The following is a 117,476-nucleotide window of genomic DNA, read 5'->3' as shown; positions in this document are numbered from 1 at the left end:
TAAGCAAAGGAAATTTTGTTACCAATCCTCAATGAACATTTAACTCAAAGGCTTGTTGTGAGGATTATATGAATTATTCATGAAGAAGCACAGCACAGTGATTAAGAAGATAGGCATCAGAGTTAAGTAGACTTAAATTGTACTTCAGGTGATCTTCAAATATTTAAACTTACAAAGCTTCAGAAATGTTTTACTCTGTAAAATAGGGATAATAATAATACCTTAACAATAAGATTCTTTAGAATTTTTTGAACCACTTCATGGAAAATACAGAAACTTTGCAATTACATAGTTCTATTTACAATGAACCTTTGACAGCCCTTATGCTCTGATTTTCATGTATATTACATCTACATGCATTACAAACTCCACCAGAAAATGCTGTAAGTTTTGCTTTAAAAAGTATTATGTATTTTAAAGAAATTAAAAGGGAAAATAGTCTTTTATATTTATCCAGATAGTTCCCATTATTAATCTTCATCCTGAAAGTCCAAGTTTCCCTTGTTATCATTTCTCTTTAGCCTGAAGAATTTCCTTTAGTGTATCTTGTCGTGTGTGTCTGCTGGCAACACATTCTCTTAATGTCCTTCATCTAAAAATGTCTTCATTGCACCACCATCCTTGAAAGATGTTTCTGTGATATATATATATATGCAGTTTTACCGTTTTTTTTCTTTAAACACTCTAAAGATTTTGCTCTGCTGTTTTCTATCACTCAATATTTGCTGGGAAACCTGTGACCCTTAGAATTGTGCTTCCCTGTATATTAATGTGTCATTTTTCTGTAGCTGCTTTTAAGATTTTTTTGGTTTTCAGCAGTATAATTATGATGTGTCTAGGCATAGTTTTCTTTGAATTTATCCTGTTTTATGTTTTCTGAGCATCTTGAATCTGTAAATTTATGTTGTTGGTCAAATTTTGGTAAGTTTTTTTGGCTAGTTTCTTTTAAAAAAATTTTTTTTTATTTATTCATTTATGGCTGTGTTGGGTCTTCGTTTCTGTGCGAGGGCTTTCTCCAGTTGCGGCAAGAGGGGGCCACTCTTCATCGCGATGCGCGTGCCTCTCACTATCGCGGCCTCTCTTGTTACGGAGCACAGGCTCCAGACGCGCAGGCTCAGTAATTGTGGCTCACGGGCCCAGCTGCTCCGCGGCATGTGGGATCTTCCCAGACCAGGGCTCGAACCCGTGTCCCCTGCCTTGGCAGGCAGACTCTCAACCACTGCGCCACCAGGGAAGCCCCTGGCTAGTTTCTTTAAATAGTTTTCTCTGCCTAATTTTTTCTACTTCTTCTGGGCTCCAATTATTTGTATATTAGACCTTTTGATATTGTCCTACATGTCCCTTGGGCTCTGTTAATATTTTTTTCCTCATGCTTTTTCATATTGGATAATTTCTATTGATTTATTGATTTCTGACATTTTTCTCTGTTAAGTCCATTCTGCTGTTAGGCCCAGCCAGTGAATCTTTTTATTTCAGGGACTGTATTTTTCTTAAAATTTCCATTTGAATCTTTTATATTTGATTCCTCTGCTGAGTTTTACTATCTTTTCATTGATTACAAGTGTATTGTCTTTTATTTCATTGAACATAGTTCAATATTAGCTGCTTTAAAGTCATTGTCTAATAATCCTAACATTTTTGTCATCTGGAATTTAGCTTCTCTTTACTTTTTCCTTTGACACTAGGTCTCACTTTCTTGGTACTTTTAATGTCAAGTAATTCTGAATTGTGTGTTTGGCATTTATGAACATTGTTTTAGAGTCTCTGGATTCTGTTTTATTTCTCTGCAAAGTACCAAGGCTTTTGTTTAGCAAGAAATTAACTTGGTCTGAAACAAACTGAAGATTCTGTTTTGCTTGTAGTGGGTAACAACTCAAATCTTGCTTCAGTTCTTTTAACTGGAAGAGTAGTAGGTTTTTTATCTGAGCTGCTTGCATTCTGCCTTTATGTTATTCAAATCAAAATAGGGTTTTTAAAAAACTTTTTGTTTTTATTGAATGATTTTTAAAATTCTATAGTGCTTTACAATTTTCAAAAGTTTCACGCAGATGATTCCATATAATAATATCATAATAATCCCCTTTTTTCCCCTACCCCTATTGCCCCCCTCCCTTCCCTCTCCCCACTGATAACCAACCACGAATTTGTTCTCTATATGAGTCTGCTTCTTTTGTTGTTTTACTCACTAGTTTGTTGTATTTTTTAGATTCCACATATATGTGATATCATACAGTATTTATCTTTCTCCATCTGACTTATTTCACTTAGCATAATGCCCTGCAAGTCATCCATGTTGCTGCAAATGGCAAAATCTCATCCTTTTTTTATGGCTGAATAGCATTCCATTTTGTGTGTGTGTGTGTGTATACCACATCTTCTTTATCCGTTTATCTGTTGATGGACCCTTAGGTTGCTGCCATATCTTGGCAATTGTAAATAATGTTGCTATGAACATTGGGTGTATGTATCTTCAAATTAGTGTTTTTGTTTCTTTCAGCTATACACCCAGGAGTGAAATTGCATATGTCTGAGTTTTTATACAGAGTTTAGAGTTCCCCTCTCTGGTTCTCTGTTTTGGAATTCTTGCCTCATTCTCTAGCTGCCCTGGGCTTCTCAGGCCAGAAAGATAGTGGGCTTTCTATGATAGTTTTTGCCACTCTGAATTGCACCACAATTTTGATCTGTCCATAGGTCAAAGCCACCAGAAAATGGGAAACTCACTCTCTGTTGGTCACTAACTCCACATTTTGACTTTGCCTGCTTCTGTTCACTCTCTTGACCCCTCAGGGTTTCGTTTTTTCTTTTTTCTTTTTTGGATTTTTTTCTAGAGTTTATAGTTTTTATCTGTAGAAAGGATACTATACAATGAACTCTATGTAGAGAAAAACAACCCATTGTATGGGTATTTTTAATGCCATGTTAGAAATGAGAAAACTGAGCCTTGGTGAAGCATCTTAATCAAAATCACAGAGCAAGTAAGTGACAGAATCAGGATTCCAATTCAGATTTTTCTGGTTCCAAAATCTGTACACTTAACATTACTGTTCTTTATTAATCATCAAATAGACTCATATATAAATTATTACATCATCAGGCAGATGGTTTCAAGTGCTCTATTAACACAGTGCTAAAAATGAACTGGGTAGTAGAAAGTACATGGGTCTCCCGTTCAAGGATTCATCAGTTTCTACTAAATTTAGCTTGGAAAATCTATGTCAAGGTATCAGGTGACAGTGAGCCAGCATTTTGGAAGGCAGGTAGGGATGGAGAAGCAATAAGATTTTTTTAATGAATCACTGTAGATGTTTATTCTTGTCAAGTGTTCCTGACTACGTATTCTCTCTATCAGGGGAGTACAGTTCTCTTTAAAAATTATAGAAATAAAAACCATCAGTTACCATCCTGTCCCTGCCAAGCTGGAGAATGGAACAGAAAGGCCAAGTCTTTCTGCTTAAACACATATTCATTCATTGTAATAGGTACTATAGTTTATACTGAACACAACTAGGCTAGTTGTTCCTCTGGGGAATGTACTTGCAAGTTAATATTTCAATTTCACTGGCCCTATGCTTTAAGATTTTCTTAAAAACATCAGTTGTCAGTATAAATTAAATATGGTTTAAATCAACATAATTCTATTTATCCTAGCAAGGAAGTGTTTTTTTTAAAATGACTCATTGTCTGATTTTTTCACAGAAATAATCTTTGCATACTTTTATACCACATACACGAGGTGACTGGGATTCAGTCTCTATCAGAAAAATTCATTTTATGGTATCCTTCCTATGGCATTCCTTTGTCCTCTGTAACAGAAAATTACCAGCAGAAGCATTTCTCCTTCACCCAGTTCTGGTTCTCTTATCATAGTTCTATCCCTCTACCCTCCCTTCCTGCCCTGCTTGGGAATTTGAGAGGACAGGGAAAGATTACTAAAAGTTTGCCCTCTGTCCAACACCACTGCATCCAATAGTATATGTGTCTAATCTTTTCACACAATTAACAGGTCCTTCCCCATTTCCTCTTTCATACTGTTTTTGTGTGGACAATGGATTAATGCCAAAAGTGATTTTCCCCTTCAGACACTTCCAGACCACAGAGACTTTAATCCAACTCACAGTGGGACTGAAAGTTTCAGCTTCTGTTCTAGTGCCCTTTCTACAATGCTGGGCCAGGGGTGCAAGGGAAATAGAATGATAAACATTAACTTTTTCCCTACCTGTTTTATACTTTCTCTATTACCCTTCCCATACCAATCACTTGCTTACTTCTCAGCCCTGCTTCCTATATCTTCCCCTCCTACAGCCACTATTTCTGAAGTTGTATTAGAAACTGTTGATATACATTAGTCCATTCCATCCTAACAACCCTTACGGAGACAGTAGTAATACTACTTACATTTGACTATTTACTACGTATCAAGCATTATTTTAAGCATTTAGCACGTATTAACTCATCTAATCTGTGAGGCTATTATTATTCCTGTTTTAAAGATAAGGAAGCTGATGTTCCATGCCTTGAATTACACTGCAAATAACTGGCAGAGGCAGGATTTGAATCCATGCCTGACTAACTCTAAAGCAGCCTTTAATTATGAGTTAATGAACAACTATTTAATCATTATTATTATTTTTTAATCATTATTTTCAGCCCCTAATCCGGTGAACATTTTGCCATCTCATCTCTCATATCCTTATCCTTTACGCGTCCCTACGTTCTCTTCCTCCCTTCCTCATCCCCCACGTCCCTCTGCCCCCTCATCCTACTGTTTGCCCACCTTCCTTTATTACCCTGTCCTCCCACTTTCCCTGACCTCCACATTCCTGTCACAATCATCCCCGTCCTTAAGGTCCTTGTCTCTTTCTTCTCTTGAGACCCTCGTTCGTAATATTCCCTGTTTCCTCTCTATTTTTAAAACGTCCCCTCCTGCCGCAGACTCCTGGTCCCTCCTGCCTCACAGAATCCCCTCCCCTCCGGTGCCGCCCCCTCTCTTTCCCATCGACCAGCGGAGGCACGGCGGTCACAGCGGGCGCGGCGCGTGGGGGCGCGGGGGTCACAGCGTGCGTGGCGCGTGGGGGGCGGGCGTCTGAGGGCGCCGCGGGGTCCTCCGGCTCCCCGGCAGCCCCCGCGCGCGGTGCAAGCTGGGGGAACATGGCCGCTTCCGGTCTCCCTCCTGGGCCGGCGCGGGCCTGACCGCGGCCCCTGCCTGTCGCACTCCGCCCTGCGTTTCTCCAGCCCGGCAGCCGCGGAGGTCGCTGCAGGCTTTCTCTCCCGCTGCCTCCGCCGCGCCATGGAGAAGAGCTCGAGTTGCGAGAGTCTTGGCTCCCAGCCGGCAGTAGCACGGCCACCCAGCGTGGATTCCCTGTCCAGGTAACCGGGACGCCCAGGGCCTTGCCCAGCGTCCGCGGGGGATGACGAGGGGCCGGGGCCACGCTGGATGGTGCCCCAGCTCGCCGCCTCTGGTTCCAGAAGACTGCGCCGGAATTCCTTCCCTAGAACTGGGAACGTCTTCTTTCTCCCTCTCTGGGGGTTAGAGGCTGGGAAAGAGGAGGTTAAAACTCACTGCTTCTTTTTCGGCTCCTCTACCTTTTGTATTCCGGGGTCGTTTTATCCGCGGTTGGGGAAGCCCCGGTTCATTACATTCTCTAATCTTTCATTACTTCTTAATTCATTTTTTGGATAGCCCTCCCCCCATTTCCTCCCTGCCTTTCTCTCTTGATCACTCTTTCCAAAATCATCCTCCAGTGTTTTTTCCATCCGTCTTTAAGTCTTTGCTTTTCGGTTTCTTGCCGACTCTTTCCTCTCTTTCTCTTCGCTTCACTTATCTCTTTTACTATTTTCCTTACATTCTGATCTCCACCCCCGCCCCCGCCTCCCCCCCCAACTTTGCTTTAAAATGTAAGTAAAAATACCCGCCACTGTGCTTTTCTGGTCTGAATCTTTCAGTTGAAAGTCATTATTCCCGAGTAACTGATGAGTGGTAGTTTTCTTCCTTCTTGGGCTACCGGTTCTCCAGGTTATTTCTCTTGTACCAGATGGGATTTTGAGGAGGACTTTACTATGCAGCTTTGCAGAGAGCTGTTGTGAATGTTAACTACACGTGTTTCAGACGCAGTTTTTTCCTTTGGTTTTAAAATAGTGATTTAAAATTTTATTAAGAAATAATTGGAAGACCTGTATTTGTTATATGGCCACAATGAAATCAGGTTCTTTTCCATTGAAAAATAGTCTAGTTGTTATTAGAGAGTTATTAGATACTAAACCACTGTGAAAACACACTATTTTCATTTTTTCCTGTGAATAAATTGAAGTTGCTCTGTCTCTTTTAATTCATTTTGGATTCTGCTAGATATGGGTGATACTGCCATTTTTTTTCCTGTTGCTGTTTGGGACCTCATTGGGAAATCATTAGCTGATCCCACCGTTCTAAATTAGATTCTCTTAAATGCGTTCATAGCAACCTGCCCACGCTTTTTTCAGAGTCCTTAACAAGCACAGTGTAATTTTTGGTTTAATTGTCTTCTCTACTAGGCTATAAGCTACTTGCGGACAAGGATCGTATTCATCTTCATATCACCAGCATTAAACAGAGACCCTGCCTGTCAGAGGTGCTTAATAAATGTTTTTTTTTTGAATTTGTATATTGAGTTATCCAGGAGAGAAGAACTTTTCTTTGTGTTTGATTATGTACAGTGTACATTTGTTTCAAGTAATTTTTAGGTTTATGTTTATTACTTGGAAATTTAGAAAGCTGGGGATTTACACTCAGCTGTAAAATCATTCAGAAAACAGGTTGGAAAATTACAATTTTATGGGAGAATTATGAATGACAACTATGGCCCAGGATAGAATGTAAAGAACACAAATGAGGCAACTAGTAATCTCATCCAAGGGAGAGGATTTGGAACCACAGGAGGCAGCATAGTGTTGTTAGAAAGAAAGTACTGGAAATCAGGAGGCTCAGGCTCTTTTAAAGTCCTAGGCTCAGCTAATGATTTGGCCTGTATCATTTAACCTTTCCAGTCTGCAGTTTTTTCATCTTTTGAAATAAGGGGGTTGATCTAGAAAACCTGTAAGGTCCTGTGGAGCTCTAAAATTCTTTATCTTAATGATAATACTTGATGATAATAACCTTTGTTATGAATTTTTGCAGTTACACTAAATAAATGTCTGTTAGTATTACAAACTAATGTACATACCTGTGCCACTTAAGCACAATTATTTTCTAAAAAAAAAAAAGCCCAGCAACTTTAAAGTTTATATATATATATATATTTTTAACTTCTTAATGAAACATTATGTTACATATAAATTTGAGAAGATTAAGAACTCCTTGAATTTTGACTAGAGTATTAGCTTCATCCTCTCCAGACAAAAATATAAGTATGACTCTACTTTCACAGGAAAATGCCAGCTTTCATTCCTCTTCTCTAGAAGGTGGAAAAATAACATTTATTGATTGTCTACTGTATACAGTCCACCCTGCTAAATTCTTTCATATCTTTTATTTCATGAATCATTACACCTGTTTGTGGCATTCTCTTTAATCAACATTATAGAAAAGCTGCATTGTAGACAGTTGTTAGAAAGCGTAATTTTAAGCTTAATTTAGGGTAACAGTCACAGATGGTTCTAGTACACGGGGGACGGGGGTGGACAACTGTGGTTATAAAAGCAATGTTAAGTGGCTACCCAGATTAAGTTTATTACTTTTGTTAGCCTATAATAAAGCAAAATATTGGTGTTTGAACTGTATTATCTCAGCCTTTTGCAGAAATCTCACCCTTAAATTGTAGTTATGCTTTTGTTTTATACAATTAGGAAATTTTCATTTTCAAATTTTCAATTAAGAAATTGCCTTGTGAAATTGTTTTGATATCTCCTGTAGAATAATAGTTAATACTGTTCAGTGTGTTACAGATTGTCTTTTACACATTCGATTAACAAATTTCTGCTGAGTTTAGTTCAAAGGAAAATTGTTTATGCAAAAAATTATGTATATTTCCTATTTGTTTGAAAATGGAAACTATTAATGCATCTTCAATTTGGCAAAAGACTTCAGTTGGATTTATAACTGAAGTTGGTAATATACTCATCTTTAATTTTTTCAAGTACTTCTATTAGATGAATTCAGTTTAAATATTATGTTTAAATGTGTTAATTTGTAAAATGTTTACACTCTTCTGGGAAGTAGGAAGAATATAAATCTGAAAAATAGTACTGTAACCTATGTGGTTGCCCATTGTTTTTTGGAAAATGACACACTCCATTTAAGTTGGGTGACTGGCTCTTGTGGGATCTGTAGTTCATACTAAGCATATATTGAGTCTTGATATCTATATATCTACTGTCTGTATGTATCTATAAATCTGTAGTCAGCTCAGAATTGCTATTGCTCTAGCTTTGCCTTCTAGGTCATCTTAGGCCTGATATCTTTGATCACAGAAGAACAGTTTCATTCTTAATATGATGTTCACATAGCAGTTTCCTAATCAGCTGTATATGATTAGGAATTATGTCATCTTGCATCCTTACAAAAAGTAATTTTCTTTGGTGAGTCCTGCTTGGTATTGTCTACTTCAGTGAGCTGTTCAGCAGCTCTTGTATATCCTGCTATTGTCCATTCATCACACGTGTCCTGCCCCGCAGAGAGAGAGTTGCGAAAAAATTCACTTCAACACACTGTTTATCTGGCTGTATTCCATAATTTTCTTCTTGTTGGTTTTGCTCTGATTCTTGTGTAGGATATTGATAAAACAATACTGTAGGCTGGATATGGTAGCTAGGGTAGGCCTGAGCCTTAGAATTGTAGAAGTTATACGGCACAGTTTGACACTGTATTGGTACTATTCTGCCTTCTTAGTCTGGTTTTCCATTTTGTACACTGTTATAAAATGTACTGCTTAAGTGAGTTTCTTTGATTACTTTTTACAGTGCATAATCACATGCTAATATATCTAGTGCTGAATATGTGCCCAGTGAATGATTGAATAAAGAAATGTTGACTGAATGTTCACCACTTGTCTTATTTGCTGTTTCTATTCAAAGAGTTAAAAAGGGTTTTCTTATGTGGAATTTGGCCTGTAAAGTCACAACTTCAGGTTCAAGCTGGGAAGTTACCCTTGCATGAAGCCTCCTGACACCCTGAGCTATTTTATTGGCTGCATTATCTTTTCTGTGCCCACTCCTATATGTCTTCACAACATTGTTTCCTTAGCCTACCGAATTTTCCATCTGTCTTGATTACTTTGGTCTCTTTCTCTCTAATTTATTTTGTCAGTCATTTTATTTAATGTATATTTCTTTCATCCTATATATATATCCTCATTTTCTAATTACTCTGGGCACCACTTGTTTGTCTCAGATGATTTTGGGTTATCAGTTGATTTCTAGTCTGTATATTCATTAGTATTTATGAGCATTCTGTATTTACGTTTAGCTTAGATTAAAAAAAAATCAGAGGGGAGGTGCACATAATGTAATAAAAAAAGTAGCTCCAACTAATTAGATTTTTGAATTGCATGTCTTCCTTAAAATTATCATCATTCGAAAACAGTAGATCCTGGATTTCTGTTTCCATGAGTTTTGATGGTACTTATAGCCTGAAGAGGTAGGAGAGTTTTTAAGATTTCTAAAATACATTTTGTCATAAGGTCTCATTTCTAGTTTCAGCCCCAAGGTTACTTAGAGGTGATGTAAGTAGGAAATATCCTTTTAGGTTGTTTTTTCAGTAGTGGTGATGGATTTGTATCCAATCACACATTCTTATCAATACTCCTTTTGACTCTTGGCATGTCTTCTGAGGCAGCTGGCCTGATTGGTGGTAGAAACTATAGCTACAGAACAAAGTGAAGCTGATAGGTTGAATCTCCAACCTTGGCCTTATTATTAACACCTTGCATCAGATATTGAACATTTTGGTAGCCTAAAAATTACTTATTTTGGGTTTCATTATAACAGGACCCTAAAAGAACCTTAAAGTTCTGTTAGATAAGATCCAGTATTCTTGTGAACTAATCAGTAATTGTATATATTTTTCTGGAAGAACATTTAAATTACTTACCAATCAAAAGTGTACAAGTTAATGCTAAAGCTGAGACTGGGTCCTGTGTATGTTTTATTCTTTCTTCCTTATGCTATCATCAATAGTCTTCTATTAATATAAGTCAGTAGTTCCAGGACAGTACCATCAGCATCCCTTGGGAATTTGTTAAAATACAGATTTCCTGGGCCTACCTCAGATCTAACTGAATCAAAAACTTTGAGGGTGGAGACCACAGTTTGTATTTTAGCAAGACCTCCAGGTGACCCTGATGCATGCTGAAGTTTGAGAACCATTGTCTTGGGTCTTTTCCTGATTGTTGCCTAGTAACTCCATCAATATTAGTTGAAATGGACTAGGTTAAGGTCTGTGTTAGAACTACTATAAGCCTATTACTTGAGAGCACTTTTGTAAAAATATCGACTGAAGTAGTGAGAGGTAAAAGTCATCTCTTGTGGATTTATTATATCTCGCTTTTTGGAAATTTCCTGAGCTCTTTTCTTTCATAGCCACAAGAAAGAACACCAAATCAAGAATATATGTTTTAGGCTTTTCTTAAAAATAGATCCTTGGTGAGATGCATTAGTGGTAACATACATATTAAAAAAGTGTTATAAAGAATTTCAGGAGACCATCACCTGAACCAATAAAGGATTATGCCCAAGGGAAGGAAATAACCCAGATACAGATGTTCAGTAAGCAGTGAGTTTATTTTGGAAAGCTGCCAGTTAATGCTATTGTATTCAGATTCATCAGGGACAAATGTTGCATGTGATTCAGGACTTGACCATTCTCTAGATTAGTATAGAATATTTTCTCTTTTTAAAGGAAGTTAATTTTGAATAGGTAAAGCACTTGCCGTCTCTTGGCCTACTCTATAATTTAGTTAAATCAGTGGATAAGATTAAAACTATTGAGAGGTGATATGGATAGGGAGTGATTTTATAAGCCTGCATTCCACAGGAAGTCAGGTTAAAAACGGAACTATATAAAATGAAAAGATTGGTATAAGGTTCTTAAAATTAAAGGGACTAGAGAAGATGCCCTCTTAATGAAAATAATAACCTCAGTTCCCTTTCCTGTAGCTTTATTACACAGAACTGACTGCTTATCCCTCTTAATGTGTTTCTCTATATGTACCAATGTTGTCATCACTATAGACCACTAATGAGCAAGCTTCATAATTCTTCCCCTGGCCAAGTACATAGTACCCATGCAGTAATTGCTGATGCACTTTTCTTCTTTCAAAGACTCTTTACTGGGTGTGATTAACTCTTGGCCTCTTTAAGTACTTTTTAGTCTATATTAAATAAGGGCAAATGCTATGTTTTCAATATAATAAAAATTAACTTTTAAAATGTTTCAACCTATACACTTCAAAAAACCTAAATACACTTACTTGGAAAACTCTTCTTCTTTATTATTTTTTTAAAGTTAGGATTTAGGCTTAGAGTATAACAGAAAACCCAAACTAACAGTGGCTTAAAACAGATAATTTTGTGGTTTTTTCCCCCCACGGTAAAAGCCTGGAGATAGTTAATACAGATCTGATATAGTGGGTATAAAGTATCAAGGACACAGACTCTTTCTAACTTAGTGTATGTTACATTTCAGTGTTACCTCAAAAACTGAACTTGCTATTGCAATGCTTTACCCATTGGATCTTCATTAGTCGAAAGGAAGGAGGAAAGGAAGAAGAAAGGCATGTTCCTCTATGTAAAGGATACTTTTTTTGAAGTCACATACCGCCTTTAAGCTTACATCCGGTTGGCCAGATCATGGTCCCATTGCCATACCTAGCCACAACGGAGGCTAGGATACGTAGTCTCTTCTGGGAGGCTTTATTCTGAGCTGGAAATTGGAGGTCTATCTTTAAGGAATAGGAGAGAATGGGTATTGGAGATAGTCAGCAACTTCTCCCACGTATACACATAAATCATCTTAAAGCAAGGAAAATATTTTTCAGTTCAAGTGTACAACACTTAACTTATGCCAAAGGCATTCTTAGATTTGCGTGCAATGACCATAATAGAAAATGCTTGGAAAGAGAGAGATGATATATTGTAGCCAACCGAAAAAGAGCACTGTATCTTGGAATGCTCTAAACTTTTGAGTTTTTAAGCTTTTTACTTTTTTTTTGTTTGTATTATCTTGGGCCAGATTTTTATAATCTCAATCTAGGACTATAAAATAAAGGGGATAGACTTATTGATTGCCAGGTCATTAAGTGAAAGGCAAATAGAAATCAAATGAGGAATGATCAGCTATGTTATTTCATTTGAAGAGCTCAAAGAGTTGCCTGGTAAAGTAGTGGTGGTATGAGGATGATGGCCTGTACTGATTATTCCTCTGCAGTTTGGCATTCATTTCCAAGACATGTGTCCATGTGTTTTATCTCCCCCTAGAATATTGCATCAGGTCATGCTTAGGTATTTTCTCTCATTTCAGTTCAAAAGAGAAATAAAGCAGGCCATTTTGGGCCATGTTAATTTATGAATGCTTTTGCCAGTATCTTGTGTTTACTTTTACATCATCGACCTAAAGGTTTGATTGAAAATTCAGAGAAATCAGTGTTTTATACATTTTTGTGTCATCTAACTTAAATATTAATATTTTAAGCATGTAATGTCAAACAGAAGGAGTTTAATCATTTGGAGATAAGTAGAGGAGGGTAGAGGAGTCTCTTCTGGGTTGATACAGCATTATTCATTGTGCTCATAGGGTTTAATAGGCATGAGTTACAAATATATCCATCTCCTTTCTTAACAGAATTGCTATTACTGAAAACAGCAAGCGAATAGTTGTTCAACTAGGACTTTGTTAGGAGGTTGTGTATCAGCAAAAGGTGTAATAACTTTGGCTGATGATGGGCTAGTGATGATGAGCCTTAATTTTCTTGAGCCAGGAAATGCAGCAAAGGTCAAAAATAAAATTTTAATATGATATGAATGTCCTCTGTTACTAGTATTGGATAATACTCTTCCATTATAACCAAAGGCAGTACCTAAAAATATGAACATCTGAGATAAGCTTTGCTTTTCAAGTGGTAGAAAGTTGTTGTAGTAAACAATTAATAGTATTAATATCAACAGTCCCAATAATAATAATATAAATAATAGCACTTAACATTTATTGAGTGCTTACTATATGCTAGGCATAGTGGTAAATCCCTTATATTCATTTTCTCATATAATCCTCATAACTGTATAAAATAAACAGTATTATTGCTTCCATTTTACAGATGAGAACACTGAAGATTAGGGAGAGCAGTTTGACATTTGAACCCAAGTCATGTTTAACTTCAGCATCTTCTGTGCTGTAATGAACTCATCATACCTGACGATCTGGTGCCCCAGCTCCAGGGCAAAACTTGGTAGTTAAGGGCAGTCCCAGGGCAGGTCAGTTGGGTTGTCTTGATGAGGAAATGAGTTTCCTTGACCAGCTGTACTGCTGAGCAGGAGAAGGATAAGGTACACAATACATTAGTGAATTCAGAATGTCCATCTTTGGAGAGAATTTTCTCTAGCTTTGAATGTTTTTTTCTTCTGACAGAAAATAGGATTTTTTTTTTCTTTGCCTGATGATTAAGAGGATAGTATCATTTTCATTCAGAAGAATAGTTTTACATTTTGAACATCAGATAAATAATAAAGCAAGTAAACATGATGTCAAAGCCTCTTCCCAACCCTCCCTCCCCTGTAGGCTTTACAGAATACTTTAGAATACTTTACTGTAGGGTTCCTTAAATACCTGAGTTCCCCTAAGTTCCTTTGTGTTTATTTACAGTTAATGTGTTAAGAGCCATTGACATTTGAAGATCATCAGAAGTGAAGATAAAACATCTCAAAAATTATAATGTAAGTGAATGGGAAAATGGAAATAAAAAATGGACAGAAGGGAATATTGCCAGCAATATTTCTGCAATTCATATATTACCCCAAATGCAATTTATGCATATGACTAACCAGTAACTTCAAACTTTAGTCCCAGTTCCAAGTCCTAGTTCTTAAAATTCTATTCTCTTCTACCTAGGGAAAACAGTCACTAAGTTTTAGTCATCAGTAATTTTCCATTAGGATTCTTTTGGCTTCCATGTACTGTTTTTTGCTTTTTTCTCCTTAGTACTTTGCACTTTGACAAGGGCTGATGTTGTATTTAAAATTGTATGTGTGTAGAGACTGAGGTCTTCGCTTTCTAGCTGCTAATGTATGTTTTGCACAGTTTTAATTTTACTATCGTTCTGTATGTTTCTTAGGCAGAACTATGACCAGTAAGCTAGCTAGCCTCCTGCCTGCCTTCCCTTCTGTCTTTACCAGCTCCCTTCCTTCCTTTCTTACTCTCTGTAAGTATTTGTTTAACATAGATTATGTCCTGAACATTGAGCTAGATCCAGAATTCCTAAGACCTTGTTTCTGAAATAAGTTATGTCATCTTGCTATGTCATCTTTTTATACAGTTGGTGCATGAGAGATCATGTAGTTAATTTCTCAAGTGTGGCTGAGGCCCGCCTGCACATTTCAGTCCTTTGTGGTGCTTGGTGAGCACCTAGCTTCCTGGGTTCCAGGCCAGACATTCTGAATCGCTGGGAGTGGGCCCAGGAGTCTCTACTTAAAGTGAGAACCCCACCGACCCAATTACTGTTTGGATTCTAGCACAGCTCTGTAAGTTTGCAGTTGAGGGAACAGACCTAGAGAAGTTTAATAACTCTACCCAAAGGCACCATAAGTGTTAGAAGGCCAGGAATGGTTGGTGGTGTTTTCTCCAAAGTCACGGAGATATTTAGTGCCAGAAGTGATCTGCCGACTCCTAGACTTCAAGTCACGTTGTGGGTTTTATTAGGCCAGACAGCGTATATATATATAAAATCATAGGCAGTTCATCACTGTTCCTGAAAAAAGTAACTAAAAAAATAACTGAAGAACATCAACTGTTTGTTTCTTCATCTTTAGTCAGTTATATGACTGGTTCTAATTTTGAAATCACTGGGGTTGGGAGGGAACCCCTGGTAGTCCAGGAAGAGGAAAAAAAACTTTTATTCCCCCCATGGCACTATCCCTACTTGGTCTTTAAATTTTATGCTTCTGAAAAGGAAGGATCTGATTTTCTTTTTGAATGATGGTAGCTAGCATAGTGCTTTGCAAATAGTAGGTGCTCGATAAATAGTATGAACAGGTTACTGTTAAAACTTTGTTTTTTTCCTTTGTATTCTATAAGCTACTATTAGGAGTGGTTTTATTTGCTTTGTACAGAAGCTGATACTTTATATACCAAGCCAGAGACCTTAAATAATTGAAGTCATTTATATTTATGATACTCCATTGTTGTAGTTGATATTCACAATATCTCTGAGGGACTAAATTATTCTAAAGTATTTTCTGAACTATATGTATTTGAATTAATTTTAGTGTTGTATGTGTATTTTATATTGTATTGTGTGTGGTATATTGATAGTTACTGAATTGTAAATTTACATTAGTAAATGTCGTTATCCAGTTTTCTTTGAAATATTCTGTAACTCTCAAATTAACAACTGAGTTTAACTATAAAATGCTATTATTCAATTTTCCGGAAATTTTGGTACATGTTTTAACTGTAAGGTTTTTAAAAAGACATTTTAAAATCACATATTCATTTCTAATAAGCTGTATTTTTGTAATTTAAAATTTTCTTCCCATCAAATATATTTTTTTTGCTCTTTTTGTAACCACAGACTTAAAATTGTAAATATGGTGGTTCCAAAAAAGAGTCTTATCATGCAGTATAATTCCTTCATTGTATTTCTTGATACTTTCTTAGGCCTGTGTTTTTTAGTTCGGATTCTGCTTCTTAACTATGACTCTGGATGAGTCCCTTGATTTCTCTGAGCCTGATTCCCTTATCTGGAAAAAGGGTAAAATGATACTTGCTGTCCTATTTTTACATAATCGTTGTGAGAACCTAAATATGATGATTTATGTTGATGACAATAATTTAAAAGAATAGTTAATGCCTGTGTAGTGTGTACCATGTAGTAGGCACTGTTTTAAGTATTTTACATATATTCATTTAATTCTCATAACAGTCCTGTGAGGTATAAGAATTATCATTATCCTCACTTTATAGATGAGGAATCTGAGGCACAGAGAGGTTAAGTAACTTCCTTGAGGTCACAACAGGGTGGTAGAACCAGAATTTAGTACCAGGCAATCTAGCCCCAGAGTTGGTAATATGTATGGAAGATAAATGTGTGTGAGAGCTCTTTGACATTTGTAAAGGGCTGTGCTAACGTGAAGTATTATTATTCTAAAAGTACTTTAAAAGAGAGATGTTTTCCTCATCCTTTTTATACAGATAGAGGAAAAAAAGGCAAAAACAAGCAAGAAAAAACAACCAGCTTAATCTGGTAAATAGCGAATAGTATTCAAAATTAAGGAGGGATAAATCGCGGAATGATGCCAATACATTAGATTTTTAATGTAACCATTCCAGGCTAGGAAGAGGAAGAGACGTTGAATGCTCTTATTTTCCTACAAAATGTTTTAGTGAGTGCAGGACAAAACAAAATAAAACACCTATGTCAACTTCACTTATATGACTGAAGTTTGTGCAGAAAAGTTATATCTCATTATGCTGATGGGGTTGTGACCAATTAATAGTAATAATTTGTTTTTCTCTGTCTTGGGAAAACAAAATGTCTGTCTAGATAGCCTAAAGAATGGATATGTGACTTCATGGTTTTAATAATGAATTCAGATTTGCATAATAGAATGAGAAAATTACATGCAAGGTCATTTATTAAAGCATGAATTCCCCGTGTGTTTTCTATTGTTTGTCCAGGTAAAAGTGTTTGTTGAGCAAGCATTTACAGAATAGGTCAACTCTCCTCTTTTTAGTGTTTCTGCCCTTATACTTCAATTTGGATGGAAGTGTTCATTTCTAAAAGGAAATGCAATTTCAGCGTAGTGCGCTTTGAGCTCTATTCTTACCAACGTTCAGTTTAGTGCGACATTTTTCTCAGCTAAATTGCTCACTTTTCCTCTCTAGGCTACTTATGAATCCATGTGAGTTTTAATTTCAGCTCTCATGAGAGTTTGAATCAGGATTTTTGAAGGGGTTCTGAGAAACTCTTTTAAGAAGTTGCTGAGGGTGTTGGGATTGGAACTGGGACTGAAAGTCCCTCCTCCTCTCCAATTCTCACCCCATTCCCCGTGGACACACTCATTTTGGCTAGAATACTTTGGCTTTTACTTATTTATTTATATTTCTAGATAAGATCTTTGAAGAAATAATACTCTGCAGAAGAAAAACATGTATGTCAACCATTTTCTATACAACCTGGTTTTTCACACTTTCTGTTGCATTACCAAGTAATATGCCCTAAATTTTAGTTAGGGAAATGTAGTTGATAGACCTGAAAATAAAATAATACAAATTAAACTGTATCCAAGGTCATGTGTACCTCAGAACCTAAGGATTTTCCAGACTAAGTGCCAACATGCACTGCACCAGCTGTCTCAGAGCTCAGATCCCCTTTGTTTCTCTGAAGAATACAAAATGTAGGCTCTCATCTGTCAATCAGATGCCATGATGATAAGATCACTTATGTCATCTCTTTTATACTATAGATTGGTTAAGTTAAGAAATTCAGGTTTCTGGTGTAGCATTTAAAAAAATAATTACTATAAGCTGTAATTAATTTGTTTGAGGGAGTTGTTTTTCTATTTTGGAGATCCTGCAAATATTCTGACAATACGTCTTTTGTATCCTAAGTGCTTTATACACACTGCAGGCCTTTTATTTTTTTTTAATAAAATTTCCAACAGAATGACTAATAGAGCATGAACAGTGCTTATGCACTGTAGTCCATTGTGTAAGTATTGACAGCAAAATTTGCATTTCTAGAAAAGCTCGTTCACAGTCAGAATATAGAATACATTCTTTAATGTTCTTGGGCAAACATACTATGTATGTGCTCAGGACATTACTTACAGGAGAATACTTTTTTGAAAAGAACCTTTTCTTTCCATGGAATACTGAAGAAAAATTGAATTGGCAGTAGGAGTGAAGCAGTTTAAATAAGGCAAGTGATTTAAATCTTATTGTAATGATTATAGTCAGTAATGACTGGAAATAAAAGAAATTAAATCCTCGGGAGGCATTTGTTTACTAGGATATATGGAAAGATAGGTGACTTGTTTCCAGGTTGTTTTGAATTAAGAGTGTAAAATGTTGGTATGTTTATCTGCATCCCTAATTTTCAGACACACTTTTTCACTTTTGCTAGAAATGTTTTTATGGGATTTTGAAATGTTAAATCAGGAGAATTAAGAGGAGTATAACTATATTTTTGACATCTTTTAGTGCTTGAATTTTATTTTTCTGTTCATTATTGTGAAATACCACCAGTGTTGGTGCAATTGACAATAAAGTAATGTTAATTCCATTAACAGTCCAGCAAACCAGCAGAGTCAAAGAGGGTCAGTGCTTTGCTAACAGTTACATTGAAAAATACTGGTGATGGAATTGGTTTTGTGATTGAAGCTTTGGGCCAGTCTTCTGCTTGAATCTATCAGAAGTTACATAGGATGCATGTATGCATGTGTGTGAGGGTGTGTGTGTGTGTGTGTGTATGTGTATAATGTGTACATATTTATATATATTAAAAAATTTTCTTCTTGATATTTGTGCTTAGTATTCAGTGATTCATCCGTTAACTAAAACTTTTTTACGTTTAAAAGTTTATACGTTTAGTTATCTTAGTCAAATGAGGACATTTTACAGTGTACATCTGAGTGAAAGGTACTTTTAGGGCCAAGGGCTTTGCTTCATTTTAATTTAATTAGTGGGTTCCTTTTTAAAAGGAGACCCTTATTTCTGATTTCATACTGTTTTCCTTTCTGACAAGGGTACTCTCTTGTATTTCCACGATGCTATTCATTGAACGCTTTCTACCAGTTAAGTATTTAGTACGAATTGCTTTCTACAGGTCATGTTTTTTATCCTTACTATGGTCTTAATAAGATATCGTTACCTTATTTTATAAAGAAAGAAGTTAGATTAAGTAACTTGCCTGAATTATTATTTGCTAAGCAGGAAACCAAGTCCTTGTGACCCTGCAGCTCATATTTTCAGCTACTGAGCACTTCTGCATCTGTGCTCTATGCTTTGTGTTCTCTTCTGTGTTTCCATTGCATCCTTTATATCCTTTCAGTCCCACATTTTACTATTATGAGATACTTAGATATCCAGCATCTTCCTTAGACCATAAGTCCCTTGAAGAAAATGAATCTGTTTTCAACACTGTCCCCAGTACATGATACATTGGTGATGTCAGTAAATGTCTATGAGAAGGGAGGGTATGAAATAGGAGACTTAGGAAGTTCCTGCCCCGCAAATGGAGGGGAAGAGTGTGAAGAGCCAGAGGGAAGATGGCTAGGAGGCCTTTAGTGGAGGTAGAGATTCTTAGTCTCCATCCTTGAAGAAGCTGAGGGGTACTTTGAGGCATAGGAATATTTGGAATTGATAAGTGACCCCTGCTATCTGGAGACAGGTTCTTCTGCCTTTGCAGCATTACCAGGGATGCTTGTAAGTTCACTAGTATTGAGGCAAGAAATACTTTTGTGGTAGGTACCAAAATTCATTTGTTTAGACATAATTGTCATAATTAGCAAGTTTTTAGCCTGATTAATTCTCAGGAATAAGTATAACTTAAAAAAAAAAATCTAACTGAAACAAACAAAAAAATTGAAAAGTAGAGAGTACCTTATTTAATACTATATATTTTGAAAAGCGTATAAAGAGTAATTTCTATCTTCCTACCAATAATTAGTTTGTATAACTCTGTTCGCCTAAATGCTGCACTTTGAAATAGTAGAACTTCTGAGACCAAAAGGGTGGAACATTGCTCTTAGGAATAGTGTAGCAAGGGAAAAAGATATTCTGTTGCAATAACAGCAGACCAGTAAATGTGTGGGAATGACTAAGAGTCAGATGATGGGATTTCTGTTTTGATCTTGTGGTGGAAAGAAAACTGCATCACTCTGGCTGAGATAGTGGCAGGACTATTGAAAAATAGTATGACTAGTGCTGTCCTGTATTATGCCTCTCTTGAGTCACTATAAAGCTAAGTTCTGTTCTTTCCTAGGTATGTGTGTATGTTCATTTGGTTGTTTTGTGGAGCCAGAAGTTAACATTTAAATAATATTGACTTGATTCCTTTAAATTAGGAACAGAGAGAAGATATAGTTTAGGGTAGAATAAGAAGTAGGTTAAAGAGGGGAGTTCTACTGAGAATGGTTTCCCATTTACAATGGCCATGGCTCTGCAAATTTGGATAAGCACATGTGAGAATGTAAATTGTTTGCATGTTCATATAATCTTTAACTGGTCTTCCAAAGGATTATACAATGAATCAGAATTTAGAATATAACACAGTTTTATTCTGAGGTATTTTGAGCCTCCTGAGAAAAGCAGTCTACATATGAATAAGTATAAAGAATAATTAGTATTAGTAACAAGAGTATTCCACAGTGCTGGTTACATTTTTATCAGTTTTGTAGCTTTTGAGAACATATTCTCTCTATAACAACTTTATTAATTTCTAAAATGTGTTTTATTTATACTTTTTTTTTGACATAGCACAGTTTTCTAAGTACAGACATTACTGCTTTTGAGGGCAGAAATTGTTTGGCCTACCCTTGAGGTATTATGATTGTTTTTGTTCCGAAGTACACTTACCTCTCCATTATTCTGAACCTTATTAATAACTTGCAGGTTATCCAAGGCCAGGGAATGTTGTATTTATTTATGGCTTAGGTATTTGAACCTTGTCAGTGGTTTTTTTGTACCTCCATTGAAGGATTTATAGGAACAGAATGATTATAATTCAATACTATTTCTTAATAACAATTCTGATAAAAGGTTTGGGCAGAAAAGTGCCCACACTAATTGAAAATGAATAAAATTTCACGATGTTGCTGCTGTGTGACGGCCTTTTTATGGGGAAAATTTATGCAGTATACGTAAGAAATAATGTTGACGGAGAAGTCTTTGAATCACATTTTCATATGGGACAATAGTTTATTTCTATGTATGTACGCATGTGTGTGTATAAGAGGGGAGAGTTGGGGGCATTATGACTATCAAGAGCTGAAAGGGATATTAAAAATGGTAAAATCCAGTTTAGCAAATATTTCCAATAGTTAGAACCATAACTCTTCATTTGTAATCCTAGAATTTTATCTCTCTAGGATTTTTATGCTCTGAATCATAGAACCTTAGATTTGAACTTTGAGACCATCTTGTGTAGCAGCTCCACCCCTCAAGTCTTCCTTATGACTTGAATGTCATCATTCACAAAGCCCTCACTTCCTCAACACTTCCTGTTCCATTTTGGAGATCACTCTCATCAAAGAAAAGAGGCATTGGGTATAGGAAATGACCCTTTTGGTAGCCTGTCAATTAAATGGAATATGGATAGTGGAGAATGATTGCTTAGTTTGGAACCATAGTTGTATTTCTCATTTAAGCATACATTTGGAAAAATCCTTTTTGTCATTGAGGGCAGGTGACATTTTGTGATTAAAGCAGATACCATGGAATGGTTATAATTTAATTTGAATAGTAACACCACAATTCTTTTCATCTTGACTCTTTGAAATCACTCTGTGAAACTGTTATGAAACTAATGGTCATTAAAAAAAAAGTATTTGGACCATGAACCTGTGACTCTCTATGTCATCTTTTCATTTGCGTGCCCAAATTCTATCCAATTTGGCTTTTGTCAAAAATAAGATGATGTGATTTTTTTTTTTTTTTTTTTGGACATCTGGTGACTTTTCCACGAGTCTTTTACTGTTGGTCATGATAGATTTGATCATCTCAAATATTTCTTTATTTAATGTCTTTTCCTATAAGTCAGTTATTCCTTTAAATTATTTTAGTGTAAATAGGTCTGGCTTACTATTTTATTGCTGTCATTTTAAATGTAATGGATATGTCCTAAATGCTAATCTCCAAGGAGCTCTGATTTTTATTTGGGAAGTTTTCTTGGTACATAAGCATTTATTTTGTACATTTTACCTAACTAGAAAACGTAAGCTTGCTTGAAAACATGAGCAAAGAACTGTAAGAAATAGCTGTGACCCAATGATGAAGGTGATGAGGGGGGTATATATCCAAGGAGTCATCCAGAAGGAATGGTGTTAATGTGGAAAGTCTTCCTGAGAAGATGCCTTGTTTCTTAGATAGCCCCATGTGTATCTTAAACATTTTAACAGTAACTTCATTTTCCATATTTTAGTACATTATCAGTTGTTGGATGCTGGTCCCTCCCCGCCCCCCCTTAGTAGTGGTGTTTATATATAAAAGAATCTTAATGCTTAGATAGCATTTTCACATTATTTTAGACCTATCCAGTGAGATAAGAACAAGTATCAGTATTTTCATTCCTACTTTGCAGTATGAAATTGAGGCTCTGAGAGGCTAAATGACTTTCCATGATTTACAAGACCTAATTTTCCTTTCTCTTCTTGTAGCTTAAACTTACATGTCCTAGTTGGGGTGAGAGAATAGTTTATGTGTTAGCATCCTCCAAAGTGTCCCATGCTTCATATTGTGAAGGTGCTTTGCAGTATGGTTACTTATAATAATCCACTATTAAACGCTTAATGGTATACATCCCTTTTTGGTCATGAAATGACATAGTACACAGCATTTGTGTTGAAAGCAGAAAGGATCTTATGTTTCCAACAGTGATTTAATAATTGGAACTGGTTGCTAGAGGGGAAATATGAAATTTCCTTTTCCAGAAGTTATTTTTGCTTTCTTGTTATGTTTTAAATAAATTGTATTACATTTTCTCTGGCAGAGACTATCTGATTATGGATAATTTAGCTCCTTGCTTCTTTAAGGATAAAATTGTTAGAGTTTCATTTGTTTTAATTCTCCAGCCCTGTGTTTAACCTCATTCTGTTAAACTGGTGTTCTCTGATGACAGTAGGCGGCATCCCATTCCAGCCTCCATTAGATAAAAATAGTATTTTACATTGTTAAGGTGTTTCTGTCAGGTAGTGTGCTAAGCTCTTTGCATGCATTATTTTATTTAATCTTTATCAGTATGTGAACTGTTCCTGGCATGTGGTAAGTAAGTGCTCAGCAAGTATTAACTAAATGGAGGAAACAGAAAATAAATAAGTAAAACAAAAAGTATGTCAGATAGCAATGAGTGTTTTGGGAAAAATAAAGCAGGGAGGATGAATAGAGAATGAGTGGGTGGGTCTGGAGTTGTTTGCAATTTTAAATAGAATGGCCAGGGAAGGTCTCACTAAGTAGGCAACATCTGAGCAAAAAAGCTGAAGAAAGTAAAGGAAGAAACGGAATATTTAGGAGAAGAGAGTTACAGATAGAGGTAATGGAAGATATGAAGGACTTGAAGTGGGAGCTTGCCTGGTGTGTTTGAGGAACAGCAAGGGCTCCTGTGTTGTTATAGTGCAAAGGAGCAGGGGGGGAATAGTAGAAGATGAGGTCAGGGAGGTAAGGGTGGGGGCAGATGTGAAAGCCTTTTGGGCCGTATTAAGGATTTTGGCTTTTGTTTTGAATGCGATGGGAAGGTAGTGGAAGGTTTTTTGCAGAGGAGTGACTACGTCAGATGTTTCAGAAGGATCACTGTGGCTGCTGTATTAAGAACAGACTAGGATGCAGAAGCAGGGAGACTGTTTTTTAGGGAATTGGAATCATCCAGGAGGGAGATGATGGTAGTAGCCAAAGAAGAACGAGAAGTGATTGGATACTGGACATGTTTTGAGGGTGCAGCCAATAGGATTTCCTGATGGATTGAACATGTAGTGTAGCAGAAGAGTCAAAGTTGTCTCCAGAGTTTTTGGCTCAAGAAAGTATAGAAGGATAGAATTAACATTTACTAAGATGTTAGAGCTGGTTTCAGGAAGAAGAGCAGGAATTTGGTTTGGGGCATATTGTTCACCTGGAGGTGTTACATAAATAAGTTATTGGAATCTGGAATTCAAGAGAAAAGTGTGGGATAATGCTATACATTTGGGTTCATCAATTTAGAGATGTTAAAGTTGTGAGACTGGATGAGATTATTAAGGAGGGGAGGTGTACATAGAGAAGATAAGAGTTTCAAAGACTGGGAGTTTAGGGGTATTCCAGTGTTAGGAGGTTCAGAAGTGAGAAGGAATCACTACAGGAGACCTGAAAGGAAGAAGGGCTCGTGAGGTAGCCATAAGAGTACAGTGTTTTGGAAGCCAAGGATAGAAAGTATTTCAAGAAGGAAGGATCAGCTATGTCAAATGCTGCTTATAGATGAGGACTAAGTATTGACAATTGAGTTTAGCAAAGTGGAGGTTCTTGATGGCCTGACAAAAGCATTTTTGTTGGCCCGTTGGAAGTGGGTTCCGAGAGAATGAGAAGTGAGGAATTGGAAGCAGTGAGTAGACATCTGTTTCAAGGAGTTTTGCTGTAAGGAAGCTCAGAGAAGCGAAGTGGTATCTGGAGGGTAAGTTAAGAGAAATAATAACATGCTTCTATGCTGACTGGAATGATTGAGAAGAGAGGAAAATTTTTATGATACAGGAACCAGAGGGAAGAATTGCTGGAGAGATTTTCTTGTGAAGATGAGGGGAGATAGTTCAGTGGAGGAGCTTTAGATAGAAGTATGGAGCTTTCCCTACAGTAAGAGAAAGGAAGGCAGAGTACATATGCACTGATGCAAAGAGGTTGTAGTTGAGGGAGCCTGTGAAAGATCTCTTTTGATTACTTCTATATTTTTCAGTGAAATGGGAATCTAGATCACCTACTAAATTCAAGACGGAGAGGATGGTAGAGGATGAGGAAAGAAAAGACCATATGAAATAGTTGTCTGGAAGAATGGGAGAACATATGGATTAGGGAAATGTAGTGTGTTTGCTGGGCAGTATTAAGGGCTTGGTTGAGGTGAGTGATCATGTATTCAAAGTGAGTCCAGGCCGTATGGTTGTGTGTTTTTCTCTACACTAATCCAACTGTATGGGTACAGATCTGGAGTAGGCAGAGAGTTGGCTTAACTAGTATTTGGATGTTGCCAGGTAAGTACCATGAAGCAAGCAAGGACCAGAGATGATTGTAATTACAGGCTATAGAATTTAATAAGTTGGGGAAAGAGAAATAAGGTCATGAAATAGAGACAGTGAAAGACAGTAGGAACAGTGGAGGCCTTGGTGGAATTGAACAATTAAAAGATGTTGGCTAGGGTCCTAGAGAGATGAGCTGGTAGTAGAACGTTTGAAATTTAAATTATGGAGGTCAGTTAATTGGGAATGCCAGTGTTTTAGGGTGTGATCCTGATCTGAGGTAGAGTGGAGGACAAGATCATTGGTGGAGAGGAGGTAAGGCACTGAGAGGCCAGGGTGTTGGAATATTCATTTATATGGATATTGAAATCAATAAGAATTATGGCAATTGTGTTGATATTAGAAAGAGTCAGGGTGAGCCTGAAGCTAATTCTTCAAGGAGTGAGGGAGAGTGAGTTAGAGACTGGTCGTTGACCTCAGCAGGGAAGGGTAGAAGGTAGTGTAGCCTGATGACATAAGATTGAATGATTGGGGTTTTTAGACATGGAGAGGAAGAATAGTCTGAAAGTGGCAATGGAGAATAAGGCCTAATTTCCAGGCCCAGCTGTGGGAGAGAGATATTGGTGAGAAAATAAGAGGGCTTATTTTTCCATTTGAAAGGGCTGTAGGGAGAGCAGTGTTCTCAGGGGGAAAAACCAGGCTTTAGTTAGAGTAAAAGGTAAAGAGACCATTTAAGGGAGAGGATATTTTGCTGATGATTGACCTGGAAATTCAGAAGCACAGGAGTTGTGGGGGGAGTGAATGGAAGATGAGATGAGAGGAGGGCATTAGTCTGGTGGTTCTGACTTTTTGTGGGAACTGTTGTAAACAGAGATAAAGGGTATAGTGAAGTTAGTCCTTACAGTTTTTAAGATGGGATGATGGAATGTAGGGAGACTGAGTACTGAGGGGGAGGGAAGGGTGAGGTCCTGTAGAGATCACTCACAGTTCTGGGATCTACTCTTCACTTGCCAGTGACGTTGGGGAGGCTATGGAGAGATGGAGGCACACAGTCTTACTCTTCCAGAGCACTTGGATTTCTGATGTCCTTTCATAACTCCTACTGATGGGGGCTGGGGGCTGGGGGGAGTGGGTGGTCTTATTTGGAACACAAGGAGCTGAATGAGTGATCAATTATATGAGGTAGAGTTTATCATTTCCATTTTACACATAAAGAAACTGAGACTTAGTGAGGTAGAGCATCCGGCCCACAGCCACATGGCTGCTGAGTAGTGGAGTAAAAGGAGATGAAGCAGTCTTAAACAGTAAAGTAGATGAGTCAGGGAACAGTAACATTCTGAGATAATAGTAGATTGTCACTGGAGCTTTCATTTACTTTCAAGATCCTACAATATGACTTGGATTTATACTGAATTCTTTTTTTTTTTTCACCTCATTATATATGTATATTTTATTTTTTATTTTTGTTTTTATTATCACATCCTTTTCATACTGAATTCTAAATGGGAGATTTAATGAACAATCCAGTCTTCTCATATTGAATATGTTCCTTGTGTTTATTGTCCAGAAACGTAAAAAAAAATTATGGGAAAGAAACCCAAAGAAACTGCTTTCTGGTTGTTTTATTCTTAACCCACTTCTAAATCCAGTTCAGCTTTATCTTCTCCAGGGAGCATTCCTTGATTGGTCTCAGCTGAACTTCATCTTCATACAGTGAGCTTATGTGATAGAAATATTGGTGTGTGTGTTTGTGCGTGCGTGTGTGCATTTGTTTCATGTCCCTAGTTAGATAGTAAACACCCTGAGGGTATTTGTCCTTTTGGTTCTGTACTCCGTATCAGAAGCAGTGTGATTTAGTCAAAATGGGACCTGATGTATCTGGCTCTGCCACTTATTCGGTATCGTATTTCAAATCATTCACTTCACTTCTCTGGGCTGTATTTTATCTGTAAATGAGGGGCGTTTCACTAAAATCTTGGAGGTCCTTGCAAGTTACAATATTCTTTAATTAACTGGCTAATTAACAGAATAGTTGGCTAACTGGTGCCTATACTTGCATTTGAAAGGAACAATTAAAAACTATTATTTGGTATAACTGTGGTTGCTTACTGTGCAGCTTAGTGTCATTGTAAGGTGTGGGCAGTAGCCAGACAGGATCAGAGTGAGAAATAGGACTGGAGAGAGAGAGGGTGGGGCCAGATAGTACTAGTAGTATTTGTAAATGTGGGACTGAGAAGACTAAAGATGTTTGAAAATCGTTGGCACGGAGGTGATAACTGAAGCTGTGGGAATCCATGATATTTCAGAGAGAGACTGAGGACAGAGAACAGAGCCAAGGTCAGAACTTTCAAGAGAATCTATATTTAGGGGGCAACTGGAAGAAAAGAACCTGGAGGAAGCCAGTAAATTTTAATGACAGCGGAAATTTAGAGAGGAAAAGAATCCCAATAGGGAGGCAGTGCCAGGAGTGTCAGATATTGCAGAGAAGTTAAGGAGGGCAAGAACTAGAGAAACTTCCTGAAGTCACATGACATCCAGAGAGCAGTAGAGGGTAGAGTTATTAATGAACCTGACATAGATTCAGCAAATCAGTGTTGAGTTTCTACTGAATATCCAGTGTTGTATAAAGTCTATGCATGTGTACGCATGCACACACACACACACACACACACAGACACACACACGCTCACTCTCCTCTCCTGAGGATGACTGGATGGGGCAGGATGAAGAACGCAGGAGGAGGGACTTGCCTTGAACCTGAGAAGGGATGTGTTATCATCTAAGATAGGAAGAAAGAGTGGGTTTGGATACAGTTACATTTACTGAGAGAGAGACAATATGCCTTATTACCTCAATTTTTCATTCCTATTAGATTATTGTTTCTAAAACATACAGATCTTGTTGACATAGTAATTTATTTTACATATCTTATTAATAATTCCATTGGATTTTTCTCTTACTTTCCTTGACCTCTTTGTAGTATTATTATGTACTATGAACTACCAATTTAAAACACTCTTTTTGGCTTTCACTAAACTTTTTCTCTTGTTTCTTTCATCTCTCTGACCATTTTTTTCTGGACTTCTACCTCCAGTCTGTATTCTGTGAAAATGACTGTAGTTCTGTTCACTAAATCTCAAATCTCTTATTGCTTTATACATCCTGTCCCTGGGCTACATGATTCAGTTTCATGGATTTAGCTGTCACCTAACTGTAATCTCTCCAAAGAACTTCAAAACTGGAAAAGTTTTGTACTTCCACTTACTTAATGAACACTTGGGTACTTTGTAAGAGCTTCAAGTTCAACAACATCAAAATCTACTGCACATTTTCACATACCCCATTCAAATTTGCTCTTTCTTCTGTATTTCCTGTCTTTGTCATTGTGCGGCCTGTTCCAAATGTCTATTAATGATTTCGTTCAATAGCCTGTTAACTAATCTGACTTCCTCTAGAGGTTTTCCCCCAGTTGGTGCTCCATCATGCCAGCAGAATCTCTCTCTGCACATAGAACTGATTATGTAACACATGCTCAGAAATGTTTGATGGCTTCCCATTGCCTACAGAATAGAATCTGAACTCTTATTATGGTATCCTTCATAGAACCACAATTTCTATGGTTTCTTCATAGAACATAGCTCAGCCTTTCTTGCCTCCACCCCTGCCATGATCCACAAAGCCCAGTCACATAGGTTTCCCCAAGTAATCTATTTACTTCTGCTGTTCTCTGTATGGAATGTTTTTACTTTTCCCCTCTACCTTCAAATCCTATTAACAGGCCATTGTCCATAACAAAATGACACATTTTTCAGGTCTGCCTCAACCTTTCCCAGTCGCACTCAGTCCTTTGCTCTTCTACTCTATAGTATTTTTTAAACCACTCTTATAGCATTTATCACAGTCAGTTTCATAGATAGTTGAATAGGAGTCAGCCTCTCCCATGAAGATTTAATTTGGGAGCCCATCTAATGTTACCGTATCGCATGTATCTTCACGGTGCACTCATCCAACACAGTGTAAGCAGTAAATCAAAATTGCCTGAATGAATGGATGAACAAATGCATGACCAGGTAAAATATAAAATCCTTTGGCCTACTGCTGCATGGGGTGCGTACGTTTCCCTGTGGATGCCTTGACGCCACCTCAGTCTTAAAAATTCCAAGATGAAACTCATTAGCTCCCCAAACTACCTACTTTTCTTGCTCTCTAATTTGGCACACTGGTCTCTCAGTCAGCAGTACTTGGGTTCATATTTTGACCCTTTTCTCTCCTGCTCTCATCATGTCAAGTCAGTTGCCAAGTTCTATTGATTCTGTCTCCAGTGTGCCTTGCATCCAGTCCTATTTCGTTTTTCTGCTAGTTTAGGTCCTCAGTACCTCTGACTTGAGGAGGTCTCCTAATAGTTTTCGAACAGATTTTCCTGCTGTTGTCATCCATTCTTTGACCTATTGTTAAAATGATCTTCCGAAAGCACAGAAGCTTTCAGTGGCTTCTCACTGCTTTCAGAACTAAATATCTAGATATCAACTTATTTTTTAGAACTTGTACAGGCTAATCAAAACTTACCTTTTCTGGCATATCTCTGATTGAACCTTACAAGTATCCCACCCTTCAACCAAAGTGGTCTGCCTCTTATAATAGCTTTAATATGCCCTGAATTTCCTAATTCTTTCTTTTTCTTTTCTCTTTTTCATATTGTTCTTTTGCTTAGTGAAATTGTTGAGAAGGTGTTGAACCTCTTCTATAGTCTAACTTCAAATGCTGACTCTTTCTTAAAACCTTTGTCAAGCCCCAAAGTTAAAGCTGTATATGAGCATTCCAATTTCCAAACCCCTAAGTTCTTTATTTCATTCATTTTTCATATTCTATATTGTGTTGTGATTTTTCTGTACTTGTATTAAGTACATTGGAGTGAAAGCTCACTAGGGGCAGCAACCCTATGTTATTTATCTCTGTATCTTTAGTAGTTCCTAGAACAGTAGTGTCTTGCATATAGTAGATGCTCAAGAGTATTGATGAAATTAAACTGAGATATGGGATAACCAAAAGAATATGCTAGTGAAGAGAGCTGAATTTATAGTATCAGAACTGAGAAAAGACCTTTTTTAAAAAAATAATCAGGTCATTAGCAACTATAGGAAGGAGCCATTTTAGGGGCTTGATAGAGGCAGAAGCCAGATGGGAAGGAATTAGGGAACGAGTGGGTACTAAGAAAATGGAACCATTGAGGATAGACCATTTGCTGTAATGTAGAAGGTAGCTAAACTCTTAAGAAATGGAATATGGCCTTCAGATTTGGAAAGAGACTTGTGAAGGAAAACCACATGCGGTGTTTGAAAGAAAAATGAGTGTGCTGTCAGAAACGCAAGTGCCAAGATTACTCCAAGTCATGCGTTTTTGTTTTTCACCTTGGCAGAGGAGAGGCAGTCCAGTGAGTCAGGCCACTGAAGCTAATAACAAGTTCCAGTGTCCTGAGGCCACAAGGTTAGATTAAGTGTACGAATCACAGAATAAGAAGCCTTGTAACATAACCATGTTGGGCATTGGCAAGGGTGATGTTCCTGAGTCACTGAGTTTATATTCTTGTGTTCCAGTTCATTCTGATTAAATTATTTATTTAGAAGAGTTATTGAGCCAACCGTATGTATATTTTTAAGGAGGTATCTCCCCCTAATTATTACAGGTATGTTTTGAAATGTATGACGTTTGAAATAGAATCATTAAGCTCAGAAACCCTAATGGTGGAAGCTGTTGATAATGTATGGTAGGGCCAGGGAGGCAGACAGTGAAGGTCTTTCCATTGTACTTGAAATGACATTATGGGGGAGACTTCTGTAGTTAGTTAAAAAAAAAAAAAAAAAAAAAAAGAAAAAAAGGGAAAAAGAATCATTACTTAGCTAAATTAGAATATTTTTCAAGTGTATTTTAAAAGATAGATATAGCTTCTGATAAAATCATTTAATATAAAACCAATGAAAATATTTAAAGAAATTGTGGTTTATATTTCTTGATAGGGTATCGTTTCTATTTATCTATAATCAGGGGCGTTGAATTTACACAGTGATAGCCCAGAGTTCCTGAAATAAGTATAGCTATTGGATTTAGTTTCCTTTTGACTCTGTTGTATGAAATACAATATTGGAATATTTCTATTTAGTTTATGAGTCTTAACTTCATATTCAAGACTGTGATTACCTAATTAGAAAAAACATACATATATATACACTTACATACACGTATACCTTTTGGACAATCAGTTTAATTTTTCAGTATTTATCTAGATATTGTGTGAATATTTCAAAAGGCAGAATACTCATTTCTAAAGCTCTGGACTATGTTAGAACTAAAAGGAATAATCTAGGCCACGGTTCTTAACCTTAAAGTCCCTGACATTGTAAACAATACAGGGACTAGCTTTCATGAGATTTTTCCAAGAGGTATCTGACCATCAAAAAGCTAACCATTAAAATAGTCTAATCGGTACCTTTCACAGATAATGAAACTGTAATGGGGAGTGGGGATTAACTCACTTGGCCATGGATACTGCTGTTAAGTATCCTTGTTTCTTAATTCCCAACTTTTTCTTTAATCATTCCAGTGGAAATAACAGTCAAAAAACAATTCCCACCAGTTGTTTAAGGATTATTTGTCGTTCACTTAAGACATAGCCTCCTTAACAAAATATTTGCTCCAATGTCCTAAGAAATTTTTCAATGGAAATGGAGTACTATATATGGTATATAAAGTAACATATGCACAGGAACTCCAGAAGGAAAATGAACCTTTCTGTTTATCTTCCCCTGCCTTGTTCTATACCCCCCCCAGCCCCCCTTTGCCACATTTCTTTTTCATCTTGTCTTATGTTCTAGTCATGGCCTCTGATGAATTTGATTAGAATAATTCAATCTTTTGATCATTCTCATTTTTTCACTCATTAATTAGTTTGAGCAGTATTTCTTGAGTGCCTGTTCTATACCAGGTACCATGCTAGGTCTTAGGAATAGAATGGCGAGCAAAATTGACAGTTCTTCCTTCTTAAAGTTTGTAGTCTTAGAGGAACTAGTCAGGGAGTTTTGCAGAACTAGGCTCCCTGCAGAGGTGCCAGCTTATTTAAGGATCTCAAAGAAGGCCACTGTGGTTGGACAGAAGAGCAAGGAGAGAGAGAGATGTACAAGAGGAGGCTGGAGAAGGAGGCAGGGGCAGATCATGTAGCTACTTGAGGTTAAGGTAAGTAAGAGCAGTGGGGAGCCATGGAAGGATTTCAAGGAGGGGGATGGCATGGCGCATTTTAACTGTTTGGCTATTGTGAATAATGCTGCTGTGAACATCCGTGTGCATTTGTGTAGTTTTTTAAGTAGGCATGTTTTCATTTGTCCTGGATATATGTTTAGGAGTGGAATTGCTATGTCATTTGGTAACTCCATTTCACCTTTTAAGGAACTGCCAGACTGATTTCCAAAGTGGCTATACCATCTAACATTCCCATCAGCAATGTATGAGGGTTCCAGTTTCTCCACAATTTTGCTAACGCTTGTTATTGTCTTTTTGATTTTAGCCACCCTAGAGGGTGTGGAGTGGTTTCTCATTGTGAACCCCTTGCCTTTTCCTAGCAAGGTTTTTAAGCCTGGCATTTAGGATTCTCAGTGTTCTGGTACCAGGCCTTTTATCTATTTTGTTTGAGTCAGTGACTTATTATTCACAAAATACGCCCTATACTTTCCAAAACTCTTTTTACAAATTTCTGTGTGTGTGTGTGTGTGTGTGTGTGTGTGTGTTGGGGGAGGTGGGAGGGGGTGCTTGTGATTTGCAAAGCCTTGATCTGTGCCTTGCAGTCCTTCCTTAAAGGCCCAGCTGAATTTCTTTCTCCTGCATTTGACCACATCGAGCCATGTGGAATAGTTGATATTTGACCATTTTACCTACAAAACAGCAATTTCAGATGGTTCAACTTAATGTATTTCTTCTTTTCTCTAATCCTCAAATTATTACCATTTCCTTTGAGTTTTTTCTCCTTGTTTGTACCTCTCATGGTATTATTGATATGCTTATGTGGTATAATGCCTCTTATCGGGCTGAAATCTCAAGGGCAGAGGCTGTTCTGTAATCTAGTATTTTGTACATAGTCAGGGTTTGGTAATTGTTAAAAATTTTTTAAAGGTATATGTGCATTATACAGTGAATCAATATGGACAAAGATGAATCAGTATAAACATAGTACATCAGTGTAAACATAACTGAATACAAATGCAAAGGTGTTGGAATGACTAGACTTATTGAAAGGAATCACTAAGAATAACTTAGGACTGGTTTATTGTGGAAAATGCACCTTCAAGATAAGTTTGAGGTGGTTAAAAACCAGAGTTGGTCAGAAGAGAAGACAGTTTGGAGACTAAATTAAAAGCTATTCAGAGCGGAAACAGAGAAGAGTCTGATTCTCATGACCAGTGGCAAGGAACAGGTTTGTCTGGCTGGAGTGAAATGTAAACTTGAGCTAGAAGTAGCTAGCTATGTTGGAGAGCCTTGGCACTCTGAAAGCTATTACGATATTTAATTTGATTTGGAGGCAGTTGGGTACCAGTAGACGCACTTTCATCATAATGAATACAAGTGCTACAGGATTGTTGGAGTGATGCTTGAAGGACATTATTCTTGTAGATTTGAATATTATATATTACAAAGTGATGCGACTAACATCCCTGAGGGAATCCAGTTATGAGCTGATTCCAGCTTTTTTCAGCAAAAGTGTATTGAGCTAGAGTGAGACATGAAAATGGGAAATAAAAACCGTATTCAGTGAGAAAGAAAGGAAGGGAAGAAGAAAAGAAAATATAAACTGTTTCTTGATGGAAATGACTTCATACAGTTGGAGTGTCTATCAAGTTGGGGTGAACAGTTTTGGGCAAGGTAGTTCTGTGGAAAACATAATAGGCAACGTAAACATTAATTTTTACTCATATTTTTCCCGGAGAAAGGTTATTTCTGATGACATAATTAGGTCTCTTTTGGTAGGACTGCCATGTCCTTTTTAGTACTTTTCAGAACTTTTGAGCTTTTTTTTGTATAAAAAAAAATTTATTTTATATTATCAATTTCAAATTGGAAATCTTTCACTTCTATCAGTATATCCAAGAGAAACTCCTTTGATGACTTTTATTCTCTATGACTGTATTAGTCAGCTCAGGCTTGCATACAAAGCAATACTATAGACTTGTGGCTTAAACAACAGAAATTTATTTCTCACAGTTTTAGAGGCTGGGAAGTCTGGGATCAAGGTGCTGGCCGATTCAGTTCGCAGTGAGGACTCTCTTTGACTGGCTTGCAGGTGGCTGTCTTCTTACATGGTCTTTCCTGCTGTGTGCTTGCAGAGTCAGGTAGGGATGGGGGCAATGATAGGCTTTCTCTCTTCCTCTTCTTATAAGGCCACTAATCCTATTGATGTTAACTTATACCCCACCCTTATGACTTCATTTAACTTTAAGTATCTCCTAAAAGCACTGTCACCAATTATAATCACTTTGGGGCTCAGAGTGAGCTTCAGTGTAAGAATTTGGGGGGGGCACCATTCAGTTCATGGCAACGACAGACTTCATTTTTAAATTGCGTCCACAGTGCCAACACACATGCCCTTATAGTGGGAAAAATAATCATTTTTCTAATACTTCTAACATAATGTTGTCCAAAAGACATAATTCCTTATTTTGTGAATACCAGGTCTTTAATTGTAGTTCTTGCTGTCCCCTCCGCTCCCCCAGTAAATCTGTGGGTGCAGTCACTAGGGGACATTTGTATTCTGACTTGTAATATGTCACAGCTGAAAGTAGTATTAATGAGAGGTGAAACAGCAACTTTGCTATTATAATTTTTAAATTTCTGCAGCTAATCTTACTTGGGGTGGGGTAATTTCTGTGTAATAACACTCATTTGTCATAAATAATTACAGCTAATATCGATACTTACACGTGGTGCTACATTTTTTTAGACGCTTTACATATTTTATTGCGAGCAAGATAGGGAAACGATCTGTGGTAAAGGATCTTGGAATAGTAAACAATAACAAAGTGTCTGAGAAGAGGAGCTCGTAGATGAGTAAATACAATACAGTGTTACAGGTATTATGATAGAAATATGTACAGTGTACAGTGAAGGAAGAAGTAGTCATGTTTACAAGATGGATGGTCAAAGAGGGCTTGGAAGTGTATGAAGGACATTAGAGGCAAAGACAGCAGGGTTAAGCAAGGTTAGCAAAGGTGCAGATGCATGAAATAGCTAAAGAACTTAGAGAAGCTGCAAGCCATTCCCAATGGGTTCAGATGAATAAGAGCTCCAGCTAGATGTGTAGAACAAAGGCCAGATCATGGAAGACTTCAAGTGTTGTGCTAAGGAGTTTGGGCTCGATTCTGTTGGCAGTGAGTAATCACTGAAGATTTAAGCAGGGAATGCAAGTTAAAACCACAATGAGATATCACCTCACACCTGTTAGAATGGCTCTTATCAAAAAGACAAAACATCACAAGTGTTGGTGAGGATGTGGAGAAAAGGGAGCCCTGGTAGACTGTTGGTCAGCATATAAAGTGGTACAGTCGCTATGGGAAACAGGATGGAGGTTCCTCAAAAAATTAAAAATGGAACTACTGTATGATCCAGCAATTCGACTTCTGGATATTTATCTGAGAAAAACAAAAACACTAACTGAAAAAGATATGTGCACCCTCATGTTCATTGCAGCATTATTTACAATAACCAAAATATGGAAGCAACCTAAGGGTCCACTGACGGATGAATTGATAAAGAAAATGTGCTACACACACACACACACACAAAACGGGATATTATTTAGCTAAAAAGAGGGAAAGCTTGTCATTTGCAACAACATGGGTGGATCTTGAGGGTGTTATGCTAAGTGAAATAAGTCAGAGATAGACAGATACTGTATGACCTCACTTATATGTGGAATCTGAAAAACAAAAACCGAACTCACATAGAACAGATTGGTGGTTGCCAGAGGCAGGGGATTAGGGTAGGAGGGAATGGGTGAAATGTGAAGGTGGTCAGAGTACTTCTGGTTATGAAATAAAGTCATGGGGATGTGATGTACAGCATGGTGACTATAGTTAATAATACTGTATTGTATAGTTGAGAGTTGCTAAGAGAGTTGATCTTAAAAGTTATCATCAGAAGAAAAATTGTAAATATTTATGGTGATGGATGTTAACAAGACTTAACTGTGATTATTTCACAATATATACAAACACGGAATCATTATGCTGTACACCTGAAACTAATATAATGTTATATGTCTATTATATCTCAATTTAAAAACAAGTTTTAAGCAGAGGAATGATAGGATCAGATCTGTCTTTGAAAGGTCACTTTGGTATTAGTTTGAGATGATATATTGGATGAGTAGTTGAGGGAAGAGGTGTCGAGCTAAGACAGTAAAAATTAGGATAGAAAAAAGGATGCATTCAAGAGATGATAGGGAGGTAGACTCTACAGGACTTTGGATTGATTGGATGTGATTGGCTTGGGGAAAAGATAGTGATGGTTTAGAAAAATCACTTGGTAAGTGGGAGTGTTGCTGAGCACTGCCCAGGGCCTAGCTAATATTTTCTAACCATAAGTTTTAAATGGCCCCAATGTGAAGATTTATTCCATTAGCGCAGGAGAAGGTAGATAGTTATTCAATATATTGATCTGAATTTAGGGATTAGTTAGGGAAGTGGTGGTCAGTGGATAAGGATATAAGGATACTGAGTGTTTGGCAAGAGAGAGTATAAAATGATACTGTGTATTCCAGGTTGGATGGGGAAGGAAGTGAAGGGGGATAGAGAGAGCAGTAAAGCATGAAGGATAATAATGACAAATGGAGGAGTTGAGGGATGAGTTGTCACCACCAGGTTGAAGATTAGATGAAGGGAAAGTTAAGAAAGTGAGATATTTGGAAAGAATAGCATCTGTGGTCAGATATTGGTTTCCTTAAGTTTAAGATTGCAAAGGCTGGGTAGTTTCCAGAAATGATAAAGTACAGTGTGTGACTACAGAAGCACATTGCTAAGGTGGGGATATAGATGAGGGATGTAGGAAGTGAGGAATTTTGAGCTAGGTGGTTGCTAGTTTGCCCTTATGGGCATTAAAATTCCCATGATGAAGGCACTTTTGGAGTAGAAAGAAGCTTTAGAGAAGAAAGTGAGCCAGATTAGAAAGTTCTTACTGAGTGAGGAGGAGTAATTAAAAGGTGAGTGGATGATAGTTACAGAGAGGTTTTATACCCAAATCCCACGAACCTCAGAGGAAGAAGGCTTTTATATATGAAGATGGAAAAGTAATACTAGTGTAGAAGCATGAGAAAGGAGCTGGGGAAATGCTGGCTTCACCTTTGGGCTTTTTAGATGTGGAACAAGAAAGTTTTCTCTAGAAAAGGCTGCAGCGAAGTGGATTCCTGGAAGGAGATCTCAGTTGAAGCAAAGAGGTGGAGGGGAGAATCTGGTTGAAGATGTAAGAGAATTTATTCAGTATGGAGTAAAAAGTCTAGTATAAAGGTTAGGAAAAGTTAGGAGCTGAAGGAAGACTTGGGCAGGGAAAATGGATGGAGAAAACACATAGTCGGACTAGAAGGTCTGGCATTTTTGAAGAAGTTCAGGATGACAAGGATAGCAGGAATGTTTGGATTGAAATTTATGTGGTGAAGTTTATGGGCCTAGGAAAACCAAAGTGGCACTGGTTACTTAATGAGATTAGCAGACTGCAATCTTTGCTCTGAGTTCAAATGCCTTGCCAAATACAAGATTCTTATTCTCTAGCAGTTTATAATTTAAAAAGGAGGAGGCTGTGTAACCAAAGAGCTCTAGTCTAATGTGGAAAGTGTTAAGTGCCATTATAGAGTATAGGCAGAAGTGTAGTCGACTGAGAGTTTTGTTCCAGCTGGAAGACCTGGGGAAGATTACTTGGAAAAGCTAGCCTTTTAACCGGGTCTTAAAGTGTAAGTAAGGTGTTAATAAATAGATTGGGATAAATGGGCATTGTTTTTGGAATGGCATGAGCAAAGGTATGAATTCAGGGAAATATAGAGCTTGTTTGTGGAACAGTTCATAAAAGGTCAACATAGAGAGCTTGACCTCAAGATGAGCAGTGGGGAAATGGAAGAGAACAGTGGAAATTAGGTTGTATTATTGTAGTAGCCATGGTGATCAGAAGCATGCATAGAGCCCATATGACAGGAGAAGAATAACTGCTGAATAAGAACTGCATTCTGTGGCCACCTTCAGTCTGAGTAGCCACTTCATGTTTATACCAGAACTTTCAGGGGTTCTGGTGGTGGTGGTGGTGCTGTGTGTATTTGTGTTTGCTGTAATCACAAGTATTCCCACCCTTGTCCCCTCCAGCCCCTCATTGCCTGCCTGGAGTTTAAAACCTTTTAGTGCTTATTCAAATACAACAGTGTAGATCACAATATCTACCCATGTTTATGTGTGTCTAAAAAGAGATTAATAATTAAAGGCTGTTTTCCACACTTTTGCTTGGAAGACTGATTCTTTGAGACTGCAAAGTATTAGTTGCAAGACCTGATTTTGCTTGTTATTTTATTTCTCTTAGATTTGTTTATTTCATACTTTGGCTCTCAAGAACTATTTGATGTCTTAATGGTACATGCTATAATATTCCTATCGATACTATTATTTTTAGGTATACACTACCCATAATTCCAAATTGTGTTTTATTGCCTTTACATGTTTTTTCTGTTTTCCCAGAAGGTCATATACATAAAAAATAGTACCATGCATTTCAGCTTATTCAAAATAGACTTTGTGAGGTGTTGATTGCTGTAACACTTAAAATTGTGTTTGGCTGTACAGAATAGAAAACTCCATTACAGTGATTTTAAAAATTGAACTTCATTTATTTTACATAACCAAAATTCCCAAAGTAGGGAGTTGTTGGTGTAGATTCAGCTGCTCACCAGGAAAGGACTTTATGCTCTTTTGTGTCCTTCACAAGCCAGCATTTGCTCATGTTTACAGGATGGCCACAGTATATCCAAGCTTTACGATCTTGGTCCAGGCAAGAGAAAGTGGGAAAGGTTAAGGACCGCCTTGCTATTTCTGCTCCCCTTTATTAAGAAAATAAGAGGCTTCCATAACAATTAACAAACCGCCCCTTAAATCTCATTGGCCAAAATTGTGTCACATTGTTTCCTAGACACAAGGGAGCCAAAAACAAGCATGTCATCTTGGGCTGGCCACAAACTGTCCTCACTAAAGTCAGGAAAGAAAGGGGTGTGTATATATATGGAGCAGGCAGCAAACAATATCTGTTAGAGCACTGTGCCTGAAGTTTGTCTATTTTACTTGTTATTTTAATGCACATGGAATTTAATTACTCAGAAATTGGTACAGGAAAAAAGGAAGAAATCATTCTCAGCCTATCAATTTCTCTTTCCTTGCATTATAAAACTAGATAATAGAATTCTTATGACTGCTCCTTTGTATAATATAGATTCTTGGATACAAAAAAAATTACACAATTATACTTTGAAATAGTTAATAAAATAAAGAGATGTTTGTATTTGAAAAAACAATTTTGAAGTGTTCCCAGTGGAATGCCATTTTCATTCATTTAAGTGAAGTGACAGTTTATTTTGGGGGAGATGATTTTCACATTGTATAAATATATAAAAACATATTGTAGATAGCATGATCTTATATATGGAACACTAAAAACTCTACCAAAAGAACTGTTAAAACTAATAAGCAAATTCAGGTTAAGTTACAGGATACAAAATCAACATGCAGAAATCAGTTGTTTCTATATGCTAGCAATGAACTTTCCAAAAAAGACATTAAGAAAACAAATTCATTGCAATAACATCAACAAGAATAAAATACTAAGGAGTAAAATTAACCAAGGTGGTAAAAGACCTGTATGAAGAAAACTATAAAACAATGATGGAAGAAATTGAAGAAGACACAAATCAATAGAAAGTTATCCTATGTTAATGGATTGGAAGAATTAATCTTGTTAAAATGTCACTGCTGCCCAAAGTGATCTACAGATTCAATGCATTCTACATAAAAATTCTAATGGCATTTTTCACAGATAGAAAAACAATCCTGAAGTCAGTATGGAACCACACAAAACCTGAAATAGCTAAAGCAATCTTGAGCACGAAGAACAAAGCTGGAGGCATCATGCTTCCTAACTTCAAACTGTATTACAAAGCTATAGTTATCAAAACAATATGGTACCAGCATAAGAAAATAGACACATAGACAATAGAACAGCATAGAGAGCCCAGAAATAGAACCACACATGTATACAGTCAACTTGCCTTTGAAAGGGCACCAGGAATTCACAGTGGGGAAATGATAGACTCTTCAATAAATGGTGATGGTAAAAATAGATATCCACATGCAAAAGGATAAAATTGGACTCTTGTATTACATCACACACAAAAATCAACACAAAATGGATTAAACATTTAAAAGTAAGACCTGAATCTGTAAAACTCCTAGAGGAAAACATAGGGAAAAAGCTCTTTGGTGTTGGTCTTGAGAATGGTTTCTGGGATTTGACACCAATAGTGCAGACAACAAAAGCAAAAATAAACTATTGGGACTACATCAAAAACAAAAAGTTTCCCTGTAACAAAAGAAAAAATAAAACGAAAAAGTGACCTACCGAGTGAGAGAAAATGTTTTCAAATCCTATCTGAAGAGGGAAAAAGTGGACATACTGATCAAAAGGGACAAATTTTCAGTTATAAATTAAGTTCTGGGTACCTAATATATAGCACGGTGACTGTAGTTAGTAATACGGTATTGTATACTTGAAACTGCCAAGACAGTAGATCTCAAATTCTCTCACCAGGAAAAGAAAGGTAACTCTGTGAGGTGATGGATGTTTCAGTTAGCTTAATTGTGGTGATCATTTCACAATGTATACATATGTCAAAACATGTTGTACACCTAAAATATACACAATTTTTAGTAATCAAACCTCAATAAAGCTGAAAAAACCAATAAAAAAATGAACTGACAGTTTTTTGAGGGGAGATGATTTTCACATTGTAAAAATAGTTTAGTAATCATTATACACAGGTTTATGATGGACAAATTTTAAAACAAAAATATGGTTCTTAAATATTATCACAACCTCAAGGTGGATTATTCCATCAGAATCTAATGAAAAAGTTTTGACTTTTCATGTGAGGGAGACTTTTAATATGTTGGGAATGAAACTTTAGAAAAATATATTTTTTTATCAGAACTTTAAGTTTCAATTCAAAGTGTCTGAGATTTTTCTACCATTGATTTTTCTTCCTTAAATAATTAAAAAATTTTTTTACTGATAAAAGGAAATGATGTAAATCATTTCAGTTTGTGGCATAGGTATATTGTCACTATAATTTTTGGCCGCAGGGCATGTGGGATCTCAGTTCCCTGACCAGGGATTGAACCCATGGCCCCTGCGGTGGAAACGTGGAGTCTTAACCACTGGACCGCCAGGGAAGTCCTGTATTTTTGAATTTAAGAAACATAATACATGTTAACTATATACACAGGCACTGAAGTCGATTTTAAGGAAAGTAAAGACACGGTCCTCCCTCTTGGGGTATTTAAATTTTAGTTGGTGAGACTAAATTTACATACCTGAGATCAGTAAACAGTAAAAGGCAGTATGTGATCAGGTATCAAAAGTTCTATAAGAATTAAAGAGAATAAAAGTAACTCTAGAGTGTGATTCCTTATTGTAAAGGAAGAAGTGGATATTTCAGACAGCCTTGTTAAAAATATAGAATTTGGTTTGGTGGAAAGGTACAAGGTACAAAGACAGGCTCAACTTTCCATCTTCTGCTCTTCTGCTCATCCAGCACTGTCGAACTATTTGTAGTTTCTCAAGTGTTCTGTGCTCTTTGATAATTCTGTACTTCTGTAGTGTTTTTTGTTTGTTTTTGGAATTCCCTTACTTGTTTGTCAGCCTGACAATTTCCTATCTTTCAAGACTCAGTTCAGATATCACCTCCTCTGTGATGTCTTCCCTGAACTTTCCTGGGTAGAGTCAGGTGCTTTCTTTTCTTTTCTCCAAGTTCGTAATCATAGTCCTTCTTTCTCTTTCTCTTTCTCTCTCTCTCTGCCCTCACCCCACCCCACCCCGTGTGTGTGTGTATGTAGTTAGAGTTATCACATTGCAGCATTATCTACTTGTCTGCCTCTTTCACAAGCTTGTGAGCTTTATGAACATGAGGGTTTTGCCATATTTATCTCCAAATCATAGTGCCTGGTGTAATGGTTTTGCACATTGGCCTGATCATTGGATGCATAAATGGATGGTTGGATAAAAAGAAAGAATTAACCTGGAATGTATTTATGAGTACTGGGGAAGCCTGTCCAGAGGGAATGTGGATGGTAATAATACTTAGCCCTATTCTTACCATTAGAGCTTGCAATTTATCAGTATTTGGAGATAAGATTGAATAGGCAAAGTAGGACTGGTTGGCAGTGGAAGTTTTAAGAAATAATAGAGTTATAGTTAATAAAATTTCTGAAATTGGTTTTTAACACGCCCATTTTTCAAACACACTGTGCTTTTGTATCTTGTAGTGCTTCCACTTCTCATTCAGAGAATTCAGTGCATACAAAATCAGCTTCTGTTGTATCATCGGATTCCATATCAACTTCTGCAGAGAACTTTTCTCCTGATTTGAGGGTACGTATACTCTTTCTGAGTTCTAGTGAAGTATTTTCTGTTAGCTGTTTGTGTCCACACTATCAATATAACCTTTAACTAATTAAGAAGGAGACACTGATGGAAGTCTCAAAGACCTGTCTTTATGTAATATCACAGAACAGGCCATTCTTATTTATTTGTAAAAGAAAAATGTGTAATTCATCTCTGGGTTTGATATCTTTAAGATAATTAATGAATTTTGTTGTGATATAAAAGATTTTCATGAATACTCCCATAATGCTTTACTCCCAATAATAGCTAATATTTTTTGAGTACTTACCATGTGCCAAGTATTGTTCTAAGTGCTCTAATGAAATATCTCTTGTAATACTTTTAGCAATTCTGTGAGGTAGAAATTATTATTACTACCATTCTACAGATGACAGTAACTCAGAGAGAGATTAAATAACATGTCTAGGGTCTCATAGCTAATAAATTTAATTGTCAGTATTACAGCTCATGTAGTCCAGTTCTGGAGCTAAGTCACTTAAATACTGTGCTATAGTTGCTACATACCTCATTATAGTATGTAGGTATTCCTCTATTTATTAAAGGTCTTGTTGCTATGAAATTAACCATATCAGTGATAATCCTGTAGCACTTTGTACATTTTTGGATTCATCTGCTTTTCTACTGCTGCTTGTCTATGAATGATGGGGAAAATGAATTTCATATGTGGTGATAACCTTTAAACCTTACCTCAAAATCTTTTTATTCTGATCAAGTGACTGCCTTCTCAGTGGTTATACTTTCACAATTTTAACTAAAACGTTGTTTTCATTAATGAAGTCATTTGCTGTTGAGAATATATTGAGAATATATCTTTTTCATGTATTTCATTTTCAAAACCAGAATCCAACAAATGTAAGAAGACAGGTTAGAAGCGTGTGTAAAGGCTTCTGCATACTTGCCATTATCTCCTGTGAAATGTCATAAAATACTAAATTGGGTATAGCAGGACTTTAAACATTGCTACAAATGATAAACATTTATCTTTATAATCTGAATATATGTTGTGCTGGTTAAAAAGGCCTCATAATATCATTAGCTGTTAACTTGAAGCATAGCATACATTTAGGGCAGGGTTTATCATTAATAATAGTGGATATAAGTCCACTGTTGCCTTTCATTAATATATTACTATTTAAAAATACATATTTGATATATGTATCTAACCTTGGTTTAGTCATTACATTAATAAAAATACATTAAAGGCCTCTAGGCCTCTTGATAATTTTGAAATTTTTTGGCCTACTTCTGGTCAGATTTTATTAGTTAAAAACATCATTGTTTTTAACTTCTTGTGACTGATACAGAACTCATTAGGAATGGGAGAAATGTCGCTTTTATTTCTAACCTGTGCTTATATTATTAATATTATATTTTACCTGCTGTTTCTTGCCTAAAATATGTTAAACTATGTGTGTATTCTTGTGAGGGTTAGCTTAGTTAAACTACTTAACTAGGCATGGATGTGAATTGAAGTACATTGTAGGATGCTGAAAGGAGGCCTCCACTGTCAGCTTCTCTGTGTGCAGACCCCCTTTATTTCCTCACAATGTCATGTATACCATAATAAGAGTGACTGGCTTGCATTGGGACAAAATAAGGGTCATAATGTTAATCTGCAGACTAAATATTATAACTTATTTCTTACTTTTATTAGGTAAAATTTTAATTTTAGAACAGGTTTAGATTTACAGAAAAAATGCAGAGATACTACAGAGTTCCCAGATACTTGACATCCAGTTTCCCCTATTATTAATATCTTACATTAGTATGGTACGTTTGTCAAAATTAATGAACCAATGTTGATACATTATTATTAACTAAAATCAATGCTTTATTCACATATCCTTAGTTTTTACCTAATGTCCTTCTTTTTGTTCCATGGTCCATCCAGGATACCACATTGCATTTAGTAGTCATGTCTCCTTAGGCACGGCACCTCTTGGCTGTGACAGGTTTTCAGACTTTCTTTGTTTTTCATGACCGTGTTAGTTTCGAAGAGCACTGGTCAGATACTTTGTAGAATGTCTGATGCTTTACCCATTATTAGACTGGGATTATGTCTTTTGGGGAAGAAGACCACAGAGGTGAGGAGCCATTTTCATCACATCATATCAAAGGTACATACTATCAACATTATTTGTCACTGTTGATGTTAACGTTAATCCCTTGGTTGAGGTAGTGTTAGGTTCTTTCACTATAAGATACTCTTTTTTCCCCTTCTTATCCTTATACTGTACTCTTTGAAAGGAAGTAACTATGCACAGTCCCTGCTTAAGGAGCCCAGACTCTACATTGTTAGAGTGGAACACCTTTTATTTCTTTTGCATGAGAGATTTGTCTCTTCTCCCTCATTTATTGATTTATGCAATCATTTATTTATATCAGTATAGACTTATGGATATTTATTTTATATATTACAGTCCAGTACTACTTTGTTGCTCAAATTGTTCCAGCTCCAGATTGGGATTTCTTTCAGTCAGATCTTTTGTCCCTTTGACATACTCCCATCATTATGGTGTTTTGCTGTTGTTGTTGATTTTCTTGTTTGTTGTTTGTTTATTAGCTCTTCCTTACTTTCTGTCACTGCAAGATACTCCAAGCTCATCTTGATACTTCCTGCCCCAGTCCTAGAATCATCATCCATTTCTCAGGGAGCCAGATTTCTTTTATTGGAGAATGGTATTAGAAACCAAGATCTGTGCACTACGTGCTCCCTCCCTTCCTTCCTTCCTCTCTCCTTCCCTCCCTTCCCAAAAAAAGGTAACAAAGTACTTTTATTCTCCTTCTGAAGCAAAAGATCATTTGCATACATCCTATTTGGAGATAATGAGTCTGGTGATCATATATGTAAGTTTGTCTGGAGTAGTCTTATTTTATGCTGTTGTCTCTTCAGGTTTTACATTAGACACAAAAATGTCCTGAATTACTGACTCTCTTAGCACTAGGATACTAAGGGAATCTGTTAAATTTATACATCAGGTCCATGACTTCAGGAATTGTCCCCATTAGTGCCTTGTCAATTCAGCATCTTTCACAACTTCTTGGGGCCCTCAGATAATTTTTAATAGACAAATGAAGAGACAATTGTTAAATGTTAAATTAAGGAGAAGATGGTTTTGGGCAACCAAAGGTTAACCATACTTTCCACGGTAGAGTGCCTGAAAGGACAGAGAAAAAAGGAAACTAATATGTTTAGGCTGACTGTTTTCCTGTTTCCTCATTTTAAAAGATATCCTTGATTATTAGATACAATCTTTACCTGAATCACAGTCTTTTTTTCAGTTGTGGAAGGGAAATGAATGAGTAACATTTAATATCATTTAAAAAACGCAGCCTGATTTCAAATGTATGTGTAGGGTGGAGGAAGAACATACTTCTAAGAATTGAAAAAAATGTAGTGTGCTACCTGGATAAATATTTATACATGCTTATCTCATTTAACTTTCACAACAATTCTGTGAGACAGATATCACTACCCCGTTTGACAGGGAGCAACCTGATATTCAGAAGAGCTGAATTAAATCATGTGCTTAAAGGCACACAGCTAGGTGTTGCCCTTTTATTGATGTTTGGTCTCAGATTGGTCATATTCCTGTACAGCACATTATCCAGAGAGACTATTCTCCCAGGATTTTGTTGCTAAGTTTTCTCAAATGTGAAGTGCGATTTTCTTAATTAAAAGGAATAACTTTAACACATTTTTGAGGTAGAAATAGCAGTTTTCAATATTCCTTAATAAGTGAGAATTGCTTTTCTAATTAATCATAAAAGATGGTTTTTCTAATAATATCTGATCTCTCCCCCTTTTCAATTTTGTTAGTTGATGATATTTTGCTTTTATTATGTATACCTTTAGTGGCTATAAAATGGTAGTGTTCTAGTAAATTATAGGTGCAACTAACTGCAGACAGCTATGTTGTTCTTTGACCATGGTTTGGCTCTATTTATGAGATGAGGGGCTTGGTATGGTAGTTTGAACATCATTTCACAGATGATTTGAAGTTGGTTAACCTCTAGGCTTTGAGTTCTCCACATAGCCTCACTGTTTATCTCTGCCCTGAGCCTCAACATTTTAGAAGCTCTGTTAGTAACAACTTTTAAATAGAAGTGTAAAGAACACAATGCATTGAAAAGCTAATCCTGCTTCATTAAATATATTAAATCGAATTGTATAGGTTTTCTGCTGTAGGCACCATGAAGTGACACTTTCCTGAAAGGATAGTGTTGTAGTGGAGTAACAGCTGTGAAAGTTTCTGTTATGAATTTCTTAGTCAAGCAAGATTCTTTGCTCCTACATCAGTAAAGCAGAATGGAAAATCACTGGGGGTAGTGGACTATTCTAGATATCTTGAACTTGTATTTACTCAGGTGGAATTCTATTTGTGGTACTTTTTCACCCTGTGAGCCTTGTTTGTTGTGGAAAAAGTCATATACAGATTTAATCCAGTAGATGTATTTCTAAAAAGTTGAGCACAAACTTAGGCTTGATAAATTGAATCCTCAGTGACATTAGTGTTTTCTCTTTGCTTCATTTATTCTTCACTTGGTAGTGCAGCCTATTTAATTTCATTTAAAAAACTTAAAATCCTTTCGTATAGAATTTTTAATAAATTATTTTAAAATAAATTTGCAATTTTTAAAATCAGACTTTCTTTAATAAGAACATATTTTTAAAGTTTGACAGTGGAATTAAGAACCTAGGGAACTTGTGTTTGGTTGACTTATTTGCTCACTGAAGACTAAAATCCCATGAAATACAGGATTTTAAAATTCAAATGCACAACTCTATAAATAGTATAAATTTTAATTAGTATAGTATTTATACTATTTAATAGTATAAATAGTAATTAGTATAGCATTGGGCTTTAAGCGAAGTATGTTCCTTAAATGGTGGTGATTAAAAGATAAGTTAAAAGTCAGGCTACGCAGTATCCCCTTTCCTTTGTTGATGCCTGTGATATGGCGCTTATACTGATGTTTGTCTACAATTCAAAATCAAATATTAAAATGAAATTGTATTCTGTGTTTTTTATCTCTATTTTAGAAGGCCTAGTTTGTCTCAGAATATATATATATATATATATGTATTTATATAGTTTATATATACATAAATATATATGAGATAAAAGTTACAATATTTTGGGTTTTGTTCTTAACCATCTGCCCTTGAAATATTTAATGGGCTTAAATCAAGCAAGTGTGATTATCCTTTCAAAATTTGTGTTATATTGTTCATATTTCTTTATGAACCAGAGGTCAGAGATAATAGGATTATTTCTTATCTAGAGTGTGTACATGAATGTAATATTGACATATTCTGTAAGTATGCAAATCTAGTTGGAATGAGTTAAGGCTCATAGAGCAGATGTTAGGTAAACAGAGAACAGTGTCTATTATACATAATTATTTCAATAGCCAGAGCAAAAACTGATTGAAGTTAGCACTTATTATGATTAATACCACCACCCCGCATACCAACATCAACTCTTGAGAGCCTAGGAATTGAAAAGAACATCTTAGTGAAATAAAGGATACCCACCAAAACTCCACAATAAGCCTCATACTTAATGGGAAGATGTTAGAAGCATTTCCTTTAAACTTAGAAACATGATGATGATTTCTATCACCACTTTTATTCAACATTATGCTAGAAGTCCTAGCCAGTAAAATAGGAAAAGAATAAATAATATAAGAAATGAAAGGAAGAAACAAAACTTTTATTATTTATAAATGATTGTATATACAGAAGACTTAAGAAAAATCTATATGTACACTACCAGCACTGGTGCTGGATACAAGATAATTTAAAAAAAATCATGCTTCTGTACCTTAGCAAAAATGTTTAGACAGTGTGATTTAAAAGATATTCCAGTCACAAGAGCAACAAAATTACAAAGTCTAATAAAAGATATGTAACAACCTCATGGAGAAAGTTATAAAACTTTATTAAAGAGCCTAAAACTATCTCAAATATGTAAGTAGACACAAAAGCCTGGGAATGTCAAATATTTTCAGTATGTCTGTTAGCTCTATATCATTGCAAACCAGATTCAAGTTTATCCTGAAGAACTTGGCAAGCTGATCCTAAAATTTATATGAAAAGGTAAAAAGGTCAAGATTACTTACGAAGAAAAATGAAGAGGGGGGATTCATTTAGTCAAATATAAAGCTAAAGTAATTAGAACAGAAATAGATGAATGAGACATGGCAAAGTTCAAGAACAGACTGATATTTATATGAACTCTGTATTCATCTCGGAGAAGGGGGAAGAATGAACTATTTGGTTCGCCATATTGGGGGAAAAAAAGTTGGGTTCCTAATTCACACATACACAAAAATTGAATTCGTTAAACTAAGCACTTAAACTTGAAAATCAAAATTTTAAAATTTTAAAAGAAAATACAGTATCTTTATGACTTCTGTCAGGAGGGAATTTTAAAATAATACCCAAAAATATTAACCATAAAAGAAAAGATTAAAAGAAAAGATATAAAAAAACAAATTTTAAAAGTTTCATTTATAAAAAATAAAAACAAAGTTTTATTGTGCTAGAAGGGTAAAGACCTTTTCCTGTTTATTTGATTACTGTTCATCTGACCTCTCTCAAATTAAGCTCTACAAAGGCAGGAGCCTTGGTTATTTCCCTAGTGCATAGAATAGTGCCTGAATCAATGTGACTTAAAAGCTATTTCACACTTGTGGCCAGTTGCAAACTAAGGCTCCTTGGGACACTGGGAATATTTGTCCTCTCATTTGCTGTATTTAATTGGTGGAAAAGTTTGAGGAGCACTCCTCATTGATTGAAACTTGAAACCACCTGTCAGCTACATCTGGGAAACTAAAGAAGGAAATTCTGTGTTTTATTCATAGTTCCCGATAAAATCTGTGCATTTATTCACTAACTCACTGCACTCTCTTGAAATTTCCTGAGTGTTCCGGGGAGAAAGTATCCAGTAAGACATGGCCTCTGCCAGCATGAAGCTTAGACTCATGTAGTGGAAAAGGAGGTAAGCAAATCCATGATATTATATGATAGGTACTATGACAAAGGTATACCTTGGGAGCAGAAAGGGCAGAACATTCTAAAGCAGTTTACATTATAAGTAAATAAAGTACTACTGCATTTAAACATACTTAAAGAAAAAACTTGGAGGGCATTTACAAAAACAAGAATTTAAAGAAAAATAAACTTTCTGGAAAGAAAAAGAAAATATACTATAAGATATATACAGATAAGATATATCTGTTGTCCTGTCTTGTATCCTTAGAGCTCCATATTTGGAATGTGGGAAGGTACCCAGGAAAAATGTTTTGACTAAATCAGTTGCAGAGAATGAGAAATACGAAGTTACTTTCTCTTTTAACAGAATGTCATATATTTTGAAAAATACTCATTTCCCCTTTACTTTCCATTGTTAACAGTCCCCTAGTTCTTACGTCTGATAGGCTTGTCTTTGTCGGATGCAGCTAATGCATTACCATAAGGCTAATCTTCCTCTGACATCACTTTCATATGTGATACCCTGTTTAAAAATTCTTCAAGGGGATCCCCGTTTCTTACAGTAGTGAGTGCAGACTTCTAAGCCTTGCGTTCAGGGTTCTTTGTGATTGATCCCATCACAACTATCACACTGTATCTCCAACTGTCCCCAAGTGTAATCCCACCCCGATAGATAGGGATTCTTCTTTTAGTCCCTTACACAATATGTGCTCATTCTCACTTCCATTCATGATCACTCACTCATGCATCTGGAATGTACTTCTGCTCTTCAGTGAAACAAATCATGGTCAGCCCATTTATCATAGACTCAGTCCCATCTCTGACCCTTCTAGCTCATTATGATCTTTTTTTTTCTGATGGGAGATATTTAGATAAAAATCAGAGAGAGAACAATGTTGAAAAAACTTTGAAGTTATATGAGGAAAATTTGGAAGAGAGACAGTCACTAATTCACTGCCTTCATCACACTTGAAAATATTCACAGTTGTCTCATTTCCATGCTTAATAGAGAAATGACTTCAGACCACACCCTCATGATTTCCATTTTACTGAAACTTTTCTCTCCAAAATTACCTGACTCATATTTGTAAAATTTTGTATCTTTTATAATAACCTTGAGAGTTTTTTTTTATTATAAAAGTAATACAGTGTACTAATTTGTGGGAAATAGAAATAAGATTAAGGAAAAAATAAAAATCACCAGTGCCTCTACTACTCTCACCATTACTCTTAGCATTTGGTACACAAAACATCTTCCTTAAAAGTTTTACGTAGAACTTTTACAGTTATAAGATTGGGTATCAGTAAAAGCTCTTCAACTCTACTCACCACAAGTTCATGATGTCAGCAGTTGGCTAAGCTATAGTAAGTAGGGTCTTAGATGCTATACTGTTGTATAGCATGTTTATTGGGTTTGTAATTATTTTGATGCGATTTGCAGATTATATTGCAGATATTATTAACCCCTTTAAGGGTTAAAAGAATAAAAGCTCTGTGTTAAGAGTTTTAGTAAAAAGAGCCAAATAATTATAATAGAAACATATATAGAGATTATTAAAAAATTAGAATGTATGGAAAAACTGATAAACATAAAAGTATATTTAACGTAGTCATGATGCAACAGGAATAATAGTGACTATATTCAGTTGATAGTAAGGAGATAAGGAAAAGTGTTTGTGCCTGAAGTATATTTAATTAGGTGGAACACTTATTAAAATGATCCTGATTCTGGAGTAGAGAATGTTTCACACTTCAAAGCTAAGCATAGTAAAAGTGCTGCTGATATAACTTCTTTTACAAGACAGAGAGGGTTCCACATAATTATCTTTATATATGCAGAAAAGGCATTTAATAAAGAGTATTTGACCAAATTTAACCTGTTTCAGGTTTTTAGAACTTTTAATTAGAAGGGAATAGGTAAATACTTATTAAGCACTGTGCCTAATATTAAAACATTAGAAGTAGTTCCATTAAAGAACAAGACGAGGTACCTACTATCATGCCTGTGTTACTTAGCATTCTTTATAAGTACTGTCTGATGCAATTAGATTAGAGAAATATAGTCTGCCCCTTGAATCCACAGGTTCCTTATCAGCAGATTCAACTAACTGCGGATTGAAAATATTTAGGGAAAAAACTTCCAGAACTTCCAAAAAACAGAACTTGAATTTGCCACTCACCAGCAACTATTTACATAGCACTTACATTTTATTAGTCTTTTTCAGTAATCTAGAATTGATTTAAAGTATGTGGGAGAATGTGCGTAAGTTATATGCAAATACTACACCATTTTATAAAAGGGCCTTGAGAATCCTCAGATTTTGGTATCCAGCGGGGGTCCTGGAACCAATCCCTTGTGGATACCAAGGGACGACTGTACATGGGAGGCATATTACTGAAAAGGAGCATTCTTTTTACGTGGAAGTTAAGAAAATCAAATGAAAATTTTTAGAAACAAAAGACTAATCAGGTGACTGGTTACAAAAAGAAGCTTGGAAGCCATCTGTCCTAACAAACAAGTAAAAAGCCAAAAAGTTGAAATTCAACTCTTCTTAGATCCATCAGAGAATTGAGATCACAGGACAAATGGCTGTCTCCCAAATTGGAGAGACAGGCAGAGCAGAAACCCGTCAGCAGAAACTCTCTGGAACTAGTAAGGGGCAGGACAACTTAAACTGTAATTGACGAACTGCTGGCGGGTCAGCGTGGACAAGTCTGAGAGTTAAATGCTCAAGGGGGTCCCAGTCTTAGGGGGGCCTTCATAGTTTTGTGAGTTTTACCTATAGGAGCCCTACCAGGTTCTCACAGTGAAGACTGAGAAAAATCTCTTTTGCTTCTGGCAGAGGGAGGGGAAAAGCAGCTATTTTGAAAATGTCGAGAACATTCTGTTCTTCTTAACAAGGCCTGCCCTCAAAAGAAACTATTTTACTAGCCCAGCCTACGGGCTTTGTGAGAGCCTAACTGACCTGGGGGAAAGGAAATACCCAATTCCAGCCTCCTCTAACCTTCCCCATGGGAGAAGAGAAATACAGACTTCAGCACCCTCTAGCCAACCTGTCCTATCTGGGGGTGGGAGGGGCCGGGGGGACAAAGAAGCATTTGTAAACATCACACTGCCGGGGCACAAGCTCATTGAAAGACAGAGGACTATGGGATTCAGTCATAGGACTATAGAACATTTCCCCTCCCACCTCCTCACCTCACTACGACATCATTAGGGGCCTGTTTATCTCAGCTCTTTTTACCTGGTGCATCATGTCCAACTTTCAGCAAAACATTACAAGGCATACTAAAAGCCAAAATTGATATGTAAGGATCAACAGTTTTCTATGATAAAAATACTTACAAATATCAGGAAGGGAAAGGTCCTATTTATAATAACAATTAAAAATATAAAATATCCAGGAATAAACTTAAGATACAGGAAGAAACTATATGAAGAAACTTTAAAACTCTGCTGAGTAATATAAAAGAATACTTAAATAAATGGAAAGTCATACCTTGTTTTTTTTTTTTAATTTTTTAATTTATTATTTATTTATTATTTTTATTTTTGGCTGTGTTGGGTCTTTGTTTCTGTGCGAGGGCTTTCTCCAGTTGCGGCGAGTGGGGGCCACTTCATCGCGGTGCGCGGGCCTCTCACTATTGCGGCCTCTCTTGTTGCGGAGCAGAGGCTCCAGACGCTCAGGCTCAGTAGTTGTGGTTCACGGGCCCAGTTGCTCCGCGGCATGTGGGATCTTCCCAGACCAGGGCTCGAACCCGTGTCCCCTGCATTGGCAGGCAGATTCTCAACCACTGCGCCACCAGGGAAGCCCCCATACCTTGTTTTTTGATAGAAAGGCTCAATATTGTTCAGATTTTAATTCTTGCTTATTCTGTAAATAATATGGTTAAGACTTGACAAGCTGATTCTCACATTTGTAATGACAAAAGTCTGGAAACAATAGAAATGTTTTTTGGTTAGGGGGATGGTTAAATAAATTATGTGTTTACAATTGAATACTATGTAGTATTTGGAAAGAAGAAATGGATCTTCATTTGTGGATATGAAAATATGTTCAAGATAGGTTAAAAAATTCAGGAGAGAAGAGTGTGTTTAAGTTTCCATTTGCTGGGAATTGTTGGGGGAGGGCTAGAAGAAGCCGCGGATACATAAACAGGTGGTATTAATGAGAGGCAGGTGGAATGAAAACAAGGAGATATGTTTGGAGGCTGTTTGTACAATTCCAAGTAAAAATTGATAAAGGGCATGCACTAGGGTAATGACAATGCACAGTAAAGGACAGGTTTGAAAAAATATTTATGTGGACGTAATGTGTTTAAGCTGCCTGAGTATTGAAGATTGGGGGAGAGAGGAGTCAAAGATGATGACCCAGGTTTCAAACCTGGTGACAATTTATGGCTTCACTTCTTTTCTATCAGACTGCCCCTCCTTTGTGTACTTGCTGTTCCTCTCTCCTCAGCTAAACAAGGTGACCCTAATATGTCCTTCATCCCTTGCTCACCCCCAAACTCCCTACTCCTGTCTTCCTTATGCTCTTTTCTTTCTCATAACTTCAGCTATCGTCACTTTATGGATGACTCCCATATCTTTACCTCTGATTGTGATCTCTTTCTCAGCCTCTGATCCATCATATCACTTGCTTGCTGTACAGTTACAGTAGGATGCTATTATGTCATGGTCATAGTCTTAGTTCAGTCATATATCTGTTCAAGTTCAGCTGCTGTTGTGAGGTATATGTCACCTTGGAAAAGTTGCTTAACTTCTATAAGGGTCAATTACCCCATTTAGAAATGGGAATAAAAACACTACTTCTCTTTCAGGGTATTATGAGTAGTAAATGAATAATGATCTTCTAAAAGCAGTGCATTAACCAGGTCAGGTCATGATGATATCTTCTGTGTATGAGGTAAAATGAAAGTAATGAGATAATATTTTATCTATCTACTTCTGTTTTGTTTTTGGCAGAAATTGATATAAGCCATCCTTTACTGGGAAGAAGTGTTCTTTATCACAGGATTATATCATTCTAACTTCTTGGTTTTAAAAGTCTCCTTTCTTGGGGGCTTCCCTGGTGGCGCAGTGGTTGGGAGTCTGCCTGCCGATGCAGGGGACACGGGTTTGAGCCCTCGTCTGGGAGGATCCCGCGTGCCGCGGAGCGGCTGGGCCCGTGAGCCACAATTGCTGAGCCTGCGCATCTGGAGCTTGTGCTCCGCAACGGGGGAGGCCGCGGCCGTGGGGGGCCCGCGCGCCGCGGTGAGGAGTGGTCCCCACTTGCCGCAGGTGGGGAGGGCCCTCGCGCAGAGGCGAGGACCCAACACAGCCATAAATAAAAAATAAGTAAAAGTCTCCTTTCTTTTATGAAATGATATTGGTCATAGATGGTAGTTTGTGTTGTTTTTTTTTAATTTTTAAAATTTATTTATTTTTGGCTGCGTTGGGTCTTCGTTGCTGCGTGCGGGCTTTCTCTAGTTGCGGTGTGCAGGCTTCTCATTATGGTGGCTTCTCTTGTTGCGGAGCACGGGCTCTAGGTGCACGGGCTTCAGTAGTTGTGGCACGTGGGCTCAGTAGTTGTGGCTCGCGGGCTCTAGAGCACAGGCTCAGTAGTTGTGGCGCGCAGGCTTAGTTGCTCTGCGGCCTGTGGGAACTTCCCGGACCAGGGCTCGAACCCGTGTCCCCTGCATTGGCAGGCAGATTCTTAACCACTGTGCCACCAGGGAAGTCCCAATGGTAGTTGTTTTTGTGGTTATTTTAATGTTCTAAGTTATTTTTTTAAAAAAAGTTGCAGCCCTATGTTATTCCCCTCCTCAACCTCCACAGTTTCTCCTATTTACATATTAGTGTGGTGCATTTGTTATAATTGATGAACCAATACCGACACATAATAATACTAATTAAAATCCATAGTTTACATTAGGGTTCAGTCTTTGTGTGGTACATTCTATGGGTTTTGACAAATGTATAATGACATGTTTCCACCATTACTGTATCATACAAAGTAGTTTCACTACCCTAAAAGCACTCTTTACTCCACCTATTTGTCCCTCCCCCTTCTCCCTGAACCCCTGACTACCACTGATCTTTTTACTGTCTCCATAGTTTTGCTTTTCCAGAACGTCATATAGTTGGAATCATCTAATACATAGCCGGATTGGCTTCTTTTACTTAGCAGTATGCCTTTGAGATTCCTCCATATCTTTTTGTGGCTTGATAGCTCATTTCTTCTTATCACTAAATAATACTCCTTTGTATTGATGTACCACAGTTTGTTTATCCATTCACTCACTGAAGGACTTTTCTGTTGCTTCCAAGTTTTGGCAGTTATGAACACCTTGCATTTTAAGATTTAAACTTGAAAATTTTTCTTGATATTAGGTGTGTTCATTCCTAGGGCTGCTGTAACAGAATACACAAACTGGGTGGCTTAAAACAACAAAAATTTATTCTCTCACAGTTCTGGAGTATGTAATAAGAAATATATATATATATATTGGTCTTCATCCTTAAATCTTGGTCAGAGCTCCTAAAACTTTTGTCATTTTCTAAGTGATAAGTGAACACTTTTGAGGTTCTGGGAGAGTAATATGCCCAGACAGGGCATGGAAATTCCACACAGCCTCATACCCCATTCCTTGCCCTACGTAGGTCTTCCATCTGGTTGTTTCTGAGTTCTGTCCTTCATAATAAACTGGCGAATGTAAGTAAGGTGTTTCCCTGAGTTTTGTGAACCATTTTAGCAAATTATTGAACCCAAGGAGGGGTTGTGGGAACCCCTGATTTATGAACGATTGGTCAGAAGTACAATTGGCAACCTGGGACTTGAGATTGGTGCTTGAAGTAGGGGGCAGTCTTGTGGGACTAAGCCCTTACAATGTGAAGTCTGCACTAACTACGGGTGATAGTGTAGTAACTGAGTTATAGGACACCCCGTTGGTATCCGCTGAGAATTGGAGAATTACTTGGTGTGGAAAAAACCACACGTCTGGTGTCAGAAGTGTTGAGAGTAGAGGATAGAAAAACAGTGATTTTTCTTTCTTTCTCATAATCTAAAATCAAGATGTTGAGAGGGTTGGTTACTTCTGAGGGTTCAGAGGAAGAATCTGTTCGATACCTCTTTTCTAGCTGCTGGGGAGGACCAACGATCCTTGGTGTTCCTTGGCTTGTAGATCCATCACTCCAATCTCTGCCTCCATCTTCACATGGCATTATCCCGGTATCTCTGTGTCTTCTAGGGATGTCTTCTTATATAGACGACAGTCATATTGGATTAGGGGTCCACCCTATCCAGTATATCCTCATTTAACTAATTACATCTGCAGTGACCCTGTTTCCAAATAAGGTCATGTTCCAAGGTGCTGTCAGTTAGTACCTCAACCTATGTTTATTGAGGGGCACAGTTCAACCCATGGCATGAAGTGATGCTTTCCAGACTGTTCCTCTGTAGATACTCGCCCTTTTTTTGTTGTTGTTCAATCATTGATGGTGATGTAATATTATCCATATCTTACTAATTGTGGTTTCAGCTGAAAACCAGTGTCCTTGGCAGTGTTATAGAAAGAACGGGCTTCCTTGTGCTTGAATTTGGATGTGCTTTCAAATATGTAACCAGTAAGATCCATCCCAGACACCAGTCTGTCCTCTTCAGATTTTGGTTTGTATGATTCATTTGCATACTTTGTGGTTTGTCAGTGAAGTATAAAAATAGAATAAAGTGAAATTGATGTAAAATAATTTTCTTTAATAGAATTATCCAATGAAGAGTAAGTTCATTATTTTTTTCTTCACAGTTCTAGTACATAAAGAAGCTGTGAGAGATAGTGTATAACTTCTACAGACTCATTTTTCCCTTTCAGGTGATTATAATTTAGTGTTTTGCAGATTTCAGAAAAATTCTTTCCTGTCTTTCTGTCATCTGACATTCCATGTGAAAACTGACCCATAAACTTGCCAACTTCCAGATCATCATTATAGACAAGGTTTCTGAATTTCCTTTATAGTAATTTCCTGATCAGAGAGAAGGAGAGAAAGGGAGGTAGGTTAGAGTCGCATGGAAAGTTACTGAGCACTTCGAAAATAGTTTGATAAAGAGGGCATGGAAGAAAATGGGGGGAAAAAAACATGGTTGGGAGAGAGCAAAACTGAATTATGTTTTAGGAATAAAAAATTATACATTTCAACCTGTGTGTTTTTTTCCACCAGTAAGATTTTAATGTGATCAATACACTTGTCTTGATAGTTAAGAAAAGGATTAAATATTGTATTAAGTGCTAGTAAAGAGCAGATTTTATATAATCTTATCTATTGATATAGCCAGAGCTCTTGAGGCAGGCCAGCATCTAATACATCTGATAGGAAACAGAATGGATAGCCACTTAGTAACATGACTTTGGTCCAGTATGAGGAAGTGTTTTATGTATTCCAGGGGGTTTCTTCTGGGGGGAATTTCTCTCTTCCTCTCATATCTGAGGGTTATATAACTTTTTCTCTGCTGAAGACAGTTCCATGTGAATGCTGACAAACCTAATGAATCAGTCTGGCTTTGCTGTCTTAGTTTCTCTACTCTCATTTTAGGAAGGTAGGACCCTGGTGTTTTTGAGTTGACCTCTTGTTTTGACCTTAACTCCTTTCTTTGTTTAATCTGCATTTCTTTTTTCATCACTGACATATCTGAAATGCAGTTCTCTTCAAGTAAAAAGCATCCTGTATTACTCAATAATTGCTTGTATTTTTTTTGTAAACCTAGGGTCAAATTTGATCACTTCTTCCAACAAGCTATTTCATATGCATCTTTATTTCTCCTACCACAGACTAATCCAGGATTCTGATATTTCTGTCCTAGATTATTATCCTTTCATCTTTATCATATACAGTTTTGTGCACCTTTATGACCATGCCATTTACCTCTATCAGAGACCTGCAGTGGTTTTCCTTAACATGACTGGTCAAGTTTAAAATCCTTACTCTCCCCACTCCCCCCATATTTAATTTAATTTAATTTAATTTAATTTATTTTTTTAAACATCTTTATTGGAGTATAATTGCTTTACAATGGTGTGTTAGTTTCTGCTTTATAACAAAGTGAATCAGGTATACATATACATATGTTCCCATATCTCTTCCCTCTTGCGTCTCCCTCCCTCCCACCCTCCCTATCCCACCCCTCTAGGTGGTCACAAAGCACCGAGCTGATCTCCCTGTGCTATGTGGCTGCTTCCCACTAGCTATCTATTTTACGTTTGGTAGTGTATATATGTCCATGCCACTCTCTCACTTTGTCACAGCTTACCCTTCCCCCTCCCCATATCCTCAAGTCCATTCTCTCGTAGGTCTGTGTCTTTATTCCCGTCTTGCCCCTAGGTTCTTCATGACCTTTTTTTCCCTTAGATTCCATATATATGTGTTAACATACAGTATTTCTTTTTTTCTTTCTGACTTACTTCACTCTGTATGACAGACTCTAGGTTCATCCACCTCACTACAAATAACTCAATTTCGTTTCTTTTTATGGCTGAGTAATATTCCATTGTATATATGTGCCACATCTTCTTTATCCATTCATCTGTTGATGGACACTTAGGTTGCTTCCATGTCCTGGCTATTGTAAATAGAGCTGCAACCCCCATATTTTATTATAAAAATTTCCAGACACACTATTGAGTTGTATCAGTTCTCTATGTATTCAATATTAACCCCTTATCAGATATATGATTTGCAAATATTTTCTCCCATTTGGTAGGTTGTCTTTTTTTGTTGTTGATGGTTTCCTTTATTGTGCAGAAGCTTTTTAGTTCGATATAGTCCCACTTGTTTATTTTTGCTTTTTTTGCCTTTGCTTTTGGTGTCAAATCCAAAATATCATTGCCAAGACTGATGTCAAGGAGCTTATCCTTTATATTTTCTTCTAGGATTTTATGCTTTTAGGTCTTACATTCAAGTCTTTAATTCCTTTTGAGTTGATTCTTGTGTATGGTGTAAGATAGGAGTCTATTTTCACTCTTTTGCATTTGGCTGTCCAGTTTTCCCAGCACTATTTGTTAAAGAGACTGTCCTTTCCCCATTGTATATTCTTGGCAGTTTTGTTGTAAATTAATTGACTGTAGATGAGTGGTTTTATTTCTGTGCTCTCTATTCTGTTCCATTGATCTATGTGTATTTTTTTATGCCAATACCACACTGTTTGACTACTATAGCTTTGTAATATAGTTTGAAATCAGGAAGTATGCCTCCAGCTGTGTTCTTTCTCAAGATTTCTTTGGCTATTCAAGATCTTTTGTGGTTTCATACAAATTTTAGGATTTTTTTTTGTATTTCTGTTGAAAAATGCCAGTGGAAATTTGATAGGGATTGCTTTGAACTTTTTATGTTTTTAGTGTTAAAATTTACCTCTTTTTATATTGTGTATTCATGAAGAAATTATACTGGCTCTAGTTATTTTTAATAGTCTTTTCCTTTAAACTATATAATGTTTAAAGTTAAGTGGTTAACACACCATCCTATTACAGAATTAGAATTTTCTGAACCTCACTGTATATTTACCTTTATCAGTGAATTGTATATTTTCATGTTACTATTAGTGTTTTTTCATTTCAGCTTGAAGAATTCCTTTCAGCATTTTTTGTAAAGTAGATCTAGTGGTGATTTTATATGGCTGATCTAGCTTTTTATTCATCTGGGAATGTCTTCATTTCTGAAGGATACCTTTGTTGGATAGAGTATTCTTAGCTGGCAATTTTTTCCTTTCAGCACTTTGAATATATCATTCATTCCACTCTCTCCTGGCCTGAAAGGTTTCTGCTCAGAAATCTGCTGATAGCCTAGTGGGGGTTCCTTTGTAGTTTACAATCTTTATCTTACTGCTCTTAGGATTTTCTCTTTGTCTTTGATTTTTGACAGTTTGAGTATAATGTGTCTTGGAGAAAATAGTTTTGAATTGAAACAGTGGGGGATCTATTAGCTTTATGAACTTGGATGTCCAACCTTCTCCCCAGGTTTGGGAAGTTTTCAGCCATTATTTTTTTTAATAAGCTTTATTCCCCCTTTCTTTTCTCTTCTCCTTCTGGAACTCCAATGATTCTGCTATTGATTCTTTTGATAGTGTTCCATAGATCATGTAGGCCCTCTTTATTCTTTTTCATTCTTTCTTCTTTGTTCTCCTCTGACTGGGTTATTTCAAAGTTCCTATCCTCTAACTCATGGATTCTATTTTCTGACTCTTCTGTTCTGCTGTTGATGCTTTCTCTTGCATTCTTCATTTCATTCATTGAATTCTTCAGCTCCAGAATTCATGTTTGGTTCTTTTAATGATTTCTATCTCTGTTTATTTCTCATTTTGATCATGTATTGTTTTCCAGATTTTGTTAAATTGTCTCTTTATTTTCTTGTAGATCATTGAGTTTCCTCAAGATGGCTATTTTGAATTCTTTATTGGATAAATCACAGATCTCTGTGTCTTTGCCTTCAGTTACTGGGGGGATAATTATGATCTTTTGGTAATGTCACAGTTCCTTTATTCTTCATGTTCCTTGTAGTTTTACATTGCTGTTTTGGCATTTGAAGTAAGTTGCTTCCTCCAATCTTTACTAGCTGAGAGATACTTTTTGTTGATCCTACTTGTGGTCTGGGGCTTTCTGTGACCTTGTATGGGTACATCAGCTCCACACTTCTTGCTCCCTCTGGTGGCAGAATTGTTAAGCTTGTATGTCTTCTCTAAATCTTACTGTGACCCAGGCTGGCTGTTGGTTAACCTCTCTTTCATTTTCCAGAGGGTGGTGCTACAGCTCAAGATTGTGGTTTCTCCCTTGCCCATAGACCCTGGCTTGTTTTCTGTGTATACTCCCTGTCTACCTGAGCTTACTCTCACTGTTGTTGCCCTTGGAAATGTGAACAAGGAGCTGGCTGCAGAGTGGGGAGGGTCTGGATGTGGCATTTGGGGCATTGGGAGTTCTGGTGGGTCAGATTAGGGGATCTTTGGATGAAGTTTTTCCAGTGACTCATGGTGGCCTTCCTCCTGGAGTCTAGAATGCAGAGAACCACATCCATTTAATGCCCTCTGGTATTCTTACCTACCTCTTTCCTGAACTCCTCCCTTCCCCCAGTCACGGAGCTCTTGCTTTAATAATGCTCTGAGGCTGTGGGAGAGAGGTGGGTTTCTTTAGCAGTGTCCCCACAACTGGGAAGGCTGTGTGCTCACTCACTGTTTTCCCTTTTCCCCAGAGGAATTCCAAACCTTTTTCTCCAGGCTGTGCCACCTTGGGGGGAGGGGTGATACTGGCAAAGCTCCTCTTACTCTAATGGGTCCAAACTTGTTATTTTTTTGTTGTTGTTCCAGCTGGAGTGCTGGAACTTCTTTAGAAACCTGAACTTCCATAAAGGCTTTCTCATCTGTGGGTATTTGCTCAAGTCATTGTTTTCCAGGTACTGCAGTTAAGAGGGGTTGGAGTCAGTTCACAGGCTCCTGCTGGCTCCACAGCCTGTATCAGGTTCTGTCTGCTTTTTACATGATGCAGTGGTGGGGGAGACTCCTTCTAGGTCCCTCGGCATATGGTGCTGGATTCCATAGCTCCCATGGGGACACTTTTGTTCATGGAGAGATACAAAATTTTAGATGTTAAAGGACAATGAAAGTGAGGGATGCCTTATGCTACCATGAAGCTAGCATCACTTCTCTTGCTGCTTTCTTTAGAATAGTAAGATGCTTGCTATTCTGTAGCTAAGTCTAGAAGTTAGTAGATCAAGAGTTAGAGAGATATATGGTTCCCTTTATGACATGCTGTCTCAAATATTAATCCCTGTGTATTTTAGAGCAGAGGAATAAAGCACCATGTGAACAAGCCATCGTGAGAAGAGACAGTGCAAATTTATGTTGATACTTCTGTTAAGTGAATAATAAGTATTTCTTATATTTTAATAGCATCTTGCAAATCCCTTTATGATGCAGCTATCTCATTTCATATTCACAAACCTGTAAGGTGGATATTAATTTTACTGTAATAATATAAATGATGAAACTAAGACTCAGAGAGGTTAGTATGGTGGCTACTGCCACCAAATGGGTTTTCTTTTGTTTGTTTGTTTTTTTGGCTGGAAGGCAGTTAGGATATAAAAAACTTGTCTTCACTGGGTACCACAAATTTCTTACATATAAGTTTTAATTTTCATTCCCCTTTTTCACCTTAATTACTGCCTTCGGTAATTTTTTTCTTTTTTCAAAAGCAGGACATGTGGGTTACATTTTTGTTGACTTGGCATATCTGAGAATGACTTCCATATTAGAGAGGTCACAGCATTTTCTTTCAAGAATCTGATAACATTTTCTTATTGTCTTCTAGAATATGGCTTTACAGAGAAATTTGAAGGTAGCCTGATTTTGCTTTTGTATATAAATTCTCTCTTTCTAAACATTTTTGTCTATATTTTCATAGTTTGTCTTTTAATTACAGTTCAAAAATTTTTGCTGAGATACACCCATATATGTCTGTTCACTGATTTTTATGTGGAACATTATAAATTATTTTGATCAGCAAACTTAGAAAATCTTTACTCATTTCAAAGACATGTTCTTCAATTACATATTGGATTGTTGCTTCTATGCTGTTTTAATTTTTTCCTTTAGGGAATAGAATTCTTTTATTGGTTATCATCTTCTCTCATGATTTTTATGTCTGTTCTTTTCTACAAATTGTTAGAGGATTTTTCACGTTTGCCCTGTACATAAATGCTGTCTTCTGAATAATGCATTCAGTTCTTTATTAACTCCAGCACAGATTTTATTTCTGCTGTTACATTTAAATTTTTTTGTAGTAATTCCTTATTTTACCCACTTCTCTTAGTTGCAGTCTCTCCTTTCTATTCCTGTTTCCCAGGGGATAGGCTGGTTTCCTTTTGGTATGCCACATAGTTTTTACATTGTTTCTACTAATGCTTATAGGAATATTTTCAGAGAACTGCTCTTTTTTTGAGCTTCAGGCTGATACTACCTTTTTCTTGTCAAACAATCTTGTTTTTAGGCCCTATTTTTTTTTCTCTTCTGTTTCATTAAGGATAGATTGGTTCAGAATCAGTGTTTGCCAGTAAACAAAGGGTCTGGATTGCCCTTGGCCCTGCTTTGTGTACTTGTTTGAGTTCCTTTTTGTATCTTGAGCTCTAAAGTGAGTTGTTCATGTGTAACCTCCAGTGTGTGCCTATTATTAAAAGTCTGTCATCTGGTGCAGATTTTCCAAACAAAGCTATCTATCTTGCTTCTCTTCATTGTCTTGCTCTCTGACCTTCTAGTCCAAGAGTGTAAGAGAGCCTATGATTCTCAACATGCACTACTTGCATGCGTTTCCCTGTGTCTTTTCTCACTTTGCAAAGCTTTACTTATGAAGATTGTACCTCGTCATACACCTGTGCCTCTGCCAGAACTGCCTTTCTCTCCACACCTGTCTACAACACACATTTTCTGGGGTTTGCAGCTTCCTTCTGAGTATAGAAATATAGAAAGAGAGGAAATCATGGGGAACAACACTATAGCAACTATAAGAAGGTATACCTGTGCAATAGAGAACTAGTGCCCAGCTTTGGAAGTGACATAATCTTTGTATTTCCAAATCAAGTGGTAGACAGTGGGCAAAGGATAAAGCAGATTCCCTTTATGTGATCTTTCACATGTGTAGCCTTGTTTGGTTTTTTCAGTATACTGTGTGTTAGTTATTATTCATATCTTTTGATCTAATTGTTTTCATAATTAGTAGAAATTCTTACCAGATTCTGGCAGTCTTGTTAGTCTAAATTTTTACTATTATTATTAATTTTACTATTATTATTTCTATAAATATAAAATACTTATTAAGTATATATTTTGTGTCAACACTGATATAAATGCTTTAAGTGTATTAACTCATTTAAGTTATAACAGCCCTTTTGTGGCATACTGTAATTATCACCATTTTATAGGTGGAAAAAATGAGGCATAAAGAAGTTGAACACTTGTCTAAGAGTACTTAGCTAACATGTAGCACAGTCAGGATTTGAAGCCAGGAAGTCTATATATTTGCATAGTGCAAGTTTTTATCCTGTTTGTCTGCATCTTCATGGGCCCGCCCTTTCTCCTTCATTCCCTACTTCTCTCTCTTCCTTTTTTCTTAAGTTTCTTTTATGACTACATAAAACACTATATCAGGAACTGGCAATGAGATACCATTCAAAAATATGACCTTTTTTGAGTTTTAGAATGTGGAATATTAAAAAAGTATGTATGTGTGTATATATTTCAGTTCTTTAGGTATTGCACTAAGGTGACTTTCTGAAATAAATTTTAAAATTTTCAAAAGTATGAATTTGTTTAGATTGCAAATTTATTGAACAGAAGTAATTTGTTCTTTGTAGTTCTTCCTTTATTGGCCTTAGGTGAGCATTGGGCTGTGGAAGTAATGTCTAACCCTTTTGTGTAATCCTCCCTAAGCACCTAACTTAAACTAGGGAATGACTTGACTATCAGTAAGAATTAGATTCATTGGATTAGTGCTGCCAATATGGGCACCACTAGATAGATGGCTATTGAACACTGGAAATGCGGCTGGTCTGGTTGAGATGTGCTAGAAGTATAAAACATACTCTGGATTTTGAAGGCTTAGTATGAATAAAAGAATATAAAATATCTCATTAATACTTAAAAATATTACGTGTTGAAATGACAATAGTTTTGACTTACTAGATTAAATAAAATATATTTTTAAAATCAATTTTTGCTGTTTTTTCTTTTTCTAATGTGACTACAAGACAATTAAAAATTACATATGTGCCTCGTGTTATATTTTTATTGGGAATTCAAAATTGTATAAGGTATGGTACCTCTTCTCTAGGGGTCTAGTATGGAAGAAAACGGACAGGCAATTAGAGAGGTGTAGTAAATGCCAGATAGGAGCTCACGCATGGCAGACATCTAGCTCAGTTTTGACGGCCTGCAGAAGGTGACCTTTAAGGCAGTGGTAATACCTTGTTTTTTCTCCCTTTTACCTTCTTTTGAGGACTCTAAGTCTACTTTTTGGATGGAAGGAAATAAGTCAAAAGCTATTTAAAAAAAAATTAAGAATCTTTTTTCTAGTAGTATTGGTTCTTAGTCTAATGAAACAAATTGAGTTGGAAGTAGAAGGCCTGAGTCTGCTCACAGAGACCACTGCTCGGCCCTCCCCCAGACAGGCTAGGACAACCAAATGGATGGTAGTGCCTCTTGCTAAGTATGGAACACAGATCAATTTTAAATCTGTTGAGTTCAGAGTGTCTGTGGGAAATCTAGATGGAGAGGAACATTTAAGCAGTCGGATGTATGGAACTAGAGTCCAAGAAAAATCTTGGCTGACAATGTAGATTGAAGTTAGGTAATGTCATAGATAAGGTATGAAATCAACAGGAAGTGAGTAAAGTGAGAAATGGACAGACCTTGAAGAAATAGGGAGGGTAGAGAAAAGGGCATATAAAGGTCATTGAAAAAGAATGGCCAGAGAAGGAAGAGTTTAGCCAGGAGAGTGTACTTTCAAGAAGCAGGCAAGTGCACATAGTATCACATGTAGCTAGGAGATAGAAATAAAGACTGAGAAATACCTATTGTCTTTAACAATGAGGAGGTTATTGGGGAGAAAACAGGTTCCCTGGAAGGGGTTGGGTTAGGTGGTAAAGCCAGATTGCAGAAGGTTGAGGAATTAATGGGAGGTAAAGAACTGGCGACAGTGAAGGTTATTTGTTTGGCAGTGAAAGAGGTGAAAGGGGAGGCATTTGGCAGTTAGCGGGATGTATTTAGCATATGACAATTGAGATATTTAGCATACGACAATTGCGATATTTAGCATATTACAATTGTGATATTTAGCATATGACAATTGCGGTATTTAGCATATGACAATTGCGCGCGCGTGTGCCTGCGTGCATGTGTGTATGTGTGTGGTCTCTGGGTTGTAAATCCATTAGAACCATGATTCTGTACCTTTACATTCTTGGAATCCAGTGTAACATCCTTCATAAGGTAACTACTTAATAAATGTTGATCTTGATTTTAATTTATTAAATATCTCTTTTTCAGTAAGATTCTTTATCAACATCATTTCCAAATTCTCTAAACATTAAATCTACATAAGAGTTGGATTTCATCCAAGTCTAAATGCACTAAGGCATTTGAGCATGGCTTAAGGGAAAGAAAATGGGCTTCCTAGTCCACCAAAACTATAATTCACATCTAGGCTCTGACACTTTTTAGCTATAGGATCTTGAACAAGTTAATTCTGGCCTCTTTTTCCTCATCTAAGAAATGAGGATGATAATACCTACTCTTATAGGGCTGTTGTCGGAGTCAGTGAGAAAACGTAGTGTTTTGTGTGGTACCTTATACAAAGTAGGCACTCAGTACATGTTTTGTAGAAAAACAGCAACTTCACATGTTACACATGCCAGCATTATAGTCTTTATAATTTGATTTAAAGCAGTATATGTGATATAGTATTATAACTTTAAATAAGACCAAGCATACACAGTTGAAATTTGAGTAAAAAATTAGCCTTTGAATAAAAAAATGTTTCTTTTCTTGCTCTCTCCTCCCCTTTCCAATCCAGGTCCTGAGGGAGTCTAACAAATTAGCAGAAATGGAAGAACCACCCTTACTTCCAGGAGAAAATATTAAAGACATGGGTCTGTAATGGTATTTTTTGTCGAATTTCCTCCTCCTTTGTGACTGTACAGACTATTCAGTACTCTCAGTGTACAGAGAACAGGCTCACTGCCTGGACACCTCCTGTTTGGTGGACTCATGACTGCCAGCCTTCCCAGCATCCAGTGTGCTCTGTAAGCTTAAGTCTAGACCTGTTGGTTGTGTTTGGATTTGGACTACTGGGAAACATGCAAGTTGAATGATATTCTGCTGCTTTTCTGGTTTGCTTTACTTTCACTGAAAGTAGGTGACTTATTTTAAAAACTGTTGCTGAATTTCGTGAAAGTAAATTTCATTATTTTGAATTACTGCAGTAAGATAGTGGGTTGCATAGATAAAAAATTGAATTGTCACTTTGTACAAGTAATTTTTCTTAAAGCACATTCTCTCTTTTCGCTTCTTTATTTTTTCCTACTCTGAATAAATTTGTCAGTTTTGGATAAATGTATTTCATCGCCATTGCAAAGCAAGCCGTTTACATATAGGTGCTTTTCTTTGTCCAGCCTAAATAACTAAGCATTAACTTATTGTATGGACTGGAAAGTGGAAACACACTTTTAAGGTGTTTTTTTGTCCTCATGCTTTTACTTTGTTTCATTTGCGTGGTGATCTACAAAATACCCATAGCTTTTTTTATTTTTAAGATATTTATTTATTTATTGAAGTATAGTTGACTTACAGTATTAGTTTCAGGTGTACAACATAGTAATTTGATATTTGTATAGATTACACATCATGCAAAGTTGTTATAAAATATTGACTATATTCCCTGTGCTGCACATTACATCCTTGTAAATTATTTATTTTACAATTGGTAGTTTATACTTCTTAATCCCCTTTACCTATTTTGCCCCTTTCCCCACCCCTCTACCCTCTAATAACCACTAGTTTGTTCTCTGTATCTGTGAGTCTGTTTCTGTTTTGTTACATTTGTTCCTTTGTTTTTTTAATTCCATGTATACATAAATAGTATGGTGTTGTCTTTCTCTGTCTGACTTATTTCATTAAATATAATACCCTCCAGGTCTATTCATGTTCTTGGACATGGCAAGATTTTATTCTTTTCTAGGTGTCCATTAACAGAGGAATGGATAAAGAAGATGAGGTATATATAGAACTACCATATGACCCAGCAGTTCCACTCCTGGGTATATATCCAAAAAAAAAAAAAACCCCAAAACACTGATTCAGAAAGATACATGCACCCCAGTGTTCATAGCAGCATTATTTACAGTTTCCAAGATATGGAAGCAACCTAAGTGTTTGTCAATAGATGAATGGATAAAGAAGATGTGGGGGGTGTGTGTGTGTGTATAAAATGGAATATTACTCAGCCATAAAAAGGTGAAATTTTGCCATTTGCAGCAACATGGATGGACTTGGAGGTCATTATGCTAGGTGAAATAAGTCAAAGAAAGACAAATACTGTATGATATCTCTTATATGTAGAATCTAAAAAGTACAACAGACTAGTGAACATAACAAAAAAGAAGCAGACTCACAGATACAGAGAACAAACTAGTGGTCGCAGGTGGGGAGAGGGAAGGGGGGAGGGGCAATATAGGGGTAGGAGATTAAGAAGTACAAACTATTAGGCATAAAATAAGCTACAAGGATATATTGTACAACACAGGGAATATAGCCAGTATTTTAGAACAACTATAATGGAATAAAACCTTTAAAAATTGTGAATCGCCGTGTGTACACCTATAGCTTACATAATATTGTACAGAAACTGTACTTCAATTAAAAAAAAAAGAAAAGAAAAAATTGTATGCTTGTGTTCGTAAAAGAACTCTGTAAAGAAATAACGTAAGATGATTGAAAAAAAGTTGTGGTATGTTTATATATTTATATATATATACAGTGGAATATTATTCAGTCATTAAAAGAAAATACTCATAGCTTTTGAGAAATAAAGTAATATATAGGAGAATACACTAGATGGTTTTTCAGTCAAAGTAAACACCACCTTTCATTTGATTATCAATCATAATTTTAAAAAGCACTTAATAAATGCCTGATTTCCCCTGGCCACATGTCATTTCCTTGTGTAAAAATAAGCAAGCCAAAGAGGACCTATCCCCTAAATGTGTTGTTATTGCCTGTGGTACATTTAGTTCCTCACACTTAGCATTTCTCTCTTCTTACTTTTAACTCTTGATTGAATACCTCCACATTCCTTTTTTCCTCCCTACTCACCTCAGGTATCCTAAGCTTGTTCTGCTGAGTTACCTACTAAGTTAGGTGTTATGTATTATTACCACTGGGTATCATATAATAACAGTAGTTATCACTATTAAGTGCTTACTGTCTCATTTAATCATCCTCACAGTGATCTTCTGAGGAAGATATTAATCCCATTTTGTAGATGGAGAAACTAAGGCATAGGGAGACTACCTAGCTAGTAAAGTTATAGCTAGCATTGAGACAATTTTTTTTCCCTTTTCTGAGCCTAAAGCATATGCTATTTCCACTGTGATAAATGACCTTATAAAAGATTTTCAAGTTACCACTCAATCTCTTTTGTTGTCGTCTCCTCCTTTAGTTAGCAACACTCCAGTTAAGACTTCATCCTTGGCTCATTTCCCTTTTCTCTCCTATTTGCTCTTTTTAGTTGATCATATCTAAATTAGTAGCTTTACCTACCATGTATTTACTGATGACTCCAAAATTTGTTACTTCTAGTGTGAACCTCTGTCTTAATACGTATAAAACAAATGCCTGTGTCTTAGACACATGCCCTTGGATATTCTGTAGATATCCCTTATGCTCAGCATCTCCAAGACTGTCATCACCTTTATGTCCAAATTTACTCCTTTTCTTTTATTCTTTCTGTTGGTTAATATTAACACTGGTTGTCCGTTCACTCAAGGCAGAAATCTGGGAGTCATCCTCAGCTGCTCTTTTTTTCTGAACTCTGACATTCAGTCAGTTACCAGATCCAGAGGAGTAATCTCTAAAAATTTCTTGAATGATATCTTTTTCTCTCATTTTCATGAGCCCTTGGTATAATATTTATGTACATTGAATTTCAGGTGCCTATGAGAAACTTGTAGGAGTTTGGGAGAGAGAGCAGGGGTGGAAGTGCATATTTTGGAATCATCAGAATATGGATATTAGTTGAAAATGAAAGGAGGGAAATAACCCAGAGAATGTATGGAGTAAAAAGAGGGCCAAGAACATAGCTTTGGTAAATGGTAGAAGAGGAACCGGGGAGGGAAACTGAGAAGGAATGAAGAGAATGTGATATAATATAAATTAGAGAGATCCAGACTATATACTTACCTTGTCCAAATAGTTACTTTACTTTCTTACTTCTGTAATTTAGTTTAGGTTCTTCTCTGCATTGAGTGCTGTATCAACATCTCTACCCATTAAAAGGATACCAGCCACTGGGGCACAGCTCACATGGCTGTGTTCCTTGAACCTTCTCCGATCCCATAGCTTAATGGACTTTCCTTCTTTGTATTACTTAGAGTATGTTTTTGTGCCTCTCTTTCTGCACAGATTGCATGCTCTCATATATTACATTTATTTGTATATATTTTACATCCTTATAGATATGTATTCTCAAAGTCATTTTGGTCTGCCTCATGGAAACTATTATTGATTCTTTGTGAGCTCAGGGAAAATTTGAGAGGATTGGTTAATCTAAGCTCTTTTGGTAACCACTAGGCAGTATCAATATTGCGAAATTTAGAGGAATACCTAATATATTAAGTAAAATATTCTGATTCAAAGTCATCTGTATAGACTTGATTATTCTTCAAAAAATTAAATGTAATACAAAGGATAAGGCTGGTAACCTTGAGTGTATTACTTCATATAGAAAAGACATTCTTAGTTGGTCTAAAGTAAATCTGCAGTTTAGACGTTTTTTTAAAAGTTAGAGTAGTGTTAGGAACATCAACAGAATGCTTTAACAGTAGCAGCAACAGTCTCAGGGTATTGTGGCCTGCGCACATCAGCAGTAGAGGTGGCCCCAGACGGCAATCTTTCACCCTTTAACACAGGAGACAGGCTGTGCTACTTGAGTGGCTTAGCTTTGCGTGATGTGATGGAAGGAAATTTGCATTTGCAGTCATAGGAATTGCATTCAAGTCCTAATCTTAGCAGTTACTGGTTCTGAAACATTAGACAATTTGTTTTACTTCTCTGAGCCCTGGTACTCTCATCTAAAAATTGTAGGTAATTAGAGGTTTTATATTTAAAGGTTGTTTTGAAGGTTAAGGGAGGTACTCAGGTAAAAAGTACTTCATAAATTCTGAAGTGCTAGGCTGTCAGTGCTGGTTGTTACTATTGTCATTCGCTCTGGTTAAGATTCCTAATCACAGTCTCTCTTCTACTTGGTACAGACTCTACTGGGCATAAATTCTCTCTTCAGAGTGACTTAGCTGCCACCAGCCTGAGGAAAAAGGATAAAAGGGACAGAGCAAAGCCAAGCCTAATGATGATAATAGTAACATAGCTATAAGCCCTTGTATTGGATTGGCCAAAAAGTTCGTTCGGCTGTAAGTAATTTTCATCAAGAACTTTATTGAATACCGTATTCATTAACCAAACGAACTTTTTGGCCAACCCAATATCTAGTAGAGTACTTTTAATTTTGGAAGCACTTTCATGTATATTATTTCATGATTTTAGAATAAAGGGGAAGTTGTAACAAAAACTTTGGGCTGGGACTAAGAGGGACATATCCTGTAGTAGAATATAGAATAATAAGACTGATTTTCTTGTGTGAGTGAAGAAAATTGGCTCTGGAAAAAATCAAGAAATGTTTTTAGTAACATTGAATAAAGCTTTCCCAGTTGAGATAAAAATTCATAAGGGCAAGAAAATGTCTGCAAGGCAAGTTTATGTATCTTTCTATAATGATTGGTTTATTTAATTTTAATAGCTTCCCTCTAAATGAAACATTGGAAATGCATTGGAAACAATGATTCAAATAATTCATCTCATATTTGAACATTCCCAAGGGAGCTATTTTGAAGGTTAGAAATGTTTGTTAGAAGATCAGTCTCATTTCAGATTCCATACAAAGCGGTCAGTCCTTCAAAGTGAGGAATAGAAAGCAAAGTCAGGAAGTTGCAATACCTTATTAAACATATTTCATGTTCCTAAGTTTTCCCAGAGGCCCCTTGAAAGGTTCTTAGAAATTTTTTGCTCCTAATTGTGCCTTAGTTTCTTGAAACAATGAAGATGTTCCTTTATCTGCTGCTTTGCTACAATAATGACATAGCAGGGATTTATGAATATTTTAAGATACAAAAAACCTTTGTATTGGGCATATGAACTTTACCATATTAAATAGTATTTTGAGCTGGTGGTAGCTGAGTTACCCTGCTTAATTAACACGTTTTAAAAAGCGATAATACTGTATAGATTCATCATTTATCATTTAATTAAACAATGCTTGTGATTATTTCACTACAAAGTTTGACATCTGTTGCTCGGTCAGGAATATAATACCCTCTTACTGTACTGTTATTTTTTCTAAGAATCTATTTCATATATGTTTCATTTTCTGTACAGTATTTTCCGTATAAATATAATCAGGTCAGGAGTTTCTGTTATTATGTTTTAGGTATTGTATAGTTAGAGGAATGGTGACACACTAGACTGTGGCCAGAAGAAGACCAGCAGATTGGGGAGATGATCTAGGAACTATGATTAGATGATTGGTGACTGTGACTTGAGACATTTACTGTTGTTCCCACCTTTACCACTACTCTTCCACTCACTACTCCAACTGCCACACCTAGTCTGTCCCTCAGGGAGAGTGGCCATCTTTGTTTCCTTGTGTCTGTCTCAGGGTAAAGGATGTCCCTCTGCTTCTTCAGTCCTTCCCATTTATTCTACATTCCTTCCCCAGATTAGTGTGTGGTTAGAAGCTTGGATTTGGCATTTGAGGTCTCTTTGAATCACTGATTCTGTGATTTTTTTGATCATAATTTAGACTAGCAGTCAGAATTCTTTTAAATTTTGTTTGTGAAAAGATGATAGTGCAGTTTTTAATAGTGCACAATGTATAGTAAATTGTGGGCTCTTTTCCTTTTCAGCCAAAGATGTAACTTATATATGTCCATTCACTGGTGCTGTACGAGGAACTCTGACTGTTACGAATTACAGGTTATATTTCAAAAGCATGGAACGGGTAAGGCTTGTTGGATTAGATTTTTATATGTACATCTGTGTGTTGTTTGTTCATCTTTGGTCATTGTTAATTAAAGCATTTCTAGTTAATATTTTTCTCAGCTATAATTGTACAGTATCAGTTGCTCAGTTTTAATTTTTTTTTCCTTCCTTTAGGATCCCCCATTTGTTTTAGATGCTTCTCTTGGTGTTATAAGCAGAGTAGAAAAAATTGGTGGTGCTTCTAGTCGAGGTGAAAATTCTTACGGACTTGAAACTGTGTGCAAGGTAAATGTTGTAATATGTATGCAATTTTTTTTTGTTTGAAAAGCTTTCTATTAAATAGATATTTTAGAAATTTCCAAAATATCAAATGGATTTCATGCCAGAAGAGTCATTCTAGTAGAAGAAAACAACATTTAGGAGTAATAAAAAGGTGATTGGTTGTGAATTAGACTTGAAGTTTTTGGACTCAACACAAAGTACTCTCACATTCATTATTTCATTTTTGAGCCTCATAAAAATCTTGAACTAGGCATGATGGACATTATTACCTTTAATTTACAAATTAGAAACATAAGGCTCTGAGCAGTTAAGGCTCATAGTACTTTGTAGTGGAGGAACTGATTATGATACAATCACCTCTCTTTCCTATTTCTAGTTCTCATAATTTTTCTGCTTCTAAAACAATGGTGAGGAAAACTTCATGTTATAGACCTTCTGTATTTTCTTATCTAACTGGTATTCCTTAAGTGCATTGATACTTGAATGAGAGTTAGATTGTTATAATCTTAACATTCAGTCATAAATATTTAATACCATTGCCACTTCTAAGGTCACTGTTCTCCTTACTATATAGCCTAATTAACAGCTGTGTACATCTCACTGCTAGATCTTTTTCCTTTCTTTTGCTGTTCTGCGAGTGCCAAAAAAGTAAAAGCAACAGCACATGTGTAACTTTCAAGATCCTTTCTCATGCCAATCTTAGAAGCTTTATGAATCTAGTATTAAAGCTAATGACTTAGTAATTATTTGTGTGCTTTTCCATTATAGTTGGAAGGGCTCTAAGAGTATAATAGCTGTCAGCTGTGTGACAGGCACGTCTCCTGATTGCTCTTCTGTGGTCTAAGAGTAAATAGAGCATAGAATATAAGAGGACATGAAAGAGGGTGACTTTGAAATTTTGATCATTTTAAATACAACTTTTTCCATAGAACAAGACCATTATCAATAAACCCAAACATTTGTAGGGTCCCTGCTATGGTACTTTTGGAGAGCTCTGTTTAACAGAGTGATTATGAATATCTCTATTAGTTGTAAAGGTATTTACTGATGAAAAACAAAATATCAGCTTAGGTTCTCACACATTTGTTTTAAAAGGTGGTAGAGCTGGCATTCTAATTTTGGATCAGATTTATAATAAAATGTTCTACTTGTTCATGTTCTGTAGGTGCATTGTTGTGGAGGGTCTATGTGCTCAGTTTTACAGAATACAGTGGAGTAAAGCTATTTTGAATTCTGTCTAGATGAAACCACTTAAATAAAATGAATAGTCTTGAAATTATTCTTAATCCCGTTTTTTTTCTTAGTGCTGTTAAGATCTCAGTAAGTTGGAACATGAATATCTACATTCAGCCTGAGCATAGAAAACTGCTTGAGAACAAATAAGGGAAGGGAATTTTGCTCTTTAGATCTGACTTTAGAGCCTGGATGATATCAGTCAAACTATTCAAAGTTTTTGCTAGTAGATAGTTGAAGACCTTGGGACGTGGACTGGAGGAAGACCTTTAGGCAGGGTTGGGTTCTATCAGTCTAGTAGCAGGAGCCTTATGAATTGAAGGTCCAATGGAAGTGAGTCCTGGCAAGGGATTATAAATAGGCAAATGATCACCAAGCATAATGGGAATGAAGACATTTATGAAATATAACAACAGCTAATCAGGTTTTTAATAGGGAAATTCATAACAGACATTGGGCTTTCACAGGGAAAGGACATAATTTTTTTTTAAGATTTATTTATTTATTTAATTTATTTTTGGCTGCGTTGGGTCTTAGTTGCGGCATGTGGGATATTCGTTGAGGCGCGCGGCATCTTTTGTTCCGGTGCGTGGGCTTCTCTATAGTTGTGGTGTGCAGGTTTTCTCTTCTCTAGTTGTGGCACGTAGGCTCTGTAGTTGTGGCGTGCGGGTTCCAGAGCGCGTGGGCTCTGTAGTTTGCGGCAAGCGGGCTCTCTAGTTGAGGCACGTGAGCTCAGTAGTTGTGGTGAGGGGGCTTAGTTGCCCCGTGGCATGTGGAATCTTAGTTCCCCGACCAGGGATCAACCCGCGTCCCCTGCATTGGAAGGTGGATTCTTTACCACTGGACCACTAGGGAAGTCCCAGGACATAATGTTGACAGTGTGTATCAGCCATGTAATATCATGACTTCAGACATAGTATCTCTAATCTCCAGTGCCTACATCAGATGCTGGCTCCTTCAGTGGCCTATCTTGAGTTCATAAGCAGAGGGAAATTTTCTGTCCTCTGAATTCCGCCTTGTATCAGAGTGTCTTGTGTTTATTTTTGTTTCTCTCAATAAGGCATTGTAATTTCCCTGCCTCCAGGAGCTGTTGTCTATTTTTGTATCCCACATTCATTCACTTTTTATTTAAGGAACAAATAAGTTGCCTTATTTGTTCCTTAAATAAAAAGTGAACAAACAATGATAGGTGACTTGGATCCTAACTCTTTTCTAGGATATTCGGAATTTACGGTTTGCTCATAAACCTGAGGGGCGAACAAGAAGATCTATATTTGAGAATCTAATGAAATATGCATTTCCTGTCTCTAATAACCTGGTAAGAGGTTTCTCATCTTTGAAAAAGCTATATTATAATTATTGGTGTAGTGTCAAGAAACTTGTCTAGGCTATTTAGAATCTCTCTGTTTACAATCCCACTTTGCCAGATGTCTAGTTTAGGTTTAATCTATAGGACCAGCTTTTTACGGTATAAAATGAGGAAGCTGGACTAGCCGATTTCTGAGGTCCATCCCTGCAGACTGACATTCTGTCATTATATGATCTTTCTATCCAGGGTATTTTCATGATGAAAAGCTGTATGTGGTTTTCATTAGGATGTGAAATCTTTTAAATTGAGAGCTGAGAGTTAAGTCTAGCAATTTCAGGAGGGGAAGGGTGGATAAATACTTAGAACTGAGTTCCTACTGTGTGCTATTAACAGTACTAGGTTTCCTCATTTATTTTATATAATCTAACTTCTACAGTAGCCCTATGGTGCTAAATATTATTTATCCGTATTTTAAAGTTGAAACCAGGAGCAGGTAAACAATTGACTCAGTGGCATAGTTAGTAAGAAGTAAAATTTAGAATCAATCCTGGTCTTCTGACTCGAGTTTGAGTGTTTATCATCATAGTTATTCCTGCTATTCTGTCTACATTAATGATAAATTAAATTTTCTCTTTTGGTACAGATTGCATGTCCCAAAATAAAAAGTTTATTCAGTATGTTTTAGAAAATGTAGCATAATCTTTAAAGCTGCTTAACTGCTGATATCTGTGATGTCAAACTAGTTAATTATATCAGAAGATGTCTGTTTTATGTAATATCTTTCATTATTTAGAAGTAAACCTAAAACAGCTACCAAAGATATCTGAAGGAAACATGGTGATATGTTAGCATTTGATAAATCTTGGTGGCAGACCTTTGTGCTTTTCTGTGCTTGAAAATATAAAAAAAAGTAAGTTTTCAAAATTATAAAACAAAAGCTAAAACAACAATATAAAGAAGAATACCAATACAAAATATCCTTACAGATAAGTAAATGAAAACTTGGGGTATGATAAGGTTATATTTCTGATTCATTACCTTCTTAAATGTCTTTTTAGCTATTAACTCTTTACTTTTTGTAGCCTCTTTTTGCTTTTGAGTACAAAGAAGTATTCCCTGAAAACGGGTGGAAGCTATATGACTCTCTTTTAGAGTATAGAAGGCAGGTAAGTACTTTTTTTTTTTGAATTTCAATATTCTGTATTCTTTTCATTACAACAAAACGTTCATGGATAGAAGTGAACAGCTTTATATAGTTTTGTGGTTTTTGTTGTTGTTTCTTTAATAAAGGCTAATCTTGATTTTTTTGATTGCCTTTCAGTTTCTTTAAACAGCTTTTCAGACTATGCCAATGATCTTTCATGAATCTTCACTTATCTAAGAGTTTACAAGTAAATCAGTTTATTTAAAAAATGTTTAATAATTTTAAAAATAAAAATAAAATTGTAAATATATTTACATTTTAATGTTTTTGTATGTCATTCGCATTATTCACTCAGATTTTTCTTTTTGGGTATCCTATAATTTAATTCTGAAAACATTTCCTAATAATTCTACTGCTTATAATTTAGCTCCACATAAAATTTTGAAAGTTCTACATTTTCAGAGAACACACTTCTACATAAAACGTTAACAAATCAAATCTGATAGTATACAAAAGAAATAATACATCATGACTAAGGTGAGTTTGCTTAATATTAGAAAACCTAATAATGTGATTCACCACAGTAGGAGATTAAAGCAGAATTCAATCTTGAAATCTGTGTTACAGTGTATCAGTCCCCCTATTCTTCCTCAATATACCACTTCCCAGAGTTCCTATACTGCAGTACTTAAACTCTACCAAAAATAGTCTTTATTTTTAACTTTCCACATGTTCACTGTGCATTCTTGAGAATTTTTCAGACACATTGATTGTTTCTTGGTAATTATTAGATTTGATATTCAAATTATTCTAGAATTCAAATATGACAAACATTAGGCTGTGATTTTTGTATTTAGATTTTAAACATTGCATTTTAGTTACTATAAAGCTTCTAATTTTTTAGGTTTGTTTCAGAAAACCAGGAAGAATAAAAAACCATCACCAGAGAACTAAAGATATCCAGATGGTTTGAAACTGATTTTGTTGCTCAATTGCATGTGGCAAGTAAAATTTAAAATTAGTTATAAAACCATCAGTTATAAAACCATTCAGTTATAAAACCGTCAGCTGGCAAAATATGAAGCAGAATACAAAATAAATGGATCAGCTTTTAAAAACCAAGAGTCTACAAGTAACATTGCAAAATTTTTGCTACACGAAAAATCCAGTGTCAGAATTAGGTGGCAAAGCAATCAGAAAATCTAACAAATGTCTGTAGAATTGTAAAAATGAAGAATATTCTTTGGGAATCTGGGCAAAAATTGCTGTCTGTTGTAGTAGCATTCAACATAGAACTTTGGAAAGGAGATGAGATAACTGTGTCCAGCGAAAAGAAAGAAATTAATATGAAAAAGAATAAGTTGAAAAGTGAGTGTGAAAAAACAAACAACCCGATCAAAAAATGGGCAGAAGTGAACATTTCTCCAAAGACGTGCAGATGGCCAACAATCACGTGAAAAGAGGCTCAACATTGCCAATTATTAGAGAAATGCAATTCAAAACTGTAATGAAGTGTCACCTCACCCTGGTCAGAATGGCCATCATCAAAAAGTTTACAAATAAATGCTGCAGAGGGTGTGGAGAAAAGAGAACCTTCCTACACTTTTGGTGGGAATGTAAATTGGTATAGTCACTATGGAAAATAGTCTGGAGGTTCCTTAAAAAACTAAAAATAGAGTTACCATGTGATCTGGAAAAGATGAAAACTCTAATTCAAAGAGATACATGCACCCTAATGTTTCATAGCATCACTATTTACAGTAGCAAAGGCATGGAAGCAACCTAAGTGTTCATCAACTGATGAATGGATCAAGAAGATGTGGTGTGTACACACACACACACACACACACACACACACACACACACACACACACTGGAATATTACTCAGCCATAAAAAGGAATGAAATATTGCCATTTGCAGCAATGTGAATGGACCTAGAGATCATCATACTGAGTGAAGTAAGCCAGGCAGAGAAAGACAAATATATAATATCACTTATATGTGGAACTAAAAAAGTAATACAAATGAACTTGTTTACAAAACAGAAACAGACTCACTGACATAGAAAACAAACTCATGTTTACCAAAGGGGAAAGAGGTGGGGGGAGAGATAAGTTAGGAGTATGGGATTAACAGATACACACCACTGTATGTAAAATAAACAACAGTGATTTACTGTATAGTACAGGAACCTATATTCAATATCTTGTAATAGCCTATAATGGAAAAAAATCAGAGAAAATATGTGTAACTGAATCACTTTGCTGTACATTTGAAACTAATACAATATTGTAAATTAGCTATACTCCAGTTGAAAAAAAGAGTAAATGAACAGCTATACGCATTCAGAAAGAGAATTATGAGATTAGGAAATGTGGTAATCAGAATACAGCAATGAACTCTACACTGAATGATACAGATGCTTTATGGTCTTTAACTTACTAGATTAATTTGTTGGCTTTTTACTGCAGAGTTAGACAGTTTGTCTCTGAGTCAATTAAGTTAAAGTCTAGTGGAGAGGACACTGTATTTGGTGTAGTTAGAAGACTTTTTTTTTTTTTAATTTAAGTTTATTACTGAAGAAAATGAAGATAATCTCTTCTGTTTCTTTCTTTCCTTGTTTTCATTGAGGTATAATTGACATAACGACATTATATTAGTTTCAGGTGTATACCATAATGATTTGATATTTATATATATTGCGAAATGATCACCACAGTAAGTCTAGTTAACATCTAGACAGTGTCACCAAAAACAGTTAGGATTTTTTTTCTTGTGATGAGATCTTTCAAGATTTATTCTCTTTGCAACTTTCAAATATACAATACAGTATTAACTATAGTTACCATGCTGTACAGTATATCCCTGTGACTTACATTTAGTTTATAATTGGAAGCTTGTACCTTTTGGCTCCCTTCACCATTTTGCCCAATCCTGACCCCCTGCTTCCAAGCTTCCAACAACCAACCATCAGTTTGTTCCCTTTATCTATGAGCTTGTTTTCTTGTTTTGTTTTGTTTTTTTTAAAGATTCCACATATAAGTGAGATCGTCATACAATATTTGCTTTTTTCTGTCTTATTTCACTTAACATTGTGCACTCAGGTTCCATCCGTGTTGTCACAAGTGGCAAGATTTCATTCTTCCTATGGTTGAATAAAATTCCATTATATATAGAGATCTCTCTCCCTCTTTATATATATATATATATATATATATATATATATATATCACATTTTCTTTATTCATTCATCAGTGAGCACTTACATTGTGTCCATATCTTGGCTATTGTAAATAATGCTACAATGAATGGAAGCATATATCTTTTTGAGTTAGTGTTTTCATTTTCTTTGAATAAATACTCAGAAGTGGAATTGCTGGATCATATAGTAGTTCTATTTTTAATTTTTTGAGGAACCTCCTTACTGTTTCCCACCAACACTGCACAAGGGCTCCCTTTTCTGCACATCCTCGCCAACACTTGTGATTTCTTGGTTTTTTGGTGATTAGCCATTTTACTTTATTATTTATTTAAAAAATTATTTATTTTTTAATACATCTTTATTGGAGTATAATTGCTTTACAATGCTGTGTAATTAGCCATTTTAACAGGTGTGAGGTGATATCTCATTGTAGTTTTGATTTGCATTTCCCTGATGATGAGTGATGTTGACATCTTTTCATGTGTTTGCTAGCCATTTGTATGTCTTTGGGAAAATGTTTATTCAGATCCTTTGCTCATTTTTAATCGGAATTTTTGTTGTTGTTTTTAAGTTCTTTATATATTTTTGGATATTAACGCCATATCAGGTATATGGTTTGCAAATATTTTCTCCAGTTTCATAGGGTGCCTTTTCATTTTGTTGATGGTTCTTCCTTTGCTGTTCAGGGTAGTCTCTTAATATAAATGTTGAGACTAAAGATAAAGCATCAGAATATTCCTTTTTTCTTCTTTTAAATTAAAAAAAAAAATTGGATGCAGTAATACTCACACTCTGTATAAAATGCAAAAGGTATAAAAGGGTATACTGAAAGGAAGGTTTCCCTTCTGGCCAACATTGTTCCCCAGCCATCCCAGTTCCTCTCCCTTTAGGAAATAATGTTACTCATTACCCGTATATCCTTTCAGAGATTTTATGCTACACAGCTTGTATAATGTGTATACAGTGTTTTTTTAAAGCAGATAATAGCATTCTGTGCACACTGTACCCTTCTTTTTCATCTAACGTATTTTGGAGATTATACCATCTCAAAACACACGGCCTCTCTATTCTTTTTTTCTTTAAAATTGAGATATGATTTACATACCATAAAATTTTCTACTTTAAAGTGTATACCACTGTTTTTTAACATATTCATAAGGTTGTGCACCTATCACCGCAATCTAATTCCAGATCATTTAGAAGACTCAGTTTTGAATCCTAGCTCTAGCACTTGCTTAGCTCTCATACTTAGATATGTGCTGTTGAATGAGTCACTCATGTCACAGTGCCTTTATTTTTTACTTGGTAATAGGAACTGCCTTATAGGATTGTTTGAAGGATTAGTGATATACAGAAAGGCACATTATAAACCATAGAAATCGATCCAAATGATTATTATTATATTTATTACATTGTAAAGCTCTGAAAACGGAAGTCATGATTGGTTGGCTTTTTGTGTGCTGCCGCTGAAACACAAAAGGAAAGCCACATTAAATTTGTAGACCTATACGTTATAGTGCGTAAAGAAATTAGATTATATATTTTTTAAATGGGCAAAACCGTTAGTAACCATTTGTTTGTTATATAAGAGAGTATTTCTTTAATTTTCTCTTGACACATGTAGTGATTATATAGAGGACCCTGAAATTTGTGGATAAGGTCGAGAGAAATCATCAAGTTGCTAAAATAAAAATCAGTATATAGAAAATGAGCATGGTCTTCTGCAGAAATAATCATATGGTAGATATCTTGCTTAACAAATTTGGAGAGCACTCAAGTGCAGTAAAGGAGAACAGAATTTATCCTCAGAACTGGAATGTAAGTAACTAGGGAAAGCTATAATCCAGTTAATTTGGTTGTAAATTGACTCTGACAAATGGATACATTAACTGAAGGGCAGTGATTTGCATGGAGAGTAGAAAGATGTATGCCAGAGATCAACAGTTGTCATTATATCTTTAGCACTGTCTACAAAGGATGTATATGCTGACTAGCCAACTCCAGTTTTCTGCTCGGAAGGCAATTCCTTTAGTGGAGATAGGTGTGTCAGCTTCTCTAAGAATGAGGAGGACAGTAGCCATTAAGGTAATTTAAGTCAATGATTCTACTCCCACCCATCCATTTCTCTGAAGAATATGACACAATCCCAGTGGTAACAGTTCTCCCTGGTAGTGATTTTTCAAGGATATGGGAAGGCAGTGACAGAGAGATGGGAGTTACCTACCTGGGTTAAAGATGGTACACTAGGATCTCAGGAGACCTGACCCTCTCAGCTTTGACACCATATTTTCTAAGAAAACTTCAGAAACTAATTTTGCTTCTTGTAGAAGCTTCCTTGTGGTTCATTGATTTTATTCATTCATATATTCATTCATTCATTCATCAAATTCATGTAGCACCTATTATGTACCAGTGGCTAAAACAGAAAGACTCAATCCTGACTCCCAAAGAACATATGTTTAATGGAGGTTTCAAAGAAGTAAACTAACAATCAAAATACACACTGATGAATATTGTGAATAATAGAGCAAGTACTCCAGTGATAGAATATGAAGCCATCTGGAAACTGAAGGTTTTTGGTATAGGCTAGACTAGAGTTTAGAGTGGCCAGAGATCAGTCTGGGGAAAGCAGGAGTGTGAAGGTCTTTGCCAAGTCCCATAAAGGGTTCTATACTTTATGTGAAAAGGAATAGGTAGCCATTGATAGCTTTTAGGCAGAAGAATGATGTGATAGCTTTTGCATCTTAAAAGAATTTTGAGGCAGTGTGGAGAATGGATTGTGGAGGGACAGAAGAGAAGTGACAATGGCCTGAATTAGGGAAGTGACAGTGAAGATTGAGAGAAGTGCAAACTTTTTTCAGGCACTTTTGGAAGAAAAAAAATCATAAAAATTAATCATTCATTGGAAGTAGAGGGTGAGGGAGAGTTAGAGGTGGTATCCAAGTTTCTTGGTTGAGTACCACCTCTATAAACTTACGAATTCATTTTTTTTCATTGTACATTTTTTATTATAGCATGAACATTTATTTTAAACATCTCTTACTTAAACCTTTTTTTTATTTCTGGAAATAAGTAAGGATCTTACCTGAACAGTTAATCTAGAAAGTTGAGGAAAGCAGGAGGGAAGGAGAGATGTAGATCATAGGAAGCAAGTTGGGACCAGGCTAATTGAATGGGGTAAATAGTATGTAAGGCACTAATGAAGAGAGACCTTGGCTAGGGATAGGTGGAAACTCTATTGATAATATTTATCACATGATTACTGGAAGGGAATTTTCCTTTCCTAATTTTAATATCCTCCTGGGTGTTCGGCAACAGCTTTAGAAATACCCCTTTAAAGGAGAGTACCTCCTGCCCTTTGATTTCAGATATTTATAACAATTTTGTGAACCAGGATAGTAAAATTTTCCTTGAGGCACAATGTACTTTTTTTATTAAAAGGATAGATTTAGAATGTACATGGAATTCTTGACAACTTCCTTTGGTCAAGTTACAGTTTGTGCCACAATTTCTTCATCTATAAAATGACAGTAATGAAACCTGAATACAGTAATATGTGTGGGTGGGGGGGGCGGGAGGGGGAGGGAGGGAGGGATAGAGAGAAAGGCTGCTGGCATAGTGCCTGCACATAGTAGGTGCTCAATAAATGTATTTTTTTTTCTGTAATTTGGTTTCTTTCAGTTTTGTCTTTTTCTGTTTATTATGAGTTATCAGAGGTAATAAAATTAAAAATATATGTATTTTCTTAATTCCAGCCATTTAATGTAATGGCTTTATTTTCTATGGAATGGAGGATGGAAATTTTAAAGTGTCTTATTAAGTAATCCTATATGTGAAGTGGTATACTAGTTATAAATATGGCAAATATTTAAGGACCAAATGAGTTTAATAATTGGTGTGTTTTTCAAAAATTGTTTTGTTTCCCTTGCCTCTTCTTTTTTTTTTTTTTTTTTGGTTTTGCCGTCCATTACTTCCTTGTTTTTTTTAATATGTTTTACATCAGCAACATTTTATTAATACTGTAAAATTCACTTTAGGAATATAAGTGATAAACATGTACATAGCATTCTGGTGGACACTTGGTGTCTGCCCTCAGAAATTTCTTTGTATAGATGAATGGCAACAGAATCACTCACCAGTCAAACTGTATGAGACTGTGTTCTTTTTAAAGACAAGAACATTTTCAGTCTTACTGTTTCCTTGCTTTTCATTTGATGTGCTTAGGACAGACCCAACACTCATTCAGTATTTAATGATTTAATAAATCTATTAACATAAAATTGAATGCCAAAATGAACACAGATCCCTGTGTTAGAATATCTCATCCTAAAAGCCTGGTCACCACAGGCAGACAATAACTATTCCAACAACTTAAGTGATAGATAGTGGAGAAAAGAGAAGTTGAATAGGAGGCTTCTGTTCTGATGTTTTAAAATATTTTTGTTAGGCAGTAATTTGTCTTATGTTTTATTTCACATGCAGGGAATTCCAAATGAAAGCTGGAGAATAACAAAGATAAATGAACGGTATGAGCTTTGTGATACATACCCTGCCCTCTTGGTTGTGCCGGCAAATATTCCTGATGAAGAATTAAAGAGAGTGGCATCCTTCAGGTCACGGGGCCGTATCCCAGTAAGTGTGAAGCTGTGCTGAAACTTTCCCATTGCTTTGTACTTCACATAATGATGAGGATGACAAATGGGAGAATGGTTGCAGGATTAAAAATAGCTACAGCAGCAGGTCTTCTCTGGGGATATTAGGGAATGAGTTATTTAGTAAAATTAAAACCAGAGGAAAGACGTAGACTAAAGACGTTTCTGGAGGATTTGAGATGGATATTAGAGAGCTGCATGGTTCTTAACTCAAAAACAAAGTTGGCTCTGTATTCACTATTTCTTTATCTTATTATACATCTTTGGTCATGGTGATAAATGCCTTTTTTCCTTTAAATCCTAGAAAGAAGAAAACTTTACAAATTTATGATAAATTACTGTGTTCTAGAAAGATAGCTCAAATAATTTTAGGTACAAAAATTCAGATTCTGAAGACTTTATAGTTGGACAGTTTTGCTGATATAGTACTCAGACTTTAAAAGTGGGGTTTACTTAGCCCCCTTTTAATGTATTTTTTTTCTAGAGACAACACTTCCAATAATCAGTGACTTTCATAAATCAATATCTGATTAACGAATTAGACCAAGTTTTCCACATGCCAGAATTGGCTTGAAAGAAAGGTGATGATTTTTCATAGCAGCCTCGTATATCCTTTTATGGCTAGGCTTTGAATCCAGTTAGAAAGCAGAGTTTTATAGAGTAATGATTTTCAGAAGAATTATAAACAGAGAAGCATGTAAAGGGTGTGTTGCCATTTTTTCCCCCCATTAAGGTTTTATCATGGATTCATCCTGAAAGTCAAGCCACAATCACTCGGTGTAGCCAGCCCATGGTAGGGGTAAGTGGGAAGCGAAGCAAAGAAGATGAAAAATACCTTCAAGCCATTATGGACTCCAATGCCCAATCTCATAAAATGTTTATATTTGACGCCCGGCCAAGTGTTAATGCTGTTGCCAATAAGGTGAGATCGTCTTCCAGTAATTAAGATTATAGTTACAGTTTCATGAGTTTGGTGGGAGCCACAGAGCACTAGAAAAACTTCGGGCTTTTCAATGATAAAAATGTAGATTCTAATCCTGGCTCTTCTACTTGATAGTATAACTTTTTAAAAAAAATTTTTATTTTATATTGGAGTATAGTTGATTAACAATGTTGTATTAGTTTCAGGTATACAGCAGAGTGACTCATTTATACATATAAATGTATCTATTCTTTTTCAAATTTTTTTCCCATTTAGGTTATTACAGAATATTGATCAGAGTTCCCTGTGCTATACAGTAGGTCCTTATTGGTTATCTGTTTTAAATATAGCAGTGTGTACATGTCAATCCCAGTATAATGTGGAGTCAGTTATTTAATCTTTTTAGTAACTTTAATTTGCTTATTTGTGAAATGAGAATCATAATAACTAACAGGGTTGTTTTAGGGGCAAAACTCACCTGGTAAAAAATAGTGCATACAAAATCCTGCTTACTTACGTAAGAAATAGGTATTCATCAATTACTAGTTTCTCTTTCCCTTCTCCAAACTGGACAATAAACTGAGCTTGTGACTGACAAAAGAAGTCTGCACAGCACTGTTGTAGAAATCATGCAGTGTTCTCAGTGACCAGTGCTGCCCTCTTCTGGCAGCTCTCCACCTGTACAAGCTATTCAGACTGAAAACTTGCAGTTAGCTGGCGCAGTGGTCCTGATTTCTGCTGTGGAATAAATATTAGCATTGTGGAAATAGAAATTCTAGTCCAGTTGACAAAATCTACCATAGGAGAAGGAAAGAGAAAAGATATAATTTAGCTTTAAAAAATTACCTCACATATAAGCAGAAAAAAACCCCAAAAGCCCCCCCAAAACTAAAACACCCCAAATCCTATAACTAAATAAGAGAGAAACACCATTAAATCTTGGTTATACTTCCAGACCTATGTGCAGATGCGTGCACACATATATTTGAGACAGAATGGGATAATTGCAACTTCCTTTTTTTAATTGGTGCTGTTTCTTTCTATGACAATAAATATCTGTAACATGATAATTATTAACACCAATTGTTTTTGGATATTTAGGTTATTTCTGGTTTTTTTTTTTTTTTTTGCTATTATAAACAGTGCTGGGGTGACCATCCTTAAATTAAATTATGGAACATGTACCTAATTATTTCTGTCCTATTTAGTGTTTTGAGGACATTGTGAATTTCAGACATTCTCTGTTAAACTGTAAGTATTTCCCCTTAAAGGAGAAATGAGACAATGTGTATATGAAGCTGGTACCCCAGAGACTGGCATGTATTTTTCCAGTAATTGCTTGTTCCCTTCCGTAAACCTTATACCATGAATTAGCAGGAATGAGACTTAAGATGTTGTCTAGGATGAGAGAAGGAGAGAGGCATATAAGGCAGAAAAGGGGGTAGAGCAAAATGTACATTCCACGTCTTTTTTTTTTTTTAACATCTTTATTGGAGTATAATTGCTTTATATGTGTTTAGGATTCTTGAGATAAACCCCACTTGATCGTGGTGTATGATCCTTTTAATGTGCTGTTGGATTCTGTTTGCTAGTAGTTTGTTGAGGATTTTTGCATCTGTGTTCATCAGTGATATTGGCCTGTAGTTTTCTTTCTTTGTGACCTCTTTCTCTCGTTTTGGTATCAGGGTGATGGTGGCCTTGTAGAATGAGTTTGGGAGTGTTCCTCCCTCTGCTATATTTTGAAAGAGTTTGAGAAGGATAGGTGTTAGCTCTTCTTTAAATGTTTGATAGAATTCGCCTGTGAAGCCATCTGGTCCTGGGCTGTTGTTTGTTGGAAGATTTTTAATCACAGTCTCAATTTCATTGCTTGTGATTGGTCTGTTTATATTTTCTATTTCTTTCTGGTTCAGTCTCGGAAGGTTGTGCTTTTCTAAGAATGTGTCCGTTTCTTCCAGGTTGTCCATTTTATTGGCATATAGTTGCTTGTAGTAATCTCTCATGATCTTTTGTATTTCGGCAGTGTTACTTGTTACTTCTCCATTTTCATTTCTAATGCTGTTGACTTGAGTCTTCTCCCTTCTTTTCTTGATGAGTCTAGCTAATGGTTTATCAATTTTGTTTATCTTCTCAAAGAAACAGCTTTTAGTTTTAGTGATCTTTGCTATCATTTCCTTGATTTCTTTTTCATTTATTTCTGATCTGATCTTTATGATTTCTTTTCTTCTGCTCTCTTTGGGGGTTTTTTGTTCTTCTTTCTCTAATTGCTTTAGGTGTAAGGTTAGGTTGTTTATTGAGATTCTTCTTGTTTCTTGAGGTAGGATTGTATTGTGATAAACTTCCCTCTTGGAACTGCTTTTGCTGCATCCCAAAGGTTTTGGGTCATCATGTTTTCATTGTCATTCGTTTCTAGGTATTTTTTGATTTCCTCTTTGATTTCTTCAGTGATCTCTTGGTTATTTAGTAGTGTATTGTTTAGCCTCCATGTGTTTGTATTTTTTACAGATTTTTTCCTGTGATTGATATCTAGTCTCATAGCCTTGTGGTCGGAAAAGATACCTGATACAATTTCAATTTTCTTAAATTTACCAAGGCTTGACTTGTGACCCAAGATATGATCTATCCTGGAGAATGTTCCATGAGCACTTGAGAAGAAAGTGTATTCTGTTGTTTTTGGATGGAATGTCCTATAAATATCAATTAAGTCCCTCTTGTTTAATGTATCATTTAAATCTTGTGTTTCCTTATTCATTTTGGGTGATCTGTCCACTGGTGAAAGTGGGGTGTTAAAGTCCCCTACTGTGATTGTAGGGGATCGATTACTGTCGATTTCCCCTTTTATGGCTGTTAGCATTTGCCTTACATATTGAGGTGTTCCTATGTTGGATGCATAAATATTTACAATTGTTATATCTTCTTCTTGGACTGATCCCTTGATCATTGTGTAGTGTCCTTCTTTGTCTCTTGTAATAGTCTTGATTTTAATGTCTATTTTGTCTGGTATGAGAATTGCTACTCCAGCTTTCTTTTGATTTCCATTTGCATGGAATATCTTTTTCCATCCCCTCACTTTCAGTCTGTATGTGTCCCTAGGTCTGCAGTGGGTCTCTTGTAGACAGCATATATATGGGTCTTGTTTTTGTATCCATTCAGCCAGTCTGTGTCTTTTGGTTGGAGCATTTAATCCATTTACTTTTAAGGTAATTATCAATATGTATGTTCCTATTACCATTTTCTTAATTGTTTTGGGTTGTTTATTGTAGGTCTTTTCCTTCTCTTGTGTTTCCTGCGTAGAGAAGTTCCTTTAGCATTTGTTGCAAAGCTGGTTTGGTGGTGCTGAATTCTCTTAGCTTTTGCTTGTCTGTAAAGGTTTTAATTTCTCCATCGAATCTGAATGAGATCCTTGCTGGGTAGAGAATCTTGGTTGTAGGCTTTTCCCTTTCATCACTTTAAATATGTCCTGCCATTCCCTTTTGGCTTGCAGAGTTTCTGCAAAAGATCAGCCGTTAACCTTGTGGGGATTCCCTTGTACATTATTTGTTGTTTTTCCCTTGCTGCTTTTAATACTTTTTCTTTGTATTTAGTTTTTGATTGATTAACATGTGTCTTGGTGTCATCTTATTTTTTAAGTCATTCCCATGCGTATTTCACTACGGAAATCTCTCTTTTTTTAAAAGACTCTGATATAATTTATCTATTGGGACATTTTTCTGATATGTAATAGACAACAAAAATCTAGGAAGGCGTAGACAAAGCAAAGAAATAAAAATCACTTATAATCACCAATCTTTGATATATTTTCTCCCACTGTTCTGTGCATTTATGTATTGTTATTTTTCATTGTTTTTCCTCTTTATATGAATTATTTCTTTTCATGAAATAGTCCTGAAATAACTTTAATAGTGCTCATCATACAGCTCTATCATTGTGCACTTAATCATTCTTCTCATATTAGGTGTTTAAGTATTTAGTGTTTTAAATATAGCTAAAATAAGTATCTTTTGTTGGCATCTTTATTTCCATAAACTAGTTTCGTAGATATACCATTACTATATCATAGTTTAAAGTATGCATATTTTTAAAAGTTTTGTTACATATTGCCAGCATTCTTCGGGAAGGTTAGTTTACCAGCTTGATATATTTTTTCCTGCCGTTTTATTGAGACATAATTGGCATAGAAAAGTGCGTAAGTTTAAGGTGTACAACATAATGATTTGATATATGCATATATTGTGAAATGATCACCCCCTAAGTTTAGTTAACATCCATTGCCTCACGCAGTTACATTTTTTTCCTTGTGAATTTTCAAAGTCTACTCTCTTAGCAACTTTCAAATATACAATATAGTATTGTTGACTATAGTCATCATGTTGTGCATTACATCACCACTACTTACTTATCTTTTAACTGGAAGTTTGCCCTTTTTTACTACCTTCACCCAATCTCCCCACCATCTCCCTTTTAAAATTTGCAAAAGTATACATCCTTGTTGCAACAAGTATATTTTTACCTTCGTAGTAAGAACATTTTTTTATAGCTTTGTCAGTGTGAATATGACAACTGCTTTTGCACCATGAGCCGTATCAAGAATTAAAACTGTACTAGCCACTAAGTCTTCCATGTGTGCCCTACCGCAATTAAATTTACCTTCTACCCCTGCTAAGAGTAACCACTATCCTAACTTTTACAGTAGTCTTCTTACATTACTTTATACTTTTATTACTGAAGTGTATACATCTCTAGACTCTTAGCCTTGCCTTTTCAAGTATTGTATTTGATATGTCTTTTAAGTCTCTCTTCATCTATAGTCTTCCCCTTGCCCTTCCTTTCTCCTTCCCTTCCTCCTTCACTCCAATATATTTTATTGTAGAGTTTTCCACAGTCCAGATTTTGCCAATTGTATTATGGTATGGTTCAACTTTCTTCTGTTTTCTGAATTTCCTTCACATGAATTCAGAGGTTTATTCAGATTCAGGTTCAACTCCTTTGGCAAAGCTATAGGGGATATATCAGGAGGCACATAATTTGTGGCTGATTCTTCTTTTTGGGATATCAGCAGCTGTTCATGCTCAGTACCGAGATGTATTAATTCACTGGGGTTGCAGAATGGTGATATTCTAATTGCATGATTTCCTTTTCAGCTTAGTTGAACTCTTTCTGTAAAGAAACACTTTCTCTTATCTAAATTTTGGTTAACCAGCAGTTCAGTTCATATAAGAAAGCCAGACTCTCGTCGGTCGCAGTGAAAAGGCGGAGGCGGCGGCCGCTCCGGCTCGGCTCCGGTTCCCAGTGCCTCCCCCGCCGCACCCCCTCCCCGCCTCCTGCACCCGCCAAACTTGATGTGACCCCAGCCCGACGCTGCGGCTGCCCCTCTCACCGCCCCGCGCGCTCCCCACTGCCACCCAGCCCCTCACCCCCGGGGCGCACCGCTCACCTCGCCCCTTCCCACCTCCTCGCCGGGGCCGGGCGCCGCGCTAGCCCTCCGCGTTCCCTTCCCCTAGCCACCCCCACCCCACCCCCCGCACCATGAGCAACCTGAAGCCGGACGGCGAGCACGGCACCAGCACGGGCACCGGCACAGGCTCGGGCTCCAGCGGCACCCTGGAGGAGGAGGTCCGGACACTGTTCGTCAGTGGGCTCCCTGTGGATATTAAACCCAGAGAACTCTACCTGCTCTTTAGGCCGTTCAAGGGGTATGAAGGGTCCCTGATCAAGCTCACATCGAGACAGCCTGTTGGTTTTGTGATCTTTGACAGCCGGGCAGGAGCAGAAGCGGCCAAGAATGCATTGAACGGTATTCGCTTTGATCCTGAGAACCCTCAGACCCTGAGGCTAGAGTTTGCCAAAGCCAACACCAAGATGGCCAAGAACAAGCTAATGGCTACACCAAATCCCACCAACGCTCACCCCGCCCTCGGAGCACACTTCATCGCACGAGACCCCTATGACCTGATGGGGGCCGCTCTGATCCCCGCATCCCCAGAGGCCTGGGCCCCCTACCCTCTGTACACCACAGAGCTGACCCCAGCCATCTCACATGCTGCGTTTACCTACCCAGCTGCCACTGCTGCTGCCGCTGCCGCCCTACATGCTCAGGTGTGCTGGTACCCTTCCTCTGATACCACCCAGCAAGGATGGAAATATCGTCAGTTCTGTTAGTTCTTCAGTCTGGTCACCACAGCTCGAAGCCCCCCCCGCCCGCCTCACTGGGGAGGGAGCCACCCTGAGCTTCCACTGCCCCCAGGTGGCCCGTGCAGAGCTGCTGCTTCCCTCCAAAGACTGTGAATTTTAAGCCTGACTCAGTGGACTCTGTTTCCTTTCTCTCCTTTTCCTCAGCCCTGTCCTGCCCCAAAGCGCCCCTCACCAAGGCCTCACGGCAGGATTCAGGGGCCTTCTCGCTGGGACACCCAGACCCAGCTCGGAGGTCTCACTGGGACTGAGCAAGGCCTGACCTCCAGTCCAAATTTGCTTCCGTAGCCCCACCTCAAAGAAATGAGGCGTTTAATTTTGCATGTTTTCCTGGCATGAATTAAGACACTTAAACTTGTATATATGTGAGTGTACAGTTTGTTCTCACATTGTGTCACCATAGCAACAAGTCCTGGCCACTAATGGTTCATCATTCCCGGTCCCTCTCCCCACACCCCCCTCCCCTGCACCCACCCTGCTTCAGTGAGGACCAAGCCCTGCAGCCAGCCCCGCCCAGCGGCTGGCGGCCTCCACCACCCCACACACTTCCAGGCTGAACAGGAAGGACCACCCAGCCAAGATAGAGCGTTTTCTTGGTCATTTCAAATTGGGGTCCTCTGCTTCCTCCCCCTCAGATGGGCCAACAGCCATTAAGAAAACCTTTTCTCTGCCCAGTTTCGCTTACCTCTCCACGGCGCACCCCACCCCTGCCATGGCTCCTCATGCTTTCCAAACTTCAAAACCAACCAAAAAGTGAAAGTATTTTTGTACCCTGTGTAACAAAATATTTATGCAACATAAAGGATTTTTCGTGTGTGTGTGCAATTAATTATTGAAGAGACCTTGTCCGCCCTGTCAGATAAGTTTAACATTTTAGTTTGAGGCATGAAGAAGAAAAGGTTTCCGTTCTCCAGCAGTGAGCCTTAGCGTCAGCCGTTAGTTTAAGAAAAATGAAGGAAAAATTGTGCAATTTTTTGTTTCGTGTGCACATCAGTGCATTGCCTTTGGCCGCAGCGGTGGCTGTCTTGCCGTTTTCAGACTTGGGAGACAAGGAGGCTGTTGTAATTGCTGATCCTGTGAGAATGTGAAACTGGATAATATATGAAATGCAAAATAAAAAATCATCCAAAAAAAAAAAAAAAGAAAGCCAGGATAAATGCTTGATTCTTTTTCCTTATTTATAAGTTTTCCCAATAATGAATTTACTCCCTACCATCCCATGAGGATGACTAATTTTTTTAAATGTCATTATGAATGCATGTATTTATATGTAGTCAACAATTTCTAATTCATTGCAGATGGTATTTTTTTTTTTTTTTGAAAAAAAAAATTCCCACCTTTGGTCTGAGGGACACTTTTCAAGTTATCTCCTGAGTTCTTTTGACATAACCATAATAATCTTTGCTATCTGGTATGACAAGGTATACCAGACTCATCAGGAAATCTTGTATGTTTCCTGCCGCAGGCTTAGAATAGCCATTTCTCTAAGAAGTTCTGGTTTCTGTTAGTAGGAAATGGTATTTCAAACCATAATCTGGGTGCTAAGGATAATTATTTGCTACTGGGTTGGTCTAATTTCTAAGTCTTTTCAGTGGATAGAGCTTGGAAATGTCTGTTTACATGTTTTCAAAGATAAAGTATTATACCTCATGAGTTCATACTGGTGCTTTCAATTTAAATTCAGTGCTCGAGTTTTTACATAACTTCTTCTAAATTACATGTGTATCTCCTTTCTTCCACACCAGAAATCCCGATTCTCAAAAACAGAGGGGATAATAACGTTAGTATGCTACATAATTACTCATTTGCTTTATCCTACCATGGTCTTAGAATAACAGTATTAATAGTATCATCACCAGTACATTTACTGAAAAGTTAAATTTTTTTCCATTTGCTCCCATTTTAAAATGAATTGTATTTACGTCATCAGAGCATGTGTAGTCTTTACATAGTCTCCCTTTTGTACACATACTTTTTGCCTTTTACCTTTGACTTCTACAAGTAGCTAAATATTTTGTGCTGGCAACCAATTCTTATATGGATGTCTTTCTGGTCTTTTTCTTTTGTCTGGAGTTGTTCTCTTGTAAATATTTCAGCAAGGCTCATAAGAACTATATTCTGAGTATTTGTATGCTGATAGCAGCTTTATGTCCTTTATATTTGAGTTAGTTTTGCTGGGCATAAAATTCTTGGCTTACATTTGATTTTATTGAATGTCTTAAATATGTTGCTTTCTTTTGGCATAAAGTTTCAAAGTCTGATGATAAACTAAATTTCCTTTCCTTCTAAGTCACTCTTTTTACTTGGATTTGTGAAAGATTTTGTTTTTTTCTTTTTCTTTGAAGTCTAGTTATTTTGCCAGAATATGTCTTCATGTTTTGTGTTCTGGGTCTATATTATCAAGTATGCATGTATGCTATTTTGATTGGTAATTTCCAATTTAAAAATTTTATGAATGTTTTCTTTAATCATAGTTCTTAGTATTTGTTTCATTTCCATGTATGGCTTGCTTCTTCTGGACTCCTGTTACTCCTGTGCTGGCTCTTCTTTGCCTATCTTCATCATTTGCCACTTTCTCTTGAATCCTTTTTATGCTTTCTATTTCTGTTTTGGTTTTATATTTTGCTTTTCACTGTCTATTTCTTTTAATTTAATATCCATTGTATTTGTTTGCTCTTGAGTTTCTTCTAATTTAGTCTTTATTTCTGATTTTTTTTTCTTTTATTTCTAATTTGTTCCCAAGTCTCATTTCATTTCTGAGTTTCTCTAATAATTCGGCTGTTAGACTGGACAGAACCCTTCCTGGTTTCAGCGGTACTTCTTAGATTGATCTGTTGTTCTTTCCTGTAGTTCTGGAGGAAGAAAGCTAAAACAAGGAAGCAGAACAAACACTACAAATTATAAGACTCTCTTGTGAATCTCTTGTTCTCCAGTCCATCTTATATCCATTTGTTCCTTCACACATTCGCTGATAGCATCTAGATCTTGTGACTATTGGTGGTTTTGGGGTTTGAAAGAATGCTTTGTCCTCCAGTTCTGTCTTGAATGATTTTTTTGTGTTTTTGGTTTTACTATCTAGTTGCTCTATTTTTAAAAATATCAGTTATGTTGAAATATAATTCACATGCCATAAAATGCACTCTTTTAAAGTATGTATTTCAGTGTTTTTATTATATTCATAAAGTTGTATAACTATCTGATTCCAGAGCATTTTCATTCTGTGTGTTTTTGTGACAGGTTCTGTGTAGTTGCTACTACTGCTATGTTTCTAGGATTTGTTGCAACAAATTTGAACGTCCCTTTACCCCTTGCCTGTCCTATCCCCGCTCTCCAGAAGTAATCATTGTTAACAGGTACCTAATGAAACGCTGTTAATTTTGTACCTGTATCATTCTTAACTCCAGACTATTTCCCAGACTATCAGTGTCAGAAAGGAAACTTGAACTTCCTTTGGTAATTTGTTGTTGGTTAAGAGGTGAGTTTTGTTGTTTTCAAAGGTGTAATCTCTTAATTTTGTATAACTACAGTGGCTGTTCCTGTATCTTCCTAATTTTTTTTCCATTAGTGCTCTAAGAAGCATGATTTTATACATAAGACAGGATGTATATTTTATACATAAGGTAGGAGAATATTTTATTCTTAAAATAGAGAAATATTCAATCCAGAAAAATTTATTTTTCCAGCCATAGCTTATTGTGAACACCAAATATTTCTCATTCTGTTCTGTACTTGTAGATTTACATCTTTGAAAATAGTGATACTATTATACTATAGTACTCTGTGCTTTTATACTTGTTCTGTCTTTTTGTTTAATAGTAGTTGTGTGGTTATAATAGAAGCCAGTCACTGTGATTGCAAAGCACTTTGCAAATATTAAGATTAAAATGAGGTGAAGAGGAAGGGAGGTGAAGAAGCATGGGCCGGGGGTAAACTAGACAGATGTCCCTGCACACGGAGCTTGCTAGTCTGGTGACTTCAGTCTTCTTTATGAAATTATGTTTGAGTAGGACTTGAAATATGGATAGGGAAATTTTACCTTCATATTTGTTATCACATATAATTTTAATAACAGCAAAAAAAGGAAGTCAGGGTGAGAGTATATTCTTGTTTCATGAAGAACATGTGATAGAGCGTGGTTGTGTTAAGTTGCCTTGAGCCAGCCACATTTTCCCATGGAGTTTTCCTATCCATCACTAATGCATGTCATCTTTGATTCTATTGGATATTTTGTGGCATTCTTGGGGATGTCAACATACAACGGATGTGCATTCATTTATGATTTCCTGTGATGTTTGCTTTATTTTTTCCAGGCAAAAGGTGGAGGTTATGAAAGTGAAGATGCCTATCAAAATGCAGAACTAGTTTTTCTAGATATCCACAATATCCATGTTATGAGAGAATCTTTACGAAAACTTAAGGAGATTGTGTATCCCAACATTGAGGAGACCCACTGGTTGTCTAACTTGGAATCTACTCACTGGCTAGAACATATTAAGGTGGATATGTTATTATTTCTTTAAACTATCATAGAATATCAAACAAGGACTTTCTCTGCCCTTTTGTCTATATCGGCTCTTTTCTTACAATTGAAATCAAGATGAAAGTACCTTTTTAAACAGTGAAAAATTGATAACTGCTTTGATAATTAGAACTACTTTTAAGTTTTGGTGCCTGAATGAATTAGTTTTCTATATTATGCATTTGGGTCAGTTGTACTTCTTTTTTCCCCTCTCTTTCCCATCCTGTCTGAATTCTGCCCATCCTTCAGATCCCAGCTCATATTTCATTTCTTCCATAAAGTCTTCCCAGATTGCATTCGTTTTCATTTTTTCTGAACTTTTCACTTTACTTTTTCTTTCCAGCTAATCAGGTGTTACCATGCACTTGGTTTAATTACTTTTATGTGTCACCCAACATACATTGCTAATTCATGGAGAGTAGGACAGGCTAAATCATATTTCTTCTTTGTCCTCTCAGGAGCCAGGGCAGCACTATATGATATGAATAAAGCACTCAGTAAATAATTGTTGCATGGCTTGTGAAAACCATTCTGGTCAGGCACATGAGGTGAAGTAGTTAAATGAAGGATACCATTTGAATGCTAAATGATTTGGAGACGACCATGTGAACCCTAGCTTGCCTAATATGTTAATATATATAATGTTTGAAGCACCAAATGTTATTTCAGTTAATATAGTTACAAATATTTTCAGATAGTGTCTGAATCTCAGTAAGATACCTTACCAAAATATAGATTTCTATAATATATATGACCACATATATTCATATTATGAAATAAATGGAAATGAGATTTTTCATGTTAAGAAGGCGCAGATTGTACTCACATTAATCCTCTAAAACTAAGACAGAATTGAAAGCTAAATTGACCTAATGACAATTATAGACTATTTTGATTACTGTTTCTCTTCTAGAAACATAGAAGCTTGAACGTAGCAAAGTGTATACACACTCTTCTGTTAAAGAGCATGGTCATGGGACCATCTATTACATTGTATGATGTATAAGTAGCAAACCATAGGACTTGATTTAGAACTAACATAAATTGCAGCATTCTGTAAATTCCAGGTCAATTTTTAGCAGGTACAGCATTCTCTCCAAAAATCTGGCTATAACCGAAATAAGTTTCCTTAGAAGTTTAAGAGGTACAGTTGTGTCTGGACCACTTTCTCCTCCCCCCAGTCCTCACACCTGCAAGGCTTACACACTTACTTTCTTTAAATCTCTGCTCAAATATCACTTTCTCAAAGATGGCTTTCCCAGCCACTCATTTAAAATAGCAGTTCTTCCAGCACTCCCTAGACCTAGATGGTGCTTTTTCACTTACTGCCCTCTGACACACTGTATATTTCTTTCTTTATTTGCACCTGGCTGGTCTCACCTAAGTAGAATGTAAACTTCGTTAAGCCAGCACTTTGTTCTGTTTGCTGCTCTATTTCCAGCACCTCGAGCTGTGCCTGCCACATGGTAGGGGACTCCGTAAATGTTTATCTTTTGAATGAATGAATGAATCAATCAATCAATGAAGGTGACCACTTTGGATAACTCTTTCTTGTCAGTCTTAACTCTCCATCTGTTTTAATCCTTTGGGTCAGTGATGTGTAAGTTTGGATATACATTTGAATTATAGGTAGAAGTTATTTAAAATAGTGTGTTAGGATTAGTGGAGAATGGGGACCAGGTGTTTGTTTTTGTTTTTTTAATGCTCACAAATGACTCTGATGCATAGTCAAGATTGAGATTGCTTCAGAGTACCCCACTTCCAGAATATGCCTACGGTTATAATCAAAAGGAGGTCATCATGAGATTCTTTAAGCCTAGTATATCTTTTTTTTCATTCTTATCTATGTTTGTGTAATCATGCTGTTCTTTAAGTATGATTTGGCCATTGCAGAGAAAAATGTGGCTATATTGTTCATTTTAAAGGATATCATACTTTGTGTTTCTTTTTTGGTTATATCTAATTCTGTCTAGTTTTAACTCAAGATCAGCTTCAGAAAAGGTAAATTATTTTGCAGAGTCTCTGCATATTTAAAAAAAAACCCTGAAATTATTTTAGATACCAGTTAAATTGACATGGTAATATATTGGTCTGATCAGAATTTTCCATTCATACTGATACAAAAAAAGCAGCTTACTCTGAAGTTTTATACTGTGCTTGCTGTGTGCTATATGATGTATATAAAAACAGTAGAATAAATGCTATAGAAGCTGTAGAATATTTTAAAATATCCAACTTTATTGCTTTCATATTCTAATTTGGTTAAGCATCATTGTTTTAAATAACAGGTGCGACTAAAGTTGGTGTATTATTTTTATTTAAATGGATCATGTTGAAATATTTGAAGATTCTCAGAAATAGATCTCTTAAGAACTTAATCCTTCTTTCCTCTTACTCATATTTTTGATTTGTTTAGAACTCAAAGGCACCTTTTGTTTGGATATTTCATTGTGCGGATTAATAGGAGTCTGCATTTATGAGATTTTTTTTAGTTTTAAAAGCAAAATTTATGTATCTTCTACCATTCACAAAAATTCTTTTTAGGGAAGGGACTGATGTTTTTTTCTCCAGATGGTATTGAGACAGTCATCTCTAAACAAAACTCTATTAGTAAATTTTGAGGAAGGAAGCATTTAATTTTTTAAAAAATTAATTTAAAAAATCTGTTTGCAGCTTATTCTCGCAGGGGCTCTTAGGATTGCTGACAAAGTAGAGTCAGGAAAGACGTCTGTGGTAGTCCACTGCAGTGATGGCTGGGATCGCACAGCTCAGCTGACCTCCCTGGCCATGCTCATGTTGGATGGATACTACCGAACCATCCGAGGATTTGAAGTCCTTGTGGAAAAAGAGTGGCTAAGCTTTGGACATCGATTTCAGCTTGTGAGTAAAGAACCGTGACTCAGTGTATCACATATGCATCTCACGTAAGGCGTGTGAAAATCATGCCTTTACTCACTAGGTATTCGTCTAAATCTGATCCTTTGTTCTAATGGGTAAACTTCCCACGAGAACTTTGGGCTTGTTTTGGAAGCAGTAGGTTATCCTGCTGTGGCTCTGCAGTCTGGAGCCAGGGTTAGCTGTTTGTCAGGCGTCTGGCCCAGTTTCTTCCATACTCTCTGTCGGGAATAGGAGATACCCTTCTGTGACTTCCACCTTCAAATGACAGAGCAGCATGGACTGTTATGGAGCTACAGGGCGCTTCTAGCTTTTCCTGTAAACTTAAAAAAACGCGAGACTGGCCTATTATTCTTAATTTAAAGTAGCCCTACAAAGTAGCACTACTCACACAGGATCAGGGTCTAAAACAATTTAGACTGGGACTAAAAGAAATAACGGAGAAAAAATAGTTTAATTTAGAGTTGGGAATAAAATAGCTTTTCCATTACCCTTCTTAATGACCATATGTATGGAAAGTGTTGCAGTTTTATGGAAATGACAAATTTTTGTGCCCTCTATATGACTTAAAATTTATTTTGATGTTGTCATTTGTATCAAATCTAAAAGTTGGAAGGGCCTCAGAGTCCAGGCATTAACTGTTGAATGTCTTCTCTCGTGTCCCCGTGAAATGGTTGTTTGGTTTCTTCATTAACACCTCCAGAAATAAGCAGCAAGTCCCTTCCTGAGGCTGTCCAGTCTCACTGAAGAAAGTCTACCTACTAGAAACTTTTTCTTCATAGTGAATTAAAATTTGCTTCTCATTTTCTTACATTCCCCTTTGGAGATAAGAAGAACAAATATGACTACTAATCCAAATAAGATAGCTCTGCAAATATTTGAAAGTAGCTGTTTTCCTGTGTCAGTCATAATCTTCAGTTCTGGCAAAACATCCGTTTTCTTCAGTCTTTTCTCATCCTAATCCCCTCACCCTCCCCTTTGTCCTCTGGACTTTGCTCATGGCTTTCTACAAGTGTGGTACCCCAAACTGTAGTAGTTCCTAAAATAGAGGAATGGGGTTATTATGTCCCTTTTAAAGGATACTGTGCTTTTGTATTTGCTTTTTGTTACAACATACTTTAGATTCATGTAGCTTTTAATTAAATAAACATTCAAGTGGTTTTTAGCTGTGTTTCTGCTAAACACTGAATTTGGAATCAGCAAACTTGGGAACAGTTACCTTGTAGGCCTTGGTTCTCATGTACGCCCATCCACGGTATATGTTGGTTGTAATCATAGAATTTAGAGATTGAGGAGCAGGAATATTTTCCCAGGAAAGAGGAGCAGGGTGAGCAAATGTCTGGATGGGACTGAGTGTGGCTGGAGTAGAGTCAAGGGAGGGGCAGGTTTAGAAAATCATGGAGATGAGAGTTAAGATTGTTCAGAGGCCTTGAAGCCCCTGAGAGTGTGATTTTTGGCAGCATTTTCCTGGATTAGCTGAAAGACTTTCTGAAATACGTTTGCTCAGATGCTGTCTCTAATGTTAACCGTTAGTATCCAGTAGCTACCAGCAGTGTTTATAAAAAAACTTGCAAGAAATGGACATTTAAAGGTAGTCTGCTCTTTTGAACTTGAACTGTTAAATAAAATTGGTCATCTGGAGTATCTATTCAAATAGCTCATGTTTTTCAATTCTCTATAAAATGTACTTACCATGAAAAGACCATTAAAAAAAAAAGAATGAAGTTTTAGTCAGCCAGAGCTGTACATGTTCATGTAAATGTAACCAAAATCATAAATATTTCAGACTGTTTGAAGTTGCAGTGGATTCCTAAATTGTTGACTCTGGTTACCTACTCCATTTTTTCCCCCTTAGTTGTTATCTGAAAGCAGAATTTGACAGTTAAAGGACATCTGATCAAGAGGGTATGCTCACATGGTTAATACAGGGTAATGATTCTCAAACTTTTTGATTTCTGGACCTCTTTCCTTTTTTAACAATTATTGATGACCCGAAAGATCTTTGTTTATATCTATCAGTATTCACCATATTAGAAATTAAATTTTAAAAATTTAAATATTATTTGAAGAAATAAATCTGTTTTCTTAGTCCATTTGGACGGCTATATTTCTCACAGTTTTGACGGCTGGAAGTCCAAGTTCAGAGTGCCAGCATGGCCTTCTGGTGAAGGCCCTTTTCCGGGTTGCAGACTGCCAACATTTCGCTGTGTTCTTGAATGGTGGAAGAGGGCTGGGGCCTCTGTGGGGTCTCTTTTGATAAGAGCATTAATCCCATTCATGAGGGTTCCACCCTCATGACCTAGTTAGCTCCTAATACCATCACACTGAGCATTAGGATTTCAACATGTGAATTTTGGGGGAACACAAACATTCAAACCATAGTACTATTATATATTAACATAAATAACATTTTAAAGAAAAATAACTGTATTTTCCAAAACAAATAAAGAAGTTTAATGAGAAGAGTGGCATTATTCTACATTTTTTGCAAATTTCTTTAATGTCTGGCTTAATAGAAGATAGCTGAATTTCATTTCTCCTTCTGCATTCAATCTGTTGCAATATGTTCTGTTGGTTGAAGAAATGAGGAAAATCTGACCACACACAGATATGTAGGTTGAAAAATAGAGAGTATTTTAATTTTTTTCAGGGAATTGTGGATATTTTTCTTTGATACTGTGCCAAAACTCGACAAATGGTAGTTTCTTAGCAGTTAATTGTAATGTGGAATCCAAAACTAACTCAATGAATTTTTCGTTGTTTGTTCTATTAAATTCCTTTGGTCTGTCTTGCACTTTGAATAAATAGATCTCTTACCCATGCATGGTTTTGTAACATCAAGTGTTGGTAATTTGGAAAATACTGGCTTAGTGATTTACACAGCCCTTCCAATATTAATGCATTTCATTATATAATATCATATAGTCACATTTGTTAATACCGCTACTGATTTTATCAGAAAAGTATTATCAAACTCATTGTAGCATATAAAAATTTCCCCCAAATCTAATTTTCACTCAAATTGAATTGTGTCATTGGTAACAAATACTGTCCATTGTTTTCCTTGAAGTGACGCAGTCACTTTTGTACATTTTCAAAAAAATGTCTGCAAGATATTCAAGTCTTAATAATCATAGTTCATATATTGTTCTTTCAAGTCAAAATGATGTTCCATGAAAAAGCCGTGTTTCCTACCATCCTACTTAAGTCTGCAGCAGAAGCATATTATGTATATTTCCCATTTTGTTAATAGGATACTTAAAAAATTTATACTCAAATGGGGAGATTTAATAAAGTTAATAATTTTTACTGCTTCATCAAGGAAACTGGCTTAAGAGAGATTGGCTTTTTTTTTTTTTTTTTTTTTTTCTTTTTTAACTGCAAGTGTTTGGCAGGGAAGAATATAATAACTGCTAGTATAGATTGATTTCAATGCCTTGCTTCCTGATTCCTCCTAAGGTACCAAAAGTATTCATCCTTCAGCACTTTTACACCATTAGTGCAAATGTCAACACGTTGAAAAAGGCAAAACGTGTCTTAGTAATATTATAAAAATAGTTTTGAACTCACAGACCTGCCCTGCTGCCGGAAGTCTGTGGACCATACTTTTAGAATCACTGTTTTAGGGTACAGAGTAGAGGGTTTATCTCAGTCATTGGGGGCAGAAGTCCTCAGAGGAGAAAAAAAAATTGAGAACGTAGGTGAGTGCATGCTTGAGGGGAGATGTCAAGCATTTTTTAAAAGTTTTCAAAGATTGTGCTAATGTAATTCTTTTTGAAAGACAGTCTGGAGCTCAGATGCAGCAGATCCCCTTCATGCACTGGCCAAGGTGTTAAAGGAGAAGGGTGCTTCCTGAAGCTAGTGTACAAGGAACTGTTAATATTCAGGGCAAAATAAATCTCCAGAAGAAAAATCTGGGCTCTGAGGTCTGACTGCTTCTGTGTCCCATTATCAGCCTTTTAGGATCTGAGTGTTATTTATTAAACTGAGTTGTAATTCCTGTTACAAGTGTCTCATGTTAGGAAATAACCTGGCAGTTTGCACATTGAAATGTTAATAGAGATTTCTGCTTGGTGGGATTATGGTGATTTCTATTTTCCTTGCAGTGCTCTTTTAAAAAGATTTTCTGAATTTTTAAAAATATTGAGCAAATATTACTTTTCTTGGAAAATAAAATTACTTCCATTAAAAGCTGAAAAATCCCACAAAGCTCATGTAATATTTCATTCTTTGCTTCAGAGACTTGGCCATGGAGACAAGAACCATGCAGATGCAGACAGATCACCTGTTTTTCTTCAGTTTATTGACTGTGTCTGGCAAATGACAAGACAGGTAATTTATCTGGGATATCCATTCTTACATCTCTCTTTTAAGCTGTCCAGTCAGAGTTGGATTTGATCACTGATTATCTTACATTTCATGTAAAATGGAAATTCTTGTAAGTTTTCTAGGTACTAGAACCATTACCTATTATTACATTATGAATTAAGTTAAAGGATATTATTTGGAGGTAGTATTAAACACCTGACAATTTGATTCCATTAGCATTTCAATGCATGGCATTGATAATAACCCCTGAGAGGTTTCCTCTTTTGTTTTGGACAAATAGTGTTAAATAATGGCTTTATATTCACCCAGAAACTCATCTGTACGTTGCTAAAGGAGGTAAAGAAATGAAATAGGCTAGGTAACTCAAGCGAAATGAAATCCTGTTTTAAGCACTTTTGATGGAAAAATGTATTTAGATGGAAATTATGGCAAGGTATGTATGTAATAGATTCAGTTCTTTTTGTTTTTAGGTATGGAGAGAGAGAGAGAGATTATGTTTTTTTAGACTTAATCCGTCAACATTCTAGCAAATGATTTGAAATATTACTGTAAATAGATTTAGTCTTTTGGAAAGATACCAGAGGAGATTGAAAAACACCTGATTTATTATGGGATCACTTCACTAATGAGGCAAGGAATTGGTGTCTTAAAAATGTTTAACTCAGGAAAAATAATCTCAGAACCCAAAAGTTAGATACAGTTCATTGGTGTATCATTTAATTTTTTTGTTTTCAGTTAATTATTTATCCAAGAGTTTTATTAGACCTCACACAACTGGGAGCCTGGTTGGTTTTTCATTAGACTGCCACAGGAATATAAAGTAGGGCAGTTGCTGGCTCTGCTTGGCTTTAGGATTGTGTTCTAGCTTCAATAAAATACTCTTTATTTCATTAAGAGAAAAATGGTGATCCTCAAGTGAAATACATTAATTACATATCGAATATTTTTCCCCCATAAGCATTTCAATTTGGGTGGATTTGTTTTGAAACCTGCTGTCTTAAATGAAGTGTTGTAATAGATATGACTACCGTTTGTTGAGGCTGGTATTTTAACACATGTGATGCAAATGTGTATACAATTCAGTTTTGTTCTACAAATTAGGCCCTTGGCATGTTGGGGGGAAGGGAGATACAACATGCTTATTAGTTTAATAATGTTTACTGCTTCTTGGAGTAGGTTTGAATTTTTCCTTTGGAACTGCCTTTGAGATAGTGTTCGATATATTAGCTATTACAAAGCCTTATCAATCCTTTTTTTTTCTTTTTTTTTGGGGGGTGTTTGACCAAAAACAATAGGACCTACTTTTGACCATTATCAATCTTTAAGTAATATTTGACAATGTTGGCAAAAATCAAATATGCCATATCAAGGGACTACAGAAGTCATCATTGATGGTTAAGTGTACTGCCTTCTGGGAAACATACCTTGAAGGGAGCAATGTGTGTGAACTATTAGTTCTGGTATATTTGTTAGAAAAACAAAATCAGTCACATTTACCAATTGTTCACATAGAAGAGTACATGACAAATGCATTTCTTTCTTAGTAGTTGTGTTAACTTTTTATATGCTGTATATCTAAAAGCAATTTAACTCTAATTTTGAGCTTAAGTTAATAAATAATGTAATACCAGTTTAATCTTGTGTTTCATTGATAGAACTTAAAACACCCCTATAGTTGTGAGTCTTTATTGTAAATGTCTGCTTATATTTTTCTGTATGATATTTTCTTCCTGAGCATTGAATGTGTTAGATAGTCATAATGTTTATTGGCAATCATCAGTTTTATGAATAATTGAATGTGCAGAGATTTAAATAGCAAATTTGTTAAAATGGGACCAGTAATGTAATTAGCCAGATTCTACATCTCCTTCTGCCCTCATCCTCATCCCCTCAGTCCTGGGATCAGGAAGCAGTTGATAAAGGGCCCTTTAGATTTTAAACATGTAAGGAGGCAAAATATTCCTCCTCTGCTCAGAATTTTAAAAACAATAGCAGCAGTTAGTACTCTATTTAAATAATGCTCTAAAATAATGCTATTTTAGTTTTGTTGTGAGGAAATGCTCACTGATTAAGCCATCTTCTCATAACTGAGATAATAGTTTTGCCACAAAGATGAAAGACTAATCATAGGCTTAGCTCCTTTGGCTTGCTATGTAATAAAATGAGTCAGGGTGCATTCATGGTTGGCTAATAAATAAGGCTGTTAAGAGCGTGTAACAGTACAGGAGATGGGGGGACTTCGCTGGTGACGCAGTGGTTGAGTCCGCCTGCCAATGCAGGGGACACGGGTTCGATCTCTGGTCCAGGAAGATGCCACATGCCATGGACTAAGCCTGTGTGCCACAACTACTGAGCCCGCGTGCCACTACTGAAGCCTGTGCGCCTAGAGCCCGTGCTCCGCAATAAGAGAAGCCACTGCAATGAGAAGCCCACGCACTGCAATGAAGAGTAGCCCCAGCTTGCTGCAACTAGAGAAAGCCCGCACGCAGCAACGAAGACCCAATGCAGCCAAAAATAAATAAGTAAAAAATTAAAAAAAAAAAAACAGTACAGGAGATGGGATTTGTTCTGTAAATGAATGAATGGGATTTGACAGTTTCTTACAATTGATTGGCTTTATGTTGGCATGTGCTTTATTACCTGCTTCATTTGCTTCACAGCCACAAAAATTATTATTCAAGAATGAATTGTTCGAGAAGATACATTGTTTGAGAAGATAAATTTGCCACGTTACCGTGCTTATAAATTTAGGAAACTTCAAGGCAAAGTTGTTTTCTTCCCTGTGCCTTTTGCATGCAGTTCATACTGTTTTCCTCCACTATGGGGTAGGGATCATTCTAAGAAAAATTTGGCACCAATATTTATTTCCCAAATCCACAATCCAAATATTCATGGAATTCCTTTTCACAGTCCTATAAATGGTACAGTCCTACATAGAAGCTTTCAAATAATTCTTGAAACATTAGGTGGATAGGATTATACTAAATCCCTTACCCTCCTTCCTGGGATCTGTAATTGGTCCTTGATACAGTCCCCCAAAGTTGTATTGTTTGTGTAATAGCAAGATATCCAGTCAAGCACTTGTCCTAGGTTAAAGAGACAGTGAATTTTCTTTTTTTAGAAAGAGGCTGCCAAAGTACTGGATTACAAGATATCCTGGTTTGAGTGCATGTTCCTTGAAAAGATAAGTAGGTTGGCTTTTAAATGATCTGCATGTCTGCCTTGGAATTTATTTTTGTGCATTGCTGACATTTTCTGGAGACGTTGATTTTTTTGGTGTAATTCCTAAAAACAAAACTATGTTGTTGAAAATTTAAAGAAACATTTTACTATGTTGCTTATGGTCTTTTTTGGCAGAGAAAGACAAGTCAGAATTTATTAGGCTCAAGTTGAGGGTTAACTGATATAAACGGATGCAGAAACATCAAGATCAGACCATTCAAACTCTTACTGTACAAGAAAAGGAGATATTAGGAAAAATTATCTCAGAAAATAATTTTGAACAGAAGACCAAGCAGATAATACCATAATGGCTTAGAAATATATAGTCTTGAATATTGTTTAGCCTAATTTTAAGAAGTATTACAAAGGATCTTGCCAGTATACAGGGATGAATATGCTTGAGAAAATTTCTTAATAATTTTGTGCGTTTGTGGTGTTTGATTTTGCAGTTTCCTACAGCATTTGAATTCAATGAATATTTTCTCATTACCATTTTGGACCACCTATATAGCTGTTTGTTTGGAACATTCCTCTGTAACAGTGAACAGCAGAGAGGAAAAGAGGTAAAACATGAGCCCTGACCCTCCCCCCTGTATCCCTAATATGTGCTTTCTCTACTAGAGTGCATCCTCTGATGGATTTCAGCTGAACAGTTGTTCTTTTGGATGATTCCTTTAGCTGTATTTTATTTTATATGCTGTAGTATGCTTCTTTCCATACATCTGAACCTGATCTATTTTAAAGCACCTCTGTCACAAGGCTGAACATGCTAGCCAGCTGTCGGTTGAGTTTATGGGTAGGAAGCAGTGTCTCCTAAAGAGAACTGAAGTATGTGGAGTCTTAGGAGTGCCCATGTACCTGTTACTCCCTGCAGGATGGAAAACCATCAAAACAGGTGCAGAAAAATATAATTAGCAAAAAAAAAAATGTATTTGAATGAATGGACAGCTCACTTCCCCAAATATATTCTGCATATGTATGAGCCATTTTAGTTTTTTTTTTAATTGTAAAATAATACCATAAAACATTCGAATACTGAAAAGATATTAAGTAGAAAGTTAAAATTTGTTACCCCACTTCCCCAGAGTTACCACTTTTAAGTGGTTGATATTATTTAGAAGAAACCTTGTAAGGATTACATTTCAAGTTGTCTTCCTCAAAATACATCTATCCTATGTATGAAATTCTAAATTATCTTGATTAGTGTCTCCCTCTGCTTCAATTTTCATTCTAAAAAATGTGGCTATAAAATAGTTTCTTCATGCTTTTCTATAAAGCCTAGTGGCAAAGAATGCTTGCTCTGGGGCCAGGCTGCCTGGGTTCAAATCTTGGATCTTTGACTTACTGTGTGAAGTTGGGCAAGTTAATTTAGGCTTCTGTAAAGTAGGGATAATAGTACTTATTTACTTAAGTACTTAATACTGCTTACTGTTGTGAGGATTACATAAAATAAACCATACAAAACACTATAATAACTGCCATGTAGTAAGTGCTTCCTAGACTAGAAATTCCTTGACGACTGATATTAAATTTTTTAATTCACCGTTACATCTTCAGTATGTAGCATGCAGTAAATATTTCCGTGCATAGTAGGCAACCAAGAATTTATTGAATGTCTCATAAACAGTTGACATTTGTATATAAAGCTATGCATTTACTTACCATATGACCTGGTAATCACACTACTGGGTATTTATCCTAGAGAAATAGAAACTTTTGTTCCCACAAAATTCTGATTTTCTTCCCACAAATGTTCATACCAGTGAACATTTATTTACAGTGGCTGAAAACTGAAAACAACCTAAATGCCCTTCACCTGTGGTATTTCTATATGATGTACTACTACGCAGCAATAAAAGAAACAATTATTGGTACAAAAAAAGAGAATTTCTTGCATGTTAGGTAATTAATAGATAACTTCCAAAGATACTTTCATATTTTGAGAGCCTCAAATAGGATTCACTGTATCTTTAAAAAAAGAAATGTTTTTAAAACTGAGCTATAATTTGCATTCCATAAAATTTCACTCTTTTAAAGTGTATAATTTAGTGGGTTTTAGCATCTCTAGAGTTGTATAGCCATCACCACCATTAATTTAAGAACACTGAAAAGAAACCTCATACCTATTAGTAGTTGCTCCCCATTCTTCTCTCCTCTCAGACCCTGGCAAACACTAATCTGTCTCTTGATTTGCCTCTTCTGGGCATTTCATATAAATGAAATCAGTCAGAGTGTGGCCTTTGTGTTTGGCTTCTTTCACTTAACATAATGTTTTCAAGGTTCAATTTGTAGTGTGTATCAGTACTTCATTCCTTTTTATGACTGAATAATCAATTGTATTGATATACTGCATTTTATCCATTTATCAGTTGATGGTCTTTTGGGTTGTTTCTACTTTTTGGCTACTATGACTGACGCTACTTTGAACATTTGTGTACTGGGTTGTGTGTGCATGTGTTTTCACTTCTCTTGGGTATATACCTAAGAGTGGAATTGCTGGTATGGTAACTCTGTTTAACTTTTTGCGGAACTGCACAGTTTTCCAATACCCTCTAATTTTAATCTAAGTGGGGCTGTCACCACAGTGTTGTGAGTTCTCTCTCCCTCTGAAACAATTTAAATGAGCACAGTATACCTCTTTACAAATTCCATCTAAAGTATAATTAGCTTATGTAATGGAGAATCTTTTTCCTTCTTATAGAATCTTCCCAAAAGGACTGTGTCATTGTGGTCTTACATAAATAGTCAGCTGGAGGACTTCACTAATCCTCTCTATGGGAGCTATTCCAATCATGTCCTTTATCCAGTAGCCAGCATGCGCCACCTAGAGCTCTGGGTGGGATACTACGTAAGGTGGAATCCACGGATGAAGCCACAGGTATATGCCCTGCAATATACAATGAGAGTTTTTTCCATGCAGTTGTATGAATTACATTCGTCCCCTTTAAAGCATCTAGAAAAATTATCTGTGCATATTTAAAGCTTTCACTTTTTCCTGTTAACAGTTTTAATTGTATAGTAGAAAAAGCACTACATAGGGATAATCAGTACACTTGGTTCTTATCATGACTCGCTTGTTTGGCCTTGGACAAGTCACTTCTGTTTTGTCTTTTTTCCCCTCTTCTATAAAATGAGGGTGCTGGACTAGAGGTCTTGTCTTAATAGGCTGGAGAAAATAGCTTTAGGAAAGTTAAAAGCCTAACAAAATTCTGGTTGATTTTTTAAAATGTTATGGAATATTTACTGCTTAGAACTACTGTTTAAAAGACTAAAAAGTCTGCAACTAAATGACAGGAAATCTTTGAGTATTGGCTTTTAGATTACACTGTTACTTAATTATTTGTTGTATTTGTCTAAGTACCAGTTTCAGGGTACTCTGTGGAAACACTTGGGGGCACTAGGGAAGCCAGTGAAAAGAGCAGTGGTGTCAGAGGAGTCCCTGAAGTTAATTTTCACTGATGTTCTGGAAAGGTGGGTGTGGTCCCCATAGCTGAAAACACACACATTGCAGCATTTAGGGAAGGAGCTCTATACTGGAATGACTTGACTTTGGGTTTGTTTAGGATTGCCAAGTTAAATAATTTTAGGGTGTGCTGCTCTTGTAGGAGCCCATTCACAGCAGATATAAAGAACTTCTTGCTAAACGAGCAGAGCTTCAGAAGAAAGTAGAGGAACTACAGAGAGAAATTTCCAACCGATCAACCTCATCCTCGGAGAGAGCTGGTTCTCCTGCACAGTGTGTCACTCCTGTACAGACTGTTGTGTGAGAGGACTACTGGATGGGGCCATCGGTCATCGCCATGAACTCTGATTACAACGGCAGCTTCATGAGGAGAAAGTTTCTGAATACAGAACCCATCTGTGAGAGAACTTAAGTCACTTTATTTATTTTAAATCTCTCTAGGATGAGTTTAGAACTGTAGCAGTGCAGGTGGTTTAAGTGAAATAACCCCACATGTAATTACATGATTATGACACTAATCTTATAAGTCACCCAAAGAATATTACAATGCTTCAGTCCTGGATCCACAGTGGGAACAAGTTTCTGAGTTTAAAAGGAAAATGCTGTCTCAGAAATTTTGGTGTATGGTAAAAACACAAACTACTTCAGAAATACACTTCTTGATGGACGAGCACTCATTGCACAGAAGGAGGAGCACCAGTTTTCAAACCAAACCAGTACTGACATTTCATGGCATTATACATACTGGGCCTCAGTGTCATAATCAAGATCATTTGATGCTCCTTTCCCCATCATGGGTTTTTCCTTTTTGTAGTAAGTGATTTACTTTCACCATTCAAAACTCGTGTTTTTCATGTAATAAGGCAAAGTCTTGAGGATATTATGGTGTAGTAATAGTTGAAAATTATTGCTGTCATTATTTATGTACTTAATTTAAGATGTATTAGATAGCTGTTCCAAAATGATGCCTTACAGATGTGCTTGGGAGGAGGATGGAGAGGAGAAAGTGGTAGCCGTCCAGGATTTCAAAGAATTCCACATCCTTCAGATTAGTTTCCATTTGCACAATTACTAGAAACATCATGAAACATATTTAAAAAACTCATTATCTGCCCTACTTTATTTTAGTTACATTTTTTTTGAACACAGAGAAGTTAACTGGCAAATTTTGAGGCAGTATTTAGAAGTTTAGTAGGATTGACTTTTTTCTGAAGTCTGTATAAATAGCATATGGTGAGAAGTACTGTGCTCAAATTTTACATGAAATATTTTACTATTACTTTCCTTTGCAAATTCTGTGATTCCACTGAATGAGTAAGTCTACCAAAGAATTTATTGCATGTAAAAATGTATTACAGTCTCAATGCCAGTAAAGGAAATCCTGCTTCACTTTTTGGCTGCTACAGTAAGAATTCAGCGCTGGTATAAACACTTGACTCCCTGGTGTCTATTTTACTCTGTATAAGAGCCATATGTTATGTACTGTAACACAAAGGAGCTTCTTGTCCCTTGGGTCTTTAATTAAAAGAAAATTTCAACTGACTTTTAAACTTTGTCCTTGTTCTAAGTTGTTTGCCTTAAGTTTCTTTTGCAGAAATGTTATTTGGAATTTTTTGAGGAAAGGGGTGTTTCATAGCAGCTGTTCTAAGAGAAATGTTCAGTTTGATCAGATAAATCAAATACTAAAAATCAGTGTTTTTTCACTTGTTAACTCACTAGTCTGAACCTTTTGCCCTGCCCTTCGTTTTGCAATGAGTAAGTATAATTTCCGTTATTAGTATATCCAGTATTAGCAAAATTGGTACCAAAATGATTCGATCATTGAAATTTGTTACAAGAAAATTTATAACAGTATTTAAGTGACCAGTCTGTCAGTATTAAAGCTAAGTTTTCTATTCCAAATATTTTATAAATCCATTCTCTCTGTGCATTCTACCATTTCCCTCCCTTAAGCCTTTATCATCTTGGTCTGATGCCACATAAAAGAATGTAGATGATTGAAGAGGTTCAAGAATTTAAAACTTCTAGTCTTAATACCCTCATATTCACTTTAAATTCCATTCAAAGCAATCTAATTCCACTCAGAATCTAAATTCCATTCAGAGTAATCTAAGTGCAAATCTATCACTTCTCCTTTTAAAACTTTCCAGGGGTTTCCTTTTACCTTTTGCAGGAGTCTCCAAAGTGGAGTGCCTTTAAGATGATCCTTTAGTGAAGACATCAGCATCATGGTGGCACCAGTGCTTCCTTTTCTCTCCCTTTGACTTCTAACGAATCAGACATCCATAACTGGACACAAGTGCCTCTGCACAGCATACCAGGACACCTGAGAGAGAGTCATCCGTGTATCTGAAATTGGGTGAATGAAACCTCAAAGGAGGCTAGGGAGCCAAGGGAGATGTGGTGACACTGGCTGTGGCGGCAGCAGCAACCTGTCCAGCAGAGGAGGTGGGAAGTGAAAAGGGTAAGTGTAAGTCTACTCAGCTTGTGGGCTGCAGTTGGAGGGTCCCATTGCTTTTCAGCAACACCCCAGATTTCTGAGGAGAGATCTCCGTGACAGACCAGTAATGAGTAAAGGAACTGAAACAGTAATCAAAAAAATTCCAACACAGAAAACTACAGTACCAGATGGCTTCAGTGGTGAATTCTACCAAACATATAAAGAAGAATGAACACAATCTTTCTCCAGACACTTCTGAAGTATTAAGGAGGGAACTCTTCCAAAGTCATCTACAAGGTCAGCATTACATTGATACCAGAACCAAATGAGAATACAAGAAAACTACAGACCAATATCCCTGCTGAATATAGATGCAAAAACTCTCAACCAAATATTAGCAAACCAAATTCAAGGACACACAAATAGGATCATATACCATGACCAAAGTGGGATTGATCCCTTGTATGCAAGAATGATTTAACATATGCAAATCAATAAATGTAATAATATATCACATCAATAAAATGAAAGAAAAATTACATGATCATTTCAATAAATGCAGAAAAAGGATCTGACAAAATACAATATCCTTTCATAATAAAAACCTTTAACAGATTGGGTAAAAAAAGAATATACCTCAATATAATAAAGGCTGTGTACCATAAACCCACAGCTGTTAATGGAGAACAATTGAAAGTTTTTCCTCTAAGATAAAGAACAAGACAATGATGCCCCCTCTCACCACTCATATTCATTATAGTATTGGAATTCCTAGCTAGAGCAACTAGGCAAGAGAAAAAAAAGGCATCCAAATCAGAAAGGAAGAAGTAAAATGTCTCTATTTGTGATGATTTGGTTTAATATATAGATAATCCCAGAGTCAACCAAAACACTGTTGGGACTAAACAATTTCAGTAAAGTTGCAGGATACAAAATCATCATACATAAGTCAGTTGCATTCCTTTACACTAATGATGAAGCATCTGAAAACAAAATATTGATAAAACTATCCCACTCAAAATAGCATAAAAACAATATGCTACTGAGGAAAGGTTTAACCAAGGAAGTGAAAGATCTGTACAATGAAAACTATAAGACTGCTGAAAGAAATCAAAGAAGACACAAATGGAAAGACATCCTCTGTTCATGGATTGGAAGAATCCAATGGAGGACTTTCCTAGATGTCCTTACTACCCAAAGCTATCTACAGATTCTGTGCAGTTCCCATCAAAGTGCCAAAGGCATTCTTTTACAGACATAGAAGAAAGAATCCAAAAATTTTTGTGGAACCACAAAGAAGCCCCAAACAGCCAAAATAATCCTGAGAAAAAAGAACTAAGCTGTGGATATCATGTGTTCAGATATCAAACTATATTACAAAACCACAGTAATAAAAACATTATGGTACTGGCACAAAAATAGACACATTGACCAATGGAATAGAATAGAAAGCCCAGAATTAAATCCCAGTGGTCACCTAATATTTGACGAGGGAGCCAAGAACACCCAATGGGGAAAGGATAGTCTCTTCAACAAATGGTGCTGGGAAACCAGAGAAGAACACATGCAGAACAATGAAATTGGATGCCTATCTAACACCATTCACAAAAATTAACTTGAATAGTGATTAAGTGCTGTGAATAAAATAGGCTAATCTGATAGTAAATGAGGAGATGAGGGGGCAATTTTTGATAATGTAATCAAATAAGGCCTGCTTTGAATATATTAACACAAGTCATACATTAAAAAAAAACTTGAAATGGATCAAAGACTTAAAACATAAGACCTGACACCATAAAACTTCTAGAAGGGGAGAAGCTCCTTAATATTGGTCTTAGCAATGATTTTTTGGACCTGATGCCAAAAGCACAAACAACAAAAGCAAAAAACAAATGGGACTACATCAAGCTCAGAATTCTGCACAGCAAAAAGAGACAAAAAATGAAAGGATAATCTACTGAATGGGAGAAAAAATTTTGCACACCATATATTAAATGAGGGCTTAATGTCCAAAATATATGTAAACAATACATACAACTTAATAACAACAAAAAAACCCAATCCAATGAAAAAATGGGCATATCTAAATGGACATTTTTCCAAAGAGGACATCAGAATGGCCAACAGGTACATGAAAAGATGCTCAACATGCCTAATCTTCAGGGAAATGCAAATAAAAACCATAATAAGACACTTCATACCTGTTAGAATGGCTGTCACCAAGAAGTGACATAACGGGTGTTGGTGAGGATGTGGTGAAAAGGGAACCCTTACACAGTTGACACTTAACACAAGTTAGAACTGTGCAGGTCCACTTAGATTTTGTTTCAGTAAAATCTGAGGTTGGTTGAATCTGTGAATGCAGAAATGCTGTTGTTCAAGGGTCAACTGTACACTGTTGGTGGGAATGTAAACTGGCCCAACTAGTATGGAAAACAATATGGAGGCTCATCAAAAATTTCAAAATAGAGCTAACATACTTCCAGGTAAATACCCTAAGGAAAATAGAATTTCAAAGAGAATATATGCATTCCCAGGTTTACTGCAGCGTTATTCACAATAGCCAAGATATGGAAAGAACCTAAATGCCCATCAATAGATGAATGGATACAAATGATGTGGTATATATACACAATAGAATATTATTCAGCCACGAGAAAGGAGGATATCCTGCCATTTGCAACAACATGAAGGGAACTTGAGCACATTATACTGAGATAAGTCAGAGAAAAACAAAGACTGCATGATCTCATGTGTGGAATCTAAAATAGTCCAACTCAAAAAACAGTAAAATGGTGGTTACCAGGAGATGGAGCTTAGAGGGATAAGATCGATGTTAAGGGTACAAACTTGAAACAAGTAGCAAATAAGCCATAGAGATAATGTACAATATAATGAATATAGACAACAATATTATACTATAATTATATAATGTGATAAATATCACTACAGTGGCAATCATATTACAATATTTAAATGTATCAAGGTAACACACTGTACACCTTGAATTTATACAATGCTACATGTCAAATTTGTTCAATTAAAAAAAACCCTTATAATAAAGATGTTTCTAACACAGCTACTTGCAAGCTGTGTTCAGCACAGTGTCATTTCAGGGACTGGAAGTGATACCCACCCATTTTGTAATGCATGTAGTTAAGTATTTAAGAAGACATAATAAAGATACTTCCAACAAAGCTAGCTGAAGCTGTGTTCAGCAGTGTTATTTCAGTGCATGCAAATGATACCCATTCTGTAATGCATGTAATGAAGAAAAACACTTGTAATTAATAAAGGTGTTTCTAACAAATCTAAATCTAAAAAAAAAAAAAAGATAATCCATTGAGGTGTGGTGTGGAAGCCTGGGAGGGTGGTCTTAGCACTTTTTATATATTTACACAAAACTTTTGAGTGGAGAGTTCTATGTTTTATAACTTTATATTTATCTATGAATATTGGTTGCATAGGTGTACCTTTTCCTTTATGATCAGGGATATACAATTTAGAGGCCTGTGTGGTTAAGTCGAAGCCCCTGAGCCTCCTGTCACTTGTCTGCTTACCCTTCTATTCTCATCAGCATACCTCAACTTTTATGTACTAGTAATGCGCAACTAGTCCCAATTCTCCCGTATAAAGGGCAGATTCCTGCCTCCTTGCTTTTGTTCATTTTACCTTGTTGACCTGGAACTGTTCTCCCTGGTTATTCCTGTACTGTAGAGTTAAGGCATCATTTCCTCCTCCAGGAAATGATCCCTGTTCATCACTCCCTTCTCTGCCATGCCTCACCTCCCTCTGTGCCACCACCTCTGTGGTGCACACGCCACCACCACACTGTACCGAAACGTGTAATTCAGGTGTCTACAGCCTGCTTGTAAGCATACCTTGCTTACTAAGGACGAAAACTACATGTAAGCAGAAGTGTACATACAATTTTAGGAGATTCACAAATACCCCCAAATCTAAGGACACTTAATTAAAAACTTTGTAGACAATGAATTCAGTAAAAGGCCTAACAAGCTTAGTGCCCAGACAGCCACT

General features: G+C 36.4%; 2 protein-coding genes across 14 annotated transcripts; both read left to right on the top strand.

Moving 5' to 3' along the window:
• Positions 1-4,991: 4,991 nt before the first annotated feature.
• MTMR2 (myotubularin related protein 2) lies at positions 4,992-112,540 on the top strand (the record flags this gene model as incomplete). 13 transcript variants are annotated; one of them, XM_082339932.1, is made up of 18 exons in its annotated part: positions 4,993-5,367; positions 6,529-6,605; positions 13,281-13,412; positions 13,826-13,896; positions 42,684-42,789; positions 67,406-67,481; positions 73,563-73,657; positions 73,813-73,923; positions 76,370-76,471; positions 77,545-77,628; positions 85,293-85,442; positions 86,196-86,384; positions 96,881-97,066; positions 99,763-99,969; positions 104,224-104,316; positions 107,985-108,098; positions 110,237-110,413; positions 111,141-112,540. In XM_082339932.1, 13 exons carry the CDS (start codon positions 67,436-67,438, stop codon positions 111,300-111,302), a joined length of 1,716 nt encoding a protein of 571 aa, XP_082196058.1. In that variant the 3' UTR covers positions 111,303-112,540. The 13 variants fall into 13 exon arrangements, 12 of the variants coding, with proteins under 12 accessions (XP_082196054.1, XP_082196058.1, XP_082196056.1 ...); XM_082339930.1 differs by lacking the exon at positions 13,281-13,412; XM_082339931.1 differs by lacking the exons at positions 6,529-6,605; positions 13,281-13,412.
• LOC309604938 (RNA binding protein, mRNA processing factor 2) lies at positions 91,617-92,930 on the top strand. The gene has a single exon (XM_082340051.1). It carries the CDS (start codon positions 91,908-91,910, stop codon positions 92,538-92,540), a length of 633 nt encoding a protein of 210 aa, XP_082196177.1. The 5' UTR covers positions 91,617-91,907; the 3' UTR covers positions 92,541-92,930.
• Positions 112,541-117,476: the final 4,936 nt, after the last annotated feature.

Source organism: Balaenoptera borealis (genome assembly GCF_965194805.1).
Source record: "Balaenoptera borealis genome assembly, chromosome: 11".
Taxonomy (NCBI): domain Eukaryota; kingdom Metazoa; phylum Chordata; class Mammalia; order Artiodactyla; family Balaenopteridae; genus Balaenoptera; species Balaenoptera borealis.
This window is presented reverse-complemented; position numbering and strand designations above follow the sequence as displayed.

Coding starts and splice junctions, on each gene's coding strand:
- LOC309604938 (XM_082340051.1), top strand. CDS start 91,908: ATGAGCAACCTGAAGCCGGACGGCGAGCACGGCACCAGCACGGGCACC.